The 144179-nt window shown below is 38.9% G+C and overlaps 2 protein-coding genes across 12 annotated transcripts; both read right to left on the bottom strand.

The window, feature by feature from the left end:
- Window positions 1-27013: 27013 nt before the first annotated feature.
- On the bottom strand, window positions 27014-50065 carry etv1 (ETS variant transcription factor 1). Of its 10 annotated transcripts, XM_039620213.1 has the most exons (15): window positions 49950-50065; window positions 49466-49686; window positions 49097-49206; window positions 48830-48877; window positions 48488-48575; window positions 48125-48172; window positions 43694-43747; window positions 38076-38205; window positions 37080-37268; window positions 35857-36104; window positions 33029-33100; window positions 32860-32928; window positions 32597-32766; window positions 30960-31061; window positions 27014-28855 (listed from the first exon to the last, which is right to left on the bottom strand). In XM_039620213.1, the coding sequence occupies exons 3-15, from the start codon at window positions 49139-49141 to the stop codon at window positions 28634-28636; spliced, it is 1485 nt and encodes a 494-aa protein (XP_039476147.1). In that variant the 5' UTR covers window positions 49142-49206; window positions 49466-49686; window positions 49950-50065; the 3' UTR covers window positions 27014-28633. The 10 variants fall into 10 exon arrangements, with proteins under 10 accessions (XP_039476147.1, XP_039476146.1, XP_039476149.1 ...); XM_039620212.1 differs by lacking the exon at window positions 49950-50065 and having other exon boundaries at window positions 49466-49922; XM_039620215.1 differs by lacking the exon at window positions 49950-50065 and having other exon boundaries at window positions 33029-33097; window positions 49466-49922.
- Window positions 50066-54590: 4525 nt separating this feature from the next.
- dgkb (diacylglycerol kinase, beta) lies at window positions 54591-135904 on the bottom strand. Of its 2 annotated transcripts, XM_039620027.1 has the most exons (25): window positions 135504-135904; window positions 132900-133039; window positions 124173-124249; window positions 123752-123772; window positions 123083-123230; window positions 116977-117114; window positions 110885-110934; window positions 108842-108916; window positions 108584-108703; window positions 106778-106895; window positions 106232-106320; window positions 105754-105870; window positions 105374-105472; window positions 104447-104548; window positions 101874-101947; window positions 101186-101260; window positions 98789-98874; window positions 98020-98109; window positions 95952-96112; window positions 88032-88096; window positions 69661-69751; window positions 68180-68375; window positions 61553-61673; window positions 61274-61334; window positions 54591-57645 (listed from the first exon to the last, which is right to left on the bottom strand). In XM_039620027.1, the coding sequence occupies exons 2-25, from the start codon at window positions 132967-132969 to the stop codon at window positions 57538-57540; spliced, it is 2352 nt and encodes a 783-aa protein (XP_039475961.1). In that variant the 5' UTR covers window positions 132970-133039; window positions 135504-135904; the 3' UTR covers window positions 54591-57537. The 2 variants fall into 2 exon arrangements, with proteins under 2 accessions (XP_039475961.1, XP_039475962.1); XM_039620028.1 differs by lacking the exon at window positions 123752-123772 and having other exon boundaries at window positions 57538-57645.
- Between the last annotated feature and the right edge of the window lie 8275 nt (window positions 135905-144179).

Below are 144179 nucleotides of genomic sequence, written 5' to 3'. Positions count from 1 at the left end.
GAGCATTTATGCACAAATAAAAGTATAGTTCAGTAAACTATCTTCTGTTATTACCCTTTACGAACCTAGAGCGACGTGTACTTACCCAGGAGTGGGTAATAATTAGGAAAAACTTGCACTAATAAGGTGAGGATATTCTACCATTGACATTTTGTAAATGTCAGTCGCTGGCATAAATTCATTTTATTGTAACAGTAAAAGCTTTTATTAGTTGAAAAAAACCCTCCAAGCCATCACATATCAAAGTCAGGCTTCTCATACTCAAAGTTTGGTTTGTTCATGTGTTCTTTCTTATTGGTGACTGATTACAATCTCACAGTGCACCTGAAAGTGGACTGACACTGTATTTTTTTATTTGGTTTTCTTCAAGAGGGAAATCTTTGTTCTCACCTAAAAAAGAGTTCAGAAAAAATAAATTAAACACGCAAATCTTGTGTTTCCTCTATAATTTTAACACATCATTTGACTCGATCCATAGACTCCAGCGGGAACAAAGCTTTGTCCAATATGATTTAGATGCTATTTGCCTGTATATCTGCGGACACCGTTACACTGGGCACGCCAATCTTGACTTTCAGGGTGTTATTGTTTCTTGTTGTCCTGTGGCTGGGCAGAAAGGCTGTGACTCAGCTGTTTGCGTGCAGCATTTGAGAATAATGGATGTGAAGGCACACCAAACACGGACCTTTAAAAATGCATGAGTGCCCCCCAAAATCCTCCCTCTCCCCCCACCGAATAGAGCTATCACTGGTGCCTGTTATCTCCCTGAACCCCCAGGTAGAAAATGGTAATGATACCACTTAACATCGCTGCACATATGGAGGGAAAATGGAAATGCCAACAGCACCTCAACTATAAAGCAAATCAAATTGAAATATTAATCCGCTGATTAATATAACATTATGAGAGCCCATTCTCTTTGTTGTTAAACAACAAAGGGTTGCAAAATAAGCAACTGCCTAAGAGGTAAGGGGTTTAAAAGAGTCCCACAGAGGTGCTAAAGCCCCTTTCAAACATCATTACTCTGCATAATGTATTCCCTTCCACAGTGCTGAGATTTGATATTGATGTTTACTCATTTATTTTTTAATTAACGTTCGTTGTTAATGAATTCTTTGATGAGAGGCATTTTGTAAATCATTATCCTTGGAAGAGGCAAAAAGGGATGCATCGCTCTTGCCCCTTATACTCATGACAGAAGAAAAAATGCTAGGTGTAAGGGGAAAAAAGTTACAGATGAGAAGTAGGGTCATTGTTTAAAGTTTATTTTTTACATTTCAGACACTTTGATAAGTCTTCACATATCTCACGCCAAAACTTCTGAACTGGTGGACAGAACCAAAGAGCGTGGATATAATTGTCCGGTGAATTGGTTTGGCAGTGTGAGCAGTTGTTGGTAGACGTAAAGCCCATCTTGAACATCCGATGGCCTGTATAGTGCACTCTATGTAGTATTTTGTATTGAATTAATTGAAGACTGGGATTTCTAATTAGATGAAAGGTTTTTAAGCAAATCTGAGACCAGAAGTTTTGGTCAAAGTTCTGAAATGTAACATTCCAACTTCCCCTTTAGTATGTTTGTTGGGCAGCTTAGATAATGTCACTCCGGAAAAGAATATAGCCCATATGGTTTTCACTGCCCTATGCATAGCCAAGAAAACAGTCCTCATGAACTGGAAAAATAAAAATAATCTTAATTCTAACCAATATAGAAATTATCTATTAGATTACATTAGTCTTGATACAGCCTCTGCCACCACATCAGATCAATTGCTCTGGGCTCCTTTGATCAGCTCCATCACCTAGTGGGGTGGGGGTCTTAGTTTGGTCCCACCTTCACTGTTGTGATTGGTGTGGGGGTAGGGACGGGCTTAGGGCATCAGGGGTTCCCGGGAGCATCTTCCTTGGGGGCTCAACCCGGGATAACGGTCATGGCCAATTAGGGGCTCTGTTGGCTCTTAGGTGACGGTTTCCTCGTGGCTGCGTGCAGCAGGGCTAGGGAGGGTCTGTGCTGACGGACGTGGGTTACTGACCTGGTAGCCTGGCTGCCCCTGGGTGGGTCCGGGATGGGCGTGAGGTTCTGGGGCACTCCGTCTCTGGGCTGGGGCCCTGGCCAAGCCTCAGGGGCTTGGGTCCTGGTTGGTGTGTTGCCGGGGTTGTGGGCGGGTGGGTGTATGGGGCCCAGTCCTGGCGCAGGGTGCCGCCTGTGCATCGAACCACCTGGGGGCTCTTCAACTGGTGGGGAGGTTGTCAAATCCTGCAGGAGATTTCCTCTCTTCAGGAACTCTCTCTGCAGGAGGGGAGATACAGGAGAGGTGGAGGAAGATCTCAGCCTGGGCGTCTATTGTCTTGTGTAGTCTGGAAGATGAGTGGATGATGGGGTGGGTGCAGTTTTCTCTGTGGTGGGGTCGGGTGGACTGTCCCGGGCTCTGTGGGGCTGGGCGGCGTTGCTGCACTGGGCCCCGGTCCGGATGGGCCTGGGCCCCCTTTCCCTGGCGGGTTGCAGAGTATGGGGGTGCCTACTGGGGTCAGCGGGGGAGCTGGCCCCAGGAGGGGTCACTGCCCTCCTTCCTTCCCTCCCCATCTCCAGCTGCCTCCCTCTTCCCGCTCCACCACAATCACCCACACATGCAGGGCCTTGGGGTAGGGGTGTGTCACCAGGGTGCAGAGGAGACATCCCCCTCTGTCCCCTTCTGGCTGCCTCTGCCTCAATTTTATCCCACAACTTAGACATTCACATTACTCACACTCTCATTACACATACATATAGGATCTTGGGGTGGGCACGCTACAGGATTCCAAATTACCATCAGGGTGTGTACACCTCACCCCTGGCGTCGTTGCCCACCTCTCAATTTTAAATACACGTAGACATTGAGGGCTAGCAGGAGGGGCTATACGCTTACCTGCTGCTCTGGCAGGTAGCTCCATGCCCTCCTGGGTTTTAAATGCACCTTAGAACACACATACATCAACACTACATAAGGCGGGTGGAGGGAGGTTTGAGTCTTCCCACACCCCGTTCTCTGCGGCCTGCTGGAGCGGGGGGCTAGGAGGAGGAGTTGGCCGTCCGACTGGGGTCTGGAATGTGGGGCCTCCTGCTGCTGCTGGGAGTCGGGGCAGTCTGCTTCTCCCACCGCAGGGAAAAGGGTAACATCACCTGGGTCTGGGCGCAGTTTCCCCTCCAGGGGCAAGGGTACCTAGACCCGGGGCTTAGAGTACGCTTGGGGAGTGTGATTGTGTGTACAGCGTCTCTTTATGTCCGTCTCCACGTTGGGTGAGTGTTGAGTAATTGTATATGAGAGCATGAGGGTGGGAATAGATGTTTGTATCTGTGTGTGCCTGTTTGTCTGTGTCTTTATGTCAGGTTGGGTATCAGACGCCACCTCTCTGGGGACATCTCAGGCCCTCCAAGGTTTGGAGGCCCATCTCCCCCCACCACTTCCCCTGCCGGTGGCAGACGCCCTCAGACATCGGTGCGTTGGTGGTTCTTTGTGTCCGGGGGTGGGCGCCCAGGTACCCACCGCTCACTCCTTGGCGGCTGCTTATCGGGGCCTGGAGCCTGGGGCTCGCTCGGGCCACTGGGATGGGGTGCCTCGGCCTCTCAGCCCGGGCTCGGTCACTCAGGCACAGCTGGCTGCCGGCGGAGCTCACGGGCACGTCACTGCAACCCCCGGCTTCTGCTCCGCGGCTGCTGAGTGACCCCTCATCTGGGACTCTCCTCAGCTCTTTCTGGGATAGTGGCGCTGCTGCCCTCTGTTGGTCTTCCTTGGTCTCTTGTGTTCTGGGGGCCTCTGGATGTCTGGAGTTTTGATCTCCTCCATACCTGCTTCATGCCCTGGAGGACGGGGCAGTGGCCCCCACACCTCTAGCAGATCATTACATGAAGGAACCTTTTAAAAACAAGCGCTGTTCATGCTCACAGGTGCACACACGGGTGATCACACACACAAACTACACCCTTTTTGGCTCCTACCTCAAAGCACACTGTGCGCTGTCGATCCTACGTGCTGCACAATAATGTTTAATATTTAGTATTTACTGTCATATTCCCATATATCATTGTGATGTTGTTTATTACTCTCGTTTTCTTCTGCTTGCTTTCTTTTTTTCTTTCTCAACAGGTGATCCAGGTGATCGATATATGTATTTTTTGTCTGCTTATTCTGTTGGTTTTTGGTTTTTGCCCTTCTCCCCCGTCCCTCTTCTCAGCTGTTTTTCTTTCCCTCTTTCTTTCTCCCTTTCTTTCCACCAGTCAAGTCTGTCCCGTATTCAGCAAGTCAAAATAAAATAAACAATAAAGGTGAATCAAATGGACCATTACGGCAAGGCTGGGATGGTCCATTTGGTAAAAATAAATCCGTTGGGCATCTTTCTTCGCCTTTAGACAATAATTCTGATGGCAAAAGAACCAAACGGGACAGGTTTAATAAAAAAAAAAAAAAAAAAAAAAAAAAAAAAAGTTTATTTTTTGATGCGTTGATTTCCCCCCGCCTCGCCTCGTGTTGGTGTTTTTATGATTGCGTCGCATCTACGGGGATGAGCGTACCGAAGTCGACGGGGACCAGAGCGGGAGCTGGTGTGGATACTTAGCTAATTACAGGAATATAACTCAAGGCTTTCAGAGAGCCGCTCCAGTGGGGAGGACGGGTGCAGTTTTATCCACGGAGCCCTTGGTGGAACTCTGTCCTTCCCCTCTTTAATATTGATCACTGGGGAACTCTTGGAGAACAGAAAGTCGGCTTAGAGGCTGGGAAAGTTTGTCGAACCAACAGTTTACTCTTTCTCACAAGTGTCACAAGCTCAAATACTTTTTTCAGTCTCGTGGGCCACACTGAGTGATCTATCATCTATCTTCCAGTGCATGTGACATCCGCTTTGTGTTGTGCCATTGCCTTTTCTAAATCAGCGTCATCACAGTTTAAGGAAGGAAGGAAATCTTGATCTCAAAAGATTCTTCAGTTATAAAGCCAATAAAAACATTAAAAGACCAAAACCAGCAACAAATAGTTTCAAACAAACACAGAAGTCTAAAGTGTGCAATTCCTTTGTGCTGTGGAGCTCCATTGTTGCACAAAAGCTTTTAAAACCACGCAGTTCAATCATTGTTGCATAAGGAATATGTTCCTTCACTGCAATGAACACACACACATACGTACTGTAGCTCAGTCTGAGTGAATCTGACACGCATTCAGGATCTGGATCCTAAACACTGTTGAAAATAGTTTGTTTTAACATTTATGTTTAATGAAACCACTGAGATACATGAGACTTTTAAACTACAATATTGCCTTGAAGGTTTACCTGAAGGCTACAAGATGCTGGTGCAAAATTCTAACATGCCACTTTGGACCCTTATGTGTTGCTGTGGAGATGTTTTTTCTTTTTTAAGCATATTAAAGTTTTGTTTGTATTTCGTGTTCAGCATATCAGTGTATCAGTTGCCAGTAATAATTAGAAAATGAAATGTTACATTGTACCAGTGAAAAGTGAGCATCCGTCTGACGTTTTTAAATTTATTTAAAGCTTTTTTGTTGTTGTTTTTATCACGCTCATATGTTCAGGTCCAGTAAGGTCACTTTAGTTGCAGTGAAGTTTTATTATTCAGTGAATGCCTTGTTTTATCTATTTTTTTAAATTTTATTTTAACTTAATTAATTGATTTTTTAAAATTTGATAATCTAAAGGAAAATCCAATTATATCCTTGTGCATTTTATTTTGTTTTTTTAATTGCAGAAGCCTGTATGTTGCACTAAAGATGTAAATGAACAAAATAAAACACCTTTAACCCTATAATGCCCTTTCTATCATATTTGCTACATGAGTTTCTGAGACCTATGTCTCATCAACATGATCAATACTTGCCACAATTTCAAAATGTTAGGGACCAAACTCTTTTTTTTGTCTAAAATTAACATTGTTGTTAACAAAAAGTTGCCAATGTATCAAATGCGATACAAAAAATATATAACAAATATATAATAAAATATATATCATACACAACACGATATAGCAAAAACATTCGCCCCCCAAGTATCAGAATTTTGTGGCTATTTTTTGATGGGTTGGGTCTTACAAGGTTAAGGTTGACCTTTAAGCCTAAGATGTTAGCAAAGAGTGTAATTAGTGTAACTTTCTGTTTCTGTTTTTAATATCAATTAGCTGTAAATCTACGTTTTTCTGTAAAAAACAAAACAAAAACAGCTGCGGTGAGAGTGAGCCAAAACAGATGCAGACTTAAGTGATTTTTTTTTAACTTAGAGACCCTTCTTAGATTTCTAAAATTGCCATATTGACATATTTATCATCAAAAATAATGATTAAAGCTGTTTGAGCTGGAAACTGATTTGTCTGCTAGACATTGGTGAGAAGAAGTAAAAGTGAGGCTGTTTACAAGAAAGCTCCATAGGGTATCTTTACAGCGTAGAGAGGAGAGAGATCAGCAGGGAAATGTATCATTTAATAATGCTTTTCCAATATTGACAAGAAGATGCAGGAACACGTTTCTGAGTCTTGTTCAGGGACTTTGGGTTTATGATACTGTAGGCTAGTCTCAGTGTGAGGTTTGGACCAGTTGGCCACAGATGAGTCTCAAGCCCCCAACCCATCTGGAGCCACCTTGGAGATGAAGCAAAAACCTGGAGCTTGTCCATCTCTTGGCAGGGGCAGTCTCGTCTGTACACATACGAGGCAGATCGTCTTTAATCCTACCAAAGAATTAATTGCTTAATTGGATCAATTACGTATCTCAATAGGTTGATGTGCGGTAGGTGCGTTAAATATTATTGAAGCGCTGTGTGGTTTTTGTATCCAGGTTGTTATGTGCTAAGAGTTATTTGGATCGTGATCATATGATATTGAGACAATCCTACACAAGTTTTAAATCTTACTTAATATCCATTTGCTCATGTCACAGTTTCGTTTCAATCATGCAAGCACTTTTTCAAGTTTGCGTCACTGAGCGACATTATGCAGTGCTTGTTTTCCAGACAGAAGAACTATTTTCATGACTTATGGCATTTGCAGTATCTCAAAGATCGCACTGCTGTTTTTCTTCCTTCAAGCCAGTTTTAAATGGAGCCAAACTGCACAGCTTTAAAGGCACATTCATCAAAAAGCGAGTGCACTGCAGATGCTGCCACTTTTTCCTAAAAAAAAAAAAAAAAAAAAAAAAAAAAGATTGCAAGTAGAATTATGGCTTTTCATCAGCCGATAAATTTCACTTGTGATTAATTGCAACACTCACTTTTGGGATCACTTCTACACAAAAGAGCATTTCTGCTTTGTAAAATTCATATAAAAGAAATGCAAATCAATGGTGTTCTTGGCACCAAACATATGCTGCCACAATGCCAACAAGCCTGCCCCTGACAACCCCAGCTGGGGGCTTGTAAGACTTGCTCTTGGCAAAAGACGTTTTTTCCACCCGCTTTGCAAATGATCACCAATTAATACGAACAGCATCCAATTCTAATTTTGCACCTGGTAAGATTGTGAGTATCTTGTAAAGCTCTTCTAAGCTATGGATCCAAATTACTGGATGCTTCCCCCCCTCCCTTTGGGGATCGCAGAAGGGGGAAAAGAAAAAAAGATGGCAAAAGTCCATAACCTATTGAGACCAACATCAGTGGAAACCATGAAAATGACCGTTTAGCTTTAAAGGTGTTGTGCTTCAGATGATGAAAAGAGAATTTAGCTGAGGGGTGAGAAATGCAATGAAGTGTGGGGTCTTTTACTCTGATTCAACAATGTGATATAAATACAAAAATAAATCTGCACAAACATACCACACATTGGCAAAAGAAACACTCTTTCCAACTTCTTAATAAAAACTATCTGAAGATTTATTCTCTTTCCTTGGATCCATGTAACTTCTTCCTTTGTTATCTCCAAAGGAAACTCACTTTGTTGTATCGTCACTCTAAAACTTTGAGAGGATGGTAACGCAGCAGCATCCATCCATGTGATAAATTCCAGATATTTCACAAAGAAATGAGACTTTAACAATTCAAAGGCGTTTCACGTCACTAATTGCTCATCAGAGTTCTAAGCATCTCTCTGTCTCTTTCTCTCTCCATCTCTCACTCTGAAATTGATACTCGCCATATGACTTATGATGGATAGGAAGCTTTAATGAGCTCTTACAAGCAATTAAGTAATCAGGGAACCCTGCTGCTCTGTGCTGGAGCTCACAAGAGCAGTGACAAACGGAGGCCCATCAGTACTGTAATCAGCACAGGACACAGTCACCGCTGCTCACCACTCCCTAACCAAGGGCAGCAATGGGCCAAGCAGCAGGCTCCAATCTCATGTTATTGTTTTGTCTGCAAATAGTCTCGGAACTTTGTGACTTTGAGACATGATCTAGTCAGTCTCCGCATATCCACATCATCTTATATGCTGTTGTTTTTTTTCTGAGTGGGGGGTGTAAAACTGCATTGTTGGTGTGAGACAAAAGCTTTTGAATGATGCAAAAAGAAGAGCAAAGAAAACAAAGTCATAGAAGTATGGGCACAAAAAAAAGTGCAGAGAGTAGGTCAGGGTTCCAAATGGAGAAATGACAGACTTACATCGCTTTATACTCAAGAAGTAATAATGGGCAATAAGGAACTGGTGTGGATGCAGGTCACACTTAATCCTAATTAAGCTAATAAAGTAACACTGCACATACACCTGTGCGTGGGAGAAGTGAAAATCAGCCACTTTAAATACAGTCACAGATAATAATAAATGAAAAAGTTCAAATGACTGCTCATTCTATTGCGAATCACACTTGTTATAATGTTAGCTCTAATTTGTCTCTCGCTCTTGGTTTTGTTTTCTTTAAATGTAAATTCTTCTCCTGCAACAAAAACACTGAACCACTAGTTTAGTAAAATCTATAAAGGAACTTCCCGAGTGGAGTTTATTCAAATGGAGGTAACAGAGTGAACAGAGCTTAGAGGAAAACTCCACCTTCCATTGTTAAGGGGCATCACAAACAGATGTTTCTGAAAATGAATCATCGTTTATTATTTATTATTATTTATTATTTTATATGATGTATTCTGTCCCTGGCTCTGCATCATCGTTAATGTTTTTGAGGCTGGGTTTTTTTTCCCACTGATAAGCCAAAAAGATTTCCACAAACATGCAAAACAGACAAGGATACTTTTAATCTTAATCTTTAAGGTAAAAAAATATATTTTTATACTTTTTGGTACCAATCTTTTCTGCCGCTTTGATAACAAACCAAATCAGGGTGACACACACAGACTGTATATAAAAGATGGAGACGAGGGCTTGAAATTTAAGCCAACGCAGACTTGCCTTGAATCTGTATTTTTTTGCATGGGCAGCAGGGGGCGACTCCTCTGATAGCAAAAACAATTCCAACAGCATAGAATTAAAGTATAAACTCTAATGCTCACTTGATTTGTCACGAAATCTTAGTAAAAACTTAACTTAATGGTTAAAATTTATGTAACTAAACTGGTCGTCTCCTTTGTCTCCTCTCTAGAAGAGTTATATTCTATTTTTTAATATTTCTTTTGTATTACTCTGTTACTTAGCGTGCTTCTGTGTCTGGTGTTGTTTCTGTACAGTTTATGGGTGCAACTGGCTAAACAGCTTTTGTATTATTAGCGGTTAACTTAGCAAGCACTCCAACCTCAGGTCTATATTTTGTCATTTCTGGCTCAAAAAAGCATGGTAGCAATCAAAATGCTAATTTTGAGGCTTCAAAAACAGAAATTAGTGTCTGACATTTTAATGTTGATCTTTCTTGTAGCATCTGTGTCTAGATTTCTGCCGTCTTTTTGGCCCTTTGAAGTGGAAGCACTTCCGTGCTTCAGGAACTCTTAAAATGCTTATTTACGAAAGTGGGAAGAAACCACGATTTAATAATTTTGAGCACTTGTTAAAATTGACACATCAAGTGCATTCCAAGTTCAGAACTCATTGTATCACATTGTTTGTACTGAGTCCAAACTATCACATTACAAGATATCTACATGGCAGTACGTTTTACGGGTACGGTGTTTTCGAACACTAGCTATGACACATGATGTCTATTTTAATCTTCTGTTGACACCTAGTTTCTGCCATATTATTTAATTTTTACCAAATCTGTGACGCAATGCTCACGATTAGTTGTTTCGGGACACTTTGAGCTTCCGTGTGCTGCATGTGGTAAACAATTCTTTTCTTTGTGACAAGGAAAATGAAATCTAATTGCAAGATTTGGCATTCTCAGCTCCCTGCTCACCTGGGGCGTCTGAGCTGTTGAGCTCCATGTTCTCAGCTCTACGTTCTCACCCACCCAAAGCATGTTGGGCGCCCCAGGGCGGCGTAACACCTCTCCCACACTCTTCAACTCTTCTGAATAATTCTGCCCCGACCATACGTCTCACATCTCGTGGTGTTTTGGGGGCCTGAGATAATACGTTGCGCATTGAAAATCAAATATGTTGCTTATTAATAGGACGACTTTGGCGAACGCTACCTGGAGAAATGCCGGAGGAGCGAGTTCGGAGAGAGGGACGCCTACAGTGTGGTGTGCTTTCTCTCTCTTCTGTGCTAAGGGTAAAACAGCTGAGGGTGCAGATTTTTCATTGCTAAACTGGCACAGCTAATGTAGGTGCACACACACACACACACATAAGTGGGCTCACACACTCTGTATGGAAATCAGAGAGCCAGGGTGTGGTAGTTGGCAAAGCATTAAAAGCACAGAAATTCATGTTTACTGCATGCAGGGATAGAAAAGACAAATGGAAGAGAGAAAAGAAGGATAAAACTGTGGGCATAAAGAAGGTCTACTCTGTGAGGCCTCTTTTTAGTTTCATGGTAGAGCAGAAAACAACAACGGCACACGAACACACGTCAGTCAAACAAAGCCTGGTGTTTGGGTGGCAGTAAACCAATGAAAGCAGTGCCACTTATTTTCTTTTTCTACCATCTGGTCTATTATATCGTCCTTATTCAAGCACGGACTCCTGCGCCGTACAATTTGTTTGTTTCGTGAAACTGACTGAAAAGAGGCTGTCGACGTCTGATTGTCTCTCTCAGGCTAATCGACGAGTGAGCTGCACCGCTCCGTGCGGCTAACTTGGCGTCATTTCCTCGGATTCCGTACAGATTGCACCAGCTAATTATGATCTAATAACTGGCAGACTGTCTGTTTCAATATTATTACAGGAAGAGTAGGTTAAATTAATAGCTCATCATCTGCCCCCTGTATCAGTCATGTTGTTTTAATGATCATAATTCCACCATTAAATCTTAATAATATGTCAAGATCATAAGGGAGACATGTCAATTTGGGGCTTCAATGAGAATTAAGCCAAGGATTGCTGAAGTTAAGCCTGTTTTTCTTTCCTGAGGAGGCCTGATTGTGTTAGCTGTGTCCTCACACACATACACACCAGAAGCAGCAGAACAGATGCAGAGCTGTGTCTGAGCCAATCTGATATTCAAGAAATTAATTTCTAATCCCTGATTGATGTCTTGATGCTTAACAGGAAAGAAGCAGGGCAAATGTTTTCTAGCATTGGCATTCTCGGAGTAAATATTCTTGTTAAATTATGAGATTATTTCCATATATTTTTCATAGGCAATTTCCATCCTCAGCAACAGCATCTGACTCACCTAAAGGCACACTTAGCTGCTGCTTTTTATCATATAATGACTGGAGGTTAATCTGGGAATTGACAGGAGGAGGCTTCACTTGCTTAGAAATAACTTGCACAAATTTGTTTTCTTTGTTTGGAACAGGCTATTATCAGCTGACCTGTGCTGCTACTGTGTGATTTGTTGTTCTTCGTGGTCCTAGCCAAGTGAATTATCTGAGATTCATGTTTTTATAGCTGATTTTCAACCACTACAAAGCTAGTTTTTAAGGTGGAACTTGGCAAGTGTTACAACATTAAAATATATGACTCCAGATAAAGTCCTCCTGTAAGCAAGTCGAGCTACTCTAAAACCACATCTGACACTTATTTGGACTGTTATATCACGTTAACTCAGCTTAGTCTCCACTTAATGTCAGTATGACCTCTGATTAACATGAAATTGTGTTCGGTTAATTTATTGTTTCTCTATATGAAATATACAGATAACCTCAGAAACACATCATGTACAGATCCACTGTCTGATTTAAAAAATACAACACAAATTATTATTAAATGTAATTTTTAAATGTTCTCTTTATCAAATGTCACTTGCTGAACAGCCCTTCCCTTAAAATATAGCAACTGCTTAGTTAGCAGATAAACCTGCTTTATATACCTACCTTTTTTGACCTGCCTTTGAAATTCCCTGCCACTTTTAAAAAACAAACAAAGTTAAACCATTTATGGATGCACTTCATCAGCAGCGCTAGCTAGCTTCTGGAAGGCAAAAAACAAAGGACGTCTAGAGCAACGGTCTCCAACCTTTTTAGCGCCACAGACCGGCATATCTCCGACAATATTTTCCCGGACCGGGCTTTTATGTGTCGCAGATAAATAAGACAAAATAAAACCAGTATCAGTACCAAAAAAAAAGAACATTTATTCATAACACACGGGAAAAGACCCAGGGAAACTGAGTTAGCAATAAAAACGATAAAAAATAATGATAAAAAGCGATAAAAACCCTGAAAACCATAAATTTCACACCTGAGCCTCAACTCTCGCCGCCCGGTACCAAATGACTCATGGACCATTACCGGGCCTGGCCCGGGTGTTGGGAACCACTGGTCTAGAATGTGTAGGTGGGAACTGGGGCACCAGCTGCCTTCACAAAAAATCAATCAATCAATAGTTTTTTGATAATATTATATTGATAAGATTTCGTATTTATATAGTCTATTAGGATTTGACTACATAGATGATTCATAGATTCAGTGAAGGAGGACATGCAGAAGGTTGACGTTTCACTGGATTTTCCATTGTTATGACTTTGGAAGCAGTTAGCACATTCACTGACTAGCTATTTTGGATCCTGTCAAATACACTACCAGTCAAAAGTTTGGACACACCTTCTCATTTACTGGTTTTTCTTTGTTTTCATGACTGATTTACATTGTAGATTCTCACTGAAGGCATCAAAACTATGAATGAACACATATGGAGTTATGTAGTAAACAAAAAGTGTGAAGTAACTCAAAACATGTTTTATGTTTTGGATTCTTTAAGATAGCCTCCCTTTGCTTTGATTACTGCTTTCCACACTCTTGGTTCTCTCGATGAACTTCATGAGGTCGTCACCTGAAATGGTTTTCCAACAGTCTTGAAATAGTTCCCAGAGATCACGAGCACTTGTTGGCCTGGAGGGATTTTTGGGGTCATTTCCCTGTTGAAAAATAAATGATGGTCCAAGTAAAGGAAAACTGGATGGGATGGCATGTTGCTGCAGGATGCTGTGGTAGCCATGCTGTTTCAGTGTGCCTTCAATTTTGAATAAATCCCCAACAGTGTCACCAGCAAAGCACTCCCACATCACACCACCATGTCCATGTTTCATGGTGGGAACCATGGATGTAGAGACCATCCATTCAAGTTTTCTGCGCCACACAAAGACAAAGCGAGTAGTACCAAAGATCTCAAATTTGGACTCATCAAACCAAAGCACAGATTTCACTGGTGTAATGTCCATAACGTGGGTTTCTTGGCCCAAACAAATCTCTTCTCCTTGTTGCTTTTCCTTAGTAGTAGTTTCTTAGCAGCTATTTGACCAAAAAGGCCTGATTCACGCCGTCTCCTTTGAACAATTAATGTAGAGATATGTCTGCTACTGAAACTCTGTCTGGCATTTATCTGGGCTCTAATGTGATTTCTGAGGCTGGTGACTCAGATAAATTTCTCTTCAGCAGCAGAGGTGAGTCTTGGTCTTCTTTTCCTGGGGCAGTCCTCATGTGAGCCAGTTTCGTCGTAGTGCTTGATGGTTTTTGTGACTGCACTTGCAGAAAAATTCAAGGTTTTAGCAATTTTCCAGACTAACTGACCTCCGGCTCTTAAAGTAATGATGGACTGTTGTTTCTCTTTACTTAGCTGATTGGTTCTTGCCATAAAATGAATTCTAATAGTTCTCAAATATTACTGTCAGCTGTGTAAAAACCTGACTTCTGCACAACACAACAAATTGCCCCTAACCCCATTAAGAAGGCAAGAAATTCCACAAATGAATCCTGAAAAGGCACACCTGTGACCTGAAAACATTTCAGGTGACTACATCATGAAGCTCACTGAGAGAAGGCCAGGGGTTTGCAGTGCTGTCAACAAAGCCAAGGGTGGCTATTTTGAGAGATCCAAAATATAAGACATATTTAGATTTATTTATCCATTTTTTCTTTGCTACATAATATAATTCCATATATCTTGCTTCATATATTTGATGTCTTTTGTATCTAAAATGCAGAAAGTAGTAAAAAAGAAGAAAAAAAACCATGAGAGTGTGTCCAAACTTTTGACTGGTAGTGTGTATCAGATTTTCCAGGGAACAGTTACAGTTCTAATTTAATTCTCTTACTTTAGTAGAGTAGCTTTGCATGATTCACAGTTCATAATAATAATCCCTATTTATTTTATAGAGGCCCTTAGTGCAGACCCTCAGTTCATCTACTGATTGCAACAAGCTGGTTTCCTTTAGGGTCACTGTCCCTTTTAGTCTTCTGATTGGCTGCACCTCACAAACAGAAGGTTTAAAGAGCAAGTGGATGGTATTGCTGTGCTCACAGCCAGAGCTATGTGTCTGATATTATAAAGAGCACAGAGGGGAAAAAACTGTTTAAAGCAGTCTGAAGTCTCAGATTTTGGCTCACATGGATTCCTCCGGCATATATTGACTTCATTATTTGAAACTCTGGCCATGTTTAACATGGGAATCTACCATTGTTGTAGTATATGACAAATAACGTATGACAGAAAATAAGGAAAACATAGTAAGTGTACTCTAAGAACTTCTCATATACATATTGGGTTTCTAGTAACGTTTTACTTTTGGGATGAATTCAAAAACGAGATGTTAAATGTTTTGATTAAAAAGCCTGTGTCTGAAGAAAATCTCTTGTTAAGTGAAGACTCAAATGATGGAAGCTTGATGCTGAAGATCATTTCTTGGAAGACTCTTTGGATCCTCTGTTGGAATCTCAATTACAGCACATTAAACTTTGAAAGGCCTCCAAGGACCGTGAGTGAAGGCACTTTTTGGATGGACTTCTACAGTCTCTAAAAAAAGAGAAAAAAAATCACTGCTTTGAGGTACAAACCTGTATTCAAATCACTCTTCCCTCAAGGTTTTTTGTTTTTGAGGTGGAGACAGTCACTGCATACAGCTCCCAGCTAAGAATAGCTGCAGGAGAGGAGGGGAAAGCAGCAAAGTGAGAAAGTGAGGCAACACGAAACGTAGAGAGAAAGAGAGGGAAAATGAAGGGGAAGAAAAAAAGGAAGTGGGTGACAGTGGGGGGAAAAAATAACCCAGGAGGGAGTGTGAATGAGACAATGGCTCTGTCAAGGAGTCAAACGATGTAAACATTATCAGTGTAACCCGGCAGTGACTTGGACTGGCTCAGGACTAAACAAGACACTGGGACAATCAGTCTAAATCAATCAAGTGTCTGAGGGCGTGGTGTGTGTGTGTGTGTGTGCGCGTGTGCGCGTGTGTGTGTGTGTGGGTGTGTGGGTATGTGTGTGTGAACAGGGCTTGGTGGTATCAGTGTGGTGATGGTAGTACCCTGCTCCGAGGTCACTGCTCTGGTCACACGTGTATATACTGTATTTATCCGTGCAACAGTGTGAATAAGTCTATTGAAGCATAGCATGCTGCAGAGTTAATAAAAGACCATTGTGTGTGTGTAAGTGTGTGTGCATGCAGGAAGGTGATAAAACAGTCAGTGAATCTACTGAGATACTGCAGTCTGTATACGGTTAATATCGGAGAAACTGAGAAAAGGAAGCCAACATGTTAAGTTCACTGCTTCATTGTTGGAGATGCCACGTAGTGTACTCTATGTGCATCCGTTAAGAGTTACATGATGCACAACTCGGTTGTTGTCCAACGTCAGTGTTTAGTTTACCTTTTTTCCTTTCTCACATTTCCTTTTGCAGATGTTAAAATAAAAAATGAACAGCTGTTATGAGACCTTATCAGTTTTTCACTGTAAACTTCACTACAGTCAGCACAGTCAGCTTTAAATTTTCTTGCTACTTGATCTTCTCTCTCTCTTACATTTTTCTCCATATCTTTGTTAAGTCCTCTCTCTTCCTGGGAAATATGTCGGCTGTACCTTTAGCTAACAGACACACTGTGTGACAAACTGAAACAGTTTGTATGTTTGCTGATATTTTTGAGCTGTTAGAAACACTGCATATGAAATTACCTGCAATTTACAAATGTAAGTTCCTTTATGCTCACTACTCTTCTGTAATGCTGGCTAGGTGCAGAAGTACCGTGACTACAACTTCTAGACATCTGCACCAAAAATACCCCCATTTTTCCAAAACATTTCAGCTCACTCTAATCACCGAGTATAGCACTATAAATAATAAATAAACTATATATTTAGCCTATTTCACAAGAACAATAAGTACCGGTGAGTGATACACCAACAAAGTATTTGTTACTTCTCAAATCTTGCAGTGGCCTTGGAGATGAGATAAGATGGTTTTAAGGCAAGCTTGCTAGTCTGCCAAGCTGACAGCTAAGGACATTTTCATTCAGTAGTGATTTGGGTATTTGTCAAGTATAGAAGAAAGTTGTCATAACAAGTATAAAGTTGTGTGCTCTGAAGAAGGGCATGTAAAATCTTTGTTTATTTTTATTCTAATAGTAACCCCTAATAACCCTTACAAAGAATTTTGTGGAATTATAACTCATATGCCTTTAGGAGATGGTTTATGTTTCCACCACACCTGCAACCTACCAATGTGGATTATTTCTTTTCTTTAAGCATAACAGAATTATGTGGTCAAAGACTTACTGTGCATCCTTTCGTTCATTGAGTACGAATACAGATAAAGTCACGGAATGTGCTAATACAAACATAAACTGTTGTCAGTATTCAGATGGTGGTTTTTCCATTTTATATTTCTTTATGGTCCTCGTAGGATCTGATCTGGAATCCCGAGGATTAATCCCAATCTCCTAAAATGGGCTAGATTTTATAAAGCCTGGAAATAAAGCTCAGCAGAGCTGCAGGACTCCCTCTCAGATGACTGAAATTACAATATACCAAAATGTTATTGTAGAATATTCATCCATGACAAATACATGTTGCCTACCCTGGTTTTAAGTATTTAAAGGAGGCATCCCATTAAGCCTCACTGTGACTTCTCTGGAGGTTGATGGTAAGTCAAGTGTCTCTAAATTTTAATTAAATGTATAAATTTCAAATTGATAATTGGCTCACTGATTAAAATCTTCTATTCATAATTTTTTATTTACAAAAAAAAGCTCCAAACTGTTGTGTAATTGGCCTATTGAAGTAAATATTCTCATGGTTATTTTATTCCTGTATTTTTGTTTTTATTTTTTCTCATTTCAAACTAAATTTGATACTAGCTTTGACTTACTTATCATAACTCTAACAACAGGTATTATTCCAAAATATGGAAAACTGCACATCAAGAAAGGATGATGGTCTCTTTTCATCACAGTCAGGTATATTAAATGCATTGTACCTCATGCATATATGCACTTCCAGAGCAGTTCTGCTATCTGCCTGCCTGTCTTTTTTTGAATCCCTTTCTTTGTATCAGCACATGAGCTCAACCCTGCTGTTCAAGAGGACGCCTAAAATAGAGCACTGGCAAAAATAACAATGTCGTTTCTCATGCTCTAATGCCAGTTGATCAATAGTAATTACCTACCTGTGGACCTGGCTAGTGGAGCTCCTTAGACCCCTGGGGGTTTCACTATAGACAGCTCACAATCCAGTCCTAGGTAACTCTATAGGACAGACCTTTTAATTGCTTTGTTCACTGTGAGTAATTGAGGGTTGGAGCGTGTATGCCACGAGGAGTGTGACTTCACTTGGCCTCCGTCTAATTAATCCCATCACACAAGCCTTCTGCCTTTAATTTTCACTTTGCGCGTGGCATCGTGAGGTGCGAATACAACTGGAAGTATAGGTTGGTAACTGTATATGGCATGCTGAGCCAGATGCACTACAAATGCAACCATATGGGTAGACACACAAGTGTTTCCATGTGTGTTTTTTGCTCTGGAGGAGCATATTGTCAGATGCTCGAGCCATCATTTCAGCACAACAACTGTCCCACTGCTCTGATTTGATCTCATTCCATGCTAGGCCCCAAATCAGATACATGGAACTGTATCAATATGGTTTCATTAGCATACTGATTAATCAACTAGTTAATTAGACACATTTCCTATAGACTGATTACACCTCCTGGACCTCTTAGTGTGAAGACATATAGAGTAATTTAATTATTGTAACTCTCAGATGATGCTTCATAAGTTTTTTGTTTTTTGTATTGTTGACACAAAATATTTTACAGTTCTTGAGATAATGCATAAATGCAACATGTAACAGAGACCAGAGGAACATTACAACATATTCTGAGGTTAGTGTGCTTATATGCACACATAATAGTGAAAGTCAGTTGAAAAAACATGCATAGAAATGCCATGCTGTATGTGACTGAATACGATCTGTTTGAAGCCTTGAATTCAGATTTTGAGCCTTTTACTTATATCTGGAATGACCACATTTGGATCACAGGATAGAACTGAGGAGTTTTCATCTGGCTGGCTAGGTAGCTGGCACAGAATAGCTGGCATGTTAGTAATTCACTCTAATATTAATTAGTAGAATAACTTTAAGTAGTTAAATGCAGGCTGCTGAAGAAACTTAACCAACTCCCTAAAGTGTCTGTTAATACAACAGTCAACATGAAACAATAGTTATTACTCAAATAAGCCGCTCCCCTAAAAAAATGTAATACATTTTAATTATTGATTTAAAAAATATCCATTCAGTTTTCATGAAGCTGTAAATTAGCTAAGGAGAACAAAACGGTCTTTCTTGCTCAGCTGTGAAAGTCTTTATTTCTGCCATAAAGTCAGGTATTTTAACATGGAAGTCTATGTGTATTGACTCAGTTTTGAAGAAAGCCTCAAGTGGACATTGGAGGAATTGCAGTTTTCGGCACAAAAATCTTAGTGCCCGCAGCTCAGTCCTCACCTAAAGCGCTGATCTTTTCTTAAAGTACATGACACCGCCATTAAAAGATATTTTCTGTAATATGCAAATTCTGAAGGCCACTGCACAACTGTTGTTGTTTTTAGCCTTTTAAATTGTTTTAACAGTTAAAGTTAAGGTAAAAGTTAAATTAGCAAGTTAAAATGGTTAATATTGCATTTAGTCTTTTTATTCTAGGAATATATTTTCAGTATTTTCTACAAATATTTTTCAATTAACTACAAGACATAAGATGATTTACTGGTTGTGGTTTCAAGTTTCAGCGTTTGTGCCAGTTCCGTAATCGACTATAAGTGGTTGTAGAATTAGAATTTACAAGGTGGAGGTGAGCACAAAGAAACCTCGCCTAATAATATCAACTTTTTCATGTATAAATCATATACATGACAGGGAAAGTCAAACATCCAACTTTTCAACGTCAACATTAATGCTACACTTTGGGAAATATCAAGAAAATGCTTATGTTTAATAAAAAAAGGACCAAATGTGATGTAATGCATGCCCATCATCCACCCCAACCTCCACCACCCTCTCTTTCTTCCTTGAAAGTCTCACCATTTCTTGCACTGTACTGAGTGGTGTCAATTCATCCGGTAACCATTGAATTTCTGTGAAAACTTTGGGCATTTGATCTTGCTTCTTTCTCCAAGAAGCAATGATAGAAGTAGTACAATGCTGTCATGACACTGTAAAAGCTTTTTTGAGAGACATTTGAGATGACGCTATTGATGACATTGAAACGTGATATTCCTGTATTGCAAAACAGTTTAAAAAAAACCCACTACCACTAAACATGCTAAAAAGGAATTGTCTGGAGCTGGCAGTCAACACAGGAAATTATTAATGCACCTATATTGTCCTGATCCCTACATGATTTGCTTGAGATGCAAATATTGCAGGTCATTTGAAACACAAGTGAAGATGGGCTGGACAGAAACGAATACTAAATGAATCCATACAAACAAACTCTCCTCCTTTACAACTTGAACTCTTCCCTGAGCTTTTGGCCTCGTTTTGTCCTGTAACCCACACTTGCAGCAGTGAGATGGAGAGGGTGCTGCATAGAGGTGTGATGGGTGCCTGCGCTGGCACCGCCAGGCTTGGGTGGCCGTGCAACAGTATCTGCAGGCTGCCATCCTTCTGTTCGCAGAGCATCTGAAGAAAGCAAACTGCACTGTTGCTCACACTCCCCGATCCCGTTGTTGTCATTGGCCGGCAGCCACCAATAGTGAGCCAACTGAGTTAACAGACACTTCCGCTCAGCACATAAGGAACCATCTGTTTTAAAAGCCAGAAAGAAAGAAATAAAGTCCCCCCTCTCTCCCTCTCTTTTCCTCCTCTCTCCCCCATTTACTCTTTCTAACACAAGTCTACAATATGCAGGGCTATGTTATTATCCTGCACCTCACTGTTCATCATTTGCAATCTACAGCTAGTTACCAAAATTACTGCTGCGACTAGACTGAATCTCGACTGCCCTTTATTGGCTTTTTAAAATTGTTTCTGAATGAAGGAGTAGCCTGTCAGAAAACTATTTTATTCCATCTGTTTTCCTGGTAAATAAGAAAATTGTCTATTTGTTTTTTTGCCTTCACTGCCATCCCATAATTCACCACCAAATGTGGCATTGCAGCAGTTATCACACATGACTCATTTGTAATTTATTGGACATTAGCAAGGTCAGAATCATACTGAAGCCTGATGTTTGTAACATCTTGAAAATCACGGTTGCACGCCCGTCTTGGCTGCCATGGGCTCCTCAGACATGCCAGCTTGTAGCTAAATAAATATTGGCTGAGGGGCATTTGAAAAAACATATTGTCCTGGCTCAACACTCGGTCCCCCTGCCCTCTGTTGCCAAAACAGGACAACGGGGGTCCAGAGCAGAATCTCTTTTCACATGAGCGGTTTGGTCAGCTTGCTGCCTCGGCCTGCTCCTGCAGCCTTTGTGTCTGTGCCTACAGGTCCTCGAGTGTAATGTATTTACTCTGCTCTTCATCGTGTGGCTTGCGGAGGGGATCCTGGAAGCGTGCCATTTGCACTATCACACTATGCCTATGTTTCTCATGTGGCTTACGAGGACAATGGTGCGCTTGTCCCATGTGTGTTTTGCAGTTTTTATGATAGCCAGAGATATCTTTGTCACTCCTATTTATGACATGTGTTTTGAGATTGAGCCTCAAATATGAGTTAACCACAGCGGGGTTTATTTTCCTGTTATTTTTAGAGTCTGCTGTGTGCTTATAATTGTTCGCTTATTTTGACTTGGAATACATTTTACTATAAATGTTTTAATTTAACACCAAGGCCGTGGTGCTTTTTTAGTGTTATCTGATATTTAATGACAAGTGCAAAAAGAGTTATCATAGTGTATTTATAACCATGTTTAACACCTTTGCTTGTCTGCTTGATGGCTCCCAAAATCTACTCCCAAACCTCCCTTTTTGCTGCACTTGCTATTTACTGTCCAACATTTCTCAAAACACACAGTTTTCCTCAGCTTTCCTCGCATTAGTCTCCACACTTAACCCTGAGCAGGAATCCAGAATAATATTAAGAAAAAATATTACTCTCTGTATTCAATTTAACTGGCAAATACCTCATGAATTCCTCTCTATCCAAGAAATTAAGGTGTATCGTAACAAGTGCATTATTTAGTAGATTTGACATGGCTGCCACATATTCACCAAGAAAGAATTAACACGCCCGTGGAAAGGAAAGCAAGAAGAAGAAGGAATCTAGTGAAAATAATTAATTAACACAGCCTATTTCTAGTCCTCCTCTTAAGCCTATTTAAAGGGCATTAGGTATTATGAATGTGAGGTGGTCTAAATTTACCCCGTATTATCTGTCTTCATCTGACTACATTAGTATACTTTTCCAGGCTCCTTGCTTGCTATTTAAATCTCATTGCATGACTCTGAAATCCAGCCTTTCTTTTGCTTGTGTATTTCACACTCAGATTATTTTTTCCCACCAAGTTTAATCTCTTTTTACAGCAGCTGTGATCAGATTTACGCACCTGAAAACTGTTAAACTAAAAAAGATAAACCCGACATGAGTATTTGCTAAACGGGTGAAAGACGCCCGTAAGTGACTTCAAGAAATGAATTATGTATATGCTAAAGAGAACTCATTTGGGAATTAAGGAGGATAAGTAGCAGTCCATTTTGTGCCTGTTAGGGGCTACACTGGCTGCATTAGGGAGAGCTAATGGGCCCTGGGAGGGGGTGTGGGGTGCATGGGAGGGGGTTGGACCCTTTGCAGCCCAAGGTCTCCAGGCCCCTGTGACAGATGGTTGGCCACCTCGCTGGGTGGCTGTGGCTACAAGGTCTGTCGTGAGGTTGATCTGTTGGGTTGACAGCGTCGCAGAGATCAAACGACATTGTGGAAGGTGAAGAGACGGGTGGCGTGCCAGGCCAGAGAGGCAGAGACGTGTTAGGGCTCAATTCGAGGGTTTTGGAGGAAGCTGCCAGTGCTGATATTTTTAGAACTAACTCAGAGATAGCTGATATTTTACATGTTTGCATAGTACCTGAAAAAAAGTCTTGAGGGATGTCTTTCTTTGAGACTTAAAACCACAATAACCTAATGAGATAGTACTAGCATCTCTAAGAGCCATACTGTTAATATAACTAAACAGGCTGTCATGAAATACACTAAATATGCTTAATTTTTTGTCTTCAATGAAGTGATTTGGTGTCCCTTGACTTAAATGTGATGAAATCATGATTTTTCTTTAGATTTTGGCGCAGGATAACAGATCTTTAAACCTAAAATAATGGCTACAGTGAGCTGTCTTTGTTGTGTGAAAGCTGTTTTCATGACAAAATAAGTTCCCAGGAATAAAGCTCAAGTTTTTCTCACTTACAAAGCATTTGATACACCACATGTGCATTGAATATATATATATACATATACATATATATTCTTGCACTGGGTACTGTGAAAGGTGCATGCACATATGCTATACTGAAAGTGATAGAAACAAATGTAATTCGAACATATGAGCAAATATGAACATTTTGCCAGGTTAGTCCGAAAAACAACTCTTCATTACATCGACAGTGAAAAACAGGAGTGTCCAATATCCAGGTTTTCATTGAGACGAAGTAGCCGCACACTGTGTTCTCATGTTTATTAAGACACCAACATTACAGCAAACAGCTTTCATTAGGTTTCATCAGACTCTGATCAAAGCTGTTTGCACAAACGCTGGTGTCTTTATAGAGTCTCAGAAATGAGAACATAACATGTGGCTACTTCACTTGGATGGAATGATTTTTTTTTTTTTTTTTTTGCCTTTTGGTCGGGAATTTTGCACAAACACATTGACTTTAGAGCAGTATGTTCTATTCAATGGGTAGCGAGAGGTTTTGCTAACTTTTACCGATGACAGAACGGTATTTAGTTTGCATTAAGGATCTATTGCGTTATACCAATGTAGTTTCACTTATTTTGTTTACAGCATTTCTTGAATGGAATTCATGAGGAGCTTTTTAAATGGAAGAAAAGCTTTTCATGGACTCAAGAAAATGACTAAATTAAAAAAAATCCTTTTTTTGGAGTGTTTTCGCTACTGTAAAACATAAACAGGATTTACTCCATTGCACAGTAACATTTAATTACTCCTGAAATATGCCAACATTCTGACAAACAAAAGATACAAAAGTGTTTCTACGATTCTCAGTGAAACTAAAGAGTTGATAAATCCCATTTTAAAAAGAGCAAGGCATCAATTCCCCACCACCAATGCCCCGTGGGCACAAGAGGCCCGGCCTGTTAGGCGATTAGCCCGTCTTACATTCCCGGTGATCGGATTAGACGATTCCCACAGTCTAGTCTGAAACTACTCCCGACCCGCAGCTCCGGAGAGCATCTCAATATCCAATTTCACAGCTTTCTAAACCTGGATCACAGAGGCTATTTATTACTGTCACAGTCTTTGTGTTGGGGGGTGGAAGGGGTGGGGACTTAGCTTTTGTGTTTCATCTGCTTCGAAGCAGGAAGATGATCAACAAGAGAGTGAAAAGCGTAATGAGTGAGGGACCTGTGGTGTTGCCTGAAACCTCCCAAAAACACAGGATCCTTGTTAAATTAGACAACAACCACGCTTGTTTCAGCAGTCAGCAGCTTCTCCGAGACCTTTGATCCGCACGCTGGCCCCGGTGACTGAAAGAAATTATGACCCAGGTTTGTGTGTGTGTGTGTTTGTGTCCTACAGCACACTGCAGAGTGCTCTCTAATTGATAAAAAAAAAAAAGAAATGCAAGAGTAAAGAGTTGACTGTACTTTGAATTTAGGAATCACAACCTCTGAAGAAAATGAGGGTGTTTCAAAAACTTTTTGATTACTGCTCAGAATTGTACTCAGAAATGGTGATTCTGAACAGATGTAGCCAAAATAGAGCCTCCTAGATAATAAAACCATTTATAAGGCAGTCTTAAACTGGACCAGCAGCTGTAATAGGGGCCTCCATTATAGAGGCTTTATAATTTCCCTGCTTTTTCCTCTTAGAGCCTCTGTTGTTCCTCTGAATTACCTCTGAATGATTTATGCTCACTGGTCTGGCCACTGATAGACCCTGGCAACACAGATAGAAACACACTTAGGGCTTTTTGGTGTGTAAACACGCTGTATTAAAAGCCAACTTGTTTCAAACAGCCAAACACATTTGCTGCAACGGGGGCCACTCGGTGTCATTTCACTTGTCAAACACTGCAGTGTCACAGCCAATCAGGGGACTCCAGGGGCAGCACAAGCCATTTAACCTGAGCAAACACAGTGCGCTGTGAAGCCTGAGGATGACTTAAGAGCCTGAGCAAACACTGGCGAGAGCCATCGGGCACGAATCAAGGCAGCCTGGCTGAGGACAAGTCACTCTGGTAATGGGTTTGTGATGACTCAAGATCGAGCGGCCATCTGTTTGTTACAGTGGGGGAGGACCACAATTCACAGTTCAGATACACAGAATATTAGCCGGTAGTGCAGCAGAGGAGGGGAGGATTTGGCTGGTGGCACAGGATGTAAAGCATATGTCCATAAATGGTAAATATGTTGATAGCTGAGGCCCTGATTCCCTGAGTTGGGGCCAGATAACAGGATTTGCATGGCGATTTTCAGCCTCAGCGACAGAATGCCTTTAAAAGGTGTAAGACAACTAATCCTGCAAGTGACCTTCACACTATTCACAACATACAGGTGGAAAATGCTGCAGTGCTGTTGTCCCACCAGCAGCTCACCACTCACATGGAAAACTCACCACATATTTAAAGCACCAAAGTGTTTGCATTGGATTTCAATGATGGGAGTTTGAATAAACCACAGTCATTTGTGTCCGGTCTGTAACCGTGAAGTTCATTTGAACAGCAAAAGTCAAACCACATACAGCCTCTGACACAAAAACTGGTTCAGCTGCTCAGGGTTCGTCCGCCTACGTAGTCCGGCACTTTACGGAAGGAATCTTACCTCCTGGAAATCCTTTAAGTGAAAGACTACCATAATGTAAAGATACTTTAAACCCATCTTTGTGAAATGTACTCAAAGTCCTGCTGTTAAATTGGCAGGCACTGCACATTTTAGCATTCGATAAACTGTTGGGTTTTATATGTTACTATAAACCACTATATAGTATATAGTGCTTTACATCTATAAGGCAGTCTTAAACAACTTTGAATCTGTTATCTTTAAATATAGATAGAACTGTAAATAAATGTAGAAGGAAAAGAAGAAGAGTACAAATACAAAGTACAAAGAATTATACTTGAATAAATGCACTTAATTTCTTTCCTCCACCACCAACGATAATGTCTACATGTTCCAATAATCTGCTTAAATTAAATGTTGGATTATATTTTCTTATGTACATTTTCTTCTTAAGAACAGAAGTGTGGTGCTGAAATATTTTTGCTAAAAATACTTACATTTGATTATAGTGATCAGACCGTAAATACACACAGGATATAACTAATTATCTAAAAAGGTAGTCCCGTCTTCACCTCATTGACCTACTTTTTCAATAGTGAACAAGCACTCTTTACTCCAGATTAGTGCCATTTTAAGGGGAAAACCCAAAATAGAAGCGTCATTCATCATATTAAAAGCCGCACCGCTGTTTTTACTTTTGTACATGTCGGATTAGATGTTGTTAAATATCCTCGGGGAAGCAATCAGGTGTTTAAAGTTAAGGGCAATTCCCTTCCCTACAGACAATCAATAAAAAAGAAAAACCTAAGCGTGGGGACTGTAATAGGCTCGGCTTGTAACCTGCTCTGACAAATTAAGGCAAGTGGTGTTTTTTCATTACTTACACATCCGTTTTCATTTTTCAAATCAGTGGAACCAATTAAACAATGCTTCCTTAAATTAGTCATTGATTTTTAGCAATAGTGACACCTTACAGAAGGAAATGATAACTTTAAGGGAGTGTTTCTGGTTTTTTGTTGCTGTTTTTTTTTTCATTACTGCCAGCACCAGGCACAAAAGGACAGAAACAATTCACCTACATGAAAAAGCGAGGTCTTAAATTAGCCATTGATTTTTCCTCAGGTGTCACTTTGGTTAAATGCTCTGTGATTGGGAGTTTTCTTTCCAACTTGGAAATTGACAAGAGTCTATAATCTATTAGTCTACACACACACACACACACACACACACACACACACACACACACACACACACCTGCTATGGTGTTTTCTTTTCCCACTTCCACTTTGTAAATTTATGACCTTGTCAGGACAGACATGATAAATATTCAGTTTGATTTAAAAAAAAAAAAGATTTATCATATGTAAGGAATATATAAAACTGCCAAGAGAAGAAACACTGAAGCTCTTAAACTTTTCTTTATATTATGATCAATTAAAACATTTGAGAAGTGGTCATCACTTTGTTTTTCAGAACTATTTTATTACAGAATGTTTCCTATTGCCAATCCCATCCCACACACGTGAATCTTGAGAACAAAATTCAGAGTAATTTTTTTTAATGCTGAAATTGACGAAAAAAAAAAGAGACAAAAAATAAAGAGAAATCCAGAATAGCAGGCCATAGCTGCCGCACTGTTTTTTTTTTCCTTTTTTTTCCTGTTGTCATTTTCTCGAGACTAGAAAATACACTTACAATTTGAAGCAGCAACAAAATGTGCATTTACCTGATTATACAATGGAACAATTTAATATACCATGATTTTTATTCATCACATTATAAAACTCTAAATATTTCTTTTACGTTGTTTTTTTTAAACCAAAAAGCAACCTATTAATGGCAAAGCAACAGTTTTTAAGCAAAATATACACCTCTCGTTCACCTGGAACAAAACTGAAAACAGTTCAAGGGAGAAATTTGATTTTTTATCTTTTTTTTCCTTTTTATTGTCTGTGCCAGTGAAATCAGATGTTTTTTTGTCTTTTAGCTGGGGATGCAAACATTATCCTGAATATGAACTGACTGGTTGCTGTAACCACTTTGACTGTACATACACTTTTCACCTGTTATCCACTGAAAAACTGAACACCTGAAGGACAAATGAGTGACTCCTGCTCTGACTCATTACAGAACAGAAAGGAACCTGCTGTTTACAGTGAATGACTTATTTTACAGCAGCCTGTAGCTTTGTCTTCGATCCTAAACGCAGGCCATTCATGTGTGACGCAGAGAAAGTATTTTTTTTGTCATCCAGACATTTTTTTTCCTGGAGTGCGTCCTTGTAAGTGAAAGTCTCATCTTTACTGACCCACAAGGTTGTCAAGCTGCTGAGGATCCAGTGGAGTTTATGTCATTACAACACCTACATGATGAAATCTACAGTCTGATTGGACGACGGGCGTTGACGGACAGAGGTGCGGTGTTCAGACCGGTGGCGAGGCAGTTCTCACTGATAGCTAAATGTCTTTTTTATAATCACATTACTTTTTCAAGTCTATAATCATGTCACTTCACCATAAAAGTATCGTTAACACGTTTCCAGTACAGGATGAAGACAAAAAGAAAGACAGTCAAACAAATGGCCATCTTTTGTGAGTGTAGATGAGACGGTTTCTTTAGCCGGAGATCAAAGTGACCGTAAATTAGTCCAGTCTCGTTAGGGCGGCACATGCTCAAAATCATAAGGAGTTCAAAAAAACAACCAAACAAACGGAATGATTCCCACATTAATGTACAAACATAAATGAGTAAAAAGCCAATCACATAGCTAGCCCCTGGCAGGCTAACGTCGCGCCATTCTGGTCCATAAAGTGCACTCTCCATCTTGCTGTGCGGTCAGAAAGACAAGAGCAAAAGGACGTGTACGTGTTTGAGACAGAGGGGAAGGGAAGTGCCGCTGCACGTGTGTGTTCAGTCTAATTCCCCGAGCGGCTGCGAGTTAGAGGACAAGACAGTCTCATGTGTACGGATGGAGGGAGGTGGGAGGAAGGTAGGGTGGAGGTGTGGGTTTTGTGGGGTTGACGTTAATAAACATAGCCCTCGCTGTAGGGGTGCGGCTGGCAGTAGGGTCCCTCCTGTACGTATGCCATGTTTTCGTCAAAGTGCGACAGCGGCACCGTGTCCTCCTCGTTGATCTGCCGCTCCATGTCAGTTTTCAGCACTGGCCGCTGATTGTCAGGAAACGCCATGGAGAACAAGGCCTCGGGGTCACACACGAACTTGTAGACATATCTCTCGCCGGCCACCTGGAGAAAGATGGTGAGGTCTTGTTTTTAAACCATTTTTCCACAGCATATTCTACAGTGGCTGAGCGTAATCTTTCACTTTAATCCACCAGATGGAAAAAAAGATTAAATATCTTTAAAAAAAATTAAAAAGCACATTTTTTAAACTTTTAAAGCTGTAATCAACAATTCTGCTTTGGCCTCCACTCTGCACTAAAGAAGAGGTGCACTGAGCTTTAAGTTTTTTCAAACAAGATACAGGATTAGTTAATGGCATTTGTATCCATATCATTTGATGTTTGTTTACAAAAAGCTTCATTAAAATTTGCAGTATTTGCATCTCTGCTCTCTCATTATACTCTCTGACTCATGGAGCCCCGCCCCCACTCTCAATAAAAATAAAAAATGGCCGTTCTAATGCCGTGTGACTTTTGTGTTTTCACACATGGAATCTGATCTAAATTAAGCCATTAAAACACTAGCATCACACATTAACACATACAAACCAACCAAACGAGGCAACAATAGTCCAGTAACTCTGTTTTCGTAAATAGTGTCTGCTGGCTTTGATGTGAATACAATGATTTGATAACTCTCCAATCGTAAAACAGTGAAATATTTGAAAAAAAGTGCACAAAAACTACTTTTCAGTGACTGAAATGCTTCGTGTTTCTGATCTAGAGCACAGCAGCAGATGGCTTTAGCTTCTGTGCTGGTACCCTTTGTTGCTTTGGGGCTTCCAAACCACCATGTACTGGTTTTTTTTGTTTTTGTTTTGTGGATCAGTGCTTTATACAAACCCACTTCAAACAAATGAACTATCCCCAACCTAAGCGAAAACAGCTTATCCATTAAAACAGTTATTTTAAAACACCAGAATAAATTATATAGAGTGGTTTTACTAAGTTTTCTAAAATTATCTCAGAGACAGTGATTGCTTTTTAAATGTCCTACGTCACACGTGGATTTGGTAGAAAAAAGAGGAGCTATAAACTGTCCATCGCTTCTCAGAGGTCAAAGTGATCTCAGGAGCAGTTTTACGTTTTCTTTGCCATTTCTTCCTTATTGTATTTAAACTTGGCCAGCAGTGCTTGACCTCCAACCACGAAAGTATAATTCCACCTAAAAGTGCTCAACCTGTTCTGACCTGCCTATTATTGAATGCTTTTTGGAGATGCTTCTAACTGTCAAACTAATACCTCAGGAAACAAAAAACTTGAGATTAATACCCAACAGAAAAAATATATTATTTTCTTTAGTGTGTTTAACCAGTGTTCTGTTAAAATATCTTTTCATTAATCTTGTCCTGAAGTATTTTTACAATTGATATGTGCTAACTGAACTTAACTGAACTGAAGGAAACTTAGACCAGTACCAGGTTCATCAACATCTATATAGCTTAAGGAAATTACTTTTATAACACTCAAATTATATATGCGTGGTAGCTGATCTCAAACAGAATGGTCACATTATTTGCACATTCATTGATTTTGTAAATATTTTGCTGAACAATTGTTTTAGTGCAGGGACACTTTGACGTAGCTGGAATTCAGATCTGTAAATCGGTGTTCATCAAACAGTGATGTTTGATGGGATGATGTAACTGATTACTTTCCCTTATATAATGAATATGTAGCTTGCAAAGAAGAAGAAATATATGTATTTATTACTCATTTGTTTGCTTTTTATAAAGATCTGTTTTTGGCATTACTACATATACTACATAAATACTACATGCACTATAATGAAGATTAATTCAAAGAATAACTTGATAAACTAACATACATATCTGTGTTTTAACATAAGAGTGAAGCGGACACGAGCCGCAAGCCTGGCAAAAACTGATTTTTGCACACAATACAGAAAAAAGCTTTACAATTTCTTAGCTATAAAGTGTAAATGAACTTTTTTAGCTGTTTCACCATTTTTGAGACACTCTGTTCCTTATATAAGCTACCTGGGGGAATGGGAGCGCCTTTAACACAGGCCAGGTATAGCAGCCAAATGAGCTGCTTTCATACTATGTTTACATCAATAAAATCTCTTAGAAAAAAGGTGAACAGTTTTGGATCCCTTTCAGTGTAACAGATGAACTATAATTGGTTGATATTGGGTTTTTTTTTACCTTCTGCATGATTCCCTTCTCGTAGTAGTAGCGCAATGATCTGCTGAGTTTGTCGTAATTCATCGCTGGCCGGTTCTTCTGTATCCCCCACCGACGTGCCACCTTTATCACACACACGAACATGAAGACAATAAAGACAGTCAGTAAACAGAGCATTATCAGAAAGCAAACTTATCTAACACAAACGAGCACGGTTGCCCTGATTTCCAGACAGGAACGCTGCAGCAGCTAAAATGTTAAACAAACTTACCGATCCATATTTTCCTAATAACAGTAATTAGAGCGCGTCCAGCTTGTGCAGACCTGACCAGGGATGTGTTCATTAGGAGCTTGTCACACACCCAGCGGAGGAGGCAGCAGATGTTACAGCACCTGTCTACCAGACCACCCACCACCCGGCCTCACGGTCCAAACCCACAGCCCCACGGCATTCTCTTTAGCTGCTCGCTTTTTTTTAAACTCTGCTTTTGACTTTCATTTTTGCTTGTTTCTCACAGTTTATCTCCTATGATACCTTCCCCGATCAATGCAACTGTGTTTTTTCTGCTTTTTCTTTTTCACATTTTTTCGTGTCCCCGCAACCGCTGACATGCTGCAAATGCAGAAACCGCTACCTAACGTTTGTCTGCGGCGCCTCAAAGCAAATGCGTTTGGTCACCTGATGGCATGAATGGGGCCCCCTGTTAGGTGCAGCTGGCCCGTGCTTCTAGACACCATCGGGCTGCGTGGACCACTGCCCGGTACTCATCTATCTCCTCCATTCTACACTTTCACCCCCTGCCTGCACCCTGCATCCTCCTTCATCCTCCAGCAGTGACTGAGCCCCACTGTGTGTGATGTGGCCATACACAAACCCTGCCTCTGTTTCCATTTCAAAAGGCCCAACCGCCAACATGGGTTATATTTTTAGGAATATGTCCTGTGAAATATTTAGCAGGAGCAGGCCATCAGGGTCACTCGGTTGGCTTTAGTGTGGAGTGTAGAATATATAACCCTCTGAGGTCCAAGTCATCATCTGTGACAATCCAAACTCCAAACCCTTACCCTAACCTGTGTGTTAAAGAAAAGCAATAATATATATTTTGTAAGAAGTTTTTGCTGTCAGTTAGAATGATTGCTCTCTTTGTCCATTATTGGGAAGAACAATTTTTTTAAAACGTCTACGGCGTTTTAAGAGCAGACAATATTATTCATTCACACTTTGACCTCTGACCTCATCTGGTTTTGCAGTGATTTACCTTACAACTCTACCATACCTTTTATTTTTTTGCCCACATTTAGTCCCGTATTTAGGCTCACACAGGGGGAAAATAACCTTCTTTCACTGCTTAATCATTTCATTTTTTTTTTACCAAAAGTCTATGACCCAAATATATTTTAGTTGTAATTACATAAAACTGTCCAAAGCAGCAAATATTTACTTCTGAGTAGCTGAAAGCAGGTAAACCTCTTTTAAAAATTTTATTGAACAATAAATTTAGTGAAATACAACGCAACATTTACCTAAGACTGTCCAAAAAGCTTAAGTATAAAAGCCACGAAAAAATAAAAATAGATTTTTAAAAGGAGTAAAAATCAGAATTACAATATAGAAAAATAAAATTGTTTTTGTGACAGTGCATTTCTGTGTCTCTTACCTCTTCTGGCTCAATGAGTTTAAACTCCATGCCACGGCCGGTCCAGGCAATGAAGTGGGAGTTGGACGGGTCATCCAGTAAAGCCACCAGGAACTGCCAGAGCTGCAGCGAGCCTCTGCGCTGGTACGAAGGGCCCTCACGGTACAAGCCCGACTCCTGTTTGATGTCACCTACAGAACACGGTGCAAAATGGTTATTGTATGATGGGCAGACTCGTTGGCACATGCAATACTTTTCATTTTAAGAGTTACTGCAGGACTCACCTTCCACCTTTTCAGGCACCACGCAGGTATCGTCGTAGAAGTGCCTCGCCACTTTGTCAAACATACAACCTGGAAAACAAGATCGGGAAAAAAAAGATAGTTTGATATCACATGAAGAAAAAACCCATACGTGCACCACCACAACATCCACACGTATCATCGTTGGTACCTTCAGTCCTGTTAGTGTGAGCCAGATAGCCGTCTTGCCGTAAGTAGACAGAATGGCAGCTAGGCACTTCTGCTGAAACCCAGGCAAGAATGAGAGTGGGTGTTAAAGGGCCCGAAGGCAGCATTAAGAACACTATCTCAGTTATCTGAGAGGAGTCAAAGCCTGTTCACTCAATGCACCACTGGCTCTGATTAAAGAAAATGCCCTCCAGCATCAGCACTGCGATGGCTTCCAGCCACGGGCGAGCTCACTATATCGCACCGCCAATACGCGCCCCGAGCATCTCCACTCAGAGGAAGATTTACAACTGAATAAAACACGGCGCTCGTGTGAAAACACGAGCTGACACGATGTAAGTTTTTTCATAATACGAGGGCTTGTGATGATTATTTTACACACGTTCTCAGATCAAAACTAAACGGACCTGCAGGTGTTAGTTTCTTTGACGTTTTCGCTGTGCAGCTGCAGCACGTTTAGCTAAAACGGTTGATGTGTATCTTCTCAATCAGCTTCTTATTATGACTGACTGCATCCAGTGTGAGTATACAGTTTTCTGCCAAAGCTGTTTGCTTTGTTTTACATGTTTTTCCATTTTTCTTCATGAGTTCCTCACTAGTTTGAAAAAATGACTTGACACATGCTTTTGTAAAACAGTCAAGATATACTAACAATACATTCAAAACGTGAAAAAACACTTTTTGATGTTGTTTATGATGCTTTTCGCCGTCCATCAGACCACACCCACACTGGCCTGAGGAGACGGATCGGCTCAGTTCTTCAGTGGTAATAAATACTCGCTGATTCTATACTTTATACATATTTAACATTGAGTCCAGATGTTTGAGCAACATTTCAGCTGATGTTAAAATAAACTGTGCAAAATGCAGACAGTCACTTTTCTGGGGTCAATTTTTAGGTAAAAAGGAACAATTCACTTCCTCTGGTTCTAATTTTTTCCAAGTTTAGATCGTTTTAATGCAAATTTGCCAGGTTTAAAGATATCAGCTCTAGAAATATCTGCCTTTTCCTAAATTGCACCCACCTTGTTATTTTTTAAAGCATTCCTATCTCCAATATTCCCACATGGGATAAAAAGCTGCATGTAGGAACTATTTTCCTTATAAGATCTACCAACCAACTCAAATAGATTTTTGAGTGAACTGCACCTTTAAAAGTTCTCACTCGTGGTTTATCAATATCATGGCTATAACAAGAGATCAAACAAAGACTTGTGGTTTGAATAATTCTTAAACCAAATATGTAATTTTATATAGACACAAGGCGTTTTTTAAATCATTGGTTTAAATGGTTAAGATAGAAATGCCCCACTACATTCTCTTCCTTCATTTACCGGTTGGCTTTACTACATTGTCCAATCGACTCTTCCATTTACTGTATATGTCCAAACCTCCCACAACACAGATGAGATGCTGCGATCAAAAAAACAGCCAAATGGGCTGCAAAGTGAATGTTCAATAAACAGACTGAAGCCCTTCATTTAGACCCATAAACATTTCTCTGAGCTTCATCAAAGTAATGGACTTGTAGAGGAAATTGCTGCTAATGAAATTACCAGATCCCCTCCCATCCTTTTCAACAGGCCAGCTCCAGTCAACATGCCCCACTGTGACTGCTAATAAATTCACTCTGATGCTCCATCTTGGACATCTTGGTCCAAGTAGTGAACACAACACAAGGAAGACCTTTTGGTATTTTAACAGTTAATCGAATATCTTTCACCACTTTTGCTTTATGATTGCAAGCAATTCTTTGTAGATAGTTTACTTGTATCAGTAACAATTCTTCTAATTGTTAAAGCCATTTCATTTATCATTTATCTATAAAAAAACACCTTGCTTCAACCGGTGAAATGTAAGAATTGACTGTTACTAAAAAGAAAATCAAGCTGCCAATGTCACTTTGGGCTCTGTAATTTTTGCCTGTAATTGGTCAAAATTGCAAACAAAAAAAAAATGAATAAAAGAAGAGAATAATGGTTGATGCAAATAACATTGCTGCAAATAGGCCAGAAGAAACCCAAGAAACTGTTAAAGAACGGGGTTATTTTTGGACCGAATTTGTTTTTCTTTTCTAGTTTTTTTTCTCTTTTTGATAAATTTTTCAGTTGTGTTAATTGGCATTTAGAAGCCACATAGTTGTGAAACTCGGTAAACACATCTATTGCAAAGTAATGTTGCCACTGGAAAAGCGAGAAAACACCAAAAATCACAGCTGCCTGACTCCTCAATGACAAAAACTACAGAGCTGCTGTTAGGAAAACCAGGTGTAACTTAAAGAGATGTGAATGAGGCACCAAATGTTTTCTTCTAAACTCCTCGCCCGGGAAAGAGGTTGCTTTTTCCCCCTGACTGGTCACACACACTCTCCTCCAGCTCTGCCTCTCCTGGGTCCACTCTGTCGCCTTCTGAATGAACCCGGCAGTCCGGCGAATGTTCATTCATGTCCTGAGGTAGCCTCAGGCTCCACAGAGGCTCCACAGAGCCGCTGGCTGATGATTAGGTCCCTTTACTCTCTAACCGAAGGGAGCGGACAAGCGTGGGAGGGCAGATTCTGGATTGTGACCAGGCACAGCCCCCTCCTTTTTTTCTATTAGAGCACCACAGGAAATGGCGAACAGCACAGACACCCGGCCCAACCAGATCCCCTGCCCTAATAATGGGCAAACTCAATAAACACCGCCCCCTCCCGCCATGTCTTCTCTCATTCCTGAAATGATAATGCTCTGGCAGCTATCACTTCTCTGCTCTTTCACTTACCAGAGGAGTTTGAAGGAGCACAAACAACAGAAACCTTTTCAAATCGCTCACCTGAGTCATAGGTGAAGTCCCTCGGCTCCTGCTTGATCATCATGCCGGCTGGGTATGTGTGGGGAATAGGGGCCCCCATCATGGCCGGGTGTTCGAAGAGGGGGTCGGGGTACTCCTGTTTGAAGCCTTGAGGAGGGAAAGGGATGTTGGGCTCCGACATCTGCCTGTGGTAGATGGGCCGGCCGTCCCGAGCCATTGTCGGCGGGGAGGGAAACGAGTGGCAAGGCTCTGAGAGCTGACGTCGAAATCTGAGACAGACGACAAATTCAGTGGATTCATGACACTGACTCCTGATTGTGAAAGACTTGATGAGACAAAAAGGAGATAAATCGAGAACATGTACATTTCTTTTATTAATTGACTAGTATTTAATTTACTTAATAAAAGATAAAAAGATCTTTTGCAAATAAATGTGAGAAGTAGATGAAAGAAAGGCTTTTTACTAGCAATCAATGAATCAATAATACTGTATCAGTGAAAATTCTGAAATCTGTAATGATGTCTTCAGGTGCTTGCCTTTTTGTTTCACCTATGTTTATGACTACAGGTGACCAAAAAAGCAAAAAACAAAGGAAATGTTTGGAATATTTGTCTGAAAACTGACTTAAAGAATCTCAACCCCAAATCAAATTGACATATTTATCCTATGGCACTTGGCTTGTGGTGCTCATGGGAGTAACTCAGAAGTAAAATGCCTCTTGTGTCCTGATTACTCTAAAAAGGTTTCATGTAAAAAGTATTTTCTTTATACAGTGCACATCCGCCAACTGTGTTACTGTGCAGAGGGATGTTAATGTTAGCTAGCTCTATTCTCCTTTAGTAATTTGAGGATCACAAGGAAAGTGTCATTTAAATCCCATTATAAGAGAAATCAGACATATTTACTCTTAAACTGGGAAATTCACACCTTGAAAAAATCTTTTCCTCGAAATAATTAACTTAGTAGGTTTGTTTGTTGTTTTGTTTTTTCCATTCTGCTACTGATTTATTGAATAAGCTCTATTTCAAAGCACTAAAGTCAAGTGATGACCACATGGCATTCGATGGTTGGGAAAGTTGTCGTTTGCAGGCCCCGCCCACTGAGGATTCACTTAATCAAAAACAGAAACTCAAATGTGCATCTGCTGCTGTGACCTTATTGTAATCTATCCTTGGTCCAACTGCCAGCTAAGATCACCAGATGTAAATGTGATGTAAATGTAAGAGGCTGCAGGCTGCAGTACCTGTGGTCCATAGTGTAGGCGTTATCAGGGAGAGGCTGCGAGGGCGGTATGTGGGTGTAGGTCCTGTCTGGTTTGGGTGTTGGGGCTGCCGTGGGTGAGCCATGATGAAGTGGGGACACAGGGGTGCTACAGGGGGGTGTCACTGGGCTGGAGGGCTTCATTCCTGTGGGCTGCTTCTGCTCATAGGCACTGGGGTAATGGCAAGGGTTGAAGGCAAGAGTCAAAGATGCCTGTGTTACTGCCAGTGTACGTTACACGATTTAAACTCTTTTTAATGAAGGATTATTTAACAGATAGCTTCTTCCTAAGTTGTCTGTATTTAGGGTAGTCTGAAACAAATGCCCTACCCACTCAAATATCCTTTCAATGTTTTCTAAACCGATTTGATTTACTGTATAAATTATGAAGCCTTGTGCAAGATTTGGATGTAAAGACTCTGAGCAGATGTCACAAAGTGAAGAAATGCATCACAAACTACCTCAGGGCATTTATGTCAGACTGCAGTTAGAATCAATGGCATTTTAAACCACTCCATAATCAGCGATTCCAGAGACCCTCTGATTCAGTTCAGTTATAACAGACAAATAAAACTAACACGACTGCCATAATCTCAGATAAATACCTCTAATTGGAAATATCTCGTTAATGTCTTCAGAGTCACCACCCAACACTGTACATATCTCGATGTCCTTTGATTTGCAGTTTGGAATGATTAGCAAGTCATTTCCAGTTAAATAAAAATTACAATGCAGAATTAAAAAGCCAAAAAATGTCAAATGTATAGAAATCATAAAGAGTTGATGAATTGATGATAAGCTAAAGTGAGTATTTAGTCATCACTGTCCTACAATAAACCTTCACACCTGCATTTATTCCTCTGTTAAAGTGAGGAATGTGAAACCAAATGTTCTTTTCTGTGCTTTCTTTACAAATGTGAGCATTTTAATAATTTGTAAAAGATGTTTTCAGTGTCGAGTGTCAGTGGAGGGGGCCCACCTGATGCTGTACGGGCACTTCTCTCCATACTGGAGTTTGAAGGGCCGCTCCTGGCTACAGTTGGAGCTCAGCTCTGAACACGGGCTGTGCAGCTCCCTCTTGATCTTCAGCTGCAGTCCGTGGAAAGCCACTACGATGGGAAGGAGGAAGAACAATTAACATTTACACTCTGTCAAACTGTAACATTTTTTTAAGGTTGTGACTATTTTTTTGTTCATTTAGCAGCAGACTGTTTCTGGATTTGCTTGTAAGCACCTGAGACAGAATTCATACAATCACAGGATGAAAAAAATACATGAATAAAAACTAAAACCACTGTCTTCATTTACATCTGACAGATCATTCACAAAAATTAAAATGAGATGATCACAGTCTGGAAAAAAAAGTACTGCTTGTTTTATTTAAGTACAGCAGACGATGTGTCCATGATTCAATTTCAAAACTTAAAATACAATTACATTTCAAAACTGCACACAGCAGCTTTACCCACAATGGAAAAGGTCATGTTACAGTGCAGATACAAGCAGGCATGAATGTGCCAAGCCATCACTGATTAAGAGAACCCGTGATGGATATATTAAGTCTAAAACACTTGCTTTTCTAAGCATCCATCTGCCAAAGGATATGACATCTGAGGCCATCACTTACACAAACAACTCACTTCAAATCCCATTTATTCAGCCTTTACTGACGGGGACTCTGTTAGTGAAATATGACAATCATAAAACAGGGTGTGCGGTGAGCTTCGATAAATGCTTTATCTGCTTTCAGCTGGCTGTCAATAAGTTCCAGACGACAACAACAAGTCTCATTGATCTGAAGCGGGGCCTGCGATCTCTACCTATGGCCCCACAGTGAGCCCGGTGCATCTGAGAGGCTGTTAAGTGCCTGATCAGTCCTGATTAACATCCCATCATCTAGAGTCATGATCAACGCTAATCCAATTGACTGCGCTTCTGAAGAAAAACCCAGTCAGTCAGAATGAAGTCAGGCTCAGGTTGCCTCGCCGATCGCCGTCTCACCGCGACGGCTCACAGAGCAGCAGCGAAGCCATCCCACAGCGCTCTATCAAACACAACAGAGGGCCAGCCGCGGTTGAAGACGATCATTTTTGATTGATGTTTTAGACTGAGAGATGGCCTTCTCCCGAGTTTATAACCAGGAATTATGAATGGAGAAAGTCCATCAACTCTTGGTCCAACTCAAGTGCAAACATTTAGCTATTTGAGTACTAGAGAAACTTAAATATGTGGCTAAGGACTGTTTTTCTTTTAAATACAAGAAGGTCTCTGAGGCTACAAGGAGTTGAGAGAGAAGGATGTTTTGAGGAGTTTTCTCACGGCTGACAGACAGCTGCCATACGAGCAGGGGTCGATCTGCCAACACCCCATCTGACGCACAGTCGAGCCCCCTGGGTGATGGGCCACACGGGCCCGGCATGACAAAGCTCGGGGGTTGTTTGCAGCCCTCGCTGGGGGCCTGACCTTTTCTGGGTCATCGATCGGAGGTCAAAGAGACATTTCCTGAGGGGAGACCTTTGTTGACGCTGGCATCGCAAAGCCTTGTTAAGAGATTATGGACTCAAAACAATACCTCAGCTTTGGCTGTCAAGATCACAATCAGTGTCAGGCTAATTACCATTTACATTAAACACACATGAATTTGTTTAGTTTAAGAGCCGACTCCACCGGCTTCTTGTTTACAGCTCACCTGAAGCTGAACCATAATTTCTTTTTTTATTTAACATTGAACGACATTAAAACAACGTCTATAAAAATGCTGCCGTTAAACGTAAGCGCCACATCGGCTCTAAACAATGGCTTCACGTGTGCTGCAGCACAGGGCATTAAATTAGAAATGGAAATGTCACAATAGATTTTGTCAGCGGGGTGCCAAGGTACACAAATCAATAGCGAGGGCATTGCCTCTGACTAAAACAGAGACTTCCTTTTTAGTCCAGAATGTCATGCCCATCACTGCTTGATTGCTCTCATTATCTACATATTGATTAACTAAGATGGTAGGCAGTTTTAAAGAAGAGGCAGTTAGAACAATTACTGGGTCTATTTTGAATGCAAATCTTCTTTTCTTCGTTGTACCACTGACTTAAACAACAATTTGCTTTAGCCTTTGCAGTACAGATTCAACAGAAATCTTTCCTTTAAACATTGTGGCACATGCAAATAAAAAAAAATCTTTTTTTTACATTTTCCACCAACACTTAATTCGAATATTTTTATTTTAGCAGCCGTTTGTTTGCCAGTCCTTTCAGTACACTATCAGATAACTGTTGGCTCCGACTGTTGTCGACTTTGAAGGTACAAATTGTGCGTTTTGGCAGAACCGGAGCCTACGTTTGGCAGATATTTCTCTAATCCATTCATAAAAAAATACAGGTCTTTTGGCAACAGCGAAAAACCTTCCATTCCATTTTCACCTACTGTAGGTGCTCGCCTTTGCTGTTAAATGATGGAGGCTCAGATCTGCTGGTAACGTGTGGCCTCATTTTACACCTCCTCTACTCCTCCATTCCCTGCTAAGTTATGCTAATGGTAAGCATCTGTGTTGGAGTTTGAGACAAAGAAATTTCTCCTTCTCCTCCTTCAGCCTGAGGACACTTTCGCTTCGAGGCCGCTCACATGCTGGTTCTGCGTCGCATAGACGCAGAGTGCAAAGTTGACATTGAGAGAAGCTGCAACAGCTTTTCATGAGGGAAGATGAGTCTGGCCATGAAAACACAAAATACACCAGCTTTTAGGCTGCGATATTTAAGGCTTCAAAATAGATGTCTTTCTTTTTCTCTTCAAATTTTTTTCAATCTTTTATTATTCTTCCGGTAGGAATATAAAATCACAGCTATTTCACTGTTGTTGCCAATTTTATTTCAGCAGTACAGGAACAAAAATTTGGGGATAACATTTATTTTCTTTGAAAACATTCATCTCAATAAAATAAGATGTTTCTTGTTAATTGTAGCAGTTAGCTTACAAACTAAACAATAGTACAGCTTGGCTAATGCTAACTGTGCTAACTGTTGGCTTGTTTTACGTTTGATTTAAATCAAATTTGATAAGTTCATTAATAATTTACAACTCACATATCAATGTCTGTTGTAAATTATTTTAATGTTGTAAAATGCAATTTTTTGTTATTTAAATCTGAGTAAATAATATATTATTTTTCTATTTTCACCACGCTATTGAGGACAGGATACAAATTATTTAAAGTGCTAAGCACTGTAACTTTTAACAAATTCGGCTCAAACACTTTTTAAGACTGCACTATTTTCAAATGCAGATTAACACACATATGCTACACGTACATGGGCAGTACTGAGTATTTATGGAGCTAGGAGGTAGTATGTGGGATTTACATAAAACAGAGAGTGCCCACGTTGATCGTAACAAAGGGAGATGTTACCGAGTGCAACAGTGTGAGTCACTTCAGTGTTTTTGGAGCAACAATGGAGCTCACAGACGAAAAAGCTGCTGTAACTGATTTGTGTGGAATCAGTTCCCCGTTAGCTTTGGATTTCTCGCTGGATGTGGTGACATTAAAAGTATTTAATATTGCCATTTTCATAATGGCCCCTATCCTCTCACTGCCTTTTTTTTAGGGTTAACTTCCAGCTTTATCTCTCGTCACCTTCACCTCTTTCTTTCTCCCTGTCTCACCGTTCGCCTCTCCATCTCTCGGCTTGGTGAAAACCCATATGGGAGAGCTGCCGGCTGGGATGCCTGCTCATGCGCCCAACCACGGTGCCCTCACCCTCCTGCCATCTGTTAGTGCCTCTCCAGCCTGCTGCAGGTTTGCCAACAGGACAATTCAGATGGTCAGCAGTCTCCTGCCACTATGGCCACCCACCCTGGCTACCTCTGAAGGACATCAGGACAGTCTTGGTGACCTCTGGTTATCTACTGTACACCACACTGGTCCATGTTGGGTTTTAGGCAAGGCTAAGTCACACCCATAGTTTAAATGTTTTGCCTTTAACACAGCAGTTGTCTTTAGTGTTGTACTGTTCTGAACAATTATAAAAAGTAAAATTGATGAAAAGAATCAAATAAAGTGCAGACATTTAATGGATTTTTTAGACTATTATAACTAGTTTAATGCAGTTTTATGTGTTTTGATTTAAGGCGCATTTATTCACTTTTGGAGCAACTTAAATCATAAGTTAAATTAAAAGCCAAATCAGATTAGGACATCTAAAGTCAAGTGCCTGTAGCCAGGCAAATCCCCTCAGGTTTGTCATTTCAAGAGAGCAGGAGTACTCGTGGCAAAATAAAGTGAGAAAAAAGATAGACCCCTCTCAGGTTTCTAATCTAGCCTACCAACGGGAACCTTCTAGATAATCTCAGGCTGTGAGTCACATGGAGTTAAAAGGCCTGTGATCTTGCTTGATGCCAAATCTCTTACAGTTTAATTTTACCAAACAGTTATCTGTGACCACTAAATCTTGAAATGCAATTAAAGTTGCCAAACTAAATGTCAGATGTGACCTTCTCTCTTTGTTCTTGTTCAGAAATCTAACTTCTGCCTTTTGTTCAACTTTCATTTGCAGGTTAAAGGGTGTTGAGGACACCGGGAGGTTTTGTGTTTTTTCTCACAGTTTAATGTGCATTTTGGCTCAAATGAAAGACATGTGCTCTATCTGAGTCCCACTGAGTTCCACTCACTCAATTTCTGTCCCCACCTTGGCACTACTTCCTCCAGAAATGGACCGTGCCAAGTAACCAGTCACCGTGTGCAACCACCGTATACAGCCAGGTGAAGTACGACCAACTAGCTTATCCTCATCACTGTGAGTGAAAAATGAACTCTTGTCAGACATTGGAAAATGTTTTAAAACTTTTAGGAAGTATTCTTAGAAACAGAATTTGTCCTTTTGTTGGATAAAATATGTAGAGCAAGGGGGAAAAAAGCACAAAAAAACAGGTCATACTTGCTTTCATGCTTTAAAATCTCCAGTGACGGATAGGGAGTGTAAAAGAAGGCCAGCCAACCTCCAAGTGAAGAAGGATAAATGCAGGAGTACCTAATATTACACCGCCTGATTTAGAAAATATAACCACACTCAATGGTTTGCACAAAAAAGGAGTTTGGGGAAAGGTCAAGGAGGAGCATATTTTTAAGATTTTATTAAAAAAGAAAATTCAAAACAGACATCAACTGACAGCAGTTTGGACTACCTGGAGTTAAAAATATCACTTCAACTCCCTAAAAAAGTTAGCCACAATATTTTGATGTTTTCTTATGCAAATAAGTCACAGTGCAATAATATCTCAGTAGCGGGCCCAAGAACAACAAGGGAAAACAGACACACACACACACACACACACACACACACACACACACACAACCCCCCAACCCAAACCATGCACCTGTAGACCTGCAAGATTGCTGCAGCTCTCCTGAGAGCACTTGTGCAAGCAAAGGTGAGGGCACTGAGAGACATGGAAAAACACACACAGTCACTTGCTTTTTACCCCAGTACAAACACACCAGTGAAGATGAGTGAAAAAAAACCCCCGCCACAGATGTTCACACACACACATAAACATAACACATGCACAGACAAAGAGACACAGAGAAAAGCGACATGGTTTCTTACTCACAGTTTTCAGTCTGGAAATCTGGAACGAACTGCTCATCATTGTCGGGAACTTGAGCTAAAGACACGAGCAGAGAAGAAGAAAGGGATTGATTGTTTCTGATGTTGATGGACACCGCAGCACTGATCACAGCTTTGTCCTCTGGCAAACAGTCCTCTGGGATGTTAGTTTGGCCTATCCCAGCACTGCCTGCTTCTGTTGTCAGTTAAAACAAAAGAAAAGAAGCCTAAAAAAAATGTTTTGAATGTGTTTATCATTTTAAATGTGCAGAAGATTTCAATATGCTATAAATCTTCAGAGTCACAGAAATAATCGTGCAAATTAAAATCAATTAATGAATTTTTTTTTAAACACATCTTAATATAGATTTTTTTGCATCCATTCTTAAACTTTCAGTCGTTTTATGCATTTGTTATCCAACTATAGCTCAGTTGTTCAATTTCCATTTTCTATGCACTTCTTGTCGATTTTATATCTATATCATTTCCTTTAAAAAAAGAGAGAGAGAGAAAAGAAAACAGCAAAAACATGTTTGATTTGTTGTAGAAAAAGAGCTTAATTTAATTTTTTTTTCTTTCCGAAAATAAAATCTGACTTTCACGGCTTGAAAAAGGACAAAAAGTCCCCAAGACGACAACTCTGATGCAATCAAAAGACTAAATAACCTTGAACTGCTGGCTAACACATTCCCTGATATTTACTAAAGCAGTTGAGTCACATTTTCCAACAAACTCGTACCTGACAGATAATATTTTGACCGTCTACTTTCACTTCCTGAGGTCGACTTGTCCATTGACTGCTCTGCAGCCTCGGCTCTCCCTCCTTGCCAGCAGCCAAACACCCATTGTTAACAGTATCTAATTGGCTTCTTCCCTACTGGTGAATCCACCTGTACCTACCGAGTTAGGTCTGTTCCAAACCCTCCAAAGCTTCACCTGTGCTTCAAACACCCCTGCACTCAGGCTAATGCTAAAATAATGAAGCCCTGCTCCACTCGGGCTCCAATTAGGCATGTACATATTTATATAACACATATTTACACTCAGTGACAGTTCCTCATGTCCCTTAAGTTTCAGTCTCTCTGGTGATAGGCAAAAAGAGATTTAAATGTGTCATTAGCACATCTATTTATAAACACAATGAGGTGGATCCTCATTATCACAGTATGTGTAGCATGCCTTGACTTGTCTGGAGATCCTTTTTTTTTAAAAAAATGACTGATATTCCATTTTTGTCACTCTTGATATGGTCAAGGGTGGGTTTTTTTCTCTTCCCAGAAGTGTGAATTGAGGAGGGTAAACAATTAACAGATGAAGAGGAGATATTGCTCCTTATTTTCTAAAAATGTCAAGCGGGTGCAGACGCCAGAAAATAAATATGCACAAGCAACTTCACTCCATATGTTTGTGTAGTAGCAGCTACGAGCTCTCTATTTTGGCCTTTTGGAATTAAATTGCTGGAAATCAATTAAGACATAACAGGAGATTTTACACAGGGCTACTTGTATGCTTTTGTAATAAACTGAAGAAAATGTAATAATATGTAACAGATACAGAGTTAGGAAAACACTTACTCAAACCTTATAAAATACACCACAACAAATCAAATTTTTCCTACTAAAAAACCAAGTCCTTAATCAGCTGAAGCACCACAACTCTCTCTCGAAACTTCAGAGGACACAGAGGAGAAACAATAAAAATAAATAAATAAATTAAACACAAAGAAGGTGGCAGTCTCTCTGTGACCAAAAGGAAGTACAGGATGGATGAGTCACTGGCCTCAGTCTGTGAATGAGCCAGCTGATCTCTGCAACAAACTCCTGGGGAGAACGGCAGAGCTGGAAATCTGCCGCCATTCACAAAACCAAAAAAAAGGAGGGAGACAGAAGGAAAACAGGAGCAAGGGTAAAGAAGAGGAAGGTTGTAAACACGAGGCCTGAGACTATTTGAATGGTTGTCTAAACCTGCAACAGCAGTAAGCAGGGCTGAGTTTTAAACAAATTTATCATTCTGCCCGTGACGATTTCCAAGACAAATGATGCTATCAACACTAAAATTTTGCAGAGACATCAGTGCGAGAACAAAGGAAAAAACAGAAAAACAATCTTAAAGCAAAAAATCGGAGAAGTACAATACATTTTTTGTTTTTTGTTGTTGTTTTGTTTTGACAAAAAAGGAACTAAAATGAGTTTAAAATACTGTATGGAAGAAAGAGGGTAGATGTAGTTTTGGGGGGGGTCACAGATTCGCATGTCACGATCAACCTTCAACATCTTGGGTCTCAGGAGTCGGAAATTCAGTCTGTCGCTCATAATTTCTCCTCTCGTTCCAATTACCTGAACTAATAAATCTCAGAAATGGGAAGGTATTCCTTTTCATCTTAATGGACAGGAAGTCATTCATTAAATCTACAATCTTGAGGCGCACATCATCACATTGATCCATGACAGGCAGAACTGTAATCCTTAACAGTAATACCTCTTATCAGCCGCTGTCTCTTTTCCCACTTTGGATACTGAAATATTAAAATCGTGTCTTATTCTTTTACACACCCTGCGGTGCGAGCCGCGACGCCTCATCTCACCTCGCTGCCGCTCCGAGTCGGCTCAACTCTTCCAATATCTGTTTTAAAGAATACTTCTCATTTTTTAAAAGCTTTGGATTGCACTGCGAGCGTTTTCACATGTGTTAAAGAATAGATGGAGCGAATAAATGATTGAGTCTTCTTTGGCTGCGTAAAGGGAGCAAGCGAAAAATTCATCTCGACACTCTTCCAGTAAATGTATTATGACTCTATCCTTTGGTTAAAAAAAAGTATTAAAGTTTATTTAATTATATTGCACACTTTATTCTACTACAACTAGAATTATTGCTTTACGACGTGTGAACTGTTAGAAAAAAAAGAAGGCAGCCTTTTATTGCTGCAAACGGGTAAAAGAACACAAAAATTATAAATTCAAAAATTGCATATGACTTGACTGACTTAAATGAGACAAGATAGTATAGTAAAACTAACATCAGCGTCTCATTAGACTAAATGCTTTTTGGTGTTAATGTATTCAAATGAACCAAATTATGAAGCAGAACATTTTAGCATACAATATAATAACTTCAGTTTTATACAATTCTACGAAATTTTCAATTTTAATATTTCTTTATTAAACCTTAATTTAAAACTATATGAAAAATGCACATAAATCAGTGAGATTCCAACACATATAACACTTTATACATTAGCCAATATGCTATAGTAAAGCAAAGTCTAGAATTAGTCTAGTATAATAATAGTCTAGTACAACAATTGGGACAATTGTAATCAAGTGACTTACAAACTTCATTTTAACCCTGTGCTTTGGACATTTTTCAGAGAAAACACTACAATTTGTTTTAATTTTCAGGTTTATATATATTTGCAAAAACTACTTCAAAATCCAACTTTATAAAACAGTTGTGTTCTCTCACACTGTACAACTTTACACCATCTGTTTGCAAGCAAAGCAAACACTTCACATATATCTCAAATTATACTTCTTACTGTAAAATTATTTTTTTACTTGGATGTAAACTTTGGGATTACATGCAATATTAAGGTAAGTTACATCTTTCTGAGATGTGGACAAAAAAGTCAAGAAACCAAGTCCAACATGCATGCATGCACAAAGAAACACAGCAAAAATGAACAATATTCACCACTAACCAAAACTTCGGTGCTGCAGACACGGAGGAAAGAGGACGCTCGCACTTAAATCCTGAAGCATCACGTCTCAGTTAGACCACAATGAGCAAGTCTTGCCATTAGAGAAAAAAAAATTAAAAAAGCAAGAAAATTGTAATATTAAAAAAAAATCAGTTGTCGCTTTGAGAGCTGACTGCTGTTTTGGAAGTTTGCGGAGAAAAAAATTACTCATAGATCCATTCTCTCTTTTTTTTACCACCAAGAAATGAAATTGAAGAAGACAAGGTGAAGGTACAGCTGTACAAGATAGAGAGGTGCGCTGAAAGGAAGCAAAGAGAGAGAGGGGGAGAGAGAGAGTGAGAGAGAAAGGGGAGAGAGAGGAGATGACAGAGTGAGTGAGAGTGAGAGAGAGAGAGCCGGTAGGCTACAGCAGAGCTCTGGTGGAGGTGGAGGTAGTGGCGGCTGGCGTGCAGCGCGTTAGCTCCTGCCAAAAGCAGAAGAGACAGTGAGCGTCGGAGAGCCTTCTCCTGGTAATTTGTGATGACACTCTCTGGGTAGAGCCTCCTCGGTCTCCCTCAAGACCCCTCGCTCACAGTCTCTAATGTATGCATGACACACAAGGTGCCTCTTCCACACAGGCTTTTAATTGGACTGCGACGCTAGGCATGTAACTCCAGGCAGCACCCCCCCCCCCACTCACAACCTATTCATTTTTACCCATCTCTCCTCCTTTTTTTGCTCAAGATTTAAAACACTCACCTTCTGCTAGCCAAGTCTCCTGCAGCTGACTGAGGTCCTGGAAGAGCTCTGAAAGGGAAACCGAGGCAGAGATCAAGGTTTGAAGGCAGTTGAAAAACAGTCAAAGATCAAGAGAAGTATCAGAAACAAGTGCATTTACTATTACTGGCTGATATGCCATTGGAGCTCACTGGGCATGTGTGCAGCTAATAACAAGTCAATTTGTGTTTCTGACCACTGAAAAGAAGCTTGTGAGAATCATCACAGGCCGCTGTGCTGTAATTGAGATTCTGTAGTTAGCAGCACAGGTGGCCACAAACCAATTGAATTTTGCTAAATGTTTAGAAGCCGTGAAATTAACTTCTCCCTCTGTCCCGCGCCTACCTTCAGTGTCCAGAGCCAGGTCGGACTTAATGAATTTTCTCTTTCTGTCATTTGCTGGCCTCTCGCTGCTCGTTGTCTTTTCTTGCAGCTTTTGGGAAAGAAAAAAAACACACACACACTCATCAATTTTTTTCTTCTTGCTGGAGCAGTAATTCTGTTGTTGGCTGCATCACATGTGCAACTGAAATAGCAAATGAAAGAGCCTCAATGAGCCTCTGATTAATACCTCACACACTTCTAAAGCTTGACCCATGCAAAGGGGTCTGTGCTTCACTTATCAGGCATAATTAACAAGTTGTTACATGGTGCATAACCAATAACACAGCGTAAAGTAATGGGCACCTTGTTTGGCTGTTTATCTTTGATGATTAGATGAAACTTAAATGGTCCCTGAGGGAGAAATGAGTGTTGGCAGCAGCAGAGAGAAAGACAGAGGTGAGATCAGAACAAATAGAATGCGTTAGAGAGAACAGCCATCCACAGTACAAAAGGCAGAAAAAAAATCAAGATGAAGTATTTTCCTTAATGGGGTGGGAGCTGGAAGAAGAGAAGGATGAGTGAAACTGATTTCATTTCAACTTTTCTTCTTTTGAGGCAGTGATCACTCACTCTGGAGTTACAGTAAGGCACTTGCTGATCGTGAAATCCATCCATTCTGCACTGTTGTGGCTTTAACGGGCGAGCAATCTGCAAAGTCTCCAGTCTCCTGTCCGGCCACCCTTCAAACAGGCAGATAAATAGAAAGCAGAAATAAGGAGGAGAAGAACTTCGGGTTTAGATCTCTGTTTTATTCAGTGTATGAACCCTCTGATATTATTCTGGACCCGGAATGACCGACGGCACCTCCGGCGATCATGCGGTACAGTTAAGTTGGTGCGTAAACGAGCAGCGCGCTGAGCTAGAGGGCGCACCAAAATGTTTTTCGCTGTGTAATAAACTTAGAAATGAGAGGAAGTGTGTAAAACTGCATGTACTTACCTACCAACTTCGCGCCGCTTTCATCTGCAGAGAGCTACAGAGCGGCTGCAGGATCTCCACAGTCCCGGCTGCTGCCTGCGCCTCTCCCCGCTTACTGTGTTGCTTTCTAGCGGCTTGGCATCGCCTCCCGGGGCCTCCCATGGAAACAAGCCGCACTCCGTTTCCTATTGGTTGTCAATGTCTTTCACTGGATCAGATTGCTGGCAGTCAATCACGCACGGCTGCAGGCGGTAAGCGCGGGCGAAGTCAATGACAACACTGTCATGCGCTCATCTCGCTTTGTTTAAGTTTGGACTTTTGAGTTTTTAAGCCGAAACTAGCCGCCAAACTTCATGACAACTTATCACTATTTTGTATTTACACTGAAACACACATGCAAACTGCACCTGCACACCCCCGCCCTCTCCCGCACGTCTTCACCCCCTCTCCTTCTCGTTTTTTTCGCAATCGCATACAGTGTGAGACACACAAACACACCACTCACTCTTCTCCCGGTCAAGTTTGTGTCCATGGTAACGGTGTTTTGAAGAGCCTCCAGGGGGACTTGCTGAAGCGCCAGCTCTTCCCTCTCCTGTAAAGGGATACTTTGTTGAGACCTGCAGAAGGCACTGACCTGGAAGTAAAGCCCAGGTCAGCGGGCAAAAAAAAAAGAAAAAAAAATCCAACAAAAAACACTGAACCCCGCTTCCTCAAACTATTTTAAATTAAGAGGGAAGTCCAGATCCCAAACCTGAATGTCATGGAAAGTTTTAATCGTGCAGTTTTACAGCTAAAGCATAACATTTACTTTAGATTTAATATTATGTAAAACCAGTACCAGGGTCGGCCAGTACAGTTACTAACAGTTTACACCGATATTAAAACATTAAAAGTTGCAGATGCACTTTATTCTTTCAATAGAAAAAATATGGCATGACTTCAAAAGCCACTGTAATAATGTATACTAATAACAGGTTACTTCTGAACTTCCGTGCATTTCTTTTCTTCAGTTTAAACAGTACATAGGAAATGTTAGTTATGTGAAATAGCCAAACACCAGCATTTCGGGGAATATCGATGTGCTTATGCTTATCTTTTTAGGCCTTAAACTGATGACACTGGTGTCAATACTCAAAACAAGATTTTGTATTGGTCATATGGGTACTTATTTGTTATTCGCATGAACACTTCAAAGCTGCAGAGTAAATAAGCTTCAGCAATTTACCATGAATTCTTCTCAGAGGCTGAAGAAACTCTAAAAATATTAAGCATGTGACATCCAGCAAGTGTTAATCATCATAACAAAATCTTAATTTAACTATTATTTTCAATGCCAAAGTAGTTAAGGGCAGGGATGTCAAACATGCAGCCCCGAGGACCAAAACTGCCAATAAATACAATAATACAGTGACAGAACTATGGAGTAAAATCATTTTTGGCATTAGTCTTGCCTGGAGTGGAAGTATTTGGAAAGTTACATGGTTTTATATGTTTTTTAACAAAATCTTTGTATGATAACATTGAGATATAGTTGGAATTGCTTATTTTTCTTCATACAGCTCAGGCTGTTTTTCATCTGTTCTATAAATGGATCACTCATTACATGAAAAAAACAATTTAATAAAAAATAATGCCTTCTGTTGTCTGGCAAATTTTTAAGGGATTTGGTGGGGAGTGTCTTTCTTAGGTTTATGGTTTCAGCTTTTTAAAAATCTTGGCTACAGCTCTGATGAACAATTTATTCTTAGAATTTTTTTTGAGTGTGTATGAAATGATTTTACTGGTCTTAAGATGAAAATTAGGCTGTATGTGGTCTATGAACTAAAGAGGTTTGACACTGTGGCTTTGAGTTAAATAGAACAGCATGTAAATCACAACAACTAATAAACTTGAACGTGTTGTTGTGACAAGAAAGAAAGAAATAATTTCTGTGAGATTTAAAGAATCAGACTTTTCAGAATAAAATACTACTTTGTTTTGTAAATCCAGTAGATTTCTCACCTTAGATCCCTTTTTCTGTTTGGTCTGACATCATCACAACACTAAAAATTGTAAAAAAATGAACAGCTAGTGTAGTTAGTGTAACTGGAAATTAGATGTACAATTTAGCAAAAATGTATTTTACATAGGTACATTGTACATTTATTGTGCTTTACTGTACACAGGTTTTCTTTAAAATTTCATGACACCTTTGCAGGATGTCTGCAGTTTCCTGGTTGCACACCTATGTTTAAAGCTTACAGGCGTTATTTTTGAAAGAAGGTCAAGGGCAAGAAAATAACCATTACCACTGTCAGGAATGCTTTTTTGTCGCTGTTGTAGCTAAGTTGTAATTTGTAAAAATGTGTGTTCGGTGCATAACAATCAACATAGATTTGCTTGCCAGGACACAGGACAGATCTAGGATAAAACCCTGAAAGAGAACTTTTACCAGTGCATCAAACACTTGACTGAAAGACGGGCATATCGGAAGTCAGTGGTGGTCACGCTGGTGCCATCTTGGATCCAGGCAGGGTTCCATTATCAGGCAGGTGAAGTGGATGTGAAGTGAAGTACTGTGTCACTCCTGCTGAACACCCTGAGGATGGAGAAACGCAGGTCAAGTGCAGGAGTCTACCCATCTGACACTGAGACAGCCAATACCCTAAACCAAGTGCCACTCCAAAAGAATATAATTGGGGTTTTTTTCCCATCTGTTTTATTTACAAAAATAAAACTAAAGACACTCCAGATTAGTACACTGTGTTTTACTTGTACTTATTTAGCCAAAATTGAGGTGACTAAAAATAGGGGACAAGAATAATCATTATAAAAAGACAGTTAACCACTTAATTTGCTGCTTATGCTCTTTGAGCATTTATTGAAACATTTCTTGCATTCTTTTGTCCTATTAAAAAAAAATAAGAAAAAATAGTGGCAAGTGAAAACTTATTGCCAAATATTTTTACATTCTAGTAATTTACTATTACTCACATGGGAGAGAGAGAGAGAAAGAAATAGAGCTATCTCTTTTCTAGGATGCAAGATGAAAAACAAGTGTCGAAGATCAGGAATTCAGAGGGTGTTAAACTAACATGAATAGACTAAATGTAATGTGAATGAGCATTAATCTTAGCAAGTTATACTAGCTAATGAGTAGTTATTCAGTTTAATTCAATTTTATTTATATAGTATAGCAATAGTGATTGCTATAGTATAGCAGTCACCAGGTGCTTTATACTGTAAGCAAAGACCCTACAATAATATAGAGATTAGAGTTATGTAGCTTCAAACTCCAAGTCAATATCTCCCTGTTGGTGAAAAGAGATGAAAAACAATGTACTATCTGAGTTTGCTTAGAAACAAATGGCTGCAAACTAGTGGCACAAAAAACTAATGCCATTGTCTCAGAGAATCAGTTAGGTCCATAGGTTTTTGGCTTGCAGCAAAATTTTTGTAATTTTGCCCCTGTAATCCACCTCATTGAACTTTGATTTTAAATGATCATAATTAGATTGAAGTATAGACTTTCAGCTTTAATTCAAAGGGTTTGATAAATGTAATTACATATGTTTTATATTTGTGCCCCATTTTCATAGGCACAGAATCATTGGACAATTGAGAGCTGTTCCCTCATTGTTCCATGACAAATTAAGCAGATTAAAGATCTGGACTTGTGTCAAACTTGCATTTGGTATTTTTTATTTATTTATTTTATTGCAATACTCAGTATGAAGTCCCATAAGATACTGTTGCAAGTTAAGGAAGCCATCATTAGATTGAAAAAAAAAAAAAGACCAAAATAAAACTATCAGAAAGATTGCAAAAACTTTAGGGGTGTCCAAGTCAAGAATCTGGTACATTCTTAGAAAATATGGAGGAATTGGCCAGTTCAGCAAAACCAAACATCCCCAAAGACCACAGAAGACTGGATAGAGAAAGCCCAGTCAAGAACACTCAAGGAGGCGGGAGTATCATTGTCAAGGTCTGCAATCATGAAATCCCTTCATGAGTGTTAAAGATGCAACAAGGTCCAAACCACAGGTTACACTGAAGAACAGGAAGGAAAGATTAGACTTTGGACAGATGATGACCAAGATTAGCTGGTACTCAAATAATGGGAAGAAAAAAAGGCATCTAGAAGGAAAGAGGCAGCTCATGACTCAATGAACACAACATAATCTGTCAAACATGGTGGAGATAATGTTATGGCATTGGCCCTGTATAGCTGCCAGTGGAACCGGGCTATTAGTGTTGGCAGTGTTATTATAATGTGTAGTGGATAATGAACCAAAGCATATTGCAAAAGAGTTTCTCAAGACAAAGAGATGGGATCCTAACCCTATTCTTCAATGGCCAAGGCAGTTACCTCATTCCAACCCAGTAGAACATGCTTTTCAGTTAATAAATACAAAACTGAATGGAGAGAGGGCCACAAACTCTGTGGTGGTGTACAGAGGCACATTGCAAGAAGTGGTGTAACCGCCCCAAAACTTATAGACCTAACTGTATTGCCCATCAGAGTTTTACTGTATGTGACAAAGAAATGGCCCAACGTAGTCACACTGGCCATCAATGTTCTATAAATTGCTACTTTTCTAGTACAAAGACTGCATGATGTCCCATTGTGCCTCTGTGGAAACAGAGCTGGTAATTTAGCTAATTCTACTCTAATCATTAACTTCTACTTAAATATTTCTAGTAGTGTGAAAGAAAGCAGTGCTAAATTTGATAAACAGCAATGGAGACAATATCCTGACTAAATTTTCTGGAGTTATTGCGTAAAATACGCCACAGTCTGTACGATAACAGCCTTGCATTTGTGTCGCACTTTTGTCAATTTTGTTCATACAGCAAACACATTATTATAATTACAATTAAAGCACCTACCTCATATTTATGTCATACTTATAATTATCAATTAATCTAGCACGCATGTCTCTGGAGGAGGATGGAGCACCTGAGGAAACACAGGACCAGAGAGGACATAGAGACTGCACTGATTCAAATCGTGCCTCAAAGCTTCTTTCTTTGAGGCAACAGCGTTAACTGTGCTGCCCGTAGAATTTGAATCTGTTATACCAACAATCTTTTGACTAATATGTCAGTACTATGCATCATTAAGGAGTAAAAGGTTAAAAAAATTCCTGAACACGATGCCAAACAACAAGCTTTTTTATTGTTTCCATCACTTTTCTCAGTCAACACTGGCAGGCATAATTTCTTTTTAGGCAACAACAAAATGGTGTGAGTTCTAGAGTGAAGCAAAAAGCAGAAAAATAAATAATACTGTGTACAAAAATACAACCTCACTGTATAAACGCTACACAATACAAAGCAAAAAGACATGGGAGACTCCTTGGCTATCGTCTCCGCCAGCATATGGCACTTATAAAGACCGGAACAGTCAAGCCTAAAATTCTTCCCAAAACATGCAAACGTGAAGTTCTGTAAAAACAAATGCATTTATCAAGTGTCTCGCTGGTACGTGTGTAACATATTGTCCCCAGAACATGTATAAGTGATTACTTTAGTCTTTGGTGAGCCTGAATGAAATTAGTGCAGAAAAGCACTGAATTACTACCAATACCACCCAGCCACTTAATGCTTTGTATTCAGGAGGATACTCATATCAAGATATTATTTATAAATGGCAACTGTGCATATGTTAGTGACTTTTATAAAATGTGACTGATTTCCAGTATTGATTCTTTAAATGGTTGTTGTCAACGTGTTGAATTTCTGAACTCTCTTGGACAGCGTTCTAGTTATTTCTTTAGGAATAGTTCTCCAGGCTTCTTGAATGACATTCAAAGCTCTACTTTGGACGTTGGCTTCCTTTTTTTCTCTTCTCTGTTAAGATGATCCCCCAGTGCTGCAATTATGTTAAGGTTTGAGCTCTACGGAGGCCAAGCCATTACTTAGTGTTTTGTTTTGTGTTTTTCTATCCACGTATACTTCTACTGCATTGGCAGTGAGTTTGGGATCATTGTCACGCTGAAGAATTAAGCTTTTGCCAATACAATGCTTTCCAGATGGTACTGCATGGTGGATTAAAATCAGCTGGTAGTTTTGCGCGTTCATAATTCCAATTTTGGCAAAATCCCCAACACCACTGGCTGAAATGCAGCCGCAAACCATGACAGAGCCTCCACTGTGTATTACAGATGCCTGTAGATACTCACTGTGGTAGCTCTCTCCTGACCTGCTCCAGACATATTTTAACTCAAAATGTAACATTTTGAGTTAAAATATCAACTCCAGAAGACCTGTTACCGCTGATTTATAGTCCTGTTTTTTGTGATTTGTTTCCCTTCTTTAAGAATGGCTTCTTGACAGCCACCTTTTTACTGAGAACATTTATGATGAGGCTTTGCCGAAAGGAGATGGATCAATTGAAAGGCCAGATGCATCTTTTCGGTCTCTGGGTTAGGTCTTTACTGACAAAGAGACCTGACTCAGGTGTTTTTGCTGTTTCTGAAGGACATGACTTTCATATGCTGTTTTAAGGACATAGTGCACGACATGCTAAGATAAGCCAGATTTTTCGCTAATAATCCCCATGTTGGTCCAAAACACTATTTTATGCCAGTAAACTAAGTTATCTTTGGCATTAACTTTTTTTTTTAGATTCAACTAAAGAAATGGGATCATGCTATTAACAACGTGCTAAAGTTAAAAATTAAAACTGCCTCTTTGCTAACTTGTCTGTTACGTAGACAACACTGAATGATTTAAAAATCAGTGTTAAGTGGCTAAACAATCAAACAAAAAAATCTTCTGAAAATTGAACCGGATTGAAAATGAGTGTAAAAACAGCCAATATCCAAAGAAAAACTTTGAAAGCCTGTAGAATTGTTGCTCAGGAGCACTATAAAAAAATGAAAGACAGGCTCAAGCAAAGTATAAAAAAATGAGGAATTTGCACAGCACTGTATATACATGAATGTCAATAGTAATTTTGTAGGTAGTCTTTCACTGTTTAATGGACACTTATATGTGCAGCGGACCGTAAACCCTCATCAACAAACAACAGAAAAAAATCAGTTACCATAAAAGGTCAAGCTGCTTCTTGTGAACATAACTATACAAGTGTCGTAGCAATAGAAAGTCAAGATAAATATTGTTGTTTTCTGTGGCTTTTCAAATATTTTCATTCTAATATGCCTGAGTACCTGTTAAGAAAGCACAGGATCCCATAAAAATGCAGATAAAGGATGATGTGGTTGAAATGGAACTGTGCTGTAGATGCAGATTCAAAAATTATCAATTTCCATAAGTGTCAAAAGAGATCATGGCCACTCATGCAACAGAAAGTGTGCACAGATCTGGTAAAACTGTCTGGAAATCTCTCGTGCGACGTAAAACAAAGAGTGTCATGCATTTTTTATGAGCAATCAATAATCATTCCTAATCTTTCCACTGACGGAGGAACAAAACAGCCAATCAAAACATGACAAGGATGACTTGCAGGAAACATGAAACGAAAGCAGATTCTCTGTCTTTGCACTATTTGAAGTCATTCATGAGTGAAGCGTAGAAGAGATGTTGGGTAGAGACACTTCACTTTTTACTAAACACTTTGGGAAAAATCAGATGCAAACTGCAGATATGTCATCTCCAACAGCAGCAGCCTCTTTCACTGTCCATCATGCATCAGGGGTATGCAAATACAAAAATAAAACATTAGAAAACATCAATAGCAGTTAAATATGAATAAATAAATAAATAAATAAATACATCTCACAAAACACATTCAACTGTGGGTTTGTTCCACATGGCACAGAGCACAACAGCAAAAATAAAAACAGAAGTTTAGAAAATAGAAGAAGAACAGAAGTGAACTTCCATAAATAGCTTCAATATTTTTGGAGCGAAAGTACACCACAGACTGTAGAAGAAAGTGTCAGTCCTAAACTCGCCTCGCTTTGGATCCAATGTGGGCTTCTCAGTGACATCTCCATGCTGCAGGCGACACATCCTGATCCTACACTTTGCTACTGTATGCTGGGCCATCAATCAGACAAAGGGCTCCTTTACAAACAAGCCCAGCTAAGATCAACCGGTGACTACTGCCCTGCAGGTGTGTGTGAGCACTCGGAGGTCTTGAAGGTTCAGTCTTTGCTCTCAGTGCGAGTTCGTCTGATCAGTGAAGAGAAGAAGCTTCGCCCTTGTGGTGGTCCCATTAGCATGGGAGCTTGGTTCTTGTGAATGATCTCAATCTGGTATAAGAAAAAAAAGAACTGAGATTTAGCTCAGAAAAGAAATGTGATTTAAGCTGTCTGTTAACAGCTTCACATAGCTTTTTTCAGTAGCTATATGAAATCACTCAGTGCTTACTATACAGTAGACTATAAAGGGAGTTTTCCCAAATTTGCCTGGCTTATGGGGAGTATTTACCTGCATGTATTCACTCTTTAATCCACGATGAAGAAAAACTGATGTCTTGTCAATTTGTCTTTTTGCTTTACAAATTGTTGTAAGCCATACTCAATTTCTTACATCACTCACTGTTATTATTTGTTTACTCTATCACGCCTGCTATGTACAGTGCAGTGAAAAAGTATTTGCTCCCTTCCTTATTTCTTAGTTTTTTGCATATGTCTCATAATTGCATCTATTACACTATCAAACTAATTTTAACATTTGACAAAATCAACCCAAGTAAACACAAAACTGTGTTTGTAAAATGATCACTTCATTTATTAAGCAAAAAAATACTTGCCACACCCAGGCCGGATGACTGCTAGAAATGACTTAAATGAAACCTGTATATAATAAGTGCAGTCGGCTAAAGCTAAAACAAAAAACCGATGAAAAAGAAAGTCTTTAGGATCAATCAGTTTGAAAAGGTTTACGACTCCTTTGTAAAGCTATGAAAAAACAATTAAAGTACAAAATTTCTGTTCTCCTTCACTTTTTCCAAAGTCATCCAGCTGACCAGATTGAAGTATTTGACGGGCCGATTCTGGCCCACGGACCTTATGTTTGACACCCCTGATTTAGACTAAAACCACTGAAATATATATGCACACCTGACTATAATTATTTTTGTTATTGTTGTATTTAATTGGTTTAGTGCACAATGCATGTCACACGTGTTTTTGAAACAGCTCCCATGATGCTGTGAAACTATGTTTTTTTGTTTGGTCTGTTTTGGTTTTTTTGTACGACATTTCTTGTTTTCAGATAAACATAATGTGCTAATTTTATGGCACATATACTTCATATATATATTGATTTGATGCCACAATCAACAACTATAATAAACACAAACACAACAAACACAATGGTATTTAAACTATTATTTAGTTTTCACAGCTCATTTACAGTAGACTTTTACCAATAAAATGAAAATGCCTCCATAATCAACAAATGACTTTTTTGAATTATGTTTACCTTTCTTTTAAATCTCTGAAGGTTATCCTCATGAAATAATAAGGTCTCTATCCACTGTTCATTATACCCAGCACTTTATCCCCACAGAAGTGAATTCAGCAATGCACTAACAATTAAAAAAAATCCTCCATATGGATGTTGCGTCCATATGGGTTCTTGTCAACTGGCTTATGAATGCATATTTGAACGTCCTGACTACAACAAACTTTGAGAATCCCTGGGGTTCGTGACTCCGATAACATATTATTGTGGATTACTGTAAAGACTGAATTTTATATTATCTGACAATATCCTGTTTGCCCGCAATGATGCAATTTCTTTTAGGAGTTGCAACTGTAGATCGATGGAACCCCAAATATCAACCATCAAGGGTTGTCATATTAAGCACATCATTATAGAGTCGCACTAAGAGTCTACACGCAGTAATGGGGAGGGGAAATGCTACCATCTGCATTCAAAGGACCACATTCACTTCAAATTAAAGCTGCCATTTATTGTGCTTGCACTCTGACTCTGGAGCAATTACTTAGCTTTTGTGGGCTTTCTGCCATCATTAAACATGATTGAAGTTAATGTTTATCAAGTACTTTGCCATAAACATGATAGTCGTTATAGACAAGACAGTGGCCAAAAAAAGAAAAAAGATCTAAAGTGATACCTGAAATAAATTTGGCTGGTAATCAAGCTCTGTTTCTTTAAGATGCAGCATTAAGTCTTTATGTGGTTCAAGGGCCCATGGAACAATATGGCTTTTAGACAGAAAATAAAATAATTTGCTCAAATGAAGCATGGATGTAATGAGCTACCAGGCCACAACTGGCAAAGAGGCCAATCATCCAAATTAAGAAAATCGAGGGGTGATTTTACTTAGACCCTAATGAAGGTGCATTTTACCAGAATCAAATCTGGAAATATGGTGCCAGTTATTTTAGATCTACTCATCAGAGTGACACATGCTGCATTTCGCTTAAAAACGTAAATGGTTGATAGTGTTAAACATGATATGCATGCAGAGACTGAGATGCGTATGCATTGCTGCTGTTGTTAATAATTAGTGGAACAACATCCAATTTGAACTGTGATGTTTTTGTAGGCATTTAACGCGTTAAGTGATTCAGATTCAGTTCAGACATACAGAATGAAAAACTTTCCCTGGAAATCATTGCAGCACAATTATGTATTGTCAGAGCCCAACTTGGCTCTGTGTAGTTGTGCCAGCAGATACAAGAGCACTTGCAGGCCACTTGTTTTGTCATGGCTGGGCGATCCATATGTAAATCTCGGCAGCACTTCATCTGCAGTGGTGTTCTAATTAAAGCTAAACACAACCGTAATCAACGCAAACTGAGGAGTTTCTTTTGAAAAACGAGCAACTTGGACAGAGAGAAAACACTTATCGAGGTACATGTTTGCGATCTAGGCGACGAGCAAATTAGAAGAAGTAAGACTTGAATCATTAAGAATTTGTTATCATAAATTAATGCACTAGAATATAAAGCAGTGACAGCTGAATTGTTATATTAATCTTACTATTAAAGCATATATATTTCATACTTTTTAAAACATGTATCAGCTTTTGGTTTGTTTGTCAGACTGTCACTGACAGAAAATTTACCCCATTTACACAGAAATCATATATACTGTATTAGTATGAAAAAGAAGTCAATGAAAGCAGAAAGAAGATTCAATCAGTCACTAAGGTGAGTCGCATTAATGACTCCTGGATATCTCAACATCTTAGACCACAACATCTATAAACCAATACCTCCTACAAGATTTCTTTGTTTCTTTTTAGTTTTCTGTTTTGGTTTTATAATGCAGTTGCATTAGAGCAGGTTTTGGTAGCATACAGTTAAAAAGCTGATGTGGTTTCAAAACCATTGTCTTTCACCTAACAAGCATTTAACTTTTTACTCTTCTTTTTTATCTTCACGATGCCCATGTGAGGCATTTTCATAGTAGAACTCAAGATCTCCCACACAACAGTAACATTGTGTTTCCTCCTATTGCATGTCTTTATCCTGTTTTCCTTCGTTCACCCCAACCGGTCACAGCAGATGGCCCCGCCCCTCCCTGAGCCTGGTTCTGCCGGAGGTTTCTTCCTGTTAAAAGGGAGTTTTTCCTTCCCACTGTCACCAAAGTGCTTGCTCATAGGGGGTCATATGATTGTTGGGTTTTTCTCTGTATCTATTATTGTAGTATCTACTGTACAATATAAAGCGCCTTGAGGCGACTGTTGTTGTGATTTGGCGCTATATAAATAAAATTGAATTGAATTGAATTGAATTGAAAGGGGGGGGGGGCAGTTATGCCTGATTTGACTAAATGTAAATGGGGGTTACAAAATACTTTGCTTGATTCTTCTTTCACTGCCCTTACAGTTTGATTCATATCGGCATATAACTGTCTCCAGTTTGGAAGAACCATTTGTGGAAACGCAGTTCAACTTACAGTGCAGGGAGTCTGCATCCAAGGTTCACCATCAATCTGCATTGGAAGGGATTTACTGGTTCTGTAAGTGAAGAACGAGAAAACATGCTGTAACAAATATTCACAATAAAACCAAACAAAAGCATGCTGCACCAGGATGCGTAAAAACCATCACCTTAATTTTAGTATTGATCACATTTTTATGCTCTTTCTTATATGCCATAGCATTTGCTACCCTAATAAGCTAAAAACAATATAACAATTGGAAGAAACAGGCACAAAACACTGTTAAAGACTGACCTGATAGTCACAGAGGAGCACTGTGCCAAGCGCCTTCCAGCGCTCTTCAGGCCAGTGTAGATCTGACCCATCTCCATGGCTCCTTCGAGTCCCACAACTTCCAAGAGCTGGTCAGACAGGTCTGAGACAAAATCAAACAAAAGCAACAAAGCAAAGAGAAAACACTTTTTTAACCATGCAAAGTCCAGCCAAGTTTTGTCCTTATTATGTTGTAGTATCGCTGCTGCTTTTGAGTGTAGCTACCATTGACATAAGAGGTAAACAATGCAAAAAGACTTGTACGAGTGAGAAGACATATGAAACAAAGTACAAAAGCGAGGAAGGGAAGAGGAAAGTGAGAAGGAGGTGAGGAAGAATAAAAGAACATGACATGTGATGTTCCTCACTTCAGAGTTTGCCTTCTGTTGCTGAAATATTTAATATTCACTGTTTAAAAAAAAGATAGAAAAAAGGCAACAAGCTACAAACAAAACAGCTATTAATTAGATTGCACCGGCAATGCAAAGCAATCTTGTGATAATATAATTATTAATTTCTCTTCTGTTTTTCAGTTATGAGCATTGATTTTGCCCCTGCTGGAAGCCCAGTGTCACGCAGGGCCCATCTGTTTCGGAGGCCCGCTCTGCCTCCGACTCTCCATCAACTCATCCCTCCACAAATTAAGAAGCTGCTGCCTCGCTGTTGGTAGTATACAGACACTAATTGAAACTAAGACCCATTTTTAGGCACTCGGTGCGTGTGAGCGTGTTAGCCCCGCAATGCCGTGTGTACGCGAGTCGTGTTGGTTTCCTGAAGGAGTGTCGTGGGCAATGTTGCTGTTGCGGTGAGATGCTGTTGCCGCCGCCGAGCTGTGGTGTCCAGCTGTCACCATGGTGATGGACATGCGTCTGCCCCTATCTCAGCGCTGGACTTTGAGTGTAGCACTTTCCAGGGTCGGAGTGGAAGAGTGTGTATACATACAATCCAGAGCAGGTTGACCTCCCTGACACTGAGCTTTAAAGTTGCTCCCCCCGTCACGTGACTTCTCACGTTGATGTGAACTGCTCATGCAGGCCCATGGTGACATGTATGATGGACAGCATCACCACAGCGATAGGGATTCCTGTTTGCCCCAAGCCACAAAGATCTATTATATTCTAGAGCTCTTAGCTTGGGAAAGAATGCAAAGGCTGTAGCTGTGCTGCTTTAAGAAGGGCAGGAGGACCCTGTGCAGCCAACACAAACACACACACACACATACACACACACACACACACACTGAAACACACTCACAGACACAAATTTGTTTTAAGTTATAACTTTTAAGATGTCTCAAAGACTTAAAAGACCAAACCCAATGAAAAAAATGAGCCTATTATTTTGTGAATTCTTGTTGTAAATCGTGTTGCTGTAGCGACATACAGTACTGTATATCACTCAGTTACTTTTATTTAGTTTTGTTTTTAGACCTTTCAGGCCTTCTTTCGTGTAAAATAGAGGACAAAAGGAGAAGTGGCATTCCAACTATGTACAGATGAACAGCATCTGAAAGCCAATTAAGACCTGATATAGGCCTTCAGTTAATCTATCTGCTCTTCACTGAGTCCCCATTAGAAATGGTCTCGGTGGAAGGTTAAAAAGACTGAGATGTCAAATGTCAAAAGAACTGGGCTAAAAATGTGTGGCAGTGGGTCTTATGGAGAGCTGAATCCAAATGTATGGAGGAGGTAAGGTCAGAGGTACAATACTGAATGTCTACAGCCATATGTAAATCACAGCGGAGGGTGTGTCCTAGTAAAATGTAAAGAAATGAGATGTGGCTCAAGTCTTTTGCACGGTACTCTAGAAGAGTAGTGTGGTTAGAGTTGAGATCCATTTCTGATGTTGTACAACATCTGTCTCCCATATAAGTACTTTTTAAAAGTCCAAATAAGTTTTCAAAATTACATTTTCTAAGTTTACTTATTCTAAAGTCATCTAAACCAAGGTTTATCAAGTATATTTAATTTAAAACCTTTTTAATTTAAACCCTTTTAATTTAAATGTAAAGATGCTGACACAGTATATTAAGGTTGTGACTAATCATTAATGTTAGTTGCGTTAATTAATATATTGCTCACCCGCAATATACAAGTTGACATACTGTAACTTAAGTTTACTTTCTTTTCTGAAAATGAGTTTGCAGACTTTCTTACACTCCGGTGCCTTGCAGTGTACACTTATTTGCATTGATGCTGATATCTTGCCTGGATCTGCAGTCGAAAGGAAATTAAAATATCTCCATTAGCACAACTAAACAGAATAAAGAAACTGTTTAAAACTCAACAAACTCTTACCTTTACGAATCAAATTGTATTGTATTTCCCGATAGCAGCATTTGGTCTCATTTTTACAAAAGCCTGAAATGAACCTTAGGGTAAAAATTGTTCTTTCAAATTGAGTGTTGAAAAAACTAGTTTTCAAAATGATAAAAAAATAACTGAAACTACAGAGGCTATTGTCTGTCTCAGAATTGTAAGAGAATTGATTCTGATCAGAATCTTTTTTTAATCTGTCCATGTTCCACCTCTCCATGAAATTTCATGAAATATGGCAAAATAATACAACAGCACTCGTCTTGGAGGAGAAATGGCCTTCAGGCAAAACTTAAAATTAGTCATATTTTCATCTCTGAGGACACATGACTTCAATAAGGGTCTTAATGGACTGAAATCATATTTTATCTAGTGTGATTTTTTTGTGAATTTCCATTTTTTCTTCTTGAATCACCATCCATTATTCCATTTAGGTTCAAATGATTCACCTGGATCTACAATACAAAGCACACTCTCCTAAATATAGTAAAAGACCAACATGTTCTCAGAGATAAACTGGGAGAAAAACTGAATCACCTAACCGTTTATGCAAGAAAGAGGGCAAATTATAAAAAGACATGATAAGCAGTCTATGACCAAATATAAACCAAATCATCTTATTTATTTAATCTCGAATCAATGTCCCTTACGTAGGTCAAGAAGTCAGGATTTCAAATTGATAAACACTACAAGTGATAGTGATTGAGACAATTATATGAACCAGTGTCCGTATGGGACATGAAAAAGCAGCACACTGGGACTTTAATCTTAGCCGCGTCTTTCCATCAGAGAGAGAGATTAGAAACAACGTCCTTGTCACTGTCACACAACTACCTGTCCAGGCCAGTGGCTGCACTGACACATGTGGAGCGACAGGGTGAGAGCAGAGGAATAAAAGACAGACAGTGACGGAGCAGAGCAGGACCAGCAGCCGATCTGCTGAAAGTAAAACTAAAGAGGAATGGCGGAATAAGGAGGGAGGGCATGTGGAGGCCGATCCTCCAATGAAAGCTTCATGGGGCTTGTCACGGGGGATCAGTCCCAAGCATCAACCCCTCCACCCACACATGAAGCCCCTATTCTAAATAATTCACTCTGCAGCCATTCCCTTCCACCTGAGGGGCTTGTCTCCTGGCGTCACCAGCGGGACGATTTAACAGCTCCCGAAAGGTCAGGGTTTTTTGTTTTTTTTTCATCCCCTAGCCACCCACCAGCCCACCCATCCACACACAGATGCAACTACACATACAGCTTGACAAAAAATAATCTCTGCCAACAGTCCTGTGCGTCACCCTCTGCGGTGCCCCCTCTGGGCTAATGCACTCCTGTGTTTACCTCTAAATACGCTGTTCTCTTGATCTAACAAGTTTGGCTGCTCACCTTGAGGGCACCTTCCACAAGGGCATCTATTCTAAGATATACAGTACAGGTGGACACCACAAACACACCCACCCACATCAATACACAGGCTCAAATGGGTATGGACACACATAAACAAAGGGAAATACTCCCCACTCACACTAAGTGCCTTTCCAGGTTTAGACTGTGGCCTCTATTTTTTTTAAAATACAAACACAGAAGTGATTGATTTTTTTTTCAGGGATAAATGGAGTGTTCATCATAGCAAAGCTGGGCTTTGCATTGATCAGATATGTCCCTCACAGTGCACATGTGCCACATGGTTCCTTTTTATTATGATTTTGCATTCCAACATGCAACAGTGCTTGTTGGTATAGTGCATGGACTGCATATAAAAAAAAGAGACACCGCCTCTGGGTTTAAGCTGAAGTCTACGCTGAAATCCTTAAACCTTGATTTTTCAAACTTGTCAGCAGGGGGTCGTCCAAAAAAGAAGTCTGGTTGTATGGAAGTCTGTGAGAAAACTGCCAACGGTGAACATGTCCTTGATGATTTTATGGTCCTGGTTGCAAATTAGAAGTCATATTAAATACAACACTGCATTTCTTTTCTAAATGATGGTCATGTTTGATATCCAAGATTACATAGCAGAGTATGCTACAGGGCAAGCCTACCGACGAAAATGCTGGAGAATGTTTCCCTCACAGCTTTTCAGACAACATAAAACACATTTATTTTGCACAATAAATGCTGTGACTGTGAAAAAAGTCTAATTTAAAATGTGCTGCCTTTAACAATCTTTAAAGGCAAAACAGCACCAAAGGAAACAGAAAATTGAATCACAACTAAAAAGAATGAATGCTTCATAGTGCGCTTCACAGAGGGCTTTTATTTTCCACAAATTGTGCTATGGCCAGTGAAGTCTCATAAGGGATCACTGGCAGCCATGTCTGGAGATCCTCGCTGGCTCGTCATGTCTCAAAGCCAGACACTGATTGTAACATCCACTTCATCCCCAGGTACAAACACAGCATCTCAGCAGGAAACCTAAAAAACATACTGTGCATCACCTGAACAGGCACAGTTAGACATGATAGAAATAAAATACAAAAGCCAAGTAAATCCAGAATTCACGGCTGTGAGTCTACAAAAGAATTTAGAAAGACTCCTCAACAGCAAAGATTAGTAATAAAATGATTTCAATAAAGAACAGATTAACAACCCGTTGTCATTCAAGCTATGTTGTAAACATGACTAAAATGGGGACATATTGATTTGAAAGCTTAACTAAAAGTAGAACTAAATTGTATTCCCTTTCAACAGGACTACAATAACTGAAAATACGTGTGCACTGATGATATATTAAGCCATATATATTGTTCTTACTATGTATTTGAAAGAAAGATTATATTATCTGTAATTTTCCACTGCAGTACCAGAACATTCTGTTTTCCGGATATTTTCTACCCTTTGCTATTAACTCCCTAAAGCGGCTCACACGATTTCACCAGTTACCACAGAGCAGCTGACTCATTGTGTTTCGTTCATTCATATATTCCCATTGATGGGCTTCCTTTTGACGTAAATGGATTCAGGGGTATGCCCAACACCCCACTCAGTCAGCTCCTATTAACAGAGCCTGTCCACTGGTGCCCACACAGACCATTAATACACAAGTGACAGTTCCAAACTGTGACATGATTGTACCTCTTCTTTGCAAACAAAACCTGCTGGCTGTGATTCACCTTGTCATCAGTGAAATATTAATGTGCTCAGGAAAAGTTTGGCCCAAAGTTTAGTCTTTGATCTGTCTGATAGGAGCAAGGACACAGACTGTTAGTGTCTGATGTGGGCTTCAGGGAGAAGAACCTCCTACACGGTCAAAGCTGTTTAACTTGCACTATTATTGTTTAACAGAGCCAACCAACCATGGTATGTAGCATGCAGAGGTTTAACTGCTGTTGATGACTCACCAATTACGTTACAACATGCCAACACCTCTTAAAACAGATTTTTCTGTAAACCCTTAATGGCTTCCAAAATAATGTGTTATAATAATCACAATACATTTTCAGTCACAAATTACAATTACAATTATTTTGTTACTCGTGTTACAAAGGTTCTTCATTTATCTGGACACCAAGTTGATAACAAAAAACCCTCCAAAACAGTCAGCTGATTTAAGTTTATGTGCAGGAGGAGGAAAATGCTGGAGTGGTCTACAGCTTTTGAGGAATAGGGATACGAACATTACTTTTATTTTGACTGCATGAAAGGACAAGCGTGCAAATGCAAACTGCCTCACAGACAGACACAGCCACATTATTCGGCTAACACTACTTTGGCACTCTGCAAGCATGTGCACAGAAAACATGCTAACACAAAGCTAGGAAAAAACCCCAGTGTTGTGTTAAAGCTGAGTGCATGCAGACCCCAGCCCAGCAGCCAGAGCCTGAAATTTAGCAGGAAATAAAGGCAGTGATGAGCAGACATGCTTAGGCTTGTTTCTACAGTAACGCAAAGTAATGTGACGAGTAGTGTAACTCCTTTGCGCAGTGGGCAACACCGAGTGAAACAATGTATCAATTTTAGTCCTAGCTGTACTAATTGGGCATGCAGCTCAGTTAGGGTTACCCACATACAGTATTAATTTAAGCCGAATGGATCACCAAAGCCCATCCGGACCGCCTGGACAAAATTTCACGTCCAATAAGTTGCCACCAAAGTGGCTACTTACCAAAAAAACCGAAATGGTTCTTCAAGCTATGTTGCTAAATGTGGCTTTTAGCCAAGTATAACACAGGTTATTGGAGCATTTTAGTTAGCAATAACAAATTTTCTCTGTGAGTTAAGATTCGTAATGTAATTAAGCTTTCTAACCACACAGACTTCAGCATTTATGTAATCAACTGTAAAATTCGGGTGTCAGAGCTACCTTGAACCGCAAACATGAGTTCTTTGGGGTCGAGCACAGGTGTCCTTTTGTCTTGACCCTTCTTTCCTCCCTTGCGATTGCCCCTCCTCTTCTTGCTTTCACCCCAAAGGTTGGAGCCACCATGCATGCTGGGAATGTTGAGAATGGCAATGCCTTCCAAGGAAATACTGCTAAGGTCCAGAGTAACACCATCACACTTTTAAGAGAACACAGAAAGAGAAGGACAGATACAATCCGTTTCATCACAAGCTTTGTACTACAATTTGATACTGAAATAGTCTATAAGATGATAACCCTAAACAGTGTTTTTCCCCAACGTCTAAACCAGAATATGTTGCTTTGTCTAAGTGAGACGAACCTTTGATTCTTGCAGTTTTCACCCCACAGTGTCAATGCTGCTGTTGTGCCATAACGTGACACTGCTCTTAAAAATATTAGTAAGCACAGGGAGGTCATCTTTGAAAGACAAGGTAAGATATACCAGTGAACTGGAAGTCCACTTTGTGTAGTTCAGTTTTCAGTTACTGTTCAGTAAAGTATAAAAACTACTTTATTAGAAAAATAGGGTTGAAATAAGCTCAATTACAAAATATTACTCAAATATTACTCTTATAACCTAAAACCAAATCTTTATTTCTAAAGTGTTCTTAAGATAATTCAAGTTTTAGTTTCTGCTTACTCTCCACTATTTGGTTTAATTTAGGCACATAGCTAATATATACTTAATCTTATTAAGTAGAGATCTAGGAATCAGAATATTAGAAAGATGGGAGAACACCAGAGCACCTGGCTGTTTTAACTTTAAAACATAAGTACAGTTTGTACTAACTGCTTGACCTATCCAGCACTCATTTTAATTATGCTTAAAAGAGTCCAGCATGAAGGGGCAAGTGTCCTCATAGTTATTCTGTGTTAACCCAGTAATATTGTATTATATATTACTCTAAATGGTGCATTTTATCACTCAGGGATGTCTCATCATCTCCCTACCTGTCCTTTTTCAGTAATGTAGGCACTACTCAGCCCTAATTAATGAAGACCTCTGCACTGTGTGGATAGCTCTGAGAAGAGGGAAGATGAATTGTATAGACACCATCTTCATTATCACTCAATATCACACACAGCAGGGTCGTGTAGGGCTAATTACCTGTGTGTTACACTAAGGTTATGTGAGAAGTGGGTGGGGAGGTGCACAGATAGCCTTCACACATCCACACTTTGTCTGGGTGAATCTGAAACTAGTATACATTAGTGCTATTTATGGCGCAGCAGAAGACGAGAATATCTTAAATGACATCAATATTCTTACCTGACTGCTAGTGAAATACCCTTAATAATAAAGAATACATGATTGCTTCGTATCTAAGAGCTGAGAAAAAGAAGAATAAGTTACAAAGCAGCAAATTTCAAAATATATGCCTTTGCTTTTGTTTCTTTTCTTGGAAAAGTCTCCAAAAAACAAAATACATGGTTTGAGTTACCTCAACCTCCAGAAAGTCGTGGAGCTTCTTACATGTGGCCGAAAAGGTCTCCGAAGTGCCGAACTCAAAGTACCACAGCTTATTCTTTGTTCTGAAAAAAACAAAACAACAGGAACTGCAAAGGGACTGAGAAAAAAGGAAACATGGGAGTGTTTTCCCCACATCAAAATCTGAAGCTTGTGCTCTCTGTCTTTAGTCTCCTATATACTGGATTATATAAAAAAAATAGAAGACCACTCCATAAAGGTGAGTTTGTGTTTGAATCATGTTTGAAAAAGAATCTTTTAATCTACACAGGAAATGTACTTTTACCATTTACAGCTTGCTAAAACCACACAGCCATTAATCCAAAAGAAGTATAATGTGTTTCATTAATCACTGAATTCAAAGCTAGTTAAGGAGGCATCTGACGGAGCACTTCGGGTGGCCGTGCCCAACATTAAGAAGCAGGGAGGGGCATAAGAGGGTAATCTACCTGCCCTGGCAATTAACAGAGGACTGGGGTGCTGCTCCCCAGGCTTCCTACAGTGTACACTCCAGTCCCAAAGGCTGATGATCAATGACCTTGCAGGGGTGAGTCACCATCTGTCCAAACACTGCTATACTGTATTGTATTTTCTCGCAGGTACACAAATAAAATAAAACTGTAACTGTAATTTGATTTTCATAAATAAAGTAACACATTAATATGTGCATCTTTGTGTAAAACAGATGAAAATAAAACTGCATATCAAGGGTAATTTGAATACTGCATTATTTATTTTATTTCTTAAATAATTCAAACTCCTGAACAAAAATAATTCATCAACTTTGCTTTAAACAAGACTTGAAAGAACTATTACTGATCACTAACTCGGTTTCATGCAATTAGAGGAGGCTGGATCTTTGAACTTATTTTCTTTAAGCCAAACTGGTTAGATCAGGTCATCAGCTTCACAATGATTGTGTTTATAGGGCAATGTGGATGGAGTAAAAGAAGCCTAGAGGTTATTTTAAGACAGTCATGGAAAACTTACTAATAAAAATACTAATAAAAATAACTGCTTAACAGGTTATGACACTGTGAAAAAAATACAGTGAATTAGCGCATAGATTTTTTACATACGGCTATGTTTACAGCAGTGAAAGTGAACTGTACAATAAGTCAACACTAACTTTTTTCACTGTGCTATGAGATGAATTACTCGACATGTTTCTTCTCAACTTTCTTTTTTTTGGCAAATAACCAAACCCCCTCCTGGTGACTTCAGTGAAAAGTACTTCAGTGGAGTACATGGTCGGATGGTGGAGAAAAAATGGTCATTGCAAGCAATTCAATAAAAACATCAAACCTCTCATTAATCACAGTGATTTGTGCTGAGCAAATACCACAGTAATGTTTCGTATTAACAATTCAAGTGAAAATATTTTTACATTTCTTCACTCTTTTCTCATCAAAAGGAAGTTTATTGGATATTGAAGAACATGTGAGACAGCTTTTGATGTTTCTAACGGGACATCATTTATCTCAAAGATTCAAGGAAAGAAAAAAAAACTACAACAATGCTGACAAGCAGAACTGAATACAGTAACAAATGTTCCTTTCCTAGCTGGAATCAAAGCACTACAAGAGGAACGTATTAGTATAAGCACAGCAACAATCACTGAATTATTGATTTCCTCATTAGGACTTTTGTCAGGACCATTTAGCCACTTTATAAATGAGCTTTCATTAGAGTACTAGCAAGGTACACTTGATTTATAATGTGCAACATGGTCAATAGCAGAGGAAAGAAAGCAGAGGAAGGTGGTAAGAGGTATAAGGATGACCAGGGCCATGCTGGGAGAATTTACATAACACATTCCTACATCTCCTCCACCACCACCACACCGCCATCGTCATCATCAGTCTGTAAACTGGACAGACGAGAGGGAAAGCCCAGGAGAACACATAAACAAAACCTGTGCAAATTTGCAAATAAACAAATGAAGGTGGGTACTCTGAAAAGCGTAATCAAATCTTGTGGTTAATGCAGAGAATGGACCCAGATACACTACATGCAATGTTTTGGACCTTCCATTCTTACTGCTGTTGTACTGAAACTCGTTTTGCTGTGTTTTGAGCTCTATATATATACATATATATGTAACAGATACATATATATATATATATACATATATATGTATCTGTTACATATATATGTATATATATAGACTCAAAACACAGCTATATATATATATATATATATATATATATATATATATATGTGTATATATATATATACATATTAGGGGTGCAACAATACTCGATATTGAACCGTTCGATACAGTGCTTTCGGTTCGGTACGCATATGTATCGAACAACACAAATTTTTTTATTTATTTTATCAACTTTTCTTCTGACGATGCTGTCTGTGTTGAGCGGTCAGTGGATCTGCGTTCGACTACCCCGCCTAGGCTGCACTGTTGAGTGCAGATCCACTGAGCGCAGCGCAAGCTAGCAAGACAGAAGCTAAGCTCGTTGCAACATGGCAACTGCCTCAACGCTACCCGAAATTGAACCTCCCCCACCCTCATTCAGATCTGGCATTTGGAACTATCTTGGTTTTCATGTGAAGCATGACCCTGATGGTAAGCGCGTCATGGACAAAAGTGAAACAGTATGTCGGATGTGCCACGCAATGCTCAATTGGTGGGAACTAGTGCGTTAGCGCAGTTAGCTTGTTAACGTGTTGACGCCGTCCAGCCCCACACGGGGCGATCCGCGGTAACTCGTTAACGGAGATTTGCCGCGTTATGGCGTTAATGTCATTTTAACGAGATTAACGCTGACAGCACTAGTGGGAACACAACGAATATGACTGCACATTTACGCCGACATCATCCTAGTGCAAAGACAAGTGGAAGCAGACAAAAACAACAAGCACGCATGCTACAAACATTACCCGCGTCATTTAGACAGCCGTTAGCACATGATTCTCCTTATGGGGACCTGATATGTTTAATATGCTGCTGAGAATATACCCCAGAAGAAGCGTATAGTATAGCTTTTATTTTGGAAAGAGCCATTTCTCTGTAATAAACTCTCTTTTTTTAAATTATTTTGTTGTTTCAGCAACATTAAATTTAAAAACTGTACTTTTGAGTTAAAATATATATTTAATAAATGACAAATTAAAAAGGCATGAACATTTTTTTTGTATCAAAAAAATATCGAACCGTGACACCAAAGTATCGAACCGAACTGAACCGTGAATTTTGTGTATCGTTGCACCCCTAATATACATATATATATGTATATATATATATATATATATATATATAGCTGAAGGCATATTTAGAAGTAATACAAATTAAGAGTTTTAAAGAGAACAACTGCATTCACTGACAAATACAGTTAACAGACACAGATTGTGTCAAAGTGCCATAAACTGAGAGAGTTTTTATAAATTAACATTTTTAACTGGAGATATAACCTCTCACTTGTTCCAAAATGTGCAAATGTAGAACATATGGAGGCACGACGAAAACGGTGAGAAAACAAAGTGAAATAACAAATACAACTGTTACATTTTGCAATCAGCATCTTAGCTGTCAAACACAGCATTGCTCCTCACATCACTCCTCATTTAAATTCACCAGCTTGGTTGTGACATAGTAACATAGGGAAGTGTTGAATATGAATATTGTAACGTAAAGGAAAAAAACCCAAAGTTTAAAACTAACCAAATAAATAAACTTTGTTTAATATTTAATGTGAACACATAATGAGAAGAGGCACCAAGATTTACAAGCCAAAATCATCTTTCTGGGGACAATTACTAAGTAATAGACAGAAGTTGTAACAAAAAGTTTCTAGCTCCAGAGGGATCAGCGTAAAATCGGATGAATCACTGTGATTGTGTTAATTGTTGAGTTAAGAAAGTGCTTTCAAAGTGCTTTGTATCCTAACTTGTACACCACACAGTAAGACAGGCGGAAACAAACAAACATGATATCTTTGGTTCATTTTTGACAGATAAAAAATGGATATGCCTATTAAGTCAAACAAGGAAGGGGGAGGGGCAAAATTAGTAGTAGTAGTATAAAAGCACAGAATCTGAAATCTGCATTGTACTGTTTCGTTGTGAGCAAAATGTTGAGGAAACAGTATCTCATGTTCCTTCTAGTATTATGGCCTGTGATGAAATATGGATATGTACTTCTATGGCAGTTTGAAAAAAGCAAATAAGGTGAGGAGGAGATGGAAAAAACAAATGATAACATTAGCATAACAAAAGGTACTGCTTCATAACCTAAAGTAACTGAAAGTTGACTAACTTATATAAGAGAATATAGCTGGAAAGCAGACCAAGTGAGACCTATTTGGGGGTAATTTTTCATCTTCAGTTACACAAATACTGGGATTTTCCATAGATGATCATTCTGGAACATATTGTGTGTATAACGGATCACATCCCAAGAGTATTGTATCATGAGTATGATGAAAGGAAAAATATTTCTTGGTTTTCATAGCAAGTGACCCCGAAAAACTACAGTCAAATGCAGGAAAGAAAAACACACTAATAAGAGATACAGCAAGAGACAACATCCCTGTCGATCCCCACCACTTAACCTAACAAGCTCATTGGGGCAACAAATCACCTTATGTCCCTGGTCATTAGATAATTAGGAGAATCTCATTGGCTAGATCGCCCTGTCATTTGTTATCTGCTGCCGATGCCAAACGCTGGATTCATCTGACAGACTGACTATGAGGAGCATCTTCAATAGAGATTAGTAGGGAGACCATTTGAACAAGATGATACTTTTAAGGAGGATTAGGAGCACCTCACTCTGTGTTAAGTGTAATAAAAGTAAACATAAAGTACCCATTTACTTAAATGTTGGCTGATGTTATGCTGTCGAATCCTTGCAGGCATCTTTGAAGTAAACTATATTGCTGGTGAGAGCAATTTGTATTTTAAGGATGTAAAAAACCCAAAACATCAGCAGTAATAACATGTGCAGCAGGTTTGCAGTTCTCCGAGTAGCTGCAGCACCTCTGTTGCGATTGTAGCTGCAGTGTATCAATGCAAAGTGCACTGCAGTAATAACTTTAGCGGCATACATGTGAGATCAGCTGTAGTACATACAGCTGGCAGGCCAAAAGAAAACAGTGGCTCAGGTTTCCAGAGTGACTGAGGTGTGGTTTATTTGCACAGACAAATCACAAAACCAACCTGAAAGAGGGAGGGAAAATACAAACTGTGAGTAAGAGGTAAAAAGAAAAGCGCTTTAGAAAAACATTACAAGCCAAAAGCAACAAAACAGCCTGAATCTGAACAATGTTTATAAAACTGCCGCTGCTTGGTTACAAATAAAGGATGTCATAGGTGATAAGCTTCAGTGTAGCATTGCTGTCCCGAGGCCACAGCACCTTTAGATGCACTTTTGAGTGGCCACACTGAACATGAAGCACATGGTCATTGATTTTTTTTGCCCCCCCTCTGACACTTAATCTAACCCACAATGATCTACGACCTTATTTTCACACTAATTTCTTCTTGATCAGAGGTGATAAATATCACATTGACATAACCAACTCTTTGTGCATTGCATCAATGCACTGTTTTGTTTAACATGACACTGCCTGGAGCGCTCCAACTCCGAATGGCAGTTTGAGAAATGACCCATGGTGCATCTTCTTGCCTTCAGAGATGTAGCAAGCAGCTTGAAAAATGTATTCTGCTGCACTGCAATGGATTCAAGGGTGTGTGTTTTTTTCTTAACAAAAAACTAGTGATAAAACTGATATATGAAATCTTGAATTGCTGTAAGTGAAATGATGAGCCAGACATCCTAAATCTCTTTGGTTAACACAGAAACTAGTTACGCAAGCCGAGCTGTACGCTTCACCATTTCAGTGGCCAAGTGAATATGAAACAATAAAGTATGTTGTTGCAGCTGTACACATGATGTGGTTCTGTTCCTGTACTTAACTTTACAATTGTCAGCATTCATTGGTAACCGACATAAACTTATTTTAAATTAAATTATTGACTACACTTGAAGCAGAAGTCTATGTAGATATAGAAATATGGATATTATATATATCTATATATGCATATATATATATATATATATATATATATATAAAAAAAACACCCAGCACGCCCCTGCGGGCGGTTTATCCTTCAAGCTCGGGTCCTCTACCAGAGGCCTGGGAGCTTGAGGGTCCTGCGCAGTATCTTAGCTGTTCCCAGGACTGCGCTCTTCTGGACAGAGATCTCCGATGTTGTTCCCGGGATCTGCTGGAGCCACTCGCCTAGCTTGGGAGTCACCGCACCTAGTGCTCCGATTACCACGGGGACCACCGTTACCTTCACCCTCCACATCCTCTCGAGCTCTTCTCTGAGCCCTTGGTATTTCTCCAGCTTCTCGTGTTCCTTCTTCCTGATGTTGCTGTCATTCGAACCGCTACATCGATCACTACGGCCGTCTTCTTCTGTTTGTCTACCACCACTATGTCCGGTTGGTTAGCCACCACCATTTTGTCCGTCTGCATCTGGAAGTCCCACATGATCTTAGCTCGGTCATTCTCCATCACCCTTGAGGGCATCTCCCATTTTGACCTCGGGACTTCCAGGTTATACTCGGCACAGATGTTCCTGTACACTATGCCGGCCACTTGGTTATGGCGCCCCATGTATGCCTTGCCTGCTAGCATCTTGCACCCTGCTGTTATGTGCTGGATTGTCTCTGGGGCATCTTTACACAGCCTGCACCTGGGGTCTTGCCTGGTGTGATAGACCCCAGCCTCTATGGATCTTGTACTCAGAGCTTGTTCTTGTGCTGCCATGATTAGTGCCTCTGTGCTGTCTTTCAGTCCAGCTTTGTCCAGCCACTGGTAGGATTTCTGGATATCAGCCACCTCCTCTATCTGCCGGTGGTACATACCGTGCAGGGGCCTGTCCTTCCATGATGGTTCCTCGCCTTCCTCCTCTTTCTTGGGTTTCTGCTGCCTGAGGTATTCACTGAGCACGCTGTCAGTTGGGGCCATCTTCGTGATGTATTCGTGGATGTTTCTTGTCTCATCCTGGACTGTGGTGCTGACACTCACCAGTCCCCGGCCCCTTCCTTCCGCTTAGCATACAGCCTCAGGGTGCTGGACTTGGGGTGAAACCCTCCATGCATGGTAAGGAGCTTTCTTGTCTTTGTGTCAGTGGCTTCTATCTCCTCCTTTGGCCAGCCTATTACCCCAGCAGGGTACCTGATCACGGGCAGGGCGTGGGTGTTGATGGCCCGGATCTTGTTCTTACCGTTCAGCTGACTCCTCAGGACTTGCCTGACCCTCTGCAGGTACTTGGTGGTTGCAGCTTTCCTAGCGCCCTCTTCATGGTTCCCATTCGCTTGCGGGATCCCCAGGTACTTGTAACTGTCCTCTATATCTGCAATGTTGCCTTCTGGTAGTTCAATCCCCTCAGTTCTGACTACCTTCCCTCTTTTTGTTACCATCCGACTACACTTCTCCAGTCCGAACGACATTCCAATGTCATTGCTGTATAGCCTGGTAGTGTGTATCAGTGAATCGATGTCTCGTTCACTCTTGGCATACAGCTTGATGTCATCCATGTACAGGAGGTGGCTGACAACCGCTCCGTTTAAGTAGTCGGTATCCGTAGCCAGTCTTGTTAATGATCTCACTGAGGGGTTCAGGCCTATGCAGAACAGCAGTGGGGACAGAGCATCTCCTTGGTAGATCCCGCACTTGATGGTGACTTGTGCTATGGGCTTGGAGTTGGCCTCTAGTGTTGTACGCCACATCCCCATTGAGTTCCTGATGAAGGCTCTTAGGGTCCTGTTGATCTTGTACAATTCTAGGCATTCCAGTATCCAGCTGTGGGGCATTGAGTCATAGGCCTTCTTGTAATCAATCCAGGCAGTGCACAGGTTGGTCAGTCTGGTCTTGCAGTCTCGGCTGACCGTTCTGTGTACCAGTAGCTGGTGTTTTGCGCCTCTGGTATTCTTGCCAATCCCTTTCTGTGCCCCTCTCATGTATTGACCCATGTGCCTGTTCATCTTAGCCGATATGATGCCTGACAGGAGCTTCCATGTAGTACTGAGGCAGGTTATTGGTCGGTAGTTGGATGGGACCGGTCCCTTCTTGGGGTCCTTGGGGATCAGGACCGTCCGACCTTCGTTAGCCATTCCGGTGTCTCTCGTTATATATATATATATATATATATATATATATATATATATATATATATATATATATATATATATATATATATATGTATGTTACATAGATGTAAATAATTACTGGGTATAGGCCTCGTTAAGACCATATCTTTGAAATTCACATAATTAAATTAAGCTCATGTGCACACACAGGAAGTGATTTGCTCGTCGTGTATCACCTTGTCACTAAAGGCTGCTGAAGTGGACTTTCCAAGCACTGGTTGCCTAGGTAACCCTCAAACATATACTATATAGCCAAAGTATTTGGCCACCTATACATTACACATACAGGAGCTGTTGGGCCATGGAAACCAAAGCCATAAAGCTGCTGGGTGTACAGCTGTGCTGATTGTAAAGCCAGCAGAGTCAGCAGAGCGTTCAAGTTCTGTAAGCCATGGTGGTTTCAAATACTTCCACTTACAGTTGATTGAAGAATATCAAGAAGAAATTTGTCAGATTTGGTTCATGTAATAATATAACACACTCAACTTCAGTGAACTCTTTAGAATGGCCCATTCTTTCACAAATGTTTGTATAGGCAGCCTGCATGGCTAGGTCATGCTATACACCTGAGCTAACTGTACTAAAAACACCTGAATTCAAAGATTCAGAGGCGTGGCCCAATATTTTTGTCCACAGGTGTTTGTGGTTATTCAGTCATTTGCCTCAACATTGAGAAAACTTGGGACCTGCCCATTTTGCACTACTACCCATTTCGGTCCCTCGTTTATCGCGGGAGTTATGTTCTAAAAATAACCCGCGATATATTAAATCTGCGAAGTAGCCAGCTTTATTTTTTATAATTATTATAGATGTTTTAAGGCTGTAAAACCCCTCACTACACACTTTATACACTTTTCTTAGACAGGCATGAACATTTTCTCACTTTTCTCTCTTGTTTAAACACTCAAAGTTCAAACCTTCGTAGAAAAATAAGTCCAGTATTGTAGAATGGAAACAAAGATCAAACCCTGTTTTCAGGTCCAGATCATGGGAATAGAGCAGGTGCCAGGGAATTCAACATTAATGAATCAATAATACTAACAATAATAATAATACAGCAGCACGGTGGCACGGTGGTTAGCACTGTTGCCGCACAGCAAGAAGATCCTGAGTTCAATTCCACCATCACACCATCCACACCATCTTTCTGTGTGGAGTTTGCATGTTCTCCCCGTGTTTGCGTGGGTTCCCTCCGGGTACTCCGGCTTCCTCCCACCGTCCAAAGACATGCAGCTTGTGGGGATAGGTTAATTGGATAATTCAAATTGCCACTAGGTGTGAATGTGCGAGTGAATGTGAGTGCGAATGGTTGTCTGTCCCTGTGTGTTGGCCCTGCGACAGACTGGCGACATGTCCAGGGTGTACCCCGCCTCTCGCCCTATGACAGCTGGGATAGGCTCCAGCGCCCCCCGCGACCCTGAAAAGGACAAGCGGAAGCGAATGGATGGATGGATGAATCAATAATATGGAAGCAGAGGAAGCAAGAAGAATGAGCTGAATAAAGTCTGACTTATCTGACTGTTTTGTTTCGCTTAATGCACATTATAATCCGGTGTGCCTTATGGTCCAAAAAATACGGTAACTTCTACCTTCCTTTAGCATGTCCACAAGTTTCGTCGGCATTGTTGTGTTTGTTGGGGAGAAAACTTACAAATATACAGTAGAGCACGTCAGTCACACTGCTAGCGATCAAAGATTTATGTAAATTTGACAAGTTGAACGCATTCTGTACTGTACAGGAGACACAGCACGAGATTGATTGACAATGGTCTACAGCCAATCAGGACGCAGAACACAATGTGCTGTAACAAAAAAAAAAAAAAAAAGCATGCAAAACTGCACCCAAAATTAATGCGCGAAACAGCGAGGCCGCGAAAGGTGAACCGTGTTATAGTGAGGGACCACTGTACTAGCATTTTTCACGCCAGTTCAAGACGCTGAATCTCTGCTATACTGTACTCACTGTGACTCACTTCCTTAAAATGTCTATCCACACATCTACATGCTCTAAACCCTAATTAAATCGAGATAACGTTACTTAGATGAACAAAGTTAACAGTGGTAGTGCTTTGGGTTATGTTTTGTTCATAGGTTGAGTTAAATATTTTATTTTGTAAATAAAAGTCAGTCTTTAACAGCTGAAATAAAAGACATTCTAGGGTTTTTACACACCTTAAATAAACTCAGCGCAATAATGCTGTTAATTAATGGTTTCATATTATTTACATGGCTTCAGGCACTTTAGTAACACATTTGTCTATGGTTTACACATCAGCAGGGAGCTGTCAGTTTCAGTTTGTTTGGTGGCCGTGTGATTTAGTTTAATGTATAAGTATCAATGTGAACGGGTTAAAATTTCATCACTTAATTGTTTATTTATCTTTTTACGTTCCTAAAGCTTGCCACCTATGTGCACATTTCTGCCTGCACGTTTACTTCAGTTTATACCTTTTTTGTTGCGTATGTGTCTGTGTGTGCTCCCACTGAGCTGAGGACAGGGCCACAGGTGAGATCCCTCTAAATTACACACAAATGGTCATTAATTATAGATGACACTTTGGTCGCAGAAATGATTTCATCCTCAAATGAGGGCAGCCTCCACTGAGGTCCACCATGCTTGTGTGTGTGTGTAATTGAGTGTGTGTAATAGTGCCATCACCTGTGGCACTGCTTCCAGCTCAGCAGGAAATGCATACACACCTACATGCATACACACACATTAACATGGGCTGTCTGGTGTGTGTGCGTTGGTGAATCCAGCAGCCCCATCCAGCACAACGAAGTGCTTTGATGAACATACTCATTATGCTAAAGAGTGCTTCATGCCTGGGCTTCCCTGTGCCTTCAGGAAAGGTTAACTCAGGATGGTTACACAGCACAGCAAGAACCTGTGGGCACACAGGGGCAGAGAGGCTCTGGAGGAGTGTGCTGACGGTGTTAGATGTCTCAGGACCAAAAATAGATCCGGGTAAGCAGAGCAAATATCAGCGGAACATCAAGGTGCCATGACGGATGCCACAGAACAAACAAACATTGCAGGTGAGGCCACAGCAGTTTTCACACTGCAGCTGAAAGGTCCCAAATCAGATGTTTTCCCTCACAGATCTAAAATCATCTGATTAACGTGGAAAATGCTGCCCAGAGACGTCATTGTTTTTATCATGTTATCATTGTTTTAGTAAAAAGTGATGCCAATTGGAAAAACCTGAATGTAAATCATATTTAACATACAGTTATATGAATAAGAAAGTTTTCACAGGACTCTATGCAATCTTGGTTTCAACCCATGATTCAGCAACGTGAAGAACTACCTTTAGCAGCAACATAATGAAGTAATTGCTTTCTGTATGACTTTATCAGTCTCAGACATTTTTCCCCATTCTTCTTTACAACATTACTTCAGTTCATCAAGGTTTGCAGCATTTATTTATTTCCAGCTCCCTTAACGTCCCTTCACAGCATTTCAGTTGCATTGATATCTGGACTTGACTGGACTATTGCAACATTTTCAGCCACTCTGTTACAGATTTGCTGACCCAATTTCAGTCAGGCTTTAGCTTTAAGGACAGATGATCTCAAAATTTGACTCTAGGATACTTCAGTATATTAAAGAGTTCATGCTCAGTGACTGCCAAATGCACAGGTTCTGTGGTTGCAAAAGAAGCCCAAATCATTGACAATGAGGATGAAGTGTTTGTGCCGATATGCTGTGATTAATTTTCTCCAAACGTGGGACTGTGCATGATGACCAGGCCTCTCCACTTTGGTCTCATTTGTCACAGAAATTTTTTTGTTAGTTGTTAATTTTTTGTTAGTTTTATTTAGAGAGAAGAGGCTTTCTCCCTAGCCATATTAGTCTTTCTCTAATAGTACTGCCATGAACCTTAACATTTAACATGCTGCCTGAGGGCTGTAGATGTAGCAGTCTTTTGTTCAGCATTACATGGTCTAACCCTGGGCTGAATTTTGATGAAATACCCACTCCTGGGAAGACTGTGGTATTGAGTTAACACACACCTGAAAGCTAGAGAACAACAAACTGCCATTTATCCATCCAACCATTCTCTTTTTATCCAATTCTGGGTCGCAGGGGGCTGGAGCCTATCCCAGCTGCCATAGAGAAAGAGGCAGGGTACACCCTGGACAGGTCCCCAGCCTGTGGCAGGACTTACACAGAGACACAGACAACTATTCATACTCACATTCACACGTACAGCCAATTTAGAATCACCAGTAACTGCAAGACTTTGGACTGTGGGAGGAAACTGGAGTACAGAGAGAATACCTACACAGACGTGAGGGGCAAACTCCACACAGAAGGGCCCCGGCCAGATGGTAAAAAAGAAAGAGCTTTTCAATCTATAACAAGTGTTTCATTCATTTTCTTGATTACCAGGTTGACAAATCTTATCCCAACTAAGCTCAATGATAGCTACAGCCACAATGGACATTTTAAATGCAGTTATTTAGACAAGTACAAATGGTGGCCTATATATAAAGTCTTCATTTTAACACTCTTAAACAATTCTGGTTAGGTGAGGTTAGGGTTAATGGACTGGTATTTTCACAGTGTTTTTCTACGGTTACACTTCTATTTGACAAGCCTCATCCAAACATCCACATGCACATTAATATAGCAGATTATTTGATAACTGACATTCTGATTCCCGTTTAGTATCTTATCCAGGGACACTTTAACATGCCCATTGTTTATATACAGTCTACATGGCCTTCTTTTCCTAGATTTAACCATGCTATAGCCACAATGTGTGGATACTATATAAAATGAGGCTTGAAACAAGACTATAATAAATGCATTGTTCTGTTTAGTACTCTTATTCTTATTGTGCATGTTGAATTCTTCATATCGTTGTGGTGGAACAATGGTTCAAGACTATCACACCGCATGTGATTACACTGGGTTCTATTGTGCACTGTTTTTTCTGGTGTTACACATTGCAATTAAGTCTTAGAGCAGCTTATATCAATTAGGGTAGGTAATTTCAACAAGAATTTGTAAGCTGTAGGGAAATTCAAACAAGTATTGTTTAAGTAAAATGTGCTAAACACTGGAAAAATAATTACAAACTGATAACAAAGAAAACAAAAAGGCTGAGTTGATTGTTTAGGAAATGTACAACTATCAAGCCAGAACATTTTTACCAATCATTCTTAAGGGAAGACAGAAAAACTATCTTTCTTGTGGCTGTTATTTTGCCTCAATTTGCTGTCACTTTATTTCATATGAGTTACATTGTGTAAAAAAATGATAGAAGTGTAAACTGTACCAGGGTTGTGCCAAATCTGAGCACTGGTTAGAACACGAAAAAAGTTAAGAGTATAAAAGAATGAAACTGTACACAAAAAACAAAAGTTATTAATTTCTCAACTCTCTGCTTCTCTGCCTCTCTTTCCTTGTTTCTCTCATCATCCATCTCTCCCCTCAGAGTTAGAGATTAGTGTGTAATTACATGGGAGATCAGCAAAAAATGGGGGGGAAAGGGACCAGTATATTTTAACAAGGCGGTCGAGGAGGAGTGGCATGAGGGGGAGGAGGTGGCGCGGCCCTCGTCACGGGCCGACTGATTGTCTGCTTTTAATCCTCGACCTCATTATCACCTCCAGGTCCGGCAGTGGCAGTAAATGAATCTATCTGCCGAGTGTCAAATCTTCACACCTTCACCCTGGTAATCACCCCAAGGTGCAAATACAAGAGATAGAAAGAAGGAGAAAATGGAAGGAGAGAGAGAATATGACCCCAGCATTTCATCAACAAAATCCCCTCATTTCATAATTAGTGCTGCTCATTAATTATGTTATTTCTCTGGCAATAAAGCTGGTTAAACATGTAGTTTCTTTAAGGTCACAGCAGTGACATAAGTATATAGATCTTTGTTCATAAAACACCTATTACTGCTGTTATATAAAAACAGTCACGCTTTGACATTTCTCTCTTCACACATTGTACTGATGTCTCATATGTTACTTTTTATTATATATTGTGACCTTGAAACTAAATCTGGAGCAAAGGCAAAGCATCAAAAAGGATGATAGATAAACAATGGGTACATTTTAAATATCAGTATTAAGATGGCATTCTTAGCTTTGCATTGAAGTTTATTAACTGGAGATTTATAAAACTGCAGACTTTGCTTGTATTCTTAAAGTGATATCAAAAGAGAAGTACATTCATCTGTTTATTAACACAAGTATCTAATTAACCAATAGCATGGTATAATTTCAGAGGATTTAGGCAAGTAGACATGGTCAAAACAACCTCCTGAAGCTTAAACAAAGCATTAGAACGGCGAAGAAAAAGGATTCAAATGTCAATGTCAGATGGGCTAGTCTGACTATATGAGAAACTGCTGATCAACTGGGAATTTCCCACACAACCATCTTTGGGGTTTACAGAGAATGGTCCAGAAAGAAGAAACTATGAAGTCAGCGACAGTTCTCTGGGTGAAAATACCACTTTTTGATATCAGAGGTCAGAGCAAAGCTCAAATAATTTTAAACTGGTTTCTTGAACACAACAACTGACTCGCTCAAATGCCCTCTACAGTCACCAGATATTAGTCCAATAGAGGACCTTTATAATGTGATGGAATGGGAGATTCCCATCACAGGGTGTGTAGCTGACAAATTTACAGCTTCTGTGTGATACTATCATGTCAATATGGACCCAAATCTCTAAGAAAGTTTCTAGCACCTTGTCGAATCTTTGCTGTGAAGAATTAAAGCAAAAAAGGGGGTCAAACCGAAATGAGTAGAAAGGACAATAAATCAAGAAAATCAAGAAATCCTTTAATTTAAGATTCATAAAAAATATAATTTACCATATATTTTTCCTAGGTAAATTCCCTGCAACACAAATAGTATGCATATTAAACACAGAAAAAGGAAAATTGCAATTTTAATTTATACATCCTCCGATAAGAATTAATCAGTTATAATACGAATGGAAACCGTATGTTGCATTGTCTCAGCTCTAAAGACCGTGTGCACGTTCTGTGTATATATATTTTTTTTTACCCTAACGCAACATTTGATTCTTTATAATAAAACTACAAAAAGAAAAAATGGATCTTTCTAAACCTATTTTATAGTAACAATGTTTCCATTTCTTCTTATTGAAATGCTGCTTAAACTTAAAAGGAATATTCCCTTTACTTTTTTTTATTTTATAGAAAACTGTAAGTATCATTAAATATCTCTGTATAGTGACAATTTTTTTAAGTGAAACCTTAAAGTGAATTAATATATTAAATCAGTTTCATGATTTTTGAATACTATTAAAAACATTGTACTTGCTCAGTCTTCTTTAATTCGCTTTGCACCAACGCCTACTTAATAACAGTGGAATGAAATCTTCCCCTCAAGACATGCAACCCTTTGCTTCAGTTGTCATAGAAGTTCCTGAAAAAGAGCTTCCAGCTGCAGGAAAATGACTCAGTGATAAGTTGCAATATACTTCCAATGGACATAAGCCCTTTGGACAAATCTAACAAAATCTATGCTACCTTGAAAAACTATAATCATGCATTATTGAATTGGCAAGGATAGTGTGTAATAGAGAGATCCTAAACTCATTCCCCTGTGTGAATTATTAATTGAATTCAAATAACAGACAGAATAATTTTCTTAAAATATCTCAATCATTTTTCACTAGGGCTTAAGATGGGGTAAAACAACAGAGATGCAGTCTGTATGTCTAAAATGTAGACGCACAATGTGATGGAGTGCGATAAACAGGAAAATAATTTACCAGCATCTGCAAAGGATGTGGCACCATGTTGGAGTGGATGATGACCACATAACACCCTCTTTGTTTAATGAGGAAATTCAGAGTTGATATAGTCCTTTCTTGCTTGCTGGCTCTTTTCCAACATGTTGCCACATCTGTTGTAATCATTGTCAGCGTTGACTAACAGGCCCGTGTTTATTTGAAACCCCCTTCACTGCCGCTTGGACCATTTCACTGGCTTATCTGCATGTTCGTGCAGCAGAAGGATAGCTGGCTAAATGTTGTACTAAGGCCAGAGTAAAATATGATAATGAGTACAAATGGGATTATTAGGAGGCTGTGTGTCATCAGTCTGACTGATCCATGATGTCAAACTAGCCAAGCAAATTCAATTAGGCCTGCAATTACTCCCTGGCGCTAGTGGAGATGTATTGGAGATGTTAAATATTGATGGAAACATAGATGCCACATTTTTTCATCTCCAAAGGTGAACGCATCTCCTCAAGGTAATCACAAATGCTAAACATGTAGCCTGTCCATTCATCCTGCTGAGAAGAAACATGTTGTGCTGTCATAAAAAGGGTCAAACAGAGGTTGTGCAAATGCACTGCACGTTTATTTAGACTGTGAAAAATGCGTGATTTGATTTCTCGGATATTTTCTTTTTATGTTTTATGAACTAAAGATTTATTTATGTTGAGCTTCTTGGTAGAAATGACCTATCATAATGTCCTTCCTTTTTTGTACCGACATATATAAGAATAAAGGTGGAGGAGTTTGTTGTTAGACAAGGGTGGTAGATGAACAAATTTGAACCTTGCAATGTCACATAATAGTTTTTATTCCAAGAAAGAAATAAACAAGAGACTAGATAATCACAAACTCTGTACTTTTGCAATCACTGCCACACTCATTAAATGATGGTGTACCATCCAAAAATAGGCAGGGGGTCCAATACAACTTATAAGTGAGACAGATTTTTTCCCCTGATTCCCTTCACTAGCAAATTACAATGCTACAGATCAACAATACTGTGCAAAAGTCTTAAGTCACCTTTCCTTTCTTGATATTTAAAAGGAAAATGTGAAATGGGTGTAGCAATTTGGTATGAAAACCTTGATTGAACTGAACTCTCTTACACAAACTTTCTTGTAATTTCTTTAAGCAGCCTTCAGGAACAATTCTCCAGGCTTCTTGAATGACATTCAAATGTCTTCTTTGGATGTCAGCTGCTTTTTATTCCATTTTGTCAAGATGACCCCACATGGTGTGCGCTCTGGGGAGGCCAGTCCATGACTGATGATGCTTTTTTGTGTGTTTTAGGGATTATTGTCATGCAACAGTAGATGGATCAATTGAAAGGACAGATGTATATCTCAGGTCCTGTGTCAGGTCTTTGCTGGATATTTGCTTATATGACTTTCAGATACTGTTCCTCTACTGTAGATAGTTTTTGCCCTTGGATTTGCCATTTCCATTTCCTTCTAGTTGAGGACACTACTGGGGGACACCACATGCCAAGATATATATCTCAGCATGTCCATGATTTAGTTTTCAGGTAGTAACTCTCTTGGAATCACCCCATTGGTGCACTAATTATTATATTACTAATTACTAATATTATGTCAAACTGTTTTATCTTAGATAAAGAAATGGGAACAAGGACTGCAAAGTGTGTAAAGATAAAATTTTAAAAATTGCTTCTTTGTTAAGCTGTCTTTCAGAGGACACTAGTTTTCATTTTGCAGAAAAAAGGTGTCAGACACAATCAGCCAATGTCCCAAAAACAAACAAAAAAATAACAAAACAAATTAACAAAAAAACCCTCTCCTAAAAACAAAACAACTAAAACCTTTTAAAGGCCTTTAGAAAGACTAGAGAACTATTGCTCTTTAATAAATTACCAGAAAATCTAGCACATAGTGAAACAGGAGGAGCACAGTGAGGCCATGAAACTTCCATAGTGCTAGGATTGTATGGACAAGTTAGTGAAGAGAGTGCTAGGTAAACCCAAACCAGACAGTAGATCTATATGTATTAACTGCAGTCAATATTTTCAAAAAAACAATGCAACAAAAGGATGTTTCAAACAATGCCTGTTTGGGTACATCTACAAAATAGTGGTCCAACTGAAAAACTGGGGAATCTGTAATCAGGCTTCAGCTGTGTCTAGGCCACATAAACACGGAGCGCTGAGGATAAGGTAACTATAAAAATGTTGCTGTTTCTGTTAAGAACACTTTAGTCCTAATGATCTATAAGTGTCCAGAAGCTATCGCAGGTAAGCTCATACGGAAAAAAGGGAAAAAATCAGCATAAAAATCAATAAAAATCAATAAAAGAAGCAAAGCATTTAAAGAGCAAAGAGAGGAAGCGTCCACACTCACAAAAGGGGGAGGAGAACAAAACAGAAACATACCTGCTGTTAAACTTCTCAGGGTGTTTCTCTCTCATAACATGGAAACGATGTGCGATTGAGGCATCCTGAAAGAGACAATAAAATTGTATGTTTTATTTAAGCAAGTTAGTGTAATAGTTTAACAACAGATCATAAGTGAATTACATTCTTGCAACCTCTAGTTTTGGACACTGCAGTGTATGGAACTCTAGGTAAAAAAATAAATTAATAAATAAATAAGCTCTTCTCTATGACAGAGTATTAGGACCTCATTAAGAAAAAAATGTATTTATCATTTTGAGGTTAAAGTCAAAATTCTGAGAATAAAATCAAAAATCTATTTTGAGAAAAAAGTCGAAAGGTGGAGATTACAGTTATTCTTTCAAGACAAGCCAGTTTTAGTAACAAGGAAGGCAATGATTTCCCTTTTAGCACATAAACACAGTGCGGTGATAACGTGTAAGGACGTTGAAAAGATGGTGCAGAAAGCTGCAAATGGTCAGATGGAAAAAACCACACAAAGTTGGAAGAGTGGATTTGTACGAAATGAAATGACTGGTAATGGACAGATGCAAGGTTATAGATGGTTACACCCTCGTGCAATAAAGAGGATGTATGTTGTATCACAAGACAGCAGATCAATTTGTTTCACTAAATCATCCACACGAGGAATTTTGTAGAGGGTACAGTCTTGAAAAAACAACTGTAATCAGCACATTTTAAGTTTTTTCTCGAAATTTCGACTTTATTTTCAAAATGATCTTTGATATATTTTTTTAATGTGGCCCTGATAATCCTCTGTACTTCTGTCATTACAACAATTAACATGCAAAATTTTAATACGTTAAAGTTTAAATTTATGTCAGCTGATATTTGGAGATGGTAGTTTAATCCACACTTCTCAAACATTGTGGGCACATCTTGGATGTCCATGGTGTTTATCTCTAAAAGATTATAGGAGCTGTAGTACGCAGAAGGTTGCTAAGCTTTGGATGAAGTTGACAGAGACCCTGATGAAAGCATGCTGCTTCCATACGGCTAATTAATTAAACACATACTGCTCCTAACCATCCTACAGGATGCTCCTGAAACCTCAGCAACCAAGTTGTTTTCTCTCTGCCTTTCTCTATATGTCACTCACGACTCTTCTCTCTGCAGTTCAGATTTTCTCTAGTCTACTTCTAAACCTAAATACCTATAATCACTCCTCATTCTCTCACATGACAAAGGTTTTTGTTGATTAATGACAATAACATTTTGAATATTGCACAGTTTTGCATAAAATCACAATGCAGTCAAAGGTATTTTTAAATAAACGATTTAAATGTGTATGAAGTGTTTCATTTTAGTTTACCTGTAATCTCATTTTTGAAATGAAAAAATGACGACTGCCTACTAATAAATTTCCTTTCAAAGTGGTATATTTTCTTTGTATTAACCTGGGCATTAACTGTTTAAATGTACTGGAGCACAGCACCGCAGTTTGAGTTGAAATATACTGGATATTTTAATATCAAAGAGCATTTGTGCAAAAATGCTAAACAGGGACACCAGTAAGCAGGTGAACAAAACATATGAACTCAAATATGCCGTAAAGTATGCACAAAACCTCTCAGGGCGTGAGGCCTGACTCTAATGAAGGAGAAATAACAGTAAAATTTCCTTTAATTTACACTTCCAAGTCCGTGTCAGCAGAAAAACGTGTGCTGGCCTTTGTGAAAAACTCTGATGAAAACTTATCTTGCTCTGAAGACATCTCAAGAAAGAGTGGGGGAAAAGTTGCTGTAAACTTTCTGGGCTTGTTCCTCGCCCCCCCTCCGCTGAAGCAATCTGTTTTGACCCACTCCATTTTGAGTGGCACTATTGAAACAGCACCTACAGGGAGGACCCCCTGCTAGCTCTCTGTACAGAAATTTAGAAGAAGCCAAAAGAGAAAAATCAATGGAGTTTCTCTTGATGTCTCTTCAAGACGCTGTAAGCAGAAGACCAAAAGATTTCTTCAAGATCCCCGCAGACTCGCCTCACGCTTCCATCGTGAGCAAGAAAGGTGAGGTGATGGATATATCTGAGAGATTGTAACTTGATTTTCTTACAAACAGGACAATAGCTGCAAACAAGAGAGCAAAAGCCAGGAGAGGTTGTCTCCCCTTTGGTTTGGGGTCTATTATCTGAGATCTGTACAAGTGGAGCTGTGGCTTTGCAACAGTAAACAGCGATTTCAAGCAACCCAGAGTGGATAAAGCACTTTGTCGTTCTACAGTTTGTTTGCTTTAAATTGTAAAACTTAAATAAGAAACACTCTAATGCTCCTATAACCTATAACAAAATACAGAACATTTACAGTATTCACATATAGTATATATAACAAAATATAATTCTATCTGTACAAATGTTTGATAAAAACATGAAAAATAGTCAAATGATTAAAGTCATATACAAATTTACAAAGATAAGAAAAACCTCTATCCAAAACAAAAACAAAAATATTATTATATTGGCTTTGATTTACAGTTAGGCAATAATTTGGGCTAAAATGAAATAGTTATCACCATCACGTTGCTTGGTTGGTTCCAAATCTCACAATGTTCATTCTTTTCATTTTTGATTCAGAAACACAAACAAAAACAGAAAACTGATAGAAACAACCCCACCTGGAAAGCTTCTGAAACAAAATCACTTTGTGCTTTTGATGTTTTGTTTTACCTCCTAAATTATTTTATGAAAATCAATTTTGACCAATATAAAATCTAAAATTGAAATTTGTGAATTACAATACTGTAATATTCTGAATATAAAATTATTTTCTTTCCATTCTTGTAATAAATTACAAGAGAACAGCAGGTGAATAGCTATTTTTTTCTTCTTTGCCCATTGTTTTCTTTCAAGGGTATAAAATGACAATGTTTCAGGTTTTCTTTGTGCCAAACATGACTTATCATGACTAAAAGATATTTATCTTTTAGTTTCAAATGTTTAATTAATATATATTTATGTTTATCTTACACATTAGTTTGCAGAATTTGATAAATAACTTTTAAAAATTGTTGTAAGTTACAAAGAGCTTTCTTGGTTCAGTGTAATTTTAGCTGTTCTGTAAAATTGAGTTAAAAACATCAACTAGATGATGTGAAATTTGATTTTTTCATCTACTCCCTCAGAGTTCAAACGTGAGCTTGGAATCACAGTTATTAAGAAGTGTCCTTAAAGAGCTCAGAAAACGGGGTAAACTGGGTCAACTGTATTACGTAGGTTACTGTGTTTGTCTAACCGTATACATTTTACCAGTTTTCTGACTGTATTTGCAAAAACAACACAATAAAACACAAATATGACAGGAGTAGTGGGCCAAAGCTTGAACACATGTATGACACATTCTTATGCACTGACCCCCTCACAGGTCTGATGTGCCGTCAGCTCACTCACTCTCTCTTTCTCCCCCCCAGCTGCCCTCAAATAATTACCAATGTAAAAATCTGGCACCCAAATTAATACAGGACATGTGTAATGTCCTCTCATAGCTCAAAGTTTAGTCCAATTATGAGTGGGCTTCAGCGGTTTGATGTGCCTTTCACTACAGTGGAGAGTAATGGCTTTGACAGGAGTGCCAGGGTCATTAGGGCGACTGACTGCATTATGGTAGCGGAGTGCGCTCAGTGATTAGTTCTGTCTCTCACCCCTGGCCCTGATTGAGATCATTACACTTCACGTCACTTCCACATCCTCCCAAAGGGATGGCGTCATTAATTCTCAATCCAACTGGGCCATGGCAGAAGGTTAGGCTGGAAGAATTCAAGAAAAGGCGAAAAAGATGGGCCTTCTTTTTTTTTTTTAGAAGAACTACCTGTGCTGTGGGACAAGAATGATATCAGATAAAGTATTGTTCTTTTGTTCTTCAGTTACTATAATTCACTATTGGTGACTGACCAGTATCAGAGCAATCAGACAAGTTTAAACACCTCTGGCCTTTATTACAGAGGGAGATAAGAAAGAGAGACAGAAAATACTAGAAGAGATGATGGCCAAAATCTGTCTGGTATGTGCCATAACCACTCTGCTTTTAGGATCCTCCAAATGAATACAAATTTAAAAGGACTCATGGAAATGACTTTCAAGCATATGTTGGCAGTGACAGTCATCGTCCGAGTTGGCTGCTATTGCTGATCTTTTGATTTCAACAGTGTCATTACAGAAACAATCTACTCTTCATCTGCATAATCTCTGAAGTAATTATTAGCTTGACTTGTCGCATAATCTTTAATGTAATTCTCTCATTCAACGGAAAGCAAAAAATTTGATGCAAACAAAATATTGTATCACACTCAAATCCATAGAGAGCTCAAAGTCTTCTTAATCCCCCACAAACAACTTCATTTGTCATCATCGTGCCCACTGTATACTAATCCCACCAACAGAGCAAAGACAATAGGGGTTATAATGAGTTTATGAACCAAAGATGTCAGGCCAAAGACGTTTTCTCTTAATGTTTGCTTCAACAAGAAGGAATGATTAAAGCATTAAAACTTCACTTTTTTTTTAGAGTACTGCACGTTTGGTTGACTGCACATACTAACATTAAAATCCACCACATTTGGAGCAAAATTATGCATCTTTATGTTTCAGTCACACAAGTGTAAAAAACAGGATGGCAGCCTCCTTGCAACTAGGTAAAATCAATGGTCACCTGGTGACTACGCTGAAGATTTTCACATTTGGCAATCAATTGCGAGTAATTGCTGCAACCAACTCGTCACCTACAGGTTGAGTGTGATACCCTACTTTGGATTGCACAACTCACAATTATTAGGAAGGGAACCTGACTCCCCGTAACTGGTGAGTCAAAACGACTTGAGTCAACTAGTTATCAAATGGTTTATTCTAGTTATAGTTCTATATAATAGCAAGGTTGCAGAGCACCACAGTGCAGAGTTAAATTGCCAACCTGCACCTAGTCTGTCATTGTCTGCAATACATTTGTTATTTTTGCCAATTTATTACTGTTAATCACCAGATTATAGAAACACATTCAATGAATTGCCAACTTGCCCTCATTCAGTGTCAAACCGATAGTAGACTGACTCTGTTTTACTGGTTTGACACAACAAAGCCGCTTTGAAGATGACAACTGGCTGTGAGTGGTCACAGACCTGGTCCTTGCCTTCAAAGCAACCATTTCAAAGGCAACAAGATCACAAGTTTATTGCACACAATTGCAATTATTTTGGTTGAGTTGCAGTCTCCAACCATTGTTTTCTCTATCACTTAAGTTAAATGTTCAGTGAAAAAGAATGAAACCCAACTCTACGACTGCTCAAAGCTACATGTTGTACCTTTAAAACAATCGCAGTCTTGCCAAAGCAGAAGTATCAAAAATTTCTTGAATGACCACTTTTAGGCACCAAAAAGACAGTTAACACCAGTTTCGAAGTTCGAAGCAAGAAATAACCATGTCTCTCTGGCAGTTTGGGAAAACAGAAGAAAAAACTGTTTTATCTTAACTCTTTGGGGGTGAATTTTTGTGCAGTATAACTCACTTTTTAAAATGCATTAAGGGTTAATGTTATGCATTGTTAGGTAACAGGTCAGTGTTGACACAGCTGGCTACATGAATTGTGCTACTAAACTGTGTTATTGATACATTATGTCTGCATGATACATGCATATCTATGCATGCCTATCGATACACTTTGCTAACAAAGATAGCAAGTGTTAACTTTAGTTGACTTAGTACTCTACCCTGCATTCAAACATAGTCACTTCTGACTTTGAAGAAAAAAGATCATGGTGCACAGTTGCAGCTATTATGAGAGCACACAAAACAAAAGATGCCTTCATTTGCATTTGGCTGAATGTTGTTTTTGCCATCAACAATCTCTATTACAAATCAAGTAGGCTAAAATGTACCATTTTACCATAATGATGACAAATGCTAATATATAAATGATATTATATAATTTGATAGCAATACATTTTTTTTCTTGTTTTGTGATCACCTTTTTCAGAAGTCGATCTTTGAATGTTCACTTTTTTGTTGTTTCTGAAAATGTTACACAAATAAATCTGACTTGAAAGTTCCCCAAATGAAGCAGCAGATGAAGTAACTTGTATGTCTGACATTTATGCTAGGCTATTAATGCATTTGAACATTTGGATGAATGCTCTGGGATGTATTTCAAACTGTTACCACTTCCCCCTGAACACATCACCATATGTTCATCACTGTAGACAGATTACAGCTATTGTTCTCCTTTATCACAATGTTAACAAGACCCGTCCTCTAATATCCTCAAACATCGTCATTAAGAGCCCAGGCTGGAGGTGTTATTCAACTAACATTTCTAGGGCCATGCATCACTTATGTCCCTGCCATGGTCTCTACAAATCTGACAAACCCGAGCGACTCCCTCCTCTACCACCTGTAAATGTCAATTACCATATTTCCCCCTGACATTTATCAGTAATGGCTAACATGAGCTACGTGAAATCAGTGTCATTATGGTGCTGATGGACAGGGGAGGTGCTAATGGATGCGTAACTTCATGCAAATACACAACAGGCCCTGTTTATCGATCAGAGACGGTAGAGGTTTGAGCACATCTCAATAAAGGCCTAACCACAATGTGATCACAACAAATAAATTGACTGATTAGGCTGTTACTGCATGTACTCCACTCGCTGTTCCACTTTCTGTATTCAACCTTCCATAACAGTCAGAAACAAGAATTATTATACCTTTTTTTGTTTTTTCTAGGTTAAACTGTCTACTGGTATCATTCTTTGTCTGAGACTCTTTCTGAACCTTCCTTTGGTGTGTAAGGTGTAGAGAGGTGCCATATTCACGTTCTCTCAGCAGTGCACAAATGATAAATTGTCTCCACTTATACAGAGCCTTTACAGTATTTCAGCACAACACTTTCAATGCTTCCCATTCACCTGTTTACACATGCTCACACACCAATGGCCCTGGCCTCCCAGCAGAAACAGCGTGAGGTTCAGTATCTCGCTAAAGGTGAGGATCAAACTATCAGCCCAGTGATTAGTGGACAGCACATTCTATTACCCATGTGACCCGCACAAGGAAATTTATATTGTAACTGGTTCATCGTTGAGAGTCTTTATTGTGGTAGTTTTTATTGTTTATTATTATGTCTTGCATTGTGATATAAGCTTGTTAAAGCCTTTACACCCAACCTGGGAATGCAGCATCTATATAAGTTTAAATTGTAATCTTATTATTAGTTGTATTTATAGCAAGAATGTTTCAACACATCCCTTTACACATTGAGCATAAGGTTGCATTTTCGGTTTTCATTGTATTTTTTTTCTAACTAAAGCTAAAGTACTTTTTAAACCCATAAAATCTTTAATTTTATCTTACTTTGCACATTGGCTTTTTTTTACACATTGTTCTTTGTTTTTATAGTCTTAGCAAGTTTACTTATTCATAGATTTTTTTTAGTTTCAATCAAAAACAGTCAAAATATTTACGTTGCTGATTTTGATTATTAAAAATGTGTGAAGAAATAACACCAAAATCCCTGAGAATATGCAGATGCTAAACAGTTTACTGCTTTTTCTTTTGTTTGTTTCAACACAAGAGTCACATCTGACACCTAAAACGTGAGACTTACCCCGATCCCCTTCACAAGCAGGTGTTTTTGTAGTGAGAGGCATCATGCAATTGCTAAGCAACATGCAATTAGCTGCCATTTGTGTCTGTGCATAAACAATTATGCATAAAATCAAATACAAAGACTATTTACATTAAAATGTATTTAATGTGGACGTCATGAATGTTTTTTTTCTTCAGCACTAAACACTATTAAATACTGTTCAAAGTGAGAAGATCTGACAAAGGGTATTATATCAAAATCATATAACATAAAATACCAAGTTAAAAACAAAAGGTATCTGTGCACCTTATTGTCTCAGTCTTCAACTCACCACTCCGATGGAAAAGTAGTTGTTTATAATGCTGTAAGGCACTGGGTCCCCTCGCTCTTCCTTGTCTGTGGGTGTGACATCAATCTTCCAGCGATCCAGCATCACCTCTGTACTGTTCTCAATGTCCCGCAGGATCTTAAGGAGGCTTTCGCCCTCATAGCCTCACGAAGAATAAGATGAGACAAGTGAGATGTTAAAATGGGTCTAGAATATCTCGTGCAACATGACTGACACTTTGTGAACACAGTGGGCAAAGACAAGAAAATACAAGTGAGTTTCTGTAATAATTTTCGTTATACATGCATATGGACCAATTACTTCCGGTATTACTCAATTTTGTTACTTATAATTAGTGATTTTGTTATTATAAAGTCCTTAGGTTATAATGTGTTGGACCTTTTTGTTTGTTCTTTATTTGGTATTTCGACCTATTTTGAAAAAATTAAGTGAGTGCCAAAAACTGCATTTCTTTTTGAGGCTGGATCCAAAGTGAATTAGTCTCTTAAGGAAAAATTAAATCGCTTACAGCAGAAAAAAAGAATTGTCTATAGCCTGGTTGGGAAAAAAACAAACAGTTTTAGTCTCAAAGTTTAATTTCTCTTGTCATTTCAAATGTGAATTCCCCATATAAAACAAAGTTAAATGCCAAAACAGCATTTTTTTAATGCTTGTGAAATTTTCCAATACAAATATAAAACTTCCTAAACAGTTAAACAGACTAACACACTGTGCAAAAAGTTTTGGCTAAAGTTATTTATTTATTGTTAAATGTGCTTTATTTAGGTTTTATCAGTCTCTGTACACTTCACCAATACATAAACTCAAACATGACAGATGGCTGAGCCTGGTTCTGCTTGAGGTTTCTTCCTGTTAAAAGGGAGTTTTTCCTTCCCCATGTCTCCAAGTGCTTGCCCATAATGGGTTGTCTGATTGTTTGGGGTTTTTTGCTCTATTATCGTAAGGTCTTTAACTTAAAGTATAACAAGTACGGGGCAGGGATAGCTCAGTAGGTAGAGTGGTGGCCCCATAATTGGAAGGGTGGGGGTTCGAATCCAGTGAACAGCTACCCTGAGGTACCCCTGAGCAAGGTATCACCCCTACACACTGCCCCCCGGGCGCCCAATGGCTGCCCATTGCTTCACAGAGTGAATGGGTTAAATGCTGAGAGGAATTTTCCCACGGGGATCAATAAAGTAGCATATTCTGTTACTTTGTTGATAATAGAGGAACCTGAAGTGTTGTTGTGATTTGGCATTATAAAAAAAAATTGAAGTGAACTGAATTTAAAATTCAATAGATTACTGTATTCCCACATGCATAAACCTTGCAACATAGGCTTGTTAGATTTGATAGCTTTGCTCCTCTGATAGCAACCAAGATGGTGGTGGCTAAATGCCAAATTCAAAGCTACTTCCTTCTTTGCTGTACAGTCTATGGTTTTCAGATATTTTTTTGCACATTGTCATCTACATGCTGTTTTCCAGGAGATCAGAAAGAGATGATAAAAGTGATTAAAAATGTGATAACAGCCAATAAAAGCAAATATCAAAAGTCCACCTATATATGTTATGGCGCCACACTACTTACACTCTGTGTAAGTAGATTGTCCTCTAATAATCAATTTTACTTTAATGCTCTGCCTGCCTAAAAAAAAAACCATACAATATCTCGATAATCCATTAATTGCTTAACCATGAACTCAAAGCAGTCTATTAAAATAAATGAATAAATAAATAACATTTTTTAAAAAGCAGCTTTTCTTTGTTTTATATAATTGAATATTTATGTATTTGCCTGGAAAATACAAAACATGTAGACATCACTCTGGGCATTCCACTGTTTTGATTTCTGTGCTCTATTTAATCAATTAATTTGCATATTATTTTTAGAGCACTGACTGAAGTAATTATTAGTTTTAGCCACATTGATGTTCCAGAATAATTGCAGCGTTACAAACAATATTAACACTGGATTTCTAATATGGGACATTTATACCTCTACCTTTAACTACAGCAAAGGGATGTGAGGCCATGTTGTTGACTGTTATGTATCTGTTTTCTGTCAGTACCTCCTCCCCATCGCAGACATCTTGCCAGGTCGTTGCCCGTGCCAAGAGGAAGTATACACACAGGAGGGTTCTTGTCCAGGTTGGCCTTATCTGGAGCAGCGGGACAAATATCACAACAAGATGCGAAACAAGGCCAAACCAAGAAAACAAACTCACTGCAAGAACTTGCAAAGAAACCATCAAATCCCTTTTTCAGCCCAACTAGTAATACTAGAAGTCAACATGAATGTCCAGTTGTACAGTCTATTTCAAGAGGCACATTTTGCCTGACAGTTATTACCTCTCTTTGTTTTGATTGATAAAAAATTGAGGCAATTTTTGAGAGCCCAAACAAGTAACACATCTTCAAGACCAAACGGAGAAGGCCGGGTGATTTTTTTTCCTTCAAATGATGACTAATATGTTGTTTTCCAACTCACGTAATCATCCCATTTTACCACCTCTGAATACGCAGGCTTGGATGTAATGAAAGTGTTCATATACAACCCATTTATTACGCTTTACCATTTCAGGCTGGACAACAAGAGTGCTGCACCCTTTGAAAAATAATAAAAACAAAGGCAATTTTGCCAAAAAAGGAAATGGGGTGTTTAAGTGCTACAGTACTATGTTTATTACTTTACAGGTAACTGAATGCAGTATGTGCACATGTACTGTAGCACCTCAGAAGGCTTGCAGGTTTTTTTGGAATGAAGACGAGGACCAAATTCTTGGCAAAGTTGGGACAAAATAAAAAAAAATTATGTTTGAAAAGTAGCATATTCTGTACCAATGAAGTCCAGGATCCAGCCCACAGTGCCATCACCTCCACAGGCCAACACTCTGAAATCAGGAACATCTCTGAAGAAATTCAACCTGTAACAGACATCTCACTTTTAAATGTCTTGCACTGGTTACAGAAGATATCTTTTATCTTCAGTTTTCCCTGAAAATAATTGAAAATGATTTTAAAAATTAAGGTGCATTAAAACGTCTCTTTTTTCAGTTTTTCTTGCATTTAAAATTCACATGACACAAACATGGTGTGCATATTATGAGCATATTTTTGAACCTACTGCCACAGCACACTGCTTCACTGCAAACCCCCATCTAATCCCACAAAATAACACATGTCGCATTGATAATTATTCATTCAGTGAGCTAGCCTGCCTGTTCGAGGCCTAATTGGATCATGACAGGCAGTGTTCAGTCCAACTTCTTCCGTTCCTTCACAATAACAAAGCCCTAACTGAATGAGCCAGCCTCCGAGCCTCGTATGGCGGGTAAATGATTCGCTCAATTACTCTCCAACTGGGACCACAAACCATATTAGACGCAAAACAGACGGCCGCAAACATGAAAGGCAACTTTGGGGATATTTAAATACCAAGAAACAAACACTTAATTTGCTGTAATTGCATTAGTGAGGCAGCTAATTGACAGCAGTGCGTGCGGCTGCCTCGGCCTGCAGTGTCCGAGGGTGACCGTTCACCCTGCTAATGTGTGCTGCAGTGAGTACACTTGACAAAATATTAACAAGGTTAGAGTAGGAGAAGGTCATCTGGAATGTTCTCAACTCTAGGAAGAAGCCCCGGATTCGGCCCCAGACTGCCGAGGAGAGGCAGGTGATGTTTCAGGCACATCAACAGAGAAACAAACAGTGGCTACAAGGTCAGTCCCTAAAACTTGGGAGTTGCGTTGGCGCAGTGAGAGCTGTGCCAGTCTCAACCTCGTGGAGGGTTTCTTTGTACCCTATGAGTGCTGCTGTGTATTTATTTTTTATAAGACACAAAGATTCTGTTTTCACATCTAATCAAAGCCAAACAACGTGGCAGCACGACGCCGAGGCATTCCTGTGTGTTTAAACGCTGCTGGACGCAAACAGCAAAGTGGAGGAGCGTTGTGCATGTAAATCATCCATTCATTTTCTTAATCACAAATGTGAACCATAGGAAACCTGGAGCTGCCCACACCACCAGCCTGCAGTGAGCTGCTTGTCTGTATGCGCGATCACATGTGGTATGGCGAGCGTTTCACCTCTCTCTATCCGTCAGTCACTTGTGTCACCAGCTCTGCGTTCAGCCTTATGCATATGGAGTCGCTGCTCGTCAGAATGATGCTATCGTCTCCAGGATTTGTTATGTGTGAACTCACCTCATTTGTGTCTGTTCTGTATGAGGGAACCGAGTGAGAGGTTTAATATTACAGGCCTCTCTTGCATGTGATGGTGGTTATTATATGTGGGCAACAACCGAAAACACTACTGGGTGTGTAAACAGAAGGTCATTAGCTGATCTGATTAGTGAGGTAACAAACAGAGGGATGCTTTTAGATTTTGTGTTTTTCCTGTCTTTGCTTCTCCTTTTATAAACAGTTCTTTCATTTTTTCCACAATAATTTATATAAAAAGAAAAATTCTTAATGCAAGGGAACTTACTACAGATACTGCAGCCAGTTATAAAAGCTAATAAATGAAAATTAAAACATAAAACAAAATATATAAAACTAATGTTGAGCATAGTGTATCAGTAAAGAAGTTGTGAATCTTTATTTTTCCTTGTTTTTGCTTTGTCTATACTATAGTCGTTATTATTACTATTTATTATTTTTTCAGTTCTTTAGATACATCATGGCAGTTGTTTTGGGATTTAATAATCTAAGAGCAGTCATGTTCACTTTTTTATTTACATTAGAAAACAATCCTCTGATTTTCATGAGTACACTGAAACAGCCTTTTCATTCCTGTTAAGACTGCTAACAGGCTATCAGTGTTTATCTGTGGTTAATACTAATAATAATACTAAGTTATAAGCTACAGTGTTTTTAAATATAATCTTTTTTTACCATTTGAAATACAAATCATTTTGGAAAATATCTACGTGCTTTGTCTCATATCCTCTCAGAGGATTTTAGGGTTTAGATCTTAGATTAATAAAGGGGCTGCAGATTTTCCCTCTCTGCCATATTTATGTGTCTGAAACATTTCTTAGGGGCCACTTTTAAAAAGCAAACCTCAATCGCGATATGATTGTGAAATTTGGATGCTTTAAACATAAAAAAGTAACCTGTGAAAAAATATATTATATTGACATTTAGCTTCTTTCATGGAAATAACAAATTTTAAAAACGATATCTCACTCTACAGACGTGTGAGATATCACTAAAGATGATCTGGTCAACAACGTACCCCGGCATGGGTCCGTTTTTAGCCAGGTTGTAGACTTGTCTTGGGTTCAGAAGATACTGGAACTTTCTGTAAATCCTACAGAAGAAATAAATAAAAAAATAACATCAGAAGAAACTAAGAAGCAATGCAAATGTCGCTCTCAAATATCACACATTCGTTTCCACTCCAGGGAATTTAGCCTGTTAAGTGCAAATGCAGTCCAGGGTCCAATCACAATGTAACGAGGCAGTGGACTGGGCAGTGGGGTGGGACATACCCAAAGTCCCCTTGAGGAGAAACCATTAGAAAGACTAATTCATTTTAATTTCAATTTCATTATATCAACTGGCTGAAGTCATATTTTGATCTCATAATTTAAACAAATGAGGGCCGGAGTAATAAGGAGTGAATGAATATGTTTCAGTAATAACCCAATTAGCCCTGGGTTAAAGAAGGGGAACCAGCCAGTGACATGACAGTGAGAAGGCTGTCTGAAGCGAGAGTGTGTGTATGTGTGTGTGAGAAAGAAAGAAAAGAGAGCTGACAGTGGAGGCGTCCAGTGCTTTAGGTAAATGTTATTTTGTTTTATTTGACTGAGCAAGCCTAAAGCACTTGGCGGCCAGAGGCCACGCTGCTGCCTTCCCTCTGCGGCTGAGGAGCGGGGCTTTAGAGGCCTCTTGTAGCATGTTGAGACAGATTGTGTACTTACCTCTCTCCCTGCTTCCCCCCGCTCTTCGGATTGACAAACACCAGCAGAGGATGAGTGCCCTCTATTGTTGTGATCTGAATGGGAGATGTCAAAACAAACTGTTGGTGTTTGGAGACTGCAGGATGCTTCACAGGAATTCACTTTCAAGCCATATCCCTCAGACATTTTGCCAAGTATATACAGCACTTTCAAGCCATGCCAGTCATCTGATTCGTTATAAACTGCAGTTTTCCTGTTACCTGGCTGGGATAATGTCTGTGTGTGCTTCATGTTCCTTCGCCTGAGTAAAAACTTAATCTTGGGTTAATTATAATATCTAATTATAAAAGGAAGAGCTGTGATGGAAATTTTAGCCAGTATCTCTGAAACTACATTATACAGTATCACAGGTCCCTTGATTTTTGAGGAACTGATATCTTTATCTTTCAAAGAAACCTTGTTTTGCTTTTTTATTGTCAAAAAAAATCATGTATTCATTCTTACTCAAATAATTCAAGTAAATATAGTTTTTCACTGCAGGTGAGTCATTCTCAAATTTACGCCGACCCACTCAGATCTTTAATTGGATATTCAACCAGCAGATGAGCATATGACAAAGGATGCCCTTCATTATTTTCCCCCTGGTTCATTTATATCTTTTCCTCATTTTGCTTTATGAGACTATATCTCTGTTAATAGTTTTACTACAACCTCATAACAACCACTCCATTTGAACTCTTTCCCACTAATGATGATCTGGATCAAGAACAGGTCAGAAAATGATGAATAACATCTCATTTTGAAATCCAATAGGTTTGTTTCATAGGTTCTAGTTTTCTTTTTTTTTTTTAAAGTAGAAATTGGAATGAAAATCTAAAATTCCACTGCAAAATTTTTAATTAAAATTTCTTGCAGTATCTTCACTGTCCACTAGTGGGCAATTGCACCACCATTGTAGGTAATTGATACACGTGAACTACAGTGGTTAGAATCTCCAGCTCCAGGACAATTAATCAGGATTGCCTCAAAATGAACTACAGCATCTGTGTTTTTGGAAGTAATGAATAGAATAGCATAGAAAGCATTTATTGTTGTTGCACTATGCAAAACACAAGTGTGGCAGTGCTACTCCTGATTGGTGAATTAAAGTCACAAACACATCACTCACGGAAACAACTGTTTTGTTTTGTTTTATTTTGGGGGTTTTGTTGACACCAACAAAATGCCAAGCTGACAACAACATTATCCTTAAATACTTTTAAATATTATTTTTAAAGTTTGGGACTATTAAACTCAACTTTTGAATGCAAGCTGTTTTTCTGGCTTCAGAGCCCATAAAGCCCTGTAAATACCTCTGACATAAAAAAACAAGAAGTCCTCTATCTTACAGTCAGTCAATACTCAACCTGATACCGAGTACTTATTTGCAACTGCTTTCTAATCAGCCAGACAGTTTGCCTTGAGTGACGTGAGAAAGGATTTTCCAGTGTCTCTGAGTGGTAGTGAATCTGTGGAAAGGCAGAGCCTGCGATGTCAGAGGCAGATCTCACAAAGCGCCACATAAACAAGCTCTGACTCAGCGGCCCCTGTTTGAATTACCCTTCCTGCAGTTAGTCTGCAACAACTCGCCCAGTGCTCTCCCTGACACAGATGAAGCACTTAACTCCCCCTGCCTGCTATCCCAGCAGGCCAAGGGTGAATTAATGAGCTCCCTGTCCAGTTCAGAGTGATCCATTACTTCCTGTAATTATAAATAATAATCTTGATTATTACGCTGGTTAGCCAGCGAGGAGCATAGATGGATGTGCCTGGGATATGATTCATCATATTTCTCTCTCATCCACGCGTAGACGTGCAGTCGCCACAGACGGCGGCAGGCTTCCATCGCCAACATGCTGGCTGACAGATATTAGAGAGCATCAGGCTGGACAAGGCTCTGCCATGGGATACTGATTACCAGCAGGGCCTGCAGAGTCCCATCATACAGAGCTTCCTTTTAAAAACATGGTATTCAACAATGAAAAACGGTTTGATTTCTGGATGGGACCTTAAAATAATCCGACTGTATCCAATTTATGGCTGTGCAGAATTTAGCAAGCAAGCTTTTTAACATGTATTTCAGTTGATCTCTGAGTTACTCTTTGTTTTTATTTATTTCAAAATTAGCCTATTTCTCGGCATCCACAAAACATTTCAGATCATATAACCACTTATTCTGCACCTGTACCCCAAATAATCGGACTGTCTTATGTTCCCTTGTTTGTGAAGTGAAGACTTGTGCTGGATTAAAACAGATTTTTTCAACTACTAACTGATTTTTCAACTTTTGAACTTTTCAACTAAATTTATGAATCTGAAAATTAAGGATTCCTCAAACCCCCTCTCCTCATTGTGGGCCTTTTCAAACTGTGAAGCATGATCAATGAAATATCTAAAAACAAACAAATAAAATACAAACAAACAAACCCAAAGCATGAATTCTGCACTCACTGCAGTATGGGAATGTGATTAGTAAATAAAAACTATAAAAAATATTAAGGCACAAAACTGTCAAACGTGAAAAAATAAATAGAAAAGCCAGACTCGCGTACAACCTGCAGTCCTTGGCCATCGACTGTGACAGAGTTGGCTCTCTGCATCTTTCCTCGGCCTGACTGACTTGACCGAGAGTCCTTCCTCAGTGTAGACTGTCTTTCCTGTGGTCAAAGGTCAAACAATTACAAGAGCATTGTTTTTTTCTGCAATTAAAAAAAAAAAAAAAAAAAAAAAAAAAAAAAAAAATATATATATATATATATATATATATATATATATATATATATATATATTACTATTATTGGATATAATAGTGCATAGGTAAATACATGGGTTTACTGCCAGAATTGGAGTGAACTGTGTGTCTCGTATCTGTTGCTGTTAAGTCATCTCTAGAGACCTGCTATCGTTTTATGACTACAATGATGTGAACAGCTTAGTGTAGGTTGCAGATTTAGTATATCGCTAACATTTTTTTTTATTTTTAGCAGAAAGAAGTCAGAATATAATATATATATATATATTAATATATTAATATTATATATCTGTAATTTCCCAGTAGATTTCCTATAAATTCACATTTAATCTGTTGCTAGTTGAAGAATTTCACTGAAAGAAAAGCTTATTTTACATATTGCAACTTACAAATCTGCCATAACCAAATAAAAAGTTACAAACATAAATACAAAACAATGAGGTTATTAATAAAAAATTCATGTTGTAACGTTTTATGTTGGCTTTTGACCTTTTCTGGCAAACTTTCCCCACATAAGTTTAAATGGAGTTTTTATTGAGTAAGTAAGAGTCCTTCCTCGTGAAGCGCACCCATACAATTTTGGAAATAAACTTCTACAAAATAATTTGGTGCCACTTCAGAGCTCAGTGGGAGAACACAGGCTGATGATTGGATCCTCGGGTAACAGTTCCAAACAAGGTCAGGTTCACCAAGCCTCGGGACTGCTGACCCATCAGAAGTGAAGTCTTACCAGGACGATGGGGCAGATTGAGTTGGGGGGCAGGATGTGATCCTTCAGGGGTCCACAGTCACACTCAGGTTTCACATGTGAGGCACACTTGTTATGGAGCTGGAGGAGGTGGCAACCGTTATTAACAACCAACTCGTGTCAATAAGAGCGCATGTTTAAGTGTACAATTTCAGGTATATGCTCCAGACTAATTTACATTACATGTGTCATTGTCTCCATTTTATTTTCTATTAACGTGCAACTGCAAACAAGTGTTTTGGGAGTGTAAATTGGTGGGATGACTTGTGAGGTAGGAGAGGTGCAAAAATGAAACCCTAAACAACAAGAAGCAGTGGGAATATAATAAGGAGGTGGCTGCTTCTCCTCGGGTGGCGGCTTACCGTGATTTGACACCAAACACAGTGGAGCCCAGTCAGACCCTGGTAACACTTAATGGTTTTGTGACACTTGTCACACTTGGTGGGGCAGTTCCCTTCCACCCAGAAATGATGCATTACCTGCAGAGAAAAGGAGAGATAGCACACAGAGAGGGAAAAAAGTGAGAAAAGAAACATGGTGCAGAAAAACAAGATATATACAAAAGCACAAGTGACACAACAATTAAAGAAAGCAAGGTGGAAGGGAAAAACAAGCAAGAAGGAACAAGAAGGAAAAACAGAGCGCGAGAAGGAGAAAGCAAAACAAACAGTGCTGTCTGCATCCCTGTCTCTAAACTAGGTTTATCCTGGTAATTAGAAATGCTTAGTAGCAGATTGAGTTGTTGCAATTCCATGAGAGGAAGAGAAGCTCTTATTCTAAGCTCCACGGAGCACTGCTGATCCAAGCGTGCCGACTGGTAAACACTCCAATTGGACGTACCTCTGTGTTTTTCTTGGACTTGACATAGGTTTTGATGCAAGACAGCGGAGCGCGAGCCACACAGCGCTCGTGGACTGTGTACTTGCAGACTGGAGCAAAAAAAAGAAAAAAACAAAACACAAAAACATGGTTTTGAATGAACAAAAGAACAAAGAAGAACTTCTCTGTTGTTGTAAAGTACGTACGCTAGGGTTTGACTTATGTGTGCACATGAAGATGTTTGTTCATCTTTTTATAACTCAGTAAAGGGTGCACTGTAGGATGCAGTATGACTAAAACACATGCAGGTCTTATCCTTTTAAAATAAATGTCTCTGTTAAACGGTTTATTTCTCCTTTATCTCCACCTGTCCTGTATTTTAGACAATCATGTGGCACTAAATCAAAATTATTAGACATTTACTTTTTGATGTCAGTTGTTTTATGTAAATACGCTTATCATCACCTTTCATGCATGAAAGGCAGTGCAGATCGATAATGTTACATTTCATCTTTTTAAACAGATAAGTGCATGTGTCAAACCTTTAACACTGACTGAATTACTCACATGAGCAGCAGAGACCCTGCTTCCCCAGTCCAATTAACATGTTGAGACACAGGTTACAGTAGGCTGGCTTATTGAAGTGCTTCAGTCTCCACACGTGCTGCCCATCATCTTTTACGTTCTGCAGCAACAGAAACAGGTGCAACGATTAGCTGATGGAACAGTCACCGAGTCAGTAATCCACTGCTGTATCGCATGGCTTCATATTCAGGCTGGACAATCACCAGTTAATCATCTGATTGACCTTTTATCACAAGTTGAATTCTGTACAAAAGCACTTTGTAGTTGATTTTGTTCTTCTAGATGCAGCGTTTTCAGTGGGAGAAACATTTCATCACTTGTCCAAGTGACTTCTTCAGTCTCAGCTGATTTGTGAAACAGCTGCAATCAAGAGATGAGATAAGAGTCCATCTTTCACGATCTTAGGCGCCCTCCTCGGTTCAGCCACCATCGTTTCCTTTTCACATAAATGGCCTCCTTGACTCCATGCTCAAACCAGCCTTCCTCCCTGTGCACATCTTCATCACTGAATGAGTGGCCTGACAGGGTAGCTCTTCCATGTTGCGCTGTGGTTGGTTTCCTCTTGAACTTCATCGTGTACACTATATCGCTCTGTTTCAGGTAGGAAACTGGGTCTTTGCGGTGGATGGATTTTGGGAGTTTTTGGGGTTTTTTAAAAGTCATTGAGACTGTTTTGAAAAAATCAGCTGTTCAAAAACTCCTGATGCATAACGGATAGCCAATGGTTTTTGCTTAGGCAGCATTTTTCCGTCTTCTCTCCTGGATTGCATGGAGTGTTCTTCAAGCCTCTTCCCAGCTTCCCATGCCCAGCTGGGATAACCACATTTACTCAGGGCCTCTTTGATATGATGTTCTTCTGATTCCCTGTCCGCTGTGTCTGCAGGGATGCTGTTCACTCTCTTACAGCTTTGATTGCAGCCATTCTCCAACTCTCTGTGAACAGTTCTCATGGCCACAAATCAATGGTGATGACAATTTGCATATTAATGATCATGAAACTACCCTCATGGCTCATTCTTAGGAAATGGTGCTAGATTCACTCATTATGCATTTGTAGTGCTTATAAAATTTGGGAAACATGCAGTTAGCTGAGACTGAAGAAGTCACTTGGATGAGTGATGAAATGTTTCTCCCACTGAAAACACTGAATTCAGATTAACATAATCAACTTTTCTGGGATTTCATCAAGACAAAGCATTTTGATTTTTTTTGTATATTATTCTAGGTCAAGCAGTCTAAATTCAGTAAGGACAGAAGGCATGATTTTCTGTTACTCTTTTGTAGTAATATTCATTCATAAAAAAGGATACACTGTAAGGATTTATATTAAAATGTAGTCAAATGCTTCCACCTAGTGGAAAAAGCATGAACTGATGGTGTTCACAGTTGACACAGTAGCAGTAGCATACCAAGCTTATCAAGAGTAAAACCAAAAATCCACTACAAAGCATCTCTGTTTTGGTCAGTTTTGCAATATGCCAAGTTTTCAGCTAATGCTGTAGCTCTTTGGGAATCAAGCTATGCTATGTTTTTACATTTACAACTTAAATAGAAACAACTTAAAATTGGTTCTGTGCCTAGCTTCATCCCTCGAGTTATGTGCCTTACTGTACAGCTTACTGTTGCAAACAAAACATTTTCTTCTGAAAATGGTGAGGTCAGGCTGGGCTGAAAATTTCTAAATACTATTTTTAGCATAGTACTGTACTAGCATAGCACTGTGCATCTAAGAAAGCTTTGGGCTTCTCAGTATTAGCACCAAATGTGACTCTCTCTCTATGGACTCACTGTCTCCAGGCCCAGCAAGACTAGCAGGGGGATGGTGGTCATCCCTCCCTGGATCCACTCTTCCAGTGATACAGTACCATCGTGATCGTAGTCAATCTCCTGCATCATTTCCTGAAGGATCTACAATAAAAACATATAATAAAAACAACAACAGAAGACATCTTGAGTTGAGTACGCATGACTGTCTCAGGGTAGTAAACAATATTTTCATGCATATTCTATTTCTCAAGCAACATAGCGTATGAATATCCTCCTTACTGGTTTCAGCTCGGTCACATCCCATTCCAGGTACTCTGCGACATGCATCATCTGGGAGACAATGTGCTCTAACTCCTGTGGCGAGACCACAGACGGTCATTACAGGCACCAAAACACTGTGTTTACCTTTCTGTATGTCGCAGCCTTAAGTTAATGTCACTAAATTTCTTTGGCATGAATAGACTGATGAACAGCTCGTAATAGCAGGTTGGAAATGTCATTCTTCCGCAGAGAAGAGTTGCACACAGCAAAAACAAAGGCAGCGTGGGAAGCACTCTGAAGCTGAAGGTTTAATTACAATGGTTGGTTTTTGGGGGCAGAGGCGGATGATGTTATTATCCAGTACCGCACTGAATCACTATGATGCACTTAGGATATCTTTAAAAACTAGAGTGTATGAGTGTAAATGAAGAGTTCATACTGTTTTTTCATTTTCTCTTAAATTCTGAGTATGATTTGGGTGCCACTCAATGGCTATCTCTGCCTACATTTGTATTCTCTCTGCCCTCTCATTAGTCCTCTGCTTTCTATTATGCTTTCTATCTACCGTCCAATAATGGGTGAGAGATGACTAATAATTGAATACGTTACCAAACCCACTCCACCTTCTCTATCTCCCTTTTAACCCTTTAATTTAAACCCCCACTCCCTCCTACACACTCTGCACAGATAATGAGCAGTGCTCTTTCATTCATAACTATGTCCAAGCCACAGATTTTACTCGTCCTTGTTTTTCTCCATTACTCTTCCCATTTCATCCATTAATTTACTTAATTTATTTAAATGATTTTGTTGATGGAGAAACATACATACAGAGAAATAGAGACTGATGGACAGAAATGATTAAAAAAATGGAGCTTGACTGATAAAAGAAGAAAATGCAGAGATATTAGAAAGATAATCAGCAAAAGACTTTATTTTACATTTACACAAGACAGCTTGCAAATAATATAGTCTATTATTATAAATCCATGTTAGTTTGGCTGTTAAATATTATAATTTTTCATTTAAAAAGTTATCTAAGTGGTGAACAGAGCTGGATATCTGTTACCTGACAGAAAAAAGTCTCAGAAACCCTGAAAAACTAAAAATCTATGTCATCGGACAAGCCACTGGATTCCTTAAATGCTCACTGACCACTTTATTACAGTAGATATGCCTTGTTAGTACTAGTTTGGACCACTTTTTGTTTCCAGAATTAACTTTATTCTTCATGTCATAAATCAAACAAGGGGCTGGAAACATCCCTCAGAGACTTTGCTGCATATTGAAATGATAGCATCATACAGTTGCTGCAAATCCATGATAGGAATCTCCCATTCCACCACATTCCAAGGGTGTTCTATAGGATCTGGTGACTGTGGAGGCCATTTAAGTACAGTGAACTCATTGTCATGTTCAAGAAATCAGGTAACATTTTCCCAGTGTTTGGTTTGATGGATGGATGGATGGATGGATGGATGGATGGATGGATGGATGGATGGATGGATGGATGGATGGATGGATGGATGGATGGATGGAGCCTTCTATTTGTCACATACAAAGTTTACACCTGCAGTGAAATAGGACCCCTCCAACCATACATACATAGCACAGACATCACATGGGAAGACTGGTCTAATTTTGGTGAGCCCATGTGAATTATAGCCTCAGATAACTGTTCTTGGCCAAGTTAGTGTTGCCTTCCTATTACAACAAACTAATCCGGCAATTCTCCACTGATCTCTGGCATCAACAAGGCATTTTTCCCCATATAATTGCTCAGTGGATTTTTTTCTCTTTCTCTCATATGGCTTTTCTCTATAAACTCATCTGCTTATGTGGGTAAATCACAATAGCCAGTCAGTCATTTGTCAGTCAAGAATAGTAATTGGCAAGTGGAACTCAAGCTTATATAATCTTGCACATATAATATTGTCAATGCCATCAAAGCTCATAAAAAACCAATAACAAAAACATTTTGCTCATTAAAAACTAAAGTATTCTGAGGTAGGATCCTGATTTTGTAAATCAAAACAAACACTCCAAAAGGGAAATATTTACCGAGCTGTCCAAGGAGCCATTTCCATCTGTGTCGTAGAGTCGAAACATGACTATGGAGACAAAAAGAAAATGTCAGCTTATTGTAGTAACATCCTGGATTCTCCAAGTTTCTCCGCCTTTGAGGTCAGTATTTAGTACCACACCAGCTTTGGCTACACTCTTCAGTGCCAATATCACGTCAGTGCACGCAGAGACAAACCAAACTCTTTATCTCAGCAGCTGTCTCATCAGCCTCTGAAGCTGCAACTTTAAGTGTCCCCCAATTACCACTTAAAAGTGTCACCATGGAAACAGACAGCTCCTAAATCACAGATGTGATTGATCATCTCTTAACATCAGTAATTTTATGGCACTGTGACAAAATCTTGAATAACTTCTTACTTCTTTATATTTTTGTGTCAAAAAGTAAGACTTGTAATTTTTTTTTTTTTTGTGATTTAGACCAATAATATTTCTGGCCTTTATTTTTTTTATTTAGACATTGGCTAGTCCCTTTTTTTTCAGTCTGGTTCTTTGCATCTTACAGGGGAATGTATTGGAATCTTTTATTTGTTGAACCATGATCTTTGAATTATTCAAGCATAAAAAGGCACAATCCAAAAAAAAAAAAAAAAAAATGGGCACAGGGGAGCAGTGTTGTGTCTACACATAACAGAAAATTTAGCACCTTCGTTACTAGTAGCCTGTCTCAAAAAATTGTTACAATTTGTTTGGTTGAATATTTAAAAAGTTTAAAAGATAGCACAGTCTGATAGGCAAAATAGTGTTTTTGCACCAACAAGGTGAATCCCTGAACAGTTGAATGCATATTTCGAGACGATGTGCTGTGTGTCCTTAAAAAACATAGTGAAACTGAGCAAGTAGAGGACAGAAAAGTAGCAGGCTTAAAATCCTATTTACAGCAGATGAGCATATAAACAGTATCTGAAAATCTGACACAGGACCTGGGAGAAGGAAGGGAAATGGTGAGAAAAGTCTGGGGTATGTCAAATTACATAAGAACTGGACTGAAAATCAGTGATGAATTCAAATTTGAATCTCTACAGTCATGTGTAAAACACGGTGGAGGCTGTGTCATGGTTTGGGGCCTGCATTTCAATCTGTGGTGTTGGGGATATTGTCAAAATTAATGAAATTATGAACACAGAAAGGTATCAAGAGATTATGATCCACTGTGGAATTAGGCCTGCTGCATATCATATTGCCCGTTAGAAATTTTTACCTGCAAAACTGTCATATTGCAATATTGTTGCTGCAGCAACAGAGTCAGAACTGCGTGTAAACCTTCAATGATGATTTAGTACCTAAAATGCTTCATCAAACTGCAACAAAGTGCAGTATTTTGCTAAATATGCAAGAAAACTTCCAGCTGAAGGTGGAAACCACAAACTTGTTTCACAACTTGAAGCAAAAACACCTTACACATAGCGTATGTGCATATGTGCATCTCTTGCAGAGTTATATAAAGTTTTAAGTATTATTCTATACTTCTCTACTTCTTGACAGGGAACAGCACAAAAGCCAGCATCACCCAAAGACTTTTGTTATATCCTCCAAGAAGTTTGAAGAACTACCTAAAAGCTTGTCTAACATTGACTTTGAAGCTAGTCATAATTGCACAAACTCTGTTTTTTTTTTTTTTTTGGTTTTTTTGCCATATTATGGTATTTCCATGTATTTCTGTGTGTTTGCATCTTTTTCGCCGCTAAAACTATTTCTAATGTTCCTTGCAAAATATAATGATATGAAGGGTTTTGCACAGTACTATGAGTCCTGAGCTGAGCTGTGACAACAACATCAACTGGAAATGGCTGTGCACACTGTTTCAGGCTAATGCCTATAGATAGAAAAAAAACCACTGCCCCACCTCCAGCCTGGCTTGGGTGCAGCACATCGTGGCTACTGACATCATCACTAAAGAGTTGATGTCACATGGCAGCTTGTCAGGCCACTAACAAGGAGCTAATTGCCAGTTTCCAGGGGAAACGGAGGTGATGGTGGTGGCTGATCCTGGTGTCTGCTGCTGGGTGGAGGTTGAGGGTGTTAGAAGGAGGTGACTGTAGTGATCAAAGAGGACCCAAAAGTAAAATGAGCGAAAAGGGTGTTGGCATGATGCCAGCAGTACAAATGGGCTGAAATAAGAAGAGAAATTTCTTTCAAACATACGAATCTTTAAAATAATTGTGATTGCAAATAAGTTCAAATGTATCTCGACTCAAACCCGGCTGCTTCCTGATTATTTACTATTCAGCTCATTCTTATCATCTAAAAGAAAAACAAGAAATACATTTTATGGACTTTTGGTGAGGCCAGTTAAAACTGTAAACAGGGATCAAACACAAATAATGGCAGTGTTACAGTTGTAAGTGAAACTTGATATGTGTCCCAGGAGGTCTGCATTGAAATTAAATAAATAATTTTTAAAAAGTTACTTAATAAAAAAATTACTCACCTTTAACAAACTCGAAAAATTATTTTTTCCTCACAGAAAACAGCTGTAATAAGCCACAACTTTATTAAGTTTGCATCCACATTTATTAGAAAGCAGTCTTCTTCTTCCCATGCCTTTGTGGGTGCATTGCTGTATATGTGAACTACTGCCCCCTGTTTATTAGTGGAATAATGTTACCAAAAAAAACCCCTTCACTACACATATTATTTCAGAAATAAATATTAGGTATAATTAATTTAAGGATATAAACTATAAACTACGTACAATAGAGTTTTTTTCTTTTTATTTAAAAATTAACAATAAAAAGAAAAAAACTCTATTGTACGTTTCGAGAAATTGTAAATTTTGTATTCATTTTTCTTAAAAAAAACAACCCTGGAAATAATTAATTATTTTGTTATCATAAGAAGTGTTTTCTTAAAGTCTTTAATGACTTGTAGCAAAAATAGCTGAAAGTGGGAATGTTTTAATTTAATTTTTTTTCTCTTTCTCATTTTTATTTGTACATTTCCATGCAATCTGTATTTTTTAAAGCTATTTTAATTTTTAATGATCCTGATGTAAATAAAGCAGCACATATGTGTCTAAGAACCACTTTAAATCTGTGCAGTTTTCAAACAGTCCAGAAGAGGGAGCCATCCTCTACCGAAATAACATGTTAAAGCCCACAGAGGTTTACAGGGACAGGGTGCAGCAATGACACGTCACCCATAGTTAATTCCATAATGTGTTCCCAGTCACGGGTACCATCTGCTGAATTATTTAATAATCCCCTTTGCTTAATGGGAGCAGCATTACTCAATAATTCAACAGAAGCATGAGCATTATAGCAACACAGAAAAAATGGCTGCTGTCCAATTGAGAAAACTTTGTGAATTTGTGAAAATATGCAATGACTGCAATTAAGAGGTGTGTCAATAGGCTGCCGAAATGAGGTATCAAACACCTGTTGGTGAAGCTTTATGGGAGCTTAGAAGATCAATTTAAAAGAAAGTGATCTGCATTAAGACAGAAAGTGGACATGCAGAAAAAAAAAGATTGATTTTTACATTTATAATAAAATAGGCATTTAGGCTGTGGCCAGATTAGAACCTTTGAGTTTAGAAACCCAAAATGTTAATGGCTGATAAGACATGCTGCAAGAGGAAACATTTTACCTTAATTAGTTTTAAGTAAAGAATAACGCAATAAGAAAAACAATTCGGTTGAATGCACTTCTTAATTACCAAAAACATCTCAGGAAAGTCTGACTCACTCAGATAAAATGCTGAGAAAAAAAGCAAACCAAACAAAGAAACCAGCAGGTACAAAGTGATTAAGGAAATATTTTCACTGCAACAAGACATTAAAACAGAAGTTTGAGTTATTTTACTAATTGTTGAGCATCATTTATAGTAAAGGGAACTAACTGCTCATTTCCAATTTCATAATTTTATTCTTGGACTCTGCTGAAGAAGTTTTGGTTGAGTCTGTATATCCAATTTCTTACAGAACCAGTTTTAGCTTCTTTCTTCCTTCTTCCAACCCAACTTTCTTTTCTTCAACTTTCAAACAAAAAGTTTGAACAGCAGGTGGGTTACTGTTACTAGATTATATATACATTACGAGTAAAACGTTTAGAAACAGCTTCTCATTTAATGTTTTTTCTTTATTTTTACAACTTTTTACATTGTAGACACATACTGAAGACATCAGATATATGAAGCAAGATATATGGAATTATGTAGCAAAGAAAAAATTGACAAATAACTCTAAATAGGTTTTATATTTTGGATTCCTCAAAGTAGCCTCCCTTTGCTTTGTTGACATCACTTGTGTTGTACAGAAGTCAAGTTAGTACACAGCTGACAGCTGTTCATTTGACAACTGATAGAATTCATATTATGGCAAGAACCAATCAGCTACGTAAAGAGAAACGACAGTCCATCATTTTCCATCGGAAAATTGCTAAAAATTTGAATGTGTCTCCAAGTGGAGTCGCAAAAACCATCAAGTGCTAAGACGAAACTGGCTCACATGAGGACCACCCCCAGAAAGGAAGATCAAGAATCACCTCTGCTGCTGAGGATAAATTCATCCAAGTCACCAGCCTCAGAAATCACAAGTTAACAGCAGCTCAGATTAGAGCCCAGATAAATGCAAGACAGAGTTCCAGTAGCAAGCATGTTTCTACATCAATTGTTCAAAGGAGACTGCATGAATCAGGCCTTTTTGTCAAATAGCTGCTATTAAATTACTACTAAGAAAAAGCAACAAACAGAAGAGATTTGTTTGGGCCAAGAATCCCAAGGAATGGACATTCGACCAGTGGAAATCTGTGCTTTGGTCTGATGAGTCCAAATTTGAGATCTTGTTGGAAAACCATTTCAGATGACTACCTCATGAAGCTCACAAGAGAATGCTCAGAGTGTGCATCAAAGCAAAAGGTGGCTATTTTGAAGGATCCATTCCATATGTGTTCATTCATAGTTTTGATGCCTTCGGTGAGAATCTACAACGTAAATAGTCGTGAAAATAAAGAAAAACCATTAAATAAGAAGGTGTGTCCAAACTTTTAACTGGTAGTGTATATCCAACATCTTATTACCTGAGCGAAAAGATGTTGGACCTGAGTTTATGGCAACAATTCAGGCCAAACCTGGAAACCACAAACCAAATCTACAGATTGACTCTTTGTAAAACTTTTATCACTCAAATTATGCTTCAAAGTAGTTTAAAAGAAAATGGACTATATACAGACAAACTCCTACTGGATACAAAAAAAAAAATCAAAGCGGCATTGAATCCTCAGCAAAACATGAATGGTTCTATATGAACATTTACTATTGCAACAGGATATTAATACATCAAAACATTTATTTTTTGGGTATTCATTAAAAAAAAGTCTACCATTGACATATTTTTAGAATCAAGGATTCCACAAATCTTTCATCAAAGACTAAACAGAAAAAGAAAATGTGAAAAAGTGGCTGAGCTAAACATCGATAGGCAAGTCAAGGACCGAGAGCTTTTCAGAGCACAATCACAGCTTGAGAACAAAGGTCAACATTTTTCAAACCTTTACTGAAGGTTCTTTTTAAGGTTGTCCCCACACTTAAAGAGCACATTCAGAAGGAACCACTTCACACTGTTACGAGTCTTTTTCTAGATCTCATTCAGTTCAGAGAGATGTGTTTTAACACTGGTTATTTTTTGACAATGACTAAAGAGTCACAGTTTCTTTACAGAAAGGTTGGGTACATATGAGGAATGTGTGGTTTATTATTATTTTGCTAATAAGCACACACTAGAGCATGCATCCACAGACAAAGAGATATCTCTTTGCCAGGAGTCACTGCTTTGCTCCCTCTCACCCTCTTGTCTTTTTCACTGGGCTTCAGTTTGACCTTATTTGGCCTGAAAAACTGCTTTTCACCCACTGGGCTTTAACAACCAGTGACATTTCTTCTGCCTACTGGTACCTCAGTTGTTTGGCATCTGCATTTTATCTTTTTATTTGTATATTCAAGGTTCCCCGTGTTTATTGCATATTGCATAGTGTTAGGACAAGTACGATCACTGTCTGCACATTACTGCATCGCTGATGTTTACTGCATATTAACATAGGTCCCAGACATGTGACATAGGATGACATACTCACATTCAAGCTTGTCCTCAGGACGCCCGCCCTCTAGCAAGGAGAGGTAACACACAATGTCCTTAAGCTGCACTGTATCTAGAGGCCTGGGCAGAGTAGGGGTCTTCAGAGGGGTGGAGTTGCCTTTGATCAGCTTCAGTCCTGCAGGACCAACACATGAAAGGTTAAAACATCCTTTATACCACCTCTAATGTTAGCCCAGTAAGCTGCTGGGTTTGGATGTCTGATATCAGTCATATAGTCAGAACAATCTGCATGTGTATGGTGTCTAGGGATGACAATACTGACAACCCCATGATATTGTGTTTAATGGTCCAAATCAATACAGGGAGTGCAGAATTATTAGGCAAATGAGTATTTTGTCCACATCATCCTCTTCATGCATGTTGTCTTACTCCAAGCTGTATAGGCTCGAAAGCCTACTACCAATTAAGCATATTAGGTGATGTGCATCTCTGCAATGAGAAGGGGTGTGGTCTAATGACATCAACACCCTATATCAGGTGTGCATAATTATTAGGCAACTTCCTTTCCTTTGGCAAAATGGGTCAAAAGAAGGACTTGACAGGCTCAGAAAAGTCAAAAATAGTGAGATATCTTGCAGAGGGATGCAGCAGTCTTAAAATTGCAAAGCTTCTGAAGCGTGATCATCGAACAATCAAGCGTTTCATTCAAAATAGTCAACAGGGTCGCAAGAAGCATGTGGAAAAACCAAGGCGCAAAATAACTGCCCATGAACTGAGAAAAGTCAAGCGTGCAGCTGCCAAGATGCCACTTGCCACCAGTTTGGCCATATTTCAGAGCTGCAACATCACTGGAGTGCCCAAAAGCACAAGGTGTGCAGTACTCAGAGACATGGCCAAGGTAAGAAAGGCTGAAAGATGACCACCACTGAACAAGACACACAAGCTGAAACGTCAAGACTGGGCCAAGAAATATCTCAAGACTGATTTTTCTAAGGTTTTATGGACTGATGAAATGAGAGTGAGTCTTGATGGGCCAGATGGATGGGCCCGTGGCTGGATTGGTAAAGGGCAGAGAGCTCCAGTCCGACTCAGACGCCTGCAAGGTGGAGGTGGAGTACTGGTTTGGGCTGGTATCATCAAAGATGAGCTTGTGGGGCCTTTTCGGGTTGAGGATGGAGTCAAGCTCAACTCCCAGTCCTACTGCCAGTTTCTGGAAGACACCTTCTTCAAGCAGTGGTACAGGAAGAAGTCTGCATCCTTCAAGAAAAACATGATTTTCATGCAGGACAATGCTCCATCATACGCTGCGTCCAAGTACTCCACAGCGTGGCTGGCAAGAAAGGGTATAAAAGAAGAAAAACTAATGACATGGCCTCCTTGTTCACCTGATCTGAACCCCATTGAGAACCTGTGGTCCATCATCAAATGTGAGATTTACAAGGAGGAAAACAGTACACCTCTCTGAACAGTGTCTGGGAGGCTGTGGTTGCTGCTGCACGCAATGTTGATAGTGAACAGATGAAAACACTGACAGAATCCATGGATGGCAGGCTTTTGAGTGTCCTTGCAAAGAAAGGTGGCTATATTGGTTGCTGATTTGTTTTTGTTTTGTTTTTGAATGTCAGAAATGTATATTTGTGAATGTGGAGATGTTATATTGGTTTCACTGGTAAAAATAAATAATTGAAATGGGTATATATTTGTTTTTGTTAAGTTGCCTAATAATTATGCACAGTAATAGTCACCTGCACAACACAGATATCCCCCTAAAATAGCTAAAACTAAAAAAACAAACTAAAAACTACTTCCAAAAACATTCAGCTTTGATATTAATGAGTTTTTTGGGTTCATTGAGAACATGGTTGTTGTTCAATAATAAAATTATTCCTCAAAAATACAACTTGCCTAATAATTCTGCACTCCCTGTATACTTATTATTTACAGCCTCATAATTTGGCATAAAATGAACAAATTGACACATATTTTCATTCTGTACATTGCTGCAACTCTACTGTTTGCTCTGTTTTAGCTCTTGTCCTTTTAAGGTCCCACTGTCCTTTGAAAGGTCAGCTGGTCCACTGAAGATGAGACTATAGTGGTTATATACATAAAGGTTCAGTTAATGCCACTGTGACAGCCTCTCGTTTGTGAGTATTGGAGAACTAAGCTGTTCATCAGGAAAAAATGCTGTAAACGTCACAATATAGTACATAACATGTACATTACAGTCAAGTACAACATGTAGAAAAACCCAATCAGCTGTTTTGTTTGTTTGTCTTTTGTTTGTTTCTTTGTTGTTGTTTTTAAGTTGTATCACTGGGATTTTAGCTGTGCAGAGAAGCAGGTTATAAATGTTTTGAAAGGGGCAGCTGTTTTACATTAGTCTTAATGGGTTGTGTTTCATTCAGTATTCCGTGTTTGTACCACAGTGTGACAACAAAAAGAGAAAAATATGCAAATGAGAACAGATTTACTAGAAATTTGTCAGTGTTAAAATACAGTATGAGCAGAGAGGGTAGGGCAGAGGCAAACACTTAGCAGTGTTAGCTACATTATCAATTCACTGTGCTCATATAAAATAAAATAAAACAAACAGAAAACATAAATAGACTAAACTAAAGCTCAAAATAAAGCTTACAGGAGTGAGTAACACCTGCACTCCCACTCTGTAGGAGTATGTATAAAAACCAGCATTACAAAATTAAAACACACAACATCAAAAAATTAAAGACTAAAAAAAGTAAACATGTAAACACTAAGATTAAATCTTACAAACCATTTTCACATGCAAGACTCAAACATGCAATGTTAAAATAATACAAAATAATAACATATAAGTTTAATAGTTAAAGAAGTAAAATGACAAAATATCAGATTATGCTGAGACATGAATTCTACTTGGAGCCAGACCATGAAGGGCCTTTAAAGTAATAAACAAAATCTTAATGTCAATTTTAAAACAAATTTTTAGGGGTCTTTCTACTGCATTTTTAGTTTACTGACTGATTTCTGATTGATACCAGTTTAAACAGTGTTACAATGGCCTAACTGAGAGGGAAAATCAATCGTGACAAATGAGTGCCGTTAAATGTTAATACTTAGCAATATTCCTCAGACGGCAGTAGCAGTAGCAGGATTGGGTAACTTTAACAATAATGACTCCATAACGACCTAACATTCATCCCATGGGAGGATAAATGTCATAGGTCATGACACACAATGAACTGAAGAGAATACTGTGTTTTTTAAGTGACCATAAATAGAGAAGTGCTATTGTTTAAGAGAAAACGGGATACATTAGAAAAATATGTCCCTTATAAGTGGAAGAAAAGGTCCAATATTAATGACACAAATTAGTGTAACCGTCTACCAAACGAACCGTGAAGGCTAAGCTTTAATTTTACTAATTTTACTTTTAAATTATGAATTTCTTCAATTTGAAAACAGGAATTTGGGTTTGGTTTCTCAATAATGTCCCAGTTTCTTCTTTAAAATGTATCACTTGCTTCATTCTGTGTGATTAGATGGACACAAAGGGTGATGGGAGGGCTTACAGCTAACACACTGGATCAATAAGGGCGAATCGAAACACTCGCACAGGCTGCACTGATCCAGTTTCACACAGCCTCGTAAATGGGGCAAACAATGTGATCAAATATTGCATGTACAAAAGATCATGATATGAACAATCTAAGTTAATGGCCTTAGTTAAACTATATTTCTTGTTATTTTTTTTTTAAGTTTTTTTGTTCTGTGGACAGTTTTTGAGTTAAACTTATATTCAACGCATGAGTAATTGGGTCAGTAACTTTTTAAGGTTCCTTAAACCTTTGAATCAAACCAATTACCAGGCTGTGTATTCAAACTATATTACAGGACATTATGTTTACGCTTTATGATTATTCATTTACTTACTAATGCACTACCAGCTAACCGAGTATTACTTTCAAGAAAAAAAGCAAAAACATATATATTTTTAAAAAATAATGGAATGGAAGACTCCAAATGAATTTATAGAATGTTAGTTATAGAAACCTCATTTTTTGCTGTAAATGTACTCCACTACTCCTCAATCCCCACAAGAAACGTTTTCAATTTCCAGTCACAGAATAAGACCAGTAACTGGGGAACATTTTTTTAATAACCTTTCTATAATAAACTCATTTTTTCCTGTGGTTCAATGCCAGAAACATGTCTCAATTGGGGAGGTAATTCCATTATTTTAACTGTGCTTCACATCAAATTTAACAACTAAAGCCCACACACATCATTTTTAGTTACTGTTATTTAAGTTCACAGTAATTATGAACGATACAATATTTTTGGAGGAAACCTAGTGATGAAAATTTTACATTTAATCAAGCTTGTGCCTACACAAACATTTGCTACACATTATTGACATAGTTTTAACAGAAATTTGTGAATAGCTCTACTACAAGGTTAACTTTCCCAAAGCTGGGATCATGACAATTCTGAATTTGTTTTGTAATTATTGTTATGTCACTTAGGATGAGGTCCAGTTGTATTTTATCAGAAGCTGACATTTCACACAGATGGTGCGACTGTCTTGTTTCATAAAACAAAGCTGATGCTTTTGTTAGACAACCTATTATTCCAAAAAGTTCTCCACTTAAATGACAATATACATTTACAACTACCATCTTAGATATGATTTTCTATCTATGCAATATGCCAGAAAAGGTATCCTACAAAGACAGAGTGCTTATGACAGATTTGCTTGCTGCATGTAAAAAGAAAAGAAAAAGCTGTATCTTAAAAGTGGTTGAATGTATTCAAATAAAATCTGAATATTTGTTACCAGATGTTAATGATTCACCAGTAGGAAAGAATACACACAGTATGGACATGTTATGTTTTACCTGAATCTATTGGTTTGGGCTTTATCTATTTTATTTTATTTATCTACTCATTTATATACATACATTTATATACACAGGAAAGTTCATTATTAATCTTGTTCTTAAGATTGCTATTAAGTTTATATATGTTTCATGTATTTGTTCTTATAAGGCGGACAAACAGATGTTTAAACACCTTTTTTAGTTATTATGGGAAGAGAAAATATTTTCCCCCATTTTCTTTTATTTATTTTTTAAACCTTGAGTGATTTGGTTAAGTTTTCCTTTTGGACCTATTATACATGAAGTAAAGCTGAAGCAGGAGATTAGCCAACTCAAGCCCTGGCAGTATAGTCAATAGCTAATTCACATACACACTGTTCTCACTGCTTAGTCACCTTGTGTGTCATGATATCACACTGGAGAAATACACGACAATAAACTGAACATTATGGTTATACATGTTTATTTTTCAGTTTATGAAAAGCATAAACTAAGATTACATTTTGTATTTTGACATTTTTATTGTAGTTTATTAAAGGCCGCCAATATTAGAAGTGTAATAAAAACAATACCAGGACTGTTTTGCCCAACTTACTCTGGGTTTATTGTCTCAAAAATTCAAATCATCCACCCCCACCTCCTTCCTCTGTGGACAATGAAACTTCATAAAAACATTATCTAATGAGAGCTAGAGAGCTTGGTCACTTGAAGATAAAACACATGTTGCTTTGTAGCACTCAGTGACACGAGACAGTCTTTATTATTAATTATCTGAACTGGTAGGCAGTTAAGGAGGTGTCAAAGCCAAGTGGCAGCGCAGGAGATGCTGTCTGAATGAGGACTGATCTGAAGTGTTAAGTATTATTTTAATATCAGTTAGTCATTACCACACACAAATGAGACATTAGTATAATGCTATAAACAAACAAAACTATTGCCAAGACAATTGGCAGCTTCTACACTACAATTTACACTGAGTGCCACCGGGCTGGACTTGGCATTAAATTGAATAAATTGTCCAATGGCACAAAACAGAAACAGTGATGGGGCCATTTTTTTTTTCACACAGCAAAGGAAGAGTAAAGTGATTCATTCTCTACGATGACAATAACAATCCCCAAAAGAAGCGCTGTGAAGGAAGAGAATAACTGACATATTGGCTGAACCTTAGCAACACAAGCGGAGATGTTTTCTTATACACATCACTGACTATAAAACACCAACATGCTGTGTTTATGAACTGAGGGGATGTTAGGAAAAGAATTTCTTTTCTACACTTACCAGAGACTCGAGGTTTGTCAGAAGATGAGGGACTGGGTTTGGGTCCTTTGTTGCTAAACGACATGAAAAGGTGTTGACAGAACTCTTCAGGGAGTTCACTCTCCAGGAATGTTTGCATAAAGACCTTAAAGCCCTGGAAGTCAATCTCCTAAAACAAAATAAAAATAAGAGCGCTAGTTGTTGAATTCAGGTTTGAGTGAAATGCAGAGGATTTTCAGTATCATGTTTTCAATATTTTGCAAAATGTTGCACATTTTTGTACTTGGCTATGTCTGAACTGTTGTTTGGACTGGGTTTTAGCTTCTTTTATTTACTGCACTATATGTGGCCTTCATACAGATGCCTTTTTATGCCAAGACGCAGCTTTGATGACAACTGTTTTTGTTCATTTTTGTTTTGTTGTGTTTTGCTAGGTGTTTCAATTTGCAAGTCGTGTTCAGACAGATACAAAAGTGAGCCTATTTTTTTTTATATCATTTTGCTCACGCACATAGTTATTACCTGTTCGTGGTACACACTTTAAGGGTTTAATATTTTCCTGTAATAGGTTGCATTGCCTCTAGAAGTTTTTACATTTCTTAAGAGAGTTCAATTATTCCGTGATTAAAGAAAGTAGAAAAACACAGACAATAAATGAAAAATAAAGTAAGAGGAAGAGACAGCAGATACCTGGCTGAGAATTTCCTGCTTCTACACTCCGCAGCATTGAAGAAAGAAAGAATCGCGACATATTCATGGAAGTATCACATGGTTATGTCATTTAAAATGCACAAAATAAGCACATCACATATTTACACACATTTTGAAAATGCAGTTATGTAGTTGTGATTATCTGTTATTGAATTAAAGATTTGTGAACTGTTATGATGCAGCAATTAGTAGTTGAGTATGTTTTTTTTTTTTTAGTTGCATTCTTGATTATTGGCATTGTTTTATCTTTAAAATGTATGCATGTTTAAAATCTCTCTAAATCAGTTACTCATGTTTTCGGAAAGAAATGCTAAAGTGTGATATATGCTTGCTGTTGGCATTTCCTGAGTCAATAGACTATAAACTATGTGTTATATAATCCAGTATAAACTGAACATACCTCCTCTGGATTGTATTTAGCCAACACACCATCTCCATGGAACTCCTGCAGCACATCCTTCAGCTTCTTGGTTGAGTCTATGAGAAAACATTCAGACATGCTTTATTTTTTGTTATGTTTTATGTATGATTGATGTCTACATAATGCTGTTTTATTATATAGTTCAAAGTACTTTCCATCTTCTGTTTTTTCATTTATAAAAACAAAAGTGAAGTGGGTTCAGGGAGTTACCCTATCTGCAGCAGGTGTCATTTTTCTGTACCCATAGTGTGGATGCACCTGTAAGCGCTACAGAGGCATGCACGTCATGCACTGTGTATTGCTGATTTAACTTGGATGCAGCATTTTGATGCCTACAGGGAGACATGCTTCCATATGTGAGTCAGAGCTGTGAAGATGTATCCTGCACTACCAACTGTAAAGGTCAGACCATGAATGAAACCTGACTTAAGATCTTTTAGATCATTTGTGATATTAACCATTATTCAGGGCTTCATAAAATATATCATCCACATTTAGTACAACTACAAACCAGCCATGGCCTTTAACAGGACAAGTAAACAGGCATGGGAGACATTTGTATAAGTATGTCAAGTTCAAATACAGGGCAGGAGTTGAAATGTGGTTTGCACATCTGAGTGCTACAACACCGACCGGGGATAACAACTAGATAAAACAGAATTGTGAACACATGTAAAGGTCACAATAATTTACTAAACCAAATACAATACCAAATAACTATTTTCAGCAGGGAAGAGATGGACCATTAATGAAATATGCAGGCTGCTTGCAAAGCAAATTAGTACTTAGATAGAGGAAAATGCACCAGGTTAATTCCCCTAAGACGTAAAAACTGTGGTAAAGTTACGAGTTCTGGGAAAAATTATTCACTTGAAATAAAATAATACACAAACATACTACACTTAACTTGTACAGCCAAGTTATAAGGCACTACTTCTAACGCAGAGAGAAGAATAAACTATCCCTAAATAAATTTTTTTTTTTTTTTTGGTAGATACATCTTTAGCATTTTTTAAAAATATTTCTCATTTATGATGTAAGCACTATATTTTGTCATGACATGGAAAAATAAATCCTGAACACTCAGTTTATAGTTGTAGCAAATCAACAGCTAGAAAACTACAAGTGTGAATATTTTATATACAGTATGATCTAATTTTATTGTTAAAGGTAGAGTGTACCGGATTTGAATATACCAAAACCTTTGTATTCCTTCTAGTCCATATGAACAGCTGGTGTATTTTTATAGTCCAATTACTGTGTCTTTCAAGTTAAGGGAAAACTAAGCAAATATTTACTGCTCATTATTTATTAATAACCAATCTCTATACACCCACTGGCTGAGATGCAGATGTTTGTCTAGCATTGATGATTGAGGCGGTGCCTTGGTGTGGTTATTGCTCGGACCTCAGCTGCAGCTGTGATTTCATCCTTCTGCTACTCTTTATCTGCTGGATAATTTTAATTCCACTACCAATTCAACCTGCAGCATTTCTATGACAGATGTGCCACTGCTACTGCATGCAGGTATTGTTACATCCATTGCAGACTAATGTGTGACAGTCAGACTCAGCATAGGCAGTTGGGGGACAAGGTGGGTGAATGAAGTAAACGTGAATATGAATACAGTATATCCACTCTAGTTATCTCTCTAAATGCAGTCGTACACACACAGCTGAAGGTGTGCCCACTTTTACTGTGGTCACAGTCACTTATGGTCTAGCATATATTACATGATAATACAACTCTTTCCAATATGGGAAAATATTAAATGGAAACATTATGTAAAGTTAAAAATCTGAATTGAACCACACAAAAATAATATAACTATTGTCATTTCCCTGAAAGAGACAAAATACCGAAGACTGCTGTGACTAAAAAAACAGACTGAAATCACCACAGTGGCTCATTATTTTCACTCTCTGTTTAAGCACTCAGCACTGGACAAAAATAACTTCATCAGGCAGAGATTTGCTGTGATAATTACTGCATGCTACAGCGAGTTTATGAGCCCTACTGCTGAATCAATTTGCTGCACCACAGACACCAGGTTCTAATGCTAGTGAAGTTAATTTTCTCACATACCTCTCTAAGCATAAGTTGGTGTCTGCACATTACAAATTACATTAAGAAGCTTGTTTAAGTTTGTGCTTCACGTATGATATCTTTTCTTCTCTATATACTCTATATACAGATGTAAAAGGCCTGTGAGGGATATTTTTTATGCTGATTACTGTTTATTTACTGTTTTTCATTGTCACCAACAGATGAATATGTACTGGCCATTGGTCAAGATGGCTTACTGAAATTCAAACTGAGTATCAGAATGGTGAATCGAGATGATTTAAGGGACTTTGTGCACAGCATGATTGTTGGCATCAGGTGGGTGGATCTGAGTATTTCAGAAACTGCTGATGTGCTGGGAGTTTTAAACACTACCGTCCCTATGGTTTACAGTGAAGAATCCAAAAATAAGAAATCCAGTCAATAGCAGCCCTCTGTGCAAAAATGCTTTGTTGATGTCAGAGGTCAGAGGAGAATCTGCAGACTGCTTTGAGCTAATAGGAAGGCAATCAAATAACTACTCGTTACAACCAAGGAATGCAGAAAACCATCTCTGGATGCACAACATATCAAAAATTGAAGCAGGTCACAGCAGCAGAGGACCACACTGGGTGCCACTTCTGTTAGCTAAGAACATGAAGCTGCGGGTATAATTCACATGGGATCACCAAACCTGGATACCAAAAGACAGGGAAGAAAGCTTTTTTTCTGTTGCAGCACTGGAATGGATACAATTGGGTGCAAACAACTAGACAGCATGCCTTGTTCCATTGGTTCAGGCTGCTGCTGCTGGTGGTGTAATAATGTGGTGGTATAGTAATAATGTAAAAACACTTTGTGCCCCTTAGTACCAGTGGAGCATCAACTAACACCACAGGCCACCTGAGTATTGGCGCTGACCATGTCTGTCCCTTTATGACCATATCGCGAAGTGAAAATCTGGTTTCTAGAACATGACGGTGAGTTCACTGCACTGAAATGGCCTACATTGTCAGCAGATCTTAATCTACTAGAGCAGCTCAGGGTGTGGTGAAACAGGAGATCTACATCATGGATGTGCAGCAATAGTGTGGTGTTGTCACGCCGATATGCACCAATGTCTGACGAATGTTTCCAGCACCTTGTTGAATCTGTACCATGAATAATTAGGACAAAATGGGGTCCAATCCAGTTCCAACAGGGTGTAACTAAAGTGTCCAGTGAACATATCTTTGTCTGCTTGTGTGTTTGAGCTGAAGAAATGTTTCTAGAACTAGAATCCCAACCTTCTATGAGGTAAATCGAGCAGCCTGGGAAGCTGAGGTTATATTGCTGTTTAGTAAACTGCACAGCATGCCCCAGATTTATAATCACCTGATCTGTTGGGAGGTTAGCCTTGCAGTTAAGGAAGGGAAATAAAGCAAATATGAATAAGAATAAACCTGTATAAAAAGAATTTGAAAAGAAAATATTTCAAAGAATCAGACCTTAAATAGATGTATTCTGCTGTAGAGCCACCAGTTACTATAAAAGAGCTTGGACCTTATTTACCACACTGTACATTCTGAAGAAAAGACATGTCCGAAAATCTCTCTGTTTTTGCTAATAATAGCAGGTATTCTGTATCTATTTGCATGTGCATTTGAGCTCTCTTCCCCTCTCGACAGCAATTTGTCACCTCCTGCACTAATAGCTTTGGATCTTTGATTTTCTCAGGACGCATTTTACCAACACAGACTAGAAATAAACAACCCACACTGAACTGACTGTGTGTCATCATTATTGACCATCTTTATGAGCACACCATCTACGCAAAACCATTACCGAGCAGAGTGATTATGTATCCACTGCCTGTTACATTCAGCAGGCACAGCTGAATTACAGTGTGTTTTCTCTATCAGGATAATGATTTAACCATTCTGTGCCACACAATAATCAGAAACAACAGAACAGAAATGTAATGTTTTTGAGGCTCATAAACACTCCGAGGATTTTTTTTTACCTTCTGTGGTAAAATAATTGCCCTTCTGTTAAACAGCTCACTGCCACATAACTTGCATTAGCAAATCTATTATATGGATAGAAGCTCTTAATTGTTGTGAGCCAGATCTTAGGTGCCTGCCTCGGCGCACGCCATTAAATTGTTATGAAAGTGTGAACTCCTCACTTTAATGAGAATGAAGGGGGAGATGCAGTACAAGGGAGATAAAGGTAGAGATTAGAAAGGAAGGCGAGGGGATGTGATGTCCATTGTTATAGCTCAGATAAAGGGATATTTTAATAACCTGTAGCTGCAGAGTGCACAAAGAATCGCCCCAAGCTCATTGAAACATAATTATCCAGAATTTGTCTTGCGCACACACACATCCACGTGCATGTGCCTGCACACATGTGTAGATAGTTGCCCATTATGACCACTATGTCTCTTTTTTATTATACTTGTTCCCTTCTCCCCTTTCTTCTATTTTGAATGATTCAAAACTCAAAATATTTGCAAAACACGTAAAAACCCCGACCATAATCCACCATCCGCCAAAAAGAACAGGAAAGTTTCACAGAATAAAGAACAATGTTGGTTTTGACTAAGAGCAGTTAAACCAAGTGAGAGACTAGTACAAGAGCTCAAGAGATGGAAAGCATTAATTATTAAGATTCAAACTCAGAGCAAATGAAATAAAAAATTGTTTCAAATGACTAAAAGATGTCTTGTTTGGGACTGGAAATAACTGACATATGAAACATCTACTGTGACGTTACCCAAGGACACTACAAAAACACAACTTAGGTTGTAGAAACACTGAATACGTAACAAGTATTCTTCTCCACAGCTAGTTCCATAATTTGTCTCACTTTAAACGATTTACTGTGACTGGTGTTCGTATCTCCAGCGTCTGTCCAAAACTATGTGTGGGTGGTGCACGGCGTCCTGCAGTCAGCGTGCCAGGTATCATCATATTTTCCATTCCTGGTACCATTTCAAATGATGAAATGTGTCAACATGTTGGAGCGTAACATAAACTCCAGGCATCCAGAGCGCAGCCTGGTGAGCAGGGAAGCCAATTGTTAGGCTGCAAATGAATCAATCATAGTTCGCCACAAAGATTAAACGCTTCAGCAGCTTCGGTTTTCTACATCAGCAGGACAAGTTAGAGCAGGCAATTACAATGTCAAGATTATATAATTAGAACAACTGATGTTAACCACAGTGAATCTAACTGCACTGCAGTTTACACTAACAGACACACTGTTGTTGTTACCTTGGTGGTTTGATGCTATCGGAGAGAATATGTGTTTGTGCGTAGTGCACGGGAACGTCTGGGTTTTGCTTCCATTTATGAGGAGGATTACGGAAGGCATGATGCTGAAATCCTGCCAGCTTTCCAAGAACTTCCAGTGATGAAGTGAAAACTTGCCTCAACTCAAAACTCACGTGTGAATTGGAGAAAATTAAATAAACAAAGCAGTGACACGAGTTAATGAGGAGATACTTAAACATATTTGTTTTGCTTTTGTAGCAGAGAGTTCGAGCAGGATACGTCATCTATTTCCTTTTTTGTGGAGGGATCAGTCTAGGATATATTTACCCTAACAGCTTTAATGTTTCAGCCTGTTAGCAAACAGGACAGCCATCTTTTTTGTTGTTGCAGAGGTCAAATTCTTGTCTTTTTTTATATAAGGAAAACTATGTCAACCTGTTCCCAATTAGAAACTAACTAAGAGTGACTTAAATTAATTACAAAACACATTTACTTGAATATGAAAGGCACGTAGAGTAAATTATTATTAGAACCTTATTTCTAAATAACTCCTGTATTTTATGCACAAAAGTGATATTCCTCAAGAACAAGTTTCCTTCTCTTTTTCTTTTTTTTATCTTTATAGGCCTCAAACATTCAGGGAACAAAACATTCATTGCCTTAGTTGTTGCAGTCTAAGCTTTGCTTTCAATTCCAGCCTGCCATGTCATAAATAATAGCAGGGCAACATGGGTGACACAAAGACCTGACGTTATAACAGCTGACATGTCACGTGTAGATGCTGATTTGAGTCCTTGTTCAATTGGTAGGTTCTCCTCTCTCAGGATTGTTTTATTTTTTGTTTTGTTTTTTATTTTCATGTTGTTATGATGCTCATTCACTGCCGGGGTAATAGTACACAAGTAAAAATATCCTTTTTTTAAAAGAATAAAATGCATAACACACATCTACTGGAAAAGTGAATGCATGCACACAGTCGTAGGCTCTGTCTCAGTGTCATGGAGCCTGTGAGAAAAGAAGCACTAGTGGAAAACTCTCCTATGGATTTAGCAGAAGCAAAATACTCATTTTCCAAACTGCAGCAAAAAAGAAAAAAATGTGATGTGAAGATTTATCCTTATGTTAAAGTGCGAGGTTAACTAAGGGAGAAGAGCACCTCTGTGTGTTAACTGATTGCATTTAAAGGGTGTGCAATAGGAGACTTTGGAGGTGGGCTATAATCTGTCTTTCCAATCAGAAGTGTGTTCTGTGCTTTTTTCAATTGGCTGAAAACAACTTTCTCAACTTTTAACTGGCTGTGCAGGAAGATGTTTTGGGTGGGATTAGCTCAACCCTGTCCATAACTAAAACTGGCCTAGTGAGTGATCGCGCTTTTCTCAGTTTCAGTGCTCTCCCCATGATACACCCTGAGGTAAACGAAATGTGGCAGTAACAGCATGCTGATTCCAAATATAGACTCCAGGCTTTTCAATTTAAAATGATTCTGATTCACTAAGATAAACATGGTGGTAAAAACAAAACTAGCAGGTGCATGCATTTCATGAAACTGTAATTTTGCATGCATATCCATTTTGTCTGTAAGGAAAAACATTTCTAAGTATAAAGTGTGGAATTAGGCCCTATCTTATTGTATAGTTCCCAGTAAGAGAATAATATTCTCCAGAATGCTGGGATGAGAAATTACAGGAAATTTCCATGTATAGTTACTGGCACAGTTACATATCTAATCCCAAGTATCTCTTTTATTAAAAAAGAAAAAAAAATCTGCTGATGGAAAGTCAATTACAGTTTTCTGCTTCTTCACAATAAATGTTTTCACTCATACATCTGCTCAAAGATCAAGGTCAGCTTCAATCAAAACAATGAAACATTTTCATATTCCTATCCTCCTCTGAATATACATGATGTATCTACAGAGAAGCATGTTTCATGCAGACCTGAACAGAAAAGTGTTTTAATGGCAACACAGAGGAGTCACCGTGCATGACTTCGACATTTCAACTGTTTATCGTTTGGATCAGAACATCAAGAAACTTGTTGATTTAACTTCTGTCAGAATATAGGCTGAAAACACAGTTGAACACAAACTAGTTAAAAAGATGGATCTGTGTATATAACTTAAACCTGTACATGATCTACAGTTCATTAAGATGTCACCAAATAGATTTTCACCTTAAATCCTGCACTCAGAATGTAGACAAAACTTTATACCTTCAGCACATTCAGCACAAATAATTAATAAGGAGTAGTATGATGTAAATAAATCTTCTTGCTAAAGAAAAACAGAAGAAAAGGTGAGAGGGAATAATAATGACTGTTTGGTGACACAGTGTTTGGGAGACTGCACGTAAGTCCATCCTCTTTTGCCTCTCCCTTAGTTTAATTCTCATAACCCTCTCTGGTTAGCCATAGGACTAAATAAACCAGACACAAAACCAGACAATGAATCTGGCTTTAAGCATTCCCAAGACAGCATATTGGTGTGTTTCTACTGCAAGACATGGAAAAAGTACACAGTAGAAATCAAGTCACCAACCAGATCAAGAGACTGAAGTTCAAGTCTCCTATCTTTAGGTTAAACCATCTCAAATACTTTGTAATAATTGACTCTCAAGCTACCTGACTGTGGTTATGAAAAGAAAAAAATACATGAAACAAAATTCATCCTTTCAGAAGAATCTAAGCAAATTTTCTGAGGTTACCATGGTTCTGTGGTCTCGTCATAGACTGTACAAAAAGACTGAAGTAGCAAGTGTCGTGACAGATTGAGCTGAGCGTTTTTGCTGTTGAAACTGGAAGCAATGAGTAAAAGGTTGATCTGCCTGACAAACAGAGGGGCTCTGCTTGTTTTTCTTCCTTTTTGGCTCTAATAGGGATTTACAAAATTCATGTTGTATTTATTACCACATGAAACTAATGACTGAGATCAGAATTTTATTAGGAAAGGGCTTACTGAGGCATCGAGAATGACAAACAGTCATTGTCCTATGGACTTCTATATGAGAAAGCTGCTTTTTTGGAACCAGAGGAGTCGTCTTCCTGCTGGCCATTATAACGATTTCAGGTTTAAGGTGGTCTGCTGTGGTCAATCCTGTGTGCAGTTTTGAGTTCTCCCTGATCCTGGTATTCTAAATACATGCATCTTAGATTGACTGGTGACTCTAAATTGCCCATTTATGTAAGGCAGATAAAGTGGTTTGCGCTGTGAAAGTACTTTGAATGGTCAGTAAGACTAGAAGACGCCCGTTGCAAGTCCAACTTTTGTATACAATATAGATTTTAAGCTGCAGTTTAAGGACACAGATATCAACCTGACTGTGTAATGTCACCTCTTATTGTCCCTGAAGAAAAAGCACAGCTTCCATAACACAGTCAGATGCAAACTGAGAGTACCTCCTCTACTCACACTGAGTGTATTCCTGTAGCAAGGCGAATTCAGCTGGGGTCAGCGTGACCCATTTGTCCTGGCTGCTCATTGTGTTCAGGCCACGTCTCTATATCCACCGTGCATTCCCCGTGCAGCAACACACAGCAGGGAGTCTCACACTGGAACACAACAAGACATCAAAATCAGCCCCATTCACCCCCACAGACATCTTTTCTTTACATAATGTCATTAAAAAAACGCAAAGCTGGTAAGACGCAACAGCTTTGTTGCTGAATAAGACACAATAGGATTACATATAGTCTCTAATTAGCTGGAGAAAGCAAACATTTGCTTGCACATTTTAAAGCAATAAAGAAATAGATACATTATTTTTCCTCTGATATTCCGAGCACATTTTTTTCTTCCTGCCTGTTCCTCCTTCTGCAGCTGCCATCTCAACTAAAATGTCCCTCTTCCTCTGCTAGATCTTGGTGTTTCAAGCATTGAGATTCATGTTTGTCAGCCAGAGCAGGATGAATAATTTAAAGTTTAAGACATGTTGGTACGAAATACACTATCATTAAAAAATTAGATCTTTTTATACATAGAAACAAATCCCAGCACTAAAAAAGACACAAGTGATATCTAGTCCCATGTATTCACAATTCAAATTTATGAAAATTAAAACTTAGGAAAAATGTCATTACAACTGTCAACCCAGGAAGTGTAATATTTGTGTTATACACAATGTCACAACTCAAATATTCTAGTATATTCCTGCCTATCGTTGCTTTGGTGGTTTTGGACCTTGCACTTGGAATATGCATTTCAATAAAGAGAGTGCAGAAAAAAAAAGCCAGTTATAGAAATACATAATTCGACCATGGGTGTGATGTATGTGCAGCACTGCAGGAAAGAAAATAAGCCCTGAATCTAAAGTCAGCTTAAATGGTTACATCACGAAATGTCTGCAACAAGTGGAGGGATCCTTGTATTTAAAAAAGAAAATCCTAATTTGGACATTAAAAGAATAGAGATCTGCCTTGGTGCTGCTTCAAAACATCATCCTGAGTGGTTGCTATGAAGACAACGTGATCAAGTTCAGGCTAAATGGGTTTTTGTAGGCAGGTACCTCCATTTTTGAGCAGAGTCCAAAATCCAGGGTTTCACTGGAGGTAAATTAAGTGGCGTCAATGTTTGTGCTTCACCAGTACTTTTGTCTGCATTATAACAGCTTTTAAAGCATGATGTCAAACAAAACGATTCAGAGTCTGCGGCTGATGTAAAGCATTGTGCTGCACTTAGCAAAGGCAAAACACAGAACATCAATGACATGTAAAACAAAAGTGTGCAAACATTAATTTCAGGTTTGACAGGAGAGTATTATGAACGTGGTTCAGAAGGATTATATATCATGTAAGAGAATGAATAGCATGCCTCACTGATCTTTGCCCTTTAATTAAAGTAAATACTGAATTGCCACGCTGAATTATCCGTTCAATGCAAACACATCTCTGAAGTAGTACCAATTCAGTCAACATCACGACTCTGCTGTTCAGATCCACCTTGCTTCCCTTTTATTTTTGTGGAATGAATGTGGATGCAGTTGGATGTTTCTGTAGGTGTCACTCAGGCATCCGTGTGGGTGTGTGTATGTCCGCGTGTGTTTCACATTGCCTGTGAAGCATTTGACCCAATTACTTGGAACTGAAATTCTGGATCAACAAGTGTTCATTCATGGAGAATAACTGTGTGTGTGTGTGTGTGTGTGTGTGTGTGTGTGTGTGTGTGTGTGTGTGTGTGTGTGTGTTTGTATGCTTGTGTGTTTTTAATATACATTAATGTGCTTGGTATGAGGTATGAATTTGTCTACTTTAGTTTGAAATCATATCTAAGATCATGGAAGCATGTGTGTGTGTGTGTGTGTGTGTGTGTGTAAATACGTATGTGAATGAATGTTCAGAAAGCTTGTGCCACAGTTACTCTGAAGAGGTGATAGGCTAAATAAAGCATATATACATAATTGAGTGTCTTTATTATTATATACACTACACAGCCAAGATAAAGCAACACAATATGAAGCCACCGGTGCTGCTGCCTTAACACACTGCGTGCGTGGGAATCAGCCTCCCTCACATAAACTTTGATCTGCCTCTGGAGCTTAAACTAGAAACGCTCTGCACTGTCTTTCTTAATGTTTTGCAGAGGCAGCAAAAAAAAAAAAAGAAAAAAGAAAAGGAGTTGATGGTAAATCTTGTTGTTTATATCAGATCTCCACTGAGTCTAATTCCAGCACAGAGATACAATCTCAAATATAGTACTGGTGTGTGCAGTACGTTCCTGCTTCGCACTGCACTGTAATCATCCTCCTTTCCGGCGTTGCCTGACTGCACAGCATCCTCACAAAAACACTCAGCTGGCATCCTCTGAACAAAACCCAGCTCTGCAAATGTTATCAGATAAGCTTCATTGTCCATTAGTAGTGCAGTGAGGAGATAACATGTGGAACCATGTGTTACACACCACTTGGAGAAGATCTTAGCTCAGACACCACTAATGCTTTGACACAGAGAATCAGTAGGTAGTGGCCACTGCGACATGCAACACAGGGAATCAGATGAGAATTCAACATGCCTCGCTCACCTGCTGCAGATCTGGAGTTAATCACCAAGACAGATGAGGGAGGAGTCCTTTTGGGCAGGCGTTTTCAGATGCAGCTCCTCACTCACATTCCTGCCGTGTCCTCCTCTTGATCTTCTCTTAGCTGCAAGGCAAGGTGGGTGTTGTGTAATTAGATGGAGTGGAAGAGTGTGTATCTGTGTAAGAAAAAGAGGAAGGAAGGAGCAGCAGCAACCCTCTCTGCTTCCTGTCAGTGTATGAGTATGTGGATGGGTTAGTGTTTGTTTTTCTCTGAGGCAGAGTCTGGTCAGAGCAGTATCGCAGGGGATGTGGGGTGGTGAGAGAGAGAGAGAGAGAGAGAGAGAGAGAGAGAGAGAGAGAGAGAGAGACAGAGGATGAGGGAGAGCAAAATCATCCAGCGCTGCTCTGCCTGCAATGATCAGTTTCCATACTCCCGCTCGCTCACGTCACATCCCTCCATCCCTCCCCTCTACTGCTCTGTTATTCACCTTCCCCTCCTTCCCCTGAAAACCCGGAGGTCCTATGCTCTCTCGCTTTCGCTCTGTCTTTCTCATTTCCCTCCCTACTACTCCCCAATTCCCTCCTCCTTTCAAGCTATCTTCACTCTGGTCACTGTGTCATGCATCAGCCGACCACATTAGCATTCCAAACGGCAGGCAGTAAGTGCAGCAACCTGTAGGATGTTCTCTCCAGAGGGCTGAAAAAAGGTGGGAAAACCAGAAAGATGAAGACAGAGATGTGAGAGAGGGTGAAGGGTGAAGCACAAGTTGAGAATGAAAGATGAGAAAGGGTGACAAATAGAGTGGAAATAGAAAATGACAGAGATGATGCACAGGAGGTGGAGGAGGAGGTGGAGGAGGAGGGCACGGTTTTTGTGAGCAATTTTTTCCATTCTGTTCTTCCATTTTTGCACAGAGGACACAAAAAGATAACATCAAACAGATATGAAAGCATTCTAGCAAAAAGCGCAAACATGTCTGCATTTTCATCAAAAAGTTAAAAAAAAAAGAGTGTCTGTCGGATGTTTTTCACAAATCAGTCTAATTTCTATCTACTGGATACAAACATTTTATTTTGAAAGACTAAAAAAAAGTCCCACTGGTAAATTGATAATGGCTCGTTTTCAGTACCCATCAAAAGAGTACAGTCAATAATGAGATTTGTGATTTTTAGAATAGCTTGTTAAATGTAGCTAATCTATAAATATATGGGCCTAACATTGGCGGCTATAAATCCATTTGTACTTACTAATTTGAAGTTATAGACACACAAAACAGTTACACGATGCTTCAGCCACAGTGTAATTTTAATTTTAATTAATAGGTTATATTGATTTGCAACAGTAAGCACAGCAACAATATCAACAACAATACCAAAACAACATGAGATAAGGTACATTATGAGCACAAGATGTCTGACTGACTAGTGGCTCAGAAACCCATCATGTCAAAGTGCTTGGCATTAAAGAACATATTCACCTTTCCCCTACCCCTGTGTAGCGTAAGCCTACAAAGCTTATAGATCCACAGAGAATGCCGTCACCATGGCTCTCCATGTCACATTGACCTATCTTAAACAGAAGAGGGCATAGTATGTGAGGATGCTTTGTATTGACTAAAGCTCTGCATTAGCTGATAGGTCGATTTGTGGTTTCAATAACTTCCTATTTGTGTGGATCAAGGACTTTCTGTCTTACCACCACTACAGTCAGATTTACTGGAAGGCTACGTACAAATGCAGCCCCCTTCTCCCCACACACCCTGAACACAACACAATCATTAAAACTGAAGAGGACACAATAGCAGTGGGACTAACTTTAAATATGAACTAGAAAGCCTACAGAGATTAAATCTGCAAAGCAGTAGGATGGTGTAAAAAACTCACTGAGCGTCCATGAAACAAAGAAATCAAAGACTGCAAGAACCTCTCCCTACTAAACATTAAAAGAAGTTAGACAGGTGGGTTACAAGTATAAACTGCATATGTATATATGTATGTATATGTATATATATATATATATACATATACATACATATATTTTAAAAAAGACATCGGCTTAAACAGTAAACAGCATCTGTGTCTGGAAAATTAAGCCAATTCAGAAAACGCAATCTATCTGAAGGCTTAACTGGTGGTGAAAGCAGTGATTACAAAAAGACTGCTAGTCCTATAAAATATCTGTGAAGGTTCTCAGTCATCCAGGTCATCGTAGTCAAAGGAGTTTGACTAGTCCTATAAAAGTTACTCATGTGATGTCATAAACAAATAACCCAAGAGTTGTCTGCCAAATAGGACGTGATGTAAACACTGGCTGCTAGGGAAGAATCCATAATCCCTGACCAATTCCCAAGTACTTCCTGCAGGTTGCTGAAATTGTCTGCAAAGAGGTTGCTTCATCAAAAACCTCCTTGTTTTTGCTTTGGTCATGAGCAGACTGTCACAGTTGCCTGTAATTTGCATGGAAAAGCTGATTTGTCTGCAAAAACTCACTTACTACTTGCCAAGCGGTAATAAAGCTTGAAAAAGTGCAATGCAAATTTTTACCTTAAATTAACAAATTCTCTATTTGAGGAGCTGTAGATGTTTTGCACTTTGCCGTTAGCACTGGTGCAGTTTCTATCTTGAACAATCACAAAAAAACCTGCATGGTCAATCAGTCCAACTGCCTGCCTGGCTATACTTACGAAAGACACTTAGGAACTATTTGGTGAGCTATTTTTACCACTTTTCTACATAGTGTACTGACTGCATCACAGGATGGCATACCAACTTATAACAGCAGACAGGAGAATTTTCCTGAGAGCGATAAACTATCCATAGAAAATAAAGGTTTGGCCTCACTGGGAATAAACTGCTTTGGCTTTCAAACAGGCATATCTCTAAGATTAAAATAACATTTCCTTTTGTAGCTGTATTTAAAAAAAAAGAGGGACAGCTTCCTTAGGCGATGGGTGTTCATCCTTCATTAATATTCAAAACACAGTCATTGACATTTTAGACATTTTAGCTGATACTCCTATTCAAAGAGATGCATGCTGAGTGCTCACATACAAATTAGCTCAATTTGGCCTCAGTTGAAGCAATCAATAGTAATGAAGTCAGAGGGTTAAAGCCACACCACTAACATATGAAATGTAAGAAATCTCCCCAGTGGCACAGAATGACACAAATTGGCACAAATTTAACCGAAATCAAGTTTCAGTGTTGGTTTGATGCAGGAAATGTCTATCGTAAAAATGAGTCACGTTTAACCCTTTCAGCCACACTAAGTGCTTTTGTAGTCTGAGCTCAACTGACAGCTGGCTTTTCACTATAGCTTAAATTGTGGTAGTTATAAAGATTTGACGTCGCTCCTTTTTATGATATTTCAGATGATGAAGGGTGTCATCCAACTTTGATTTTGGGGCCTGGATTAAAAGATAGTCCCAAACGCATAAACACAAGTGTGCAGCAGAAATGTTTTGTGCTATGTTCACAACAAAACACTTCTGCAGTAGACATGAAGGTGACTCAGCAACAGTTTTTGCCCTGCAGTTCTGCTTTTCACTCAGTGTTGTGCAGAGAAAAAGACTTGAGAGTAATAAGCATTTCACTTCTTGGAACAAACCTAATATATCCTATTCACTTACCAGCCCACCTTTAGATAACCTGTACACTGAAACCTTTTATGTAACCTCCCACCTACTGGAAGCAGCATTTAATCTGACCCACAAGCCTCAGCATGAATTGAGTTTCATAAAAGGTTGCTGAACAATGACCCAGATATTGGCAGTGTGGCAGTGGCGCCTCCAGGCTATCTGGGTAGGTCATGTGGGCGTTTACATTTGTGTCAGAGTGGCAGAGCCAGTTGAAATATTGACATGTCCTTCACATGTGACTAGCAGTGACTAACTACAAGACATCTGCTTCTCAGAGTGATGCGCAGCCAGGATCTGGCCTATTTTACTGTATAATTTGACATTTGATCACAGCTGAGTACAAAGTTCATTCTAAAACAAATAAATCTATTATAGGAAAAACAAAATTACATGAGTGTCATCATTAAAGTTTATTTACACAAAGTAAACTTTAAGCAGCAAGCTGTAAGGAGACACTGCTCTTATCAGCTTGTAAAGCTGTAATGATGAACATGTTGGCCAACATTGCTGCGTCTGCTTCCTCTTTGCATATCAGGCAAACACAAGGTTTTAAATGTCAGTACTTACTGTTCTTTAGCCTCCGGCTTGGTATCCAACAACTCCTCAGTGAAATGTCTGGCTATTTAGATGCTAAACGTTCCGCTGTGTTTACCAGCTAGCTGATTACTAAGTTTGCTGCGGTGCTTGGCAGGTTCATCAAAGAATTTTTAGTGCAGTTTCAAATTAGACTATAGGGAGTGGGAAGTGTGAGACCGAACCAAAACAGAACATTAAAAAGAAAAAAAATCTATGAACAAAGGCCTGTTCTCAAACCAGTCATACTGATTCTGCAAAATATTAATGAATCCAAACACAAATACACACAAATACAAGTGAGGCCTGTTCTACGAAGGTGGCTTCGCTTACCCTAACATTACCAATCGGGCTAACCAAGTAAAATATTTTACAAAGAAGTTCAAACGAAAAATTTTTTTTTTTTAAATACGATTTTAAATATGTAACACAGACTGAAGCCAGCACAGCTGCAGCAAAGTACTGTGTGTGTGTGAGAGAGGAAAATTATTGCATTTAATACACTGTATGAATGTATATGTGCTTTAAGTGAGATCTACTGGATTACTAATGTTTAGATTATATGAACCAGGCAGGGAAGCGGGCAGGTTTGTTGAATGTGTGCAGACTTGTCAGAATTATATGTTGTATCATCAAGAAGTGGAGAGACGTGACAGACTGCAACTGTTATTCCAGTAAATGTTTAGATATGCATAATATTGTTTTAGCATTCTTGTTTTAGCAACAGCCCCAGTGGTGTTTACCTGCCAGAAAGGAAGTAAAACATAAATATTTATAATATAAATAATTCAAATAGAGCTGTAGCCTACTGGCATTATGCCAAATATAGATTTTTCAGCACAGCCACTTTATTTTTAGAGCCTAAATATTTTAAAGAGTGGCACCGATTTAGCTCAAGTCAAATTCAGTTCTTTATAAAAAATGAATTATTTGTGAATTTTTTTTCCCGAACATTCTAGATCCCGATGACACAAAAGATAGCCCTCAGATGTCACTAAGCTCCAGGAGCAACAGACCTGCATCATTATGAGATCATTATATATATGTGGGGCAGACACAATATTTTTTTTTTACACAATACTGCAATGAAAGCAATTTTAGGTTCTCTAACTCAAACCTCTTTCTCAAACAAATGTCCAAAGCCCATATCAGTTCTACTTCACTCTTCCTTTGTGCTATAAATAACAGCCTGGGTGTGGAAGATAGACAGAATCATAAAGGGACCATTATATAAGTCGTGAGCATCTACAGAGGCTGACCCTTGGTCTTTCTTCCCGGAGGAGTTGGTCAGATTGATGCTGGCTAGGTCACAGACAGCTGGGGCTTACTTGCCATGTATCCATCTACAGGCAGAAGCCAAAGAGCTTTACGAGGAAGAGCAACATTCATGTGTAAACACTAGGCAGCAGTTATTTTGAGGAAGTGTGTCAATGTGTACAGGAAGTTATGGAAGGGAGACTAAAATGCACAACTAATTTCAGTTTTGAACATGTTGCAGAAGATGTAACTCCTCTGTTATAACAATTAGACTTCCAAATACTTAGAGGCATAACCAAATTAAACATGTCCAAATAGATCCATTGAGTTTTAAATCTAAAAATCTAAAAAATCTATACCTTGTAGTGCAATATTTCTTCATCCCTGCAGTGTGTCAGATTCAATGTTCAGCAAATGACTCCAACTGAAGATCTTCCAAACATTTATATGAGACAAAATCTCCATACAATCTGATATTTACATATGATACTTTTCATCAAAGCAATGTGGCAAATGTAAATGTAAACATGTCACAATTTTGCCTTCCTCGCTGGCTATTTTATCTTTCTTAATAAATGCTTGATCAGTTCTTTGAAGATGGATATCTATTTTATTTTTAGAGCAGGAGTTTCTGCGCTTCCTAAGGATTTTGTATTAAAACATCTCCGCAGGGGATCAGTTCAGCTTGAAAGTGGCCATATAGTAGAAAAAGCATACGAATTTATAACAAGGCCAAGTGGGCAAGCACAAACAGGCTGGTGCTGTAGGCCAATCAGTTTAGATGATACAAATTTTCTTCTTATTGGTTTCTGAAAATGATCCCACTGTGGGGTACATTTTCATAAGTACTGGCCTGTTTATCCTAATTCTAAACATTGACCCCTTTAATTCAGTGTTCATATACAAATATATTTAAATTCAGGGTGGCTGTAGCTCAGGAGGTAGAACAGGTCATCAACTATCCAGAAGGTTGGTAGCTCCTACAGTCTGCATGCCTTCTTGGGCAAGCAAGAAGCAAGCTACTAACCCCAAGTTGCTCTCTGATGCATCCATCATATTATGAATATATGCGATTGGTAGATAGAAAGCACTTAAGCGAGGGAGAAAGTGCTTGTGTGAATGGGTGAATAAGGCACGTTGTATAAAAAGTGATTTGACTACTCCGAGAGTAGAACAGTACTATGTAAGAATCAGTCCATTTACCATATTTATATATGTGAGCAATGATCTTTGGTGAATGGGAATTAAAATATATGCAGAATATTTAAGCATAATGTAGAAAACATATAAAAATATGTTAGGAATATCAAGCTTCAAATACTAGCCATTTTAAAATGTTATATACAAATGTATTTTAAAATATTGATTAGTGATAGTGATAATAATATAGTAGGACACAGACTGTATAACCACTGACACATTGTTTCATGGTTGTATCTTTGTTTCTGTTGTCATGGTATTTGCACCAGTGTTTGCTAAGAGCATCTTTTAGATGTTCAGCTGTGACAAACTATGCTTGTGTAATTTGCAAATCTTTAAAGTGGAAAAATATTTGTGGGTGAACAAAGCTTATATGTTTAAAGCACCAGTAAAACAAAAATAAGATTCTTCATGTATCAGATGACACAAATCTAAGAAATTTGTGTTTTTTGTGCCCATCATCCACATCATCCTATGGCTCAGACAGCAGAGACTGCAGGGCACAGCAATCCGCTACACACTGAGCAAATACAGAAATACAGCATAGCCATGAAATGTTGGAGCCTCTGTACATGTATGTATTTAAGGGGTGTTTACATGTGCCCACATTTACAAATTCATGCCAGTGTTTGTGTAGTAGGATCTCTGTCTGTCCCCATAGAGAGCACTGAACTATAGAGTATTAACTTAGGATGAGTCACTGGAACATTCTTGGCTCAGAGGGAGCAAATCACATTTGTTCACTCTTCCCATCTGCCATGTAATGAGGGAAAAGGAGAAAAAACAGGGAACCACATAGACAAATAACATTGTAACTGATGAATGACGTCAATTTATTAATACAGCATTCATATAAAAATTAAAACAAACAACATGTGTGCAATACTAAACAAACAGTTTTTTAATGTGAATTTAATTTTCTATAAAACGTCTTTTTAATGTCATAAAATTAATAGGGGCTAATACTGCAGTGTTTTTCATTGCTCTACAATTCATAGCTCATAGATCAAAGGTTTGGGGTATGCTTATGTTTCTGTTGATACAGTTTCAAATCTCTAAATTAAAATAAGCATCTTTTCCTAACATTTAGCCTTTCTAACCAAAATTATATCAATAGTCATACACTGTTTACTGTTTAAAAAAAACATTAATGGTGCATTACTTTTATTGTGTCAACTCCTTGCAGTCATCCCTCAAACCCTTATCCTGTGTGGTACATCTGTGGAGGAGTGCACACAAATTTCTATTATCCATGTACTTATGGGACTAACACTTTAGCCTGAGAGTCGTGATTGTTCTCCAAGGTTGGTGCTGTGAACTAGCCTTGACCAAAGCGACCGTTTGGACACAATCAAGACAATGTAATTTCTCTTGCTTTGTATATAGTCCTCTTGATTTTATATATTTCTCCTGTTTGTTACTTATTCCTGCTGTTTTACTATTTATATTTTATTTCTGCACTATTCTATTCTATTCTGCTTCCTGCTGGGTGGTTACAGTATAGACCTTAAAGGCCTTCTCTCCAAGCTGATGCAGTCTTTGATACACAACCACAATACATTGTGCACTTGCAAAAGGTGACCATCTGTCCATCTATGTCTATAGTTTTTGACAGCAGACCGCAGATTTGCAGGTATTTTATCAAAATATTTAATGGCTGCTGACTTTCTGAGTAGTAAATAAAAAAGAAATGCAAGGCAACGATTCAGAAGTGTGCTCCTAAATCTTATGCTTCATTTGAATTAAAGTGGAATTAAAAAAAAATAACAAAAAGCAAAAAAAGGTTTTAGATACAGCACTGTGCACCCATATTAACGATGATCAGGTGTGTGTTTGTTCCAGGTACTGTAGCAATGATCAGCACATCAAAGGTGAGGTTGGTGGAGTCGCCGGTGCATTCAGGCGTTTTCAGGTTTTCATGACCACTGCTGATGTGATTCGTCCTCGACCCAGTGAGCAGAACACATTCTTACATTAACAAGTGCTGCGATGTTATCAAACTGGCATGACG

This window comes from Oreochromis aureus, linkage group 11 (genome assembly GCF_013358895.1).
Source record: "Oreochromis aureus strain Israel breed Guangdong linkage group 11, ZZ_aureus, whole genome shotgun sequence".
NCBI lineage: Eukaryota > Metazoa > Chordata > Actinopteri > Cichliformes > Cichlidae > Oreochromis > Oreochromis aureus.
The sequence above is the reverse complement of the archived record's forward strand: the minus strand, read 5'-3'. Positions and strand labels throughout refer to the sequence as shown.

Excerpts from the sequence above, each read along its gene's own strand:
- etv1 (XM_039620213.1), bottom strand. The coding sequence starts at position 49,141 with ATGGATGGATTTCACGATCAGCAAGTGCCTTACTGTAACTCCAGA. Across the intron at positions 38,206-43,693 it reads AGATTTCCAGACTGAAAACT|TGGCTTTCCACGGACTGCAG; the intron begins GTGAGTAAGAAA and ends TTCCCATCGTAG. Across the intron at positions 28,856-30,959 it reads AGAAGGGAATCATGCAGAAG|GTGGCCGGCGAGAGATATGT; the intron begins GTAAAAAAAAAC and ends ATCTTTCTCCAG.
- dgkb (XM_039620027.1), bottom strand. The coding sequence starts at position 132,969 with ATGAGCAGCCAGGACAAATGGGTCACGCTGACCCCAGCTGAATTCGCC. Across the intron at positions 98,110-98,788 it reads CTGGATCCTGGACTTCATTG|ATAAGGCCAACCTGGACAAG; the intron begins GTACAGAATATG and ends CCGCTGCTCCAG. Across the intron at positions 61,335-61,552 it reads TGCTCCTCTGTGACTATCAG|AACCAGTAAATCCCTTCCAA; the intron begins GTCAGTCTTTAA and ends CTTCACTTACAG.